The sequence below is a fragment of the Pseudochaenichthys georgianus genome, chromosome 20, assembly GCF_902827115.2.
Source record: "Pseudochaenichthys georgianus chromosome 20, fPseGeo1.2, whole genome shotgun sequence".
NCBI lineage: Eukaryota > Metazoa > Chordata > Actinopteri > Perciformes > Channichthyidae > Pseudochaenichthys > Pseudochaenichthys georgianus.
The window spans coordinates 14,907,425-15,016,141 of record NC_047522.1 but is presented as its reverse complement, the minus strand read 5'-3'; the positions used below and the strand labels follow the sequence as shown (position 1 = coordinate 15,016,141).

The 108,717-nt window shown below is 40.7% G+C and overlaps 4 protein-coding genes and 1 long non-coding RNA gene across 10 annotated transcripts; 4 read left to right on the top strand and 1 right to left on the bottom strand.

The window, feature by feature from the left end:
• Positions 1-1,058: 1,058 nt before the first annotated feature.
• med1l (mediator complex subunit 1-like) lies at positions 1,059-45,497 on the bottom strand. Of its 5 annotated transcripts, none has more exons than XM_034108497.2 (17): positions 8,779-8,830; positions 7,814-7,912; positions 6,687-6,762; positions 6,550-6,604; positions 6,292-6,418; positions 6,190-6,218; positions 6,003-6,074; positions 5,841-5,915; positions 5,609-5,682; positions 5,467-5,529; positions 4,546-4,672; positions 4,330-4,442; positions 4,119-4,240; positions 3,316-3,514; positions 2,338-2,433; positions 2,144-2,246; positions 1,059-2,001 (listed from the first exon to the last, which is right to left on the bottom strand). In XM_034108497.2, the coding sequence occupies exons 1-17, from the start codon at positions 8,782-8,784 to the stop codon at positions 1,647-1,649; spliced, it is 1,791 nt and encodes a 596-aa protein (XP_033964388.1). In that variant the 5' UTR covers positions 8,785-8,830; the 3' UTR covers positions 1,059-1,646. The 5 variants fall into 5 exon arrangements, with proteins under 5 accessions (XP_033964388.1, XP_071062987.1, XP_033964387.1 ...); XM_071206886.1 differs by lacking the exon at positions 8,779-8,830 and adding an exon at positions 45,484-45,497 and having other exon boundaries at positions 1,060-2,001; positions 4,546-4,675; XM_034108496.2 differs by having other exon boundaries at positions 1,060-2,001; positions 4,546-4,675; positions 8,779-8,829.
• On the top strand, positions 8,400-14,175 carry ralaa (v-ral simian leukemia viral oncogene homolog Aa (ras related)). Of its 2 annotated transcripts, none has more exons than XM_034108501.2 (5): positions 8,400-8,525; positions 10,482-10,668; positions 10,784-10,992; positions 11,210-11,384; positions 11,596-14,175. In XM_034108501.2, the coding sequence occupies exons 2-5, from the start codon at positions 10,555-10,557 to the stop codon at positions 11,716-11,718; spliced, it is 621 nt and encodes a 206-aa protein (XP_033964392.1). In that variant the 5' UTR covers positions 8,400-8,525; positions 10,482-10,554; the 3' UTR covers positions 11,719-14,175. The 2 variants fall into 2 exon arrangements, with proteins under 2 accessions (XP_033964392.1, XP_033964391.1); XM_034108500.2 differs by having other exon boundaries at positions 8,400-8,547.
• cdk13 (cyclin dependent kinase 13) lies at positions 20,684-35,007 on the top strand. Its single transcript, XM_034108554.1, has 14 exons — positions 20,684-22,762; positions 23,050-23,613; positions 23,719-23,877; positions 23,968-24,107; positions 25,426-25,596; positions 25,675-25,864; positions 25,987-26,043; positions 26,136-26,237; positions 26,341-26,418; positions 26,968-27,084; positions 27,172-27,303; positions 27,389-27,585; positions 32,892-33,392; positions 33,595-35,007. Exons 1-14 carry the CDS (start codon positions 21,627-21,629, stop codon positions 34,263-34,265), a joined length of 4,215 nt encoding a protein of 1,404 aa, XP_033964445.1. The 5' UTR covers positions 20,684-21,626; the 3' UTR covers positions 34,266-35,007.
• Positions 45,180-46,067, top strand: LOC139435875 (uncharacterized). Its single transcript, XR_011645085.1, has 2 exons — positions 45,180-45,238; positions 45,752-46,067. It is a non-coding gene; the product is annotated as an uncharacterized lncRNA (long non-coding RNA).
• A 3,612-nt stretch (positions 46,068-49,679) lies between these two features.
• On the top strand, positions 49,680-56,521 carry LOC139435926 (uncharacterized). The gene is made up of 6 exons (XM_071206985.1): positions 49,680-49,733; positions 49,861-49,989; positions 50,248-50,441; positions 55,225-55,372; positions 55,927-56,131; positions 56,217-56,521. The coding sequence occupies exons 1-6, from the start codon at positions 49,680-49,682 to the stop codon at positions 56,519-56,521; spliced, it is 1,035 nt and encodes a 344-aa protein (XP_071063086.1).
• Positions 56,522-108,717: the final 52,196 nt, after the last annotated feature.

The following is a 108,717-nucleotide window of genomic DNA, read 5'->3' as shown; positions in this document are numbered from 1 at the left end:
GCCAAATGCTTCATTTCAGAATAAAATATAGATTTATCTTAAACTATAATCAACATAATTGTTTGTCAATTTTGTTCTTCAAGGAAACCTGTGATCAACATGAATAGATAAATATATAAAACATATTGTCTAAGGAAGTGGAGTCGGTGAATAAAAAAGCAGAACAATAAAATATTAAAGTAGTATCGTAATTGTACTTACGTAAGTACAGTACTGGAGTAAATATACTTCCCCCCCCACTGGAATAACACAACCATAGTCTATGGCTGACCTAATGGAATCATTCAACAATCCCATTCAATTATTTTCCCTTATACCTCATTAATATTTAAGTATGTCATCACAGGTGTGACTTGAAGAGATTCACACTCAGCCAATAAGAATTGAGGTCATATAATCTCCTAAATATTCTGAGGATATAGGCCTGCTGACAGAAGAGAATGGTTTAACCACACATGTGGGAATGTGCCTATGAATAGCATTCATCCAGGTCATTGGATATCTAGAAGTAAAGTCGGCGGACAAAGCCAGTTGTCTACTGATGACAGGTGACTTAATATTCTAGATAGAAGTGGAAATTCCATTCTAAATGCACTCAGTATGCAGATCTATAAAGGATAACGTTGTATTTGTGGCTATGGTGACTTCTATTCTAACATTTGCAGCACAATGTAAAAGGCCTTTAGCTGCAGCTAAACAGGTAAAAGTAAAAAAGATTGAATAGAAATATGGGTAAATATCTATAGTGAAGTGCTGTAAGAGTTCAAGTTAAAGAGTTAGTTTGAACTTTAAATGTTATTCTTTACAGTTGAAATTATTTTATCAACTATTTAAAATATGTCCACCACATATCACTATCCATTTACTATTAGGAATATAAACATTGCACATCTTTAATTACTATAAAGGCAGGACATATCATACATACAAGATTTCTAAATGGAATATAGATTAAGTTAAACTCTACACAAACTTAGATAAAAAAGGTGTATATATATATATATATATATATATAAAATAGTTTTAGTCTGAGGCTAAATCATGGAAAAAGGTAAAAGCTACAGTACATAAAACTGCACATTTGCTATTCTTTAAAAGTATTTTTACATTAGGAAAGATGTCATGGCTGCAAGACGAAGAAGATTCCATTCCACAAAAGGTATTGAATTACACTTTTCACTCAAAATTGGGATAACACCAATAAAAAAAGAAAAGAAAAATGGGATAACAGGTCTCGGCGCGTGATTAAAGTCATCGCACATCTGTAATATGTTATGCTGATCACAATCAGACCCTTCCCCTTGCTATTATTTTTGCTTGCAGAAGAGACATTCCTGACTTTAATGTTTACGGTGTTGATCTTTTCACTCTGGTGTTGATCTCTTTACTCTAACGAGCCTTTAAGAATGCACTTTTACAATGTTTGATTGGCTCACATAGTACCAATCAACTGGGCTCGTGGCTGCCTGAGAAAGGTCAAATGCCAAACCTCAAAACCTTTACAGGCAACAATCTCTGCCACACTGGAATGCAAAGTAAGAAACACTTTAGCTTTCTGCAGCGACATTTGCTTAACCAATGTATTTATTTAAGTCTTGAAACGACAAATAAAAAAAAACGTAATGTCACCACTTGAAAACATAGTTTCAGATCAGCTCTGACAGGTGGCCATTATGGGTCATCCAGTGTGAAAACACCTCCCCAGGAGTGAAAGGGTAAGGGCTGACAGCAGGACTGGTGTTTATTTCAAGAAGGAGCTCAGATTTATCAGAGTTGGCATAGCAGGCCGAACCAGAAAGGCTGAAGTCGTCTTCTGGCAGAGCTGCATTCTGGGAGAACGTGGTCAACGCACCATTGGTGTCGGTCGCAGCGGTAGTTGTGGAAGCTGATTGGTCATTTTCAGCCTCTGTGATGGCCTCAGGGCTGGCAGAAAGTGGGGCAGGGGTGATCTCCTCCAGTTTGAGGTATAATGTCCTCAAGGCCAGAGGGATGGACATGGACCTGAGACACAATTCAAAGAAAAGCAAAGTTCATTGGCATTTGTATCTTGCGTTCTATCAAGAAATGTTAAATTAATCTATTAAGTAGGTATCATCATCATCTAACATCAGTAAAGTAAGGGATATAACTTTTGAATACATACTTCTTCATAATAGTTGAGAGGTTTTCATCCATAGACGGGTCCCCTATTTCTGCCCCAAACAAAGTGCAGGTAATCTGATGAGAATTGGATACATTCACCAGCACTGTGTCAAACGAAGAAATACAAAAAAAGTCACACAAGGCATACACTTTTGCAGAAAAATGCAATGTTGATGTAGATAATGAAATGCTCACAAACAACGAGGGAGTCAGTGTGAGGTCCCTGGAAGGTCACAGAAAAGCTGATGTCAGACTCAGGACGCACTTCAAAGTGTTGGTCACACTCCGAACCTAAGGGGAAAATCCATTATTAAACCATCACATATCTCACTCTAACCTCTTCACCTTCTACACGCTTCTCATTTATCACAACGTACCTCACCATAGATGCATTTCCACCATTATGCTGATGACACCCAGTTCTATGTCTTTACCAAATCCATTACTCGTCCCCTTCAAAGCACGCCGCAATTTCGATCTCTTTTACCGCACTGACCTCATACTCTTACTTTTAAACCTCAGACAGAAGTATTCATCCTCCTAATCCGGTCCAAGCACTGGGCTAGTGGGAGGACAGGGCCTTCTCCATTGCTGCCCCCTCCCCCTAGAGCTCACAACTCAGACATTCAACCCCACTCCCCACTTTCAAAAACCTCACAAAATTGTAAATCTGCTTTTAAAGGTCGCCTATTATACTGTTTTTCATTAATACATGATAAGTCTCAGATATACAAAACATGTCTCTGAAGTGTTTGGCTCGAGATACCAAACAGATCATGCATTGTAGCATCCCATAAACCCCTCTGTTTCCCTCTGAGAGATATTTGTTTAAAAAGAACACAATGTTGATCTAGGGGGAGATTCAGGTGATACGGTGGGAGGGGGTTACCTTGGTTGGTTATTGGCTAATGGTTACACAAGCCAAAAAATCGTTATGACATCATAAAGCTCATTTTCAGACAGGTTTTTATATAAATGGAGCAGGACAAACAATGAACAAATCTTTTTTTCCTCTCACAGAGGGGACACATGTTTATGTATAAGAGACATGAAAAAGTTGGTTTTGCATAATAGGTTACCTTTAACTTGTTGATGACTTTAACATTCATTTCTTCCCCTTTTAAATTGTTGTTGGTGTTTTTATTAACTAATACCAACCAAACTTTGTGTTACCTGTTCCGGTACACTGAGAAGTCATACAGCTCCTCAGCAGGGTGTTGATGACACACTGATGTCGAAGCAGCTCCAGTAGGGCTGGTACATGGGCAGGGTGGGTGAAGGGGATACTGTCCACCACAGCCCCTCTTTGGGCGGGCACCTCCCATGCTGCTCCAGGGAGGATGTAACTGTGCATCACACTACCAGGAAGAGGCTGGACAGAAACAGAATTGATTCCCTTCATGTAATCAGAGATGGCAAAAGTACCCACATCCTTTAGAAGTACAGTAACTTGTGTTTAAAAATACTCTGGTAAAAGTACTGACTAAACTTCTTAACTCAAGTAAATAAGTATGGGCTTAGAAATGTACTTAAGTAAAATGTACCCATAACTACCAACAGTTTTAAAGAGTAACTGAGTTTTCATTGGTCCCTCTTCTTTAGAGAAGACCAGGAAATGATGGATACACAGATCGTGTTAAAATCAATAGGCAGGCACTGACTCTAAATAATAATGATCACGCCACCAAACACAGATTAAAACTAAAGTAACAAAGCTGTTTTGAAAATGTAAGAAGTAGAAAGTACAGGTATTTGTGTTAAAAATGTAAGAAGTAAAAAGTCGTCAGAAAAATAAGTTGTGGAGTAAAGTACTGATACCAGAAAATTGTACTTAGGTACAGTAACGAAGTATTTGTACTCCACTACTTCCCACCTCTGCATGTAATAGAGCAAATGTTAAAGCCTGCATAATAATGTAGCTTATATGAACCCAGTTACCTTTCACTTTAAGCAAACACAAATTTGATCATACAAACCGCCTTAAAAATAGCATCCTGCTCATCTAATGTCTCCATGTGGATTTTTGCACTTGGTGAACTACTCATAAGAAGCTTGGGTAAGGCTGCCCACTGCAGGTCAACATCTGGTATGACCACACCTATGAAATATAGAGGGGGAACAAGAGAGCATGGGATGGGCTGATACATCCTAATAGATCATTCTAAAAGTGTAGTATTTCAAACTAACCTGTTATTTGTCTGAGCTTGTCGACAAAAGAACACATCATTGGTATTGCTGGCTGCAGTCTGAGGTGAAAGCAGGCAGGCAGCATCTCACGTAATGGCAGTAACACAGGATAACTGCCACAGAGGAGCATAAAACCAGCATTGGCATTCACATTCATAGTGGGGTGTAAAATGAAACGTATCCTGTTGAGTGAGCGATTAAACGGCAACATGTTACCCCTGGGGATCCAGCTGTGGAGGCTGTTGGATCACAGAGGCTGTCTGAAGCTTGTGAGGCACATCACTGACATCAACTGTCACCATTGCAGCCTGCACCACCATCTCTCTATCAGTCATTTCTTTCTCTTCTTTGAAAATAAAAAGAGAAGAGATTTTAAAAAAGAAAACCTACATTTGGTCTGTTCAGGTCTGTAGATTTCTGTCAAATTCACCAAATTAGCATTACATGATACCTCAATTGCATATGTAAAAAAAAAAAAACATAAAATATAATTGTCTTTATGTTGGTAATCGACTGGGGATGTTTGATGGCAATATCTATTATTACGTTTATTTTTTAACCCAGTTACCCTTTAGTGTTGTGTGTGTGGAATTCCTCATTACATGTATTTAAAGGCATTGTCATCTTATTTTCTTACACTTACGAGAAATGTCCCACCTCAGTATAACCTTCATATAACAGACTTTCTAGTTTCATCCCCACCTTTGTTCTGAAGGTTTGCAATGAGGGATTTGTTCATTTATCATTCATAGTCTGATTTATTTAAAAAAAATGTATAACTACAAATATTTTAAAAAATAGTTTTCTTATAGATCTGTTAAGGGTATTTTCAGATATGTAATGATTGAAATAGATATAACATTTGTTCTCCAAAAATTATACAAATGTCACAACAACAAAAAAGACTTGTGCAAATGTAAGCCAATATTTGATATTTATCTGCCTCATTTGCATTTTTAAAAACACATTTCAGTTAGCTTTGAATTCTTAAAAAAACGATGTGCCTTAGTGAAAGGGAGAGGTGTTGTGGGCCCTATTAAATACTTAATGCTCAAAATAGGAATGAGTATAATGCAAACAAACATTTAATAGGTTTATAAAGTGAACCAATTTCATTGACCGGAGCAAACATCTTACGTAAATCAGAGGTCTTCATTCCATCAGTTGGGGTGGAATAGAACTGGATAGACAGAGGGCAATCTAAAGTGAAAAATGAAATGTCTATTAACAAAAATATCTTTGAATAGCTTGTGTTTTATGTTTTGTTGGCATAATGTACCTGCTTTTCCAGCAATTAGACACCCAACTCTGCCATTGTTAACCATGTCACCTTGGGCAGAGTCAATTGGCACACTAAAAGCACATATCAATTTGTATTAGTGCTTTCCATGAAATATGATTAATATTCCTATAACAACGGAGCCAGGAAGTATTTGGAATTTTTGCGTGAAGCAATTAATGAAAATCACACAACAACAAGCTCTGTGGTAGTGGTATTTTTAGTTACTCACCCTGGTAAAAGTGATATCTGCTCCAAGTCTTTTCCAAGGAATTGCAAAGATGCAAACAATTTTAATTTCTGGTCACTGAGAAAAGAAGACATAAATGCAGAGTTAAATGAGTGCAAGAAGGCCTACAAGTTAACAGCTAAATTAAATGTTAAGATGATGTACTTGTCTCCAGGGATGTTGTACTGGGTGAAGAGGTCTGCCAACTTCATGGCAAACTCAGTGAATTGTTTTAACCTGTGCCCCAAAAAACGGCACAATCAGCATCAAAAACTATTTATGGAATAATTTCAATGGCACATCTTTATGCATCAAGCTAAATGTCATCATTTACCTAATTTTGTCAACTTACCTCAGCAGCCGCAAAAAGGACTCACTGGGCTGGAAGAAAATTGGATTTTATTACAATGCAGAGTAAAGGGGAGTAATGTAATTTGCAGTCTATTCCACTTACAACAGGGGATCCTCCATGTGGGGCCACTTTGACCTCCTCCACCTCGCCACACAGCAGCAACACCACCTCCAGGTAAAACATATCGGCTGTCAGGTAGCATGTGGCCTCAGTGATGTGAAAGCCCATTCTAGGGAGGATTAACACATTTTATTACAAGAGGAATTAAGCTATATAATGAGCTTGTTGATAAAAAAAGTAGACCAATAAAATAGTTATTGTAGGGCTCTTCAGTCACATTATCAAACGCCCTATAAATACCCTTGTTGTTTAGCAATCATTTCCAGACGAGACCTCATGGTATTCAAAGAGGACACTGAAACATAGAAAGGCAGACACACTCACAGGTAGAATATCATACAATCGTACACCGAATTATTGGTTTATTGTTTGTTTACCATTTACCACTTCCTGGAGCCGTTCCAAGGATCTAAGCAGCGGCACACATGGTCGGGAGGCATCTTTTGGTTTGTCCTATTGGGGGACAAAGGGAAGAAAACACAACAATGAACCAGTTGTGTAGTCGTCCTTGTGTAACAGTCTCTGGTGCTCGCAGCCCCTCCCATGACACCACAGCGAAGGAAAATGTAGGCTTTTGGAAGCTTTGCACTTAGGGATGGGTATGTTTTTAAACACCATGGGAGGCTGCCACGCCTGGGTTTGTCAAATGAAAACTGACAGTCTTTTCTGAGAGGCCTGGGTCTATAAAGTCCTCATCAGCATCACTGCCGGCAAAAACTGCATGACTAAGCCTGGCTGCCTTATCCCCTTGGTCAACACATCACTTCAGTGCACCAAGTAATCAAGTTTCTTTACGACACAGACCACTGCCAAGCTCCACTTTGTATTAATGCAAAAGTACTATCTGACCCACTGCTCCACCCATGACAAATCTAAAAGAGAAACACACCCTTTCGTAAACTCGGCTTACGAGTAGGCATAGCAGTGCAAAACACATTTAAAGCATTTTCAACACTTTTTGTTAAGTGTAAAAGACAGCAGAATCTGAAAGGCTTTTTGGGCCCTAAACCTGCAGCAGAATGATTTGCATCTGCAATTGGAAAAAAAGGGATTCTTTTTACAGAATAGTAAAGTATAAATATAGAAACATAGCCATAGCCCAAAGGCAACCTTAAAAAACAACTTTTGTTTTGTTCCAAAAGGCTCCCTACTCACACATGCCATGTGGTTGAAGGGATTCCAAATAACCCTCAATGCACAAACTGATGAAACAACAAAGACTTGTGTGTTTCAGGATAGATGAGCTCAGTGCGTGGCCACACCAGTTCCTGATCTCCAGCAATAAATCACATTAGATAAGCCCTCTAGTAAAAAGTACAATAGCTTGTTTAACCAATCGTCTATTTGTTCTGCTTTTAACTAATAAAAGAGCACACTTTCAAATAACCAAGACAAAGGGAATTGTAAACTCCAGTTTTTCGATGTGAAATTTAAACAAAGGGAGTAGACTAAGCTAAAATGAGAATGAAACAGAGATAGTTTTCTTTTCATTCCAGTTTCTTACCATGCATCTTCGGACAAGCTGAAAGGTTTCTTTCCATGTCTTTTCTGCAAATTTCAAGTGCAGATCAGAGATTATGGACTTCATGACTAAAGCATTTGCCTACAAAAACAGAAAAAAAGTATATCAATACATACAACTACAACATCCACACCATTTAAAACGGACTTTAATCAATTTTAGGGACCTTTAAAGTATATCTTTGGGTTACAAACAAATAAATAGACTACTTTTTGTGTTTGAAATCAATAATAAAGGTCTGTAGGCCTAATTGAAAACAGGAACTTTAAATCAACATTACCTGGCACTTCAACGCCTGCGTTACTCTGACTTGAAAGAGGCTTTTTACTTGAACAAACGTGCCAGCATTTATGTGGATTACCAATTATTCAATTAGCCTACCATGCATATCCACTGTCGGTAATATTGTTGTTATGTTATACCACGAAACCAAATCACTAAAACAACTCAGAAATAATATTATTAATCATTATCGTTAGTGAGAAATTGGCACACAAAGTGAAGCTGAGTGGTATCTGGTTCTCCCATGCGGGCGGGCGTTGTCAGACAGAGCCAAGCCTCACAGTCTGTGTGCACTCAGTCTGCTGCTAAGTCTCTGGAGTTAGCTAGGGAGCTAGCCATGAGCTAACAAGTAGCTAGCTGAGACTTCTCGTTCTGCCACCATAATTCAACCTTTGTCAAACGCCGTGCCAAGGTGAATACTGTCTTATTTAAAGGTAGGTGGTGTTATTCATACGAAGGCAACTGTTGTAAAGCATGCTGCGGTCATGTCTGCTCTTCGTTTATTTTAACGTTGTATCTTTCAGTTGTGATTAGCTGCTTGTTATCGCTTGCTAGCCATTATGACTGTGTGGCCAACGTAGCTGGCTAGCGAGGATCAATTAAACATCTGTTGCTAGGTATCGGATTTTAATGATTTGTCTTTTGTGCGTTATCTGAGCTGCTACCTTCATGTTCGACTTCCTCACATGTTAATTCATGTCCAGCTGACGTACGCTTGTTAGCCACATCACCCACTGTACCTGCTAGCTTGATTACCTGCTGTTGACATGTCCCCAGCTTTAGTTAACATGATAATTAGCACATTATGCGTTTATATTCATTATTTCAGTCATCTTTTGTTGTAATGATGAGGCAGAATTGTCAGTTTTTAAGCTGACCGCATAGAATATTGTTTTGTTTTTTTGAAGTGCCATTGCTATTAACGTTATTTACCCAGTTCCATAATTCTAAATACATTTCTTAAGCGTTTATGATACAGCCAATGGATGACATGTAATAAACGTTACTTTAAATCACTATTTCGAGGTCCTATACCTATATACTTGCTGTTGTCCTCATTGTCAACGTGTCCTAAAGACTTGCCTTACATTAAAAATATTGCATGTTGACCGATACATAACATCATATGGCGTTTTATCAAGTGTAGAAGAGAAACGTTTACATTATGGGGTTTAACATGGTTGAAGTAAAGGATATTGCTTCCAACACTACATCGTAAATATTGACTTTAAGTGCATACACTCCCTTTGGTAATTTGTTTAATTAATTACCTATTGGCTATATTCCTATTTAAATCCCTGATTCTCAGAAGTCTGGGTGTGCCTGTGTTAGGGAAAAAGCATCAAGACGGACTTCTGGACATCATGGTATTCCCATAGACTGTCCAGTATGACATACTGACCACTAAATGGCTTCTGCTTATGTCAGATTTCATCCTGTCTTGTCAAAGTTTGGAAAATACTGCCAGATGTTATGCAGAAGCTTTAAAACAAGTTCTATTTATTGCCTAAATGGCTTTCACAGGTTTCTCTTCGACTAGTGGAATTTGCCTACTGTTTGTCAAGATGTAGTAGATAAGTTTGCTTATCCATATGTCATCGGGTTTCCCCAAAGGATGCCACAAGCTGGTTTTTTTGCATTTATTTTACGGTTGTCTGACATCTAGCATGTTAACGTCGGTTGCAAAATATGCATATAAATAATTCAAAATTCTGGCAGATGTTTTTGTGTCAAACTTTAATGTTGATGCAGGTATTTTTGTTTGGGTCACCCAAATAATTTCTGCACATTGTATCGGTATTCTTTATTTTTAAGTAAATAATGATGTTCCTATGACTTCTTTGTCTTTGTGATTCACAAATATGACCTATAACTATGTTAGGGGTTCTGCAGGCCCAGGGAGAAGTGGTAGTATTTTTAAGTACTGATTTATTTAGCAGTTTCTTAGGGCTGCTCAATTAATCGCAATTACGATTTTGGCTTGCAACGATTACGAAAACAACGTCATCAAAATAAATTGATTTTATTTTTGTATTGGTTTTCAGTTGAATTATACTTAAAGTTCAGGGTAATCAACTGTTGAAAACATACTGTTCAAATTTTATTTTTTCAATAAATGGATGTTTTCAAAGTAAATGGATAATCGATTTTAATAATCGTGATATCAATTATTGACCCAAATAATCGGGATTATGATTTTTGCCATAATCGAGCAGCCCTAATTTCTAGTTCCATCGGTCATTATAACAACAGTGCTTCTTGCTGTAGTCTTAACTGTGGAAGAGAATTATCATCTGCAGACATGTTATCTATAGCCTCGTAAATGATGAGATATCTAAGGATTTCTTCTCTCTTTTTTCCCCTCAAGGAACTTCCCTGCACCGCCAGCTTCACCTTGAACTTCATCCCTTTCACACTTGGATCTCCTCCTAGACAGAGCTATGGCAGCTGCTAAGCCAAAGGGGCAGAACTCTCTAGCCCTTCACAAAGTGATAATGGTGGGCAGTGGAGGGGTGGGGAAATCAGCCCTCACACTCCAGTTCATGTATGATGAGGTGAGCAGCTTGCACAACAACAGTCGAGTACATTTGAAATACGTTAAGGTAGAAAGCGTTTCTTTTTTTAATGGACAGTTGCTAACATGACATGCTATATTTCCCCCCCTTGTAGTTTGTTGAAGACTATGAACCCACCAAAGCAGACAGTTACAGGAAGAAAGTGGTGCTGGACGGAGAGGAGGTACAGATCGACATCCTGGACACAGCTGGACAAGAAGACTATGCAGCCATTCGAGATAACTACTTCCGCAGCGGCGAGGGTTTCCTCTGCGTGTTTTCCATCACAGAACTGGAATCATTTGCAGCAACAGTTGACTTCAGGTCCAGCAGCATTAAATATTACATCAAGGCAGTTTTCCATCCAATATAATTTAACGACATAATGTATCATTCCCCTGCTAAAATGCATAAACAGTCTATGCTCTTTTGGCATTTTGGAACATTAAAGGCTGTATTTTCTACTATTTGACCTCATACTCTTCAGCGAGCCTGTTTATTTTACATAATTCACGGCTGATTGACCTTTCTCTTTTTGCAGAGAGCAGATTCTGCGAGTGAAGGAGGATGAGAATGTGCCCTTCCTCTTGGTTGGTAACAAATCAGATTTGGACGATCGACGGCAGGTTAGCGCAGAGGAGGCGAAAGCACGTGCTGAGCAGTGGGGCGTGTGCTACGTGGAGACTTCTGCCAAAACCCGGGCTAATGTCGACAAGGTACGCTAGACTAGCTTAGCATTCCTCGCTAATTATGCCGTTTATTATGAGCAGAGATGGGGTCGTTGCTAAAAAAAAGTAATATATTACACTACTTCGTTACTCTCTACATAAAGTAATTCGTTACTTTACTCGTTACTTTGTAACGCGTTACACCCAACTCTGATTATGAGCAAACAGAGGAACTATATTTTGTGGGTTTTTTTCACAGGTGTTCTTTGACCTGATGAGGGAGATCCGAGCGAGGAAAATGGAGGACAGCAAAGAGAAAAATGGGAAGAAGAAAAGTAAAAGTTTGGCCAAGAGAATTAGAGAGAGATGTTGTATTTTATAGTGGCAAACAAGGGCAGGATAGCTGCTTATGTACATATACATTTCTCAGACTTTTGCATTTATTTTGTGCCCACACCTGACCATGGCTTTCTGTTCCTGGCTAACTGGACATCTGACCGTGTGTCAGGGAGTAGTAAGGTGGCACTCCATTTATAGCTCTAACTTTGTATGTGCTGACACTCCAAATCATTTATGTACCCTCCCCTACTCTGACCAAGTTACAGAGTGTAATACGTGGATGCTGTTTGATGTAGGCCTACGCTTGACAAGGGGCTTAAGCCGTGAAATGTTACGAAACCTTTCGTTGTAAAGTTTGATGTGTATAATATATTCAGACAACTGTGCGGATATGAAGTGATAGAGCCAAGGTTTGAATGGGGGGACATTGTAAATGAAGATTGGTAAGGAAATAAGTGCACAACTGATCATTACCCTAAAATCTGTGAGGGAACACTTAAACTTCTTTCAACAGAAAGTTTAACTTCATTGCCTTTTTTGTTTGCGATCAAGGAATGCCTGGTGCTCTGATAAAAGGCGATTCCATAACACTACATGATGTTTTTAAACGCAACCTAAAGTTGATCAAATAAATTGCTACCAGTCATGTAAAGATTTATTTTGCCAATTTTACTTTTCCTGGCCTAGACTTTTAATCCCACACATTTTCTCAATAGGGACTTGTGTTGGGATAATTTAGTGGAATTATGCATTTTAAGGCATACACAAAATGAATGCAAGCTTTGTAGCAGAAAGGTGGTCAGCTCTCAGTCACCAAAGAGAAGTGCTAGCTAGTACAAACAAGTGCCCACTTATTAATGGAACTGAAGGGCAACTTGCTATAGTGAGCGCGAAGGGGAAGCACAGCAGTGTTTTTGTCTTTGGCAAAGAGGAACTTATTGAATTGAATTGCGAAGGACCTGGGGGGAAAATTGCAAAGTAACGAGGGATTCAGTAATTCATGTACAGTGCATCACTGTTGCCTCTGTCCATTGTGAATGTGACCCCCCCCCCACCCCCACCCCCCATGCCCTTCCTGTTTGCCTGTAATCTTAGCCTGCCATGATGTGCAGAGTTTGGAGGTCGTTGGCGGTCTACTTTGTTTACCTTTGTTACATTTTGTGCAAGGCTTCCAGTTGTTATAAAGCTGTAGTAGCATCTTCATGAAATTCCTCTTGTAGCTCGTGTACTATTATTTTAGCAGTGTAAACATTGGCAACATAAGAAATTCATCCGTGATTAACACCTAAAATTGCATAGACCAAACCGCACTGTGAAATATGCCCCTCAACTCTCTTACTTTCCCTTTATGACTGAGACACTCTTTTTCTTTTAACTTATTTAAAGTAATTTATTTTTCAAAGGCTGACCATCGTTCAGAAATGGTTGCCTCGTTTCACTCCAGAGTAAGTGTTTGTGTGTGACGCGTTGCTAACAACAACAGCTCACCATTTACATTACAGGATGTCCAACGCTGGAGTCTATGCAAAAGAGCGATTGTTACTGCAAAGGGCAAGAGACTATGAAACTGGGAAACATTTCTAAAGCGTTTCAGTGAGTGCACTAGAATCACTTCAGCTTAGAAAACCTTACATCGTTAAAACATATTTTTACATTTATAAATAAATCATGTTGATTCCTTTGATATTATCAGTTCCTGGTTTTGATTACAGGCTTTGATTGTCTTATATGTCACTGTGTAAATTGTACAAAAATGACAGTAATGCAAAAGAATGTCTGTGGTATTTGTTGTTAACTGAAAAGCACACTGGAGAAAGACTTGGGAGTTTAAAGATATGTGAGGCAAACCCAACATGTTGGGAACTTATGGCAATAGAATGTTAAGAAAGTAGTTTGGGTTAATTTGCTCAAAGGTTAACCTCCACTATATAAATGATTGAAACACATCTGATGGTTGGACTAATGCAGAAACTGACAGTTATAATCACAGTCTGGTAGGCTTCCTTAGCTTATGGACATGTGTCTGCATTGTTAAAGAATACAGAAGCTACTTTTGGTAAAGTGACCACCATAGTGCTTGCTTACTCTAACATTTGCTTAACACGGTCTTAATTCTTGTTTCAGTACTTCTCTTCAAAAGAAAACACTCTAATTATGTTTCTTTGTCTTCATGTTAATAGACTTGATGGCCCAAATATTTTCAAGGGTGATACTAAACTGATATTGTGTGAAAACTATGAGCAAACTGTCCTACTGGGTATTGAAGTAGATTTTACTGTGATTTAACTACCCTTGAAAGAAAGAAAATGTACCTATGTCTATGATTGGATGGTTGTATATATGACATCAACAACATGTTTTCTTCCTATTTTAGAACATAACCACTAATGTAGCCCGTCTGTCTATCTGTTTGTGAATGCAAGAGGTGAAGCTTACATTTCAGTTAATTTTTTTTGTGAGTTATATGAAAAATGGCAAATAAAATGGATATTACTAATAATATTTTCCAAATGTATTCAGATTTTGTGTGTGATGTTTTCTTGACCTATTACAATGAGGAGTGACTGATTGTTGTGCTGCTCACATTTATGGGAACAGGCTGATTACCACCACCCGCTGACTGACCTTCTATGATCACACAAAGGTGAATTTAAATATATGTTCACTCTATTGTGTTATTGTTTATATGTTATTTAGGTAGGCAGTTTTTGATGCAACATTTGACAACACCAAATTATGTAGAAGTATAATGTATGCACAAGCACATACACTGAACAAAAATATAAATGCAACACTTTTGTTTTTGCTCCCATTGATCATGAGATGAACTCAAAGATCTAAAACATTTTCTATATACACAAAATAACCATTTCTCTCAAATATTGTTCACAAATCTGAAAAAATCTGTGATAGTGAGCACTTCTCCTTTGCCGAGATAATCCATCCCACCTCACAGGTGTGGCATATCAAGATGCTGATTAGACAGCATGATTATTGCACAGGTGTGCCTTAGGCTGGCCACAATAAAAGGCCACTCTGAAATGTTCAGTTTTATCACACAGCACAATGCCACAGATGTCGCAAGTTTTGAGGGAGCGTGCAATTGGCATGCTGACAGCAGGAATGTCTACCAGAGCTGTTGCCCGTGAATTGAATGTTCATTTTTCTACCATAAGCCGTCTCCAAAGGCGTTTCAGAGAATTTGGCAGTACAACCAACCGGCCTCACAACCGCAGACCACGTGTAACCACACCAGCTCAGGACCTCCACATCCAGCATGTTCACCTCCAAGATTGTCTGAGACCAGCCACTCGGACAGCTGCTGCAACAATCGGTTTGCATAACCAAAGAATTTCTGCACAAACTGTCAGAAACCGTCTCAGGGAAGCTCATCTGCATGCTCGTCGTCCTCATCGGGGTCTCGACCTGACTCCGGTTCGTCGTCGTAACCGACTTGAGTGGGCAAATGCTCACATTCGATGGCGTCTGGCACGTTGGAGAGGTGTTCTCTTCACGGATGAATCCCGGTTTTCACTGTTCAGGGAAGATGGCAGACAGCGTGTGTGGCGTTGTGTGGGTGAGCGGTTTTCTGATGTCAATGTTGTGAATCGAGTGGCCCATGGTGGTGGTGGGGTTATGGTATGGGCAGGCGTATGTTATGGACGACGAACACAGGTGTATTTTATTGATGGCATTGTGAATGCACAGAGATACTGTGACGAGATCCTGAGGCCCATTGTTGTGCCATTCATCCACGACCATCACCTCATGTTGCAGCATGATAATGCACAGCCCCATGTTGCAAGGATCTGTACACAATTCCTGGAGGCTGAAAACATCCCAGTTCTTGCATGGCTAGCATACTCACCGGACATGTCACCCATTGAGCATGTTTGGGATGCTCTGGATCGGCGTATACGACAGCGTGTTCCAGTTCCTGCCAATATCCAGCAACTTCGCAGCCATTGAAGAGGAGTGGACCAACATTCCACAGGCCACAATCAACAACCTGATCAACTCTATGCGAAGGAGATGTGTTGCACTGCGTGAGGCAAATGGTGGTCACACCAGATACTGACTGGTTTTCGGACCCCCACAGACCCCCCCAATAAAGCAAAACTGCACGTTTCAGAGTGGCCTTTTATTGTGGCCAGCCTAAGGCACACCTGTGCAATAATCATGCTGTCTAATCAGCATCTTGATATGCCACACCTGTGAGGTGGGATGGATTATCTCGGCAAAGGAGAAGTGCTCACTATCACAGATTTTTTCAGATTTGTGAACAATATTTGAGAGAAATGGTTATTTTGTGTATATAGAAAATGTTTTAGATCTTTGAGTTCATCTCATGAAAAATGGGAGCAAAAACAAAAGTGTTGCATTTATATTTTGGTTCAGTGTAGTTTGGCGCTGCCCTTATCTCAGTGTTTGCACAACCACACAGATTATTTGTGCTGCATAGCTATATGTTGCTGTTTTATAACAGTGGAAGTTGAGTGTTAAAGAATAGATAGTGCAAACTGCATACTACTGCTGACATATTTTGGATAAGAGAGAAATTAGTATACAATTGGCAAATTGCACCGGATCAACTACAAAGTCCTCATAATGGTCTTCAACGCCATTAACCACAGGAAAGGGTAACCAGAAAACACTCACTACCTCACGCACACTCAGGTCAGCCAGCTCCAATCTCCTTGCTGTTCAAAATTGGTCAGCATGGGAGACCATGCGTTCTCCTCCCTGGGTCCACGTCTGTGGAATCAGCTTCCAGAGAACATACGGACCTCTGCATCACTCTCAGTTTTTAGGAAATGCCTCAAGACCCACCTGTTCCGCACCGCATTTTACTGGAGAGACAGCAAGCGCATTTCGTGGCATCTGCAGGCAGTGGCAAGTCCTTCCGGCATATGCCACAGAGGCCGCTACTCTGTGGTAGCTGTGGCAAGTCCTTCCGGCATATGCCACAGATGCCACAACTTGCCGAGGCATCTGCCGCTGCTCAACGGGAGTTGCCACAAGATGCCAGAGTAACGGAGCGTCCACACTACAGCTTCAAAAAAAGCTTGGCGCTGGGCGTGTCTGGAGCTTGGGGATTTTATTCAAGCAACACGACCAACAACCAATCACATGAATCTCCCGCCCCCGACATACAAAGCAAAAAACCCCGGGCATTTTATGGGAGCAATATATATATAAAATCCCCAAACAGGCGAAAACCTACCAGTTTCACCCACTGTCTCTGCCACCTCCCTCCATGCCTGGTTCCTCCGGTTTGTATCCCGGTAGGTGAAGAGGGTCTGGTCATACAAAACCGGGTGATTGCTACGGCGATAGTTAGTTTCTCCTCCAACTTTTTTTGAAATATAGAAATGAACGGCGGGATATCTCTCCCAGCTTAGACGCGGTTTGATTGGCTACGGCTTCAGCTGTCAGATTTTCAGAAACGGGATTTGATTGGCTGGCGCTGGCTACTCTGGCGTCTCCGGCGTCAGAAGTTGAACAATGTTCAACTTCTGACGGCGGAGACGGCGGAGACGGACCGCTCTGCTACTCACAATTCAGTTCGGCGAAAAAGCGAGGCAACGTGACGTCACCCCATTGAAAGTGAATGGGCAGATTGGAGTTTTCGACGCTGTCGACGCTGTAGTGTGGACGGGCCGTAAGAGAAGGTTTACTGTAGCTGCCACTCGCCTTTCGTGGCAAATGCAGCTATTTAAACCCATATTTATCGTGTAAAATGTCGCTGTTTAGGCATGACTTTATCGAACTGATCTGTACACAGGACTGATGTGCGATCTCTATTTTTCAAAAAGATTATACATTATCATTTCTATTACTTGAATTTTACTTGAAGCATGGTTTGCTAAAATAAATAAACGTGCTATATTTATGATGAAATATTGGCAAGTGAGGGTTGCAACGCCCTTGGCTATTGTCCCTTCTTGAGGGGAGTTTCCACTGCTTGCTACGATAAACCAGGTGTAGCCTATGACTAGTAAAGACAAATAATTAACAAATAAATATCTGTATTGACACAATGTGTACACTGGTGTTATTAGACTTGGCTACAGACTTAGGGCAGCTGTAACTGATTGCAGTTGCCACTGCTCGTGAGATGCTTAGGTTTACTTTATAAATTAGGCAAAGGACTTATATTTGCCCCATGCCTTCAGCAGCACCAGGCCATTCACTTTGATTTGATCCAGTTATGAAATGTCATCATTTCGACAATAAAGAAATGCTATAAACGTTATCTTGCACGTTTTATCGAACCATCTCCGTTTCTAACTTTCAATATATTTAAAAAGAGATCTCTCTCTCATGTCTCATCTGCGTGCGGGGGCGGGGCCTCACAGACATGCTGCTGCGCTGTGCACACTCTAGGCTTGTTTGAGACACATTGCGGCTCGCCTCGAAAGTAGACGAGAGTAGCCGATCGCAGCCGGGGGAGGTGTCAAAAAGCTCGTCTTAAGTCGGACAGCTCGGACTCGGAGTCGGCTTGACTGGCTGGGTTTGCGATGGCGGAAATTCCATTGTACCCACTGTAGACAAAGGTGATCTCCATTGCTTTATATAGGTTTGTTAATTCAGTCATGATGATGAACCACACCAGTGACTGGGTTCCATCATTAGAAATGCTCCTCCCTCTTAATGTTTGCAAAACTGATAGGTGGACAGGCTACAAATGATCAGTCCCTTCAGATCCGCACACATGAAGCTTCATGAGCATGCATTGAACAGACCTGCTGCTGTGTTCATTCTTTAGCTGCCACTTTAAGCTTTATGATGTGTACAACATGGATGTAATTTGATTTAATCTTGCCATATTAAATGATGTATTCAATAAATAAGGTTAAACCAAATCATTACATTACAATAGATTTTATTTTAATGATTTGGTTTAACTTAAAGAGAAACTTTATTGTTATTGCACATATTACAGGTACTGAGACAACGAAATGCAGTTTAGCTTCTAACCAGGTGCAACAAGCAGTGAAGTGGAAAGTAATGTTCACAATCTACAGAATAACATATATAATGAATTGAATGATGAATAAACAGTGGGGTATGAATACACTAGATATCAGCCTGTGAGCAGTATGAACAGTGTGTATGAATATGCTAAGATATATAAAGTATGAAAACGGTAAGCAGTATAGTATAAAATATATAGATATTAATTTCATAAACATTGTGGAACAATGATGAAAAATGGGAATGGATGTGGCGATGTAAAACTGACACAAAACAACAACACACTTTTGCCAGCCAATTGGAGAGTTTCATCAGCAGCACGTGGTAAAAACCACCAATGAGCGCTCAGCTCGAGATACCAGCGAGCCGTTTCCCATCAAGCATTTCGCTTCCGCAGCTCATGGAGAGCAACTGCGCCAACTCGCCTCGCTCTCAAGGCTGCGGGCGTCTTTGTCCAGCGAGATTTCAAAGTCTCATGTGGGCGAGCCTCCAGAACAAGTCGGACAAAATGACTAACCATCATGCAATGCACTAGCAAGACGTTGATCGCAACTGCGCAGGTCTGCGCAGGTCTTGCTTGTCTCAAACAAGCCTTCTTATTATCCATGTGTGCACACAGTTCTGCCGGTAATGAATATTAGGATACATTTTGTGAGGAAACTTTTCCCCCAATAATTCCAATAAGTATTCCAAAATGTATTCACTTCAGGTTTACGAAAGTAACTGTATTCGGATTAGTTGTTTATCAAATGTAACGCGAGCTGAATACTACTTGGTTTTTGTATTCTGATTACGTAACGCCGTTACATGTATTCCGTTACAACTCAACCCTGTGTACAGATCATCAGTCCTGTGTACAGATCAGTTCGATAAAGTCATGCCAAAACAGCGACATTTTACACGATAAATACGGGTTTAAATAGCATCATTTGCCACGGAAGGCGAGTGGCAGCTACCGTAAACGTTCTCTTACTCTGGCATCTTGTGCCAACTCCCGTTGAGCAGCGGCAGATGCCTCGGCAAGTTGTGGCATCTGTGGCATATGCCGGAAGTACTTGCCACAGCTACCACAGAGTAGCGGCCTCTGTGGCATATGCCGGAAGGACTTGCCACTGCCTGCAGATGCCACGAAATGAGCCAGGCCCTACTGTTTTACTGACTGTCCTTAATTAAACTGTATTCATTTATTTTAAATATGTTATGCTCTTAACCTTTTTATAAACCTTACATTTTTATATTACATTGCATTTAGCAACTTTTATCCAAGGCGACTTACAATAAGTGCGTTCGACCAACAAGATACAAACTTGAAGAAAACAGAATCATCCAAGTACATCAGGTTTCATAGAGCCAAAACATTTCAAGTGCTACTCAACTGGCTTTAGATAAGCCAGTCCTTTATTAGTATATAAGTGCTTTGTTAGTAATCGCTCCAAGTGGAGTCGAAAGAGATGAGTTTTCAGTCTGCGCATATTTTATTCAATATGCTCCTTAGATATCTTTTTTATTTTGTATTTGTTTTATTATTTTCTCCTTATAGCTTTGTGAAGCACCTTGAGATGACGTTGTTTTTAAAGTGTGCTATATAAATCAAATGTATTATTATTACATCTGCAAACATATTTAATTTACATTGTTTATTAATATGTAATTACAATGTGGGGATTAATTACAGATTTTTAAAACAGGGGGGGAAAGGAAATCAGTGATATTTGTATTCAGCATTTTATATGTTTTTTTTAAGTATAATACCAGTAGCCTACTTCTTTCATTAATAATTTGTATTTTATCTAGCATAACCTTTATTGTAATTATATATTTATGAGAGGATCAAATCAAAGTATTACCAAATGTAATGTATGGAAAGCAAGTTTCCTAATTGTCTTAGTATTTGGTTGATAGAATATAAGATACTAACTTTTGTACATTGATTTCTAAATGTTTATTTTTTTAAATAGGGGTTTCCCTTGGCGATGACGTAGACACTGAGATGTGTTACGCATTCGGGTATTATTGGTTAACACCGACGCACAAGGCCTGTAGTTTGAAAGCTGTCTGGGCCCTGGCGAGTTGTACCGTTAGCCACATTGCGAACAAAGTTACAATATATTGAAATCAATTCAAAGAATTGTAGAACCTTTTTGCCCGGAAACACATTAACACATTTTGGACCGTGCGGTAGTAAGAGGGAGCTACAACCCGGAGGGATACGTGAAAGCAGGCGTGCTTTTACTCTTGTATTGCATCTTGACTGAGTTGAATTGAACTCAACGCAAGGAGAAAAGAAAGCGAGCTGGCTAACGTGCTAGCGGCTAGTTAGCTAGCAGCGGCTATCCAGCCAACTCGCGTGCTATTCACTTCCTTGTTGCACTGGAGTGTGATGGAAGGCGAGAAGAAGTTTGTGAGAAGGAGACTGAGTTTTTTTTAACTTAAACTTTAACACTACCTGGTAAATGGATATACATGCTTGCACGATCTGCAACATTACAGAAGAACTGGATTTTAAAGAAAGAGATGATTTGGGCCTGTGCTTTGACCATGAAATGGAATGCCACTGTCTAGTTGGACACAGTTAGCTGTTGGAGGCTAGCTGGCTAAACCGACTGCCATTAGCTAGCAAATCTTGGATATTTACGTTTATGGTTGAGTACTGACTGACTCTATAACTACACACCATATGTGGATTGTATGTGACGGAATCTACAGGTACCAAGTGTAATGGATTAACTATCGTCAGGGGTAACTCACTTTGTATTGAACCTCTAACGAGCTAGCTGTGTAATGCTAATGTTAAGCTTGTGATTTAGCTAACGTTAGCTAGCTGTCGTAATTGTGAATTGGCTGTAACGTTAGCCAACTAGCCTGTGACAGAGCTAGCCCAATGTTTTTTTCCACGACACAACTAGAAACATAGGAAAAGTATATAATATAAAGATAATTCTCAATTTAGGCATAGGGTTTTATTGAGGATAAATGCCTAATTCAGAGGTGCTTCGGGAGGGTCGGGGTCGGAGCCCCTCTGCTCAGAAAAATGCTAACCGACAGGACAGGCGTAGCAAGCCGGGGAGCGGTGCTGCTCAGCGAGACAGACACCGAGAGAAGAGGCGGTCATCGGCTTCTAGGAAAAAGAAACGCAGACAGGCCAAGGGAAAAGACTTGTTGCATGCCGGTACAACAGGAGACCCTTATAATGACCGAAAGGGGACTTTTGATAAAGACGCTGAACTTCGGACATTAGTAGAGTATGACGACGTTAGCTCTCAGTCAGAGCGTTTCTCTGGGAGCCCCTCTCCCAAACTCGACCCCCGTGCTGACAGGCTCTCAGTAGACCGACTCAGCGATGTTGACTCTGGTGATTTTAATGGACCAGGAACCACAGACCGAAGTCACCCTAGAGACCGGGAGGCAGTGGGCATAAGCAAGGACGAACCGACAAGGGGACCATCAGAGAGGGGCAAGCAAGAGAAGGAGCCAGGCAGGAAAAAGGACCGCCAGAGCCGCGAGAAAGACTCCTCAAAACCTAAAAGTGGAGCTAGCCTCAGTGGCTCTAAAAATCACAGAGACACCACAAGGAGCAGTGACAGAAATGGTAAGAGAACATCCACATCTCAGGCCACACAATCTGCAGATAAAAGGGATTCAAAAGGGCACCGAAGTAAAACAAGATCTGATAAAGAGCCCCCATCTGCATACCGAGAGGCTCCACAATCCTACAGAGATGACCGCGAAGACCTCAGGACATACAGGAGAAGTCCTGGTGTAAAAACAGAAAGTCCCTATGGGACATCCCTTCCATATAACTACCAGTCTCCTGGTGGTTATAACCAGCAAATATCTAGAAAAAGTCCAACTTATGGGAGCAAAAAACTCTCTCCAAGTTCCACGTATTATAGCCGGGATGCAGATGGGTATGGTCCAAAGTCACCCACTGCATACTCCAGCAACAAAAGGAAGCGATCCCCAGTGAGCCCGGCAAACTGGCGTAGATCCCCGAGTTATGGCCGACACAGTCCGTATGAACAAGGAGAGTTTGGTTCAAGTCCTTATGGAAACCGCAGGAGATCTCGAAGTCCATACAGGAAGTCCCCGAGTCCAAGTTCAGATGTCAGGTGAGTTGTTATAAAGCATAATGTGTTTCATATATTGGCTGTTGTGTGTTTTTTTGGGGTCAGGGTGGTAAGGAGGGGTCAGACATTGATTTTCCACAAAGGGCTTCTAGATTTTTTTTTATATATAGTTTATCATAATGGTTCAACCCAAACCAAGGTAAACATGTATCTTTACTTTGGTGGTGTCACGATTCCTTTTAATTGAAAGTCCTGTATGTGATCCACTAGATTGCTCAACTAAAAAAATATTCCCATCTAAAAATGTGTCCATATCATGTTTTTTTCAGGCGATCTGCTCGATCACGTAGCAGAAGTCCATATTCGTCCACCAGGCCTTCACGTTCTCGCAGCCGTCACCGCCACTCTCGGTCCCGCAGCCGCCCCTCCAGCCTCTCCCCGAGCACGCTCACCTTTAAAACCAGTCTTGCTGCTGAGCTCAGTAAGCAGAAAAAGGTTAAAGCTGCAGAAGCGGCTGCCAAGGCCAAGAACTCCAGCAACACCTCTACTCCAACCAAGGGTCCCTCATCTGCTCATCAACCCAGTCCTAAGACAAATCACACATCCAGAAAGGGCCGTCCTCCCTCTCCACCACCACCACCACCGCCGGAGAAAGGTCCCAGAACTCCCCCAATGAGCCATCCCCAGTCCCCCTCTGACAGGTCAGCCAAGAGGCCCACTGAGCCCCAGCCCAGCAGAGATGGAAAGGGGAAAGATGAGTCTGTACAGCGGGACAAAAGGAAAGCACCAGCATCAGCACAGAGCAAAGACAAGGAACGAGCCGCTGCTTCACTCATCTCCACTCTGTCGTCCCTGCCCCAAACAGTTCTAGATCACATGGCTAAAGGAGAAAGGTATGCCTGTGTGGTTGTGACACATAATTGTCATGCACCTCTACATTGTGAAGCCTTACTTACACTCTCCCTGTGTTTGTATCTCTTTCTTCCCCCCATTATCAGCTTGAAGGACAGCTTGATCGCAGGGAAGAAAAAGTCAGAGAGGAAGGCCCGTCAGCTGCTAACCGACTTGCCCCTCCCTCCTGAACTTCCCGGGGGCAAGTCTTCCCCGCGCAGCCCAGCCGATGACAAAAAGTCCCAGACACCTCGCCGAAGACCTAAGTATGTTGCGGTGCATTCAGTGATATTGCTAATTTTCTTCTGCTGTATATTAACTTGGCTAACACTGAAATGTTTTCTTGTAATTTCCAGAATCTGTGGCCCAAGACACGGTGAAATTAAGGAAACTGAGATAGATTGGGGCAAACGCTGCGTGGACAAGTTTGAGATCATTGGAATCACAGGGGAAGGCACCTACGGTCAGGTGTACAAGGCTAAAGACAAAGACACTGGTGAGTGTATAGAAGATAGAGGTTCATTTATAATATCAATATTGTAAACATGAATCCGTTAACTATGGGCCTCGTTCCCTGACCTTCTTGAAATTCCTTTCTTGAAAACTGCATAGTGGTGACATGTTTGTGCAATATCATTTGTAAATGCAGTTTTTACCATTTCACAGTTGGATGTCAAATACAACAATCACATTTGTTTATTTATTATTTCTAGTGCTTATAATAATTTCAAGTAGTTCACAAACATGGTCCTAAAATAGAGTAATAGCATCTTGTGCATATTTCTTATGTTAATTTATGGATATTTAGTATCGCTACACAAAATGACTTGGAATGTTTTCTTAAAATTTGGAATCCAGTCCCTCTTTAGACTTGGATGTAGTTTCTGTATGCACGGCCCTGCAGTGTGACACCCTTATTATAGGGATTGTCAGGGCGTTTACCTATACTCATTAGGACAAACTTGCACGCTCTTTTAATATTGATGAAAATGAAATGCATCCTTATAAGAGCATGTCATGAATCAGAGGTGAAAACCTTTCTCAAGAACACATTTAAGAAAAAACATTGGAGGATAGCGGTGAATAAGGGCCTTTGTTTTCTTGTTTTGAATATTCTGTTGGAAATGCAAATAGTCATAGATAAAAACCTGTGTACGGTTTAGTGTTGCACGGTGTACGGATACTTGAAAGGTACCGCGATTCCCTGCCGTTAAAAACGTTACGATTCCTCCGTTTCATTAGTATCGGTACTTTAAGAATGACGGGGAAAAGTACTGCGGTGAGAAAGCGCAGTTTTTAATAAGAGCCGTGTGTATTCAGCGCTCTGCTTCCACTCCCTGCACAGCACTGCAGCCGTGCCTGCAGTCCCGCCCCTCTCAAGCACCTTCTAAGTCCCTCCCCTCTCTCATGCACGTGCTAGCTGCCAGAGCATGTGAGACAACGAGAAGCATGGCTGCAAGTGAGAGTGCAACTGCCGCTGCGCCTTGGCTTGTTAACAAAAAAGACGCCTGAAGCTAAAAACAAAAAAGTTGTTTATAGATGATGCTTAATTGTATTTAATACAAATTCTAGTCATTTATTTAATTTATTGTTCTCATTGTTTAAAACTTTGTGTTATGGTTCTGGTGTGAAATAAAGCACAATAATTCCACTAAGACTGTTTCCCTTTTTTAAAGAAAAGTATCGGAAAATAATCGGAATCGCAATTCTTGACTTGGTATCGAAACCAAAATGTTGGTATCATGACAACACTAGTACGGTTAGACCAGCTCATGGTGTTATCTTCTTACGCTGCACTTTCGTGTGATTCACAGCTGAGATGGTGGCTTTGAAGAAAGTTCGGCTGGACAATGAAAAGGAGGGCTTTCCAATCACGGCCATCAGGGAGATCAAGATTTTGCGGCAACTCAACCACAAGAGCATCATAAACATGAAGGAGATCGTCACGGACAAGGAAGACGCTCTTGATTTCAAGAATGACAAAGGTATCTGATCCTGCCACACAACATTGATTTGTTTTATACCTCTTTTTTGAAATCGTAATCTTTATTCTCTTATCTCAGGTGCTTTCTATCTTGTATTTGAGTACATGGACCATGACCTGATGGGTTTGCTGGAGTCTGGCCTGGTCCATTTCAACGAGAGCCACATCAAGTCTTTCATGCGACAGCTGCTGGAGGGCCTCGATTACTGCCACAAGAAGAACTTTCTGCACCGAGACATCAAATGCTCCAATATCCTGCTCAATAACAAGTCAGTCCTTTGTGTCCTTTTTACACTGAAACAGAATATCTATTTCATCATTTTCTTTTATTACAAACTCACATGTTTTTCTGAACTGCATTTCATTTGTTTTTTGTCCCCGTCCTCTTCAGAGGTCAAATCAAACTTGCTGACTTTGGACTTGCTCGGCTCTATAACTCTGAAGAGAGGTGAGTCCTATGTTTTCGATGTCTTGGCGTCACAATTATTTATCAATCTTGCTTCTTAATGCTAACAACTTGTGTGTTGTTCTTATCTTCAGTCGTCCATACACCAATAAAGTGATTACACTATGGTACCGTCCCCCAGAGCTTCTTCTGGGAGAAGAGAGGTACACGCCAGCTATCGATGTGTGGAGCTGCGGGTAAGAGCGACTGATATTGACTGAAGTGTTGTGTTTTTAACTTCTGTCTGGGTAGTTTATATCTGTCATAATGATTAATTGTATCTCCTTTTTTCTCTCACAGATGCATTCTTGGGGAACTTTTCACAAAGAAACCAATTTTCCAGGCCAATCAGGAGCTTGCCCAGTTAGAGCTCATCAGGTACTTGTAGACTAAATCAAGTTAAATGTCAATGTTTCACATCTGGGTTTGGTTGTAAACTCTTGCCTGGTTTCCACAGTGCTTCACCCAGTTGAGAAGATTAGAACAGGAAGAGAAAGTAAAAGAAAGTTTCCACTGATTGACCTTAAACCTACGCAAACACAGATGTGTTTTCATTAACTGCTGTTGTTTTGTTACGACTACCCTTCTTAGAGGAAAGGTGAGGTAGTGATTAATCTAGTGGCAGGAACCCGCCTCTGCTGGGGAAACCTTAAAAGTTTGTACATATCCTTATTGTTGTGAGCTATGCACAACATAGACTCGAATACTACTGTATGATTCATGTTTAATCTGTTCTTATTTAATTGTATCACTTTACAATGTCACACATTACAGAGAAACTATGTTCTAATACATTTAAAAGTGATTTAAAGCAACACGTCATGCCAGTTATCTTGGTGGTTTTGTGAATTGAATCTGAGTCAAGATTGCAAACGATGTCCACACTTTGCTGTTCTTTTCAACCAACTGCATGTCTGTCTTTTTCAGCCGAATATGTGGCAGTCCTTGCCCTGCTGTGTGGCCAGATGTAATAAAGCTCCCCTTCTTCAACACCATGAAACCAAAGAAGCAGTACAGGAGACGGTTACGAGAGGAGTATGCTTTGTAAGTGAATGCACATGGCGTCTAATTGGAAATATAAGGATTGGGGAGTGCATTATATTGAAATCTTTTCTTTCTATTGTGTTCCAGCATCCCTCCCTCTGCCCTGGACCTGTTTGACCACATGTTAAATTTGGACCCCGGCAAACGCTGTACAGCTGAACAAGCGCTGGGCAGCGAGTTCCTGAAGGACGTGGACCCCGACAAGATGCCCCCGCCTGAGTATGTCAAGCTTCCTGTTGCACTAACATGCTTATTATACAGTTTAATACGAAGATTACAATGTTCACTGTTTCCGTCTCTCCAGTCTTCCGCTGTGGCAGGACTGTCACGAGCTGTGGAGTAAGAAACGCCGGCGTCAGAAGCAGGCGCCGGAGGAAGCGGTCGTCCCGAAGGCCCCCCGTAAGGAGCTGGGCCACGACGACAGCCGCAGCAACACTCCGCAGGGCTTCCCCGCTCCTGGGGGCGCTAAAGCTCCAAATGCAGCTGCTTCGGCACTGCTAGGTGAGTTAACTGCTGTTAGCTACAAATAGCTTTTGAATGCGCCTGTATGAAAGGGGCTGTGTTATTGGACTGTCAGGTTATCATACACAATGCATCCAAAACAAGTACAACTTTACTTAATACATATAAATATAGATATTAGGGGTGTAACGGTACACGTACCCGTACCGAAATTATTCGGTACGGGCCCTTCGGTTCGGTACACGTGTGTACCGAACGCATATAACTTTAAACGTAAAAAATTGAGAACGTGAACAACTTTTTGGAAGTAATCTCAGGTGCTGCGTCGCAGCATTCAGAGTAATTTGCACCCATTGTGATCAACGCGTCATAGAGCGAGCAAGTCATTTCATTGGACGAGCTGGTCAGAGGGATGCGTTCAAATGTAATCAGTAATTTGAGGAAATGGCGAACGCAGATAAAGTTGAGCTCGAAAATCCTCCAGCATCATTGAAGTCTCCGGTTTGGGAACATTTTGGTTTCGCAGTTATGTACAAGGATGACGGACAAAGACAGGTGGACCGAACCAAAGCTGTTTGTCGGCATTGTTCAACTAACATTGGTTACGCGGCTGGCAATACATCAAACTTGCCCACTCATTTGAAAAGGCATCACCTGAACGTGAATATCACCGGTACCAAAAGACTGAAGTGCAAACCCAACTCCCACTAGCATTTAAGCCTCCACCACTCGCAAAAACTTCAGACCGAGCCAAAGCTATTACAAACGGCAAATATCCTTATGTTGCCATGTTAGCAAAGCGCTACCTGGCTGTATCTGCTACCTCTGTCCCTAGCGAGAGGGTGTTCTCCACGGCAGGAGACATTGCTAGTGCCAGCAGATCTGCCCTTTCGGCAAGCAATGTGGACAAGTGCATCTTTCTTTAAAAAAACATGAAATGACAAGCAAGTCCTAATGTCAAACTGGCTGCTTAGGTACTAGTAGGCTACAGTACAGTACAAATACAGATTATTTCAGTTCATCGAAAAGCTGCACCTTAATGTTTATTTTATTATATTTTATATTTATTTGAGTGAATATTCATAGTTTAATAATAATGAAAAACCCTAAACTAATAGTTTATGTTTTGTGAGTACTAGTACAGTAAAGTTCAAATACAGATTATTTCAGTTTATCGAAATGCTGCACCTTAATGTTTATTTTATTATATTTTGTATTTGAGTGAATACATTATTCACAGTTTAATAATAATTAAAAAAAAATATGTTATGTTTTGTGATAATTTTTTCTGCTGTACCGAAAACGTACCGAACCGAACCGTGACTTAAAAACCGAGGTACGTACCGAACCGAAATGTTTGTGAACCGTTACACCCCTAATAGATATGTCTTAAAATTCACAAAGACCCGTCTGTTATTTAACCCCTTCACTTCCATCTGTGTGTCGATATCTTCTCAGTGTTGTTTGTCCTTGGACAGGCATGAAAATCACTCACCTTTCGGCGAAATTCGCGGTTTTGAATCCAAAATAGGTCGTTTGTGTGATTCATGTAGATCTGCAAAAAAAAAATTCTGGGGTATGGGGGTTTCTGGGACCCGGAGTAATCTGCGGCCGCGAGCTGTTGTGCCATCATGACACGCATGGTGTTCTTTTTTTATATATTATAATGCAGCGCGAGCTGTGTGCTCGGGTCTTCCTGCCTGTCGGCTCTGCTGCTCCGCGATGATTGTCTAGCTTCAGCAGCCACATTACCTACAGGTGCGTTCGTTAATATTAACTGTGCGGTCCGGAGTCACAGTGGTACAGACTGGACCGCTGGTGAACAGCTGTTAGAACGGGCCGTTCAGGTGTTCAGAGCGTGATGTGCACTGAAAAGTTTTTCTGTCGCAATATTATCGTTGAGCTAGCTAGCTAGCATACATTAGAGGCTTCTCAATACTCAAATTTCCCCTCGGTCCTCCGGTAGTGACCCGGAAATGAATTTCAGCGCGCCATTTTGAAGGACGTCTCATTTCTCTAAATGCACACCGAGGAGGCTCTCTGGAGGAGCTATAACCTCCAGAGATACACTGATGGTTCCTCCACGGCTCCTCCACGGATGCATTTCCGGGAACGGTGGAGGCGTGACGCACGGCCGGACTTATCTCAGCCAATGACAGCTCTGCATGCATCCCCTGGATATTATTTTAGAAACTGCTCTCATCGCAACGCGATGTTTACAGAGAGAACAGCTGAGATGTCCTGCAGAAAGCAGAGCAGTGTGTAAAATATATATCACTCAGTATAACAGGCCTACTCTCTTTATTTGCTTTAGTTTAGTAGATATCTACAAACAGAGTCGATATTTTTCTAAAACCATTTAGTGCTTCACATAATAAAATACACAACGGCTGTAGCCTGATTATGCTTTAGGTCGGAGCTGTAGGTGTTTGTGGTACAGTGTGTAGGTGTGTGTGTTGTACAGTGCGCAGATGCGGCGGACAGACAGGTCTCAGTTGGTTTGGTGTCCTCTGCTTACTTTTAATACAACTTTTGGCCCGTAATTTCAATTCCCCATTTCAGCGACCAGAGAGAGGGGGGGGGGATATATCCAGTCTCTGATTGTGTTACGTTATTATGAGAGTGCTCTCATACTTTAAATTGCATATATTTATATAAATATTAGGGCTGTCAAACAATTACAATTTTTAATCAGATTAATCACAGCTTAAAAATTAATTAATCATGATTAATCACCATTCGAACTATGTCCAAAATATGACATTTATTTATGTATATTGTTGTGGGAATGGACAGATAAACGAAAGAAGGCGGATATATCCATTTAACATACAGTATCTATGTTTATTATAACATTTTTCTGTGTGTCAAAATGAAAGACAACCCACACACCTATCAATCATCAAACCGTGGGGTCTTAATTCATTACGTGTTGATTTCTATCAGCGGGGATTACTTGAAGAGGGGAGTCTCCTTCCGCAGCCGGTTGGCGTAGTTTTGGCACAATTCCGTTGTACAGACCGACGTTAACAGCAGCCCTGTCTGTGCACACGGAGACCGACTCTGTCGTCCGGTGATCTAACCGCCTTCTGGAAAAGCTTCACAAGTACGTCGGTACGCAAATGCGCTTTGTGACACAAGTGACGGTACGCATTTCAGATTAAGCACATAACCTGCGTACCAGTTATGTGCACCCCTGTACTACAGCAAAAGTATTCACCGTCGGGACTTCCTGCAACAACACCACGCCGTTATCAAAGATGTTCTATTGAGAAGACGATCACTACGTGACAAAAGTTTTCAAAACCGGGGCTACTGAAATCAATCTTACTAACTGCTGTCTGTGCAATTTACTCCGTGAGAGTTGGCAGACTTTATTTTGCTTACTTTAACATCATTTTTCATGGTGGGGCTAAGCCATTTCTTGGTATGGGTGTAGCCTACCCCAGACATACCCTGGTGCTGCCGCTGGTGGCAGGTATGGGGCGGGCCATTCTGTACATGCGTTAAATGCGTTAAATATTTTAACGCAATTAATTCAAAAAATTAATTACCGCCGTTAACGCGATAATTTTGACAGCACTAATAAATATATTTGTGTGTGTGTCCGCATCTGTAGCCTGTTATTGTCTCATTATACCGCACTCTCAATGAATTCAAAGTAAATATGTGGGGGAACAATGTTCAGCTGATCTAACAGAGATTATAAAATAGGACAAAACACTCGACAGCTGATGCAGATGTTGCCACGTAATAATGAACGGACGTCGCTTTAATATGACCGCTCAGAGGAGAGGAGTTCTCATTTCTTTAAACGTCTGCTGCTTCCCCAATTTAAGAATTGAGAAGCCTCTATTGTCACTATCTGCTAACGTTAGCTTTAGCCTTAGTTTTCTAATAGTTTTTTTTTCATAGGCTATAAACGGAGGTGGTATACGTATAGATCTTGTACTTGAGTAAAAGTAGAAGCACTCAGATCTTGTACTTGATTAAAAGTAGAAGTACTCAGATCTTGTACTTGATTAAAAGCAGAAATACTCAGATCTTGTACTTGAGTAAAAGTAGAAGTACTCAGGTCTTGTACTTGAGTAAAAGTAGAAGTACGAGAGTGTAGGAATACTCTGTTAGTAAAAGTACTGCATTCAAAATGTTCCTCAAGTAGAAAAGTATTCTCATCAAAATATAGTGAAAGTAGCAACAGTAAAAGTAGTCGTTGTGTAGATTGGTCCATTTCAGAATAATATATATGATATGTTTTATAATGATTGATCATGAAAGTGTTCTCAAAGCTGGTAAAGGTGCAGCTAGTTTGAATGGCTTTGTATACTGCAGGGTAGCTTGTGAATTTACTCCAGGTGGAACTACAGTCTGATTTAACACTTGGTTATATTTCACATCATTCATCCACATCTGTGAAGTAACTAAAGGTATTAATACATGTAGTGGAGTCAAAGTACACCATTTACCTCTGAACTGTAGAGGAGAAGAAGAACAAAGTAGCAAAGCATTGAAATACTTAAATAAAGTACAAGTATTTCAAAATTGTACCCAAGTATAGTACTTGAGTTTATGAATTGAGTTACTTTACACCAGATGCCATAAAGATAGAAAGACTCAGCCTTGCACAGAGGCATGACAATAGATTTTCAAAATTCTCAACAGTGCTGCCAAAATTATAAACTGACTGCTACACAATTAAAATAAATGCTTTTATATATTTCTATTAGATGTGACTCTTTAACGTTTCTGTTATTATTACCACTGCTGCTTTAGTTGTTTTGACTGCTAAAATCCTCTGTTATTCCTCATTTTAAAGCCGATATTCCGTGGGATCGGGGGGCTCGGGTCCTTGTCACCTTTTCGATACCTGATGAGTTTGCATCCCTGATAAGACTTAGTAAGGAGGTCATAATATTTTTGACTCATGGCTGAAGTTAAGTTTCTCCAGCTCTCCCCAGGTTGGCAAAAAAAACAATCTCAAAATGCATCAGATTGATGCTTTAAAATATGGAATATTCTAAATGTTCTTCCAGGGGAGCATGCCCCCGGGCCCCCCTAGAGGGATAATATCCTTCTCACCTTTTTCACCCCTGACCCGTTTTCATGCCTGCTTGGAGGACCGGTGCAAAGACAAGACACTGAACCAAGCTTTGTTTTTTTTATGAAGGGGCTTGCCCTTCTACGAAACTGTTTAACTGTGTAGCATTCTTCACACCTATGACTCAGATTTACATTGTGCTCGTGATGAATCGGCGTGGTCTGGAGTCCGACTGGTCCAACTTGTTTTTGAACCTTAATTTTTCTAATATTACTAAGGTTAACAGGAATGCTCTGTCCTCTTACAGACCCAAAGGGCCCGACCTCTCAGTTAACCCAGGAGCAGCTGGCGGTCCTCCTGAACTTCCTGGGCCAGTCCAAGAGTTCAGTGAACACGGCGCAGTTTGTGCAGTCCATGGGCACGAAGGTCAACCAGGAAACATTACAGCAGCTCTCCAAAGCCCTCGCTCCCACGGACCCCGCCGAGCCACCTCCACCTCAACCTACGCCTGTGAAGCCCCCCCAGCCCACAGCTCCTGCAGGCATGCCCCGGACGCCCCCTATGCCCAAACCTCCTTCACCCCCCATGTCGGCACTGACAGGGATTCCAGACGGAGAGGCAACAGCGGCCACACAGACGGCCATGACGATGCTGCTGGCTCAGCTCCTTCAGGCTCAGCACACCCAGAGGCAGGAAGTGAGTGATGGAGGAGAAGGAGCGGAGAGCACTAACCCAGCAGGAGCAGCGCCGGGGGGGCAGCCTCCTCCAGAGGTCAAACACCCCCCAGAGCCAAGCCCAGTCTCTCCAGGTAACCCAGTCTATTATTTTCAGAGAGAAATATCTCTTTCAAGTTGTTTTTTAAACCACGTGTCAATGAGAGAATTGATATTGACTTTAATGAACATGGTTTTACCGGAACACTTTTTCTGTGCTAAGAAACAAAGAACATTTTAATGAATAATTATAAGAAATGCATTCCAATACCTAATATACATGTTTCTGTCTCTCAGTGTCTGAAGTAGGCAGTGTGTCCATCCTGCCCCCAGACCAGAGGCCCCCGGAGCCCCCAGAGCCCCCCCCACACGCTGACCTGGACTACCGGCAGCCTCCACCTGAACCCAAGACCGGCCACGCCCCACCCATCGCGTCTGCACGCGGAAGTGATGGAGGGAGACCCCCGGAGCCAGACTACCCACCCCTCCCTACCGCAGAGGGGCCCGGATACGGCGGAGACTACCACCACCCCCCTCCTCGTCCCTTCACCCCTGCAGGCTTCGGGGACGGTTACATGGGCCACATGCAAGGCGGAGGCCTGCCCCCCCACGCTCTGAGGGAGGTGTTCAGCGGACCTGCTGCCGGCCCCTCGTCTGCTGCCCCCGCCCACCCCGACCCCTTCCCTCCACCCACGGGACCTAGCAGCATGGTGTTCAGTGGGGACCAGGACCATCGCTTTAAGTACAATCACAGCCCCTTACCTGTGGAGGGGCAGCCCAACCCCAGCTCTATCCACATGTACAACCACGCCATGGCTAGAAAGGACGGTGTAGCTCCTCCCCTACCCATCCCAGCTCCAGGACAAGCCTGGGGATCCCCTTCCCACGTGGGGGCCCCGCCACTACCCCTCGGCTTCGGCCCACACGTGAACTCGGCAACAATCAGAGGACGAGGCCTGCCCTTCTAAGAGACTGAAAATGGGAAATGGGCAGTTTTGTGACAAAAGGCTGCAGGACTCAGTTTGAGCAGGAAGCCTGTCAGGCAGAGCGGAGGGATCTGGAGACTCACACTCAGTTTTTAATGACTTCAGTCTGTGTAAGGCATTGTGTTCCTCCTCCGTCTGGAACGTTGCAGCCGAATTACACCGCAGGAGCTTTTCTCGCTCATACCATTTTCCTATTTTTTTGTAATCTATTCTGCTGTCTTTTAAATTAAACTTTTAACTTTTTTTGAGTGTACATGTATCAGGCTGGGTACATTTTAAACCATAGCCTTCCTGTAATTGCTCCAGGGGCAGACTAGTATTAATGTTTTGCACTACTGACTAAAGTAGGCGGAAACTATTTTAGCTACGAAATGGATGGTGTGCTTTATCTGCACAATTAGGAGTATGACCAGTAATGTAGTGTCCTCTTTTTATGACGGCCATGATTATGTTGGAACAATGATGGCTCAGCTGATGCGAGGGTTTGTTAGTGCCAGACACACTGTTAGGACTTGGATCTGATCTGACTTCATGGAGAAAGGCTCTTTTCACTTTAAATTCCACATGCCTTTTTGCCAATATATGTTGTAAAACCATGAGCAAAAAAAAAAAACAAGTAACCCAAGTTCCAAAACAATTTTTTCTTTTTTTTTGTACTAAATAATTTTGTCCCCCTCCCTCATCCTTTGGCAAATGTTTATTAAAAAAAAATGCCAACAACGAATCATTGTCTGCTTTTCTACAAGGGTTTTAATTGAACGTTTTAGTTATATCCTAAATAACCATGGTTGATGTGGTGATGTAACCACTGGATGGCAGTGTCATATCAAATAGAACCACCCACATTTACCTGTAGTGTCATTCACTGCAAAAGATACATATAGGCAATTACAATAAGTGCTGTTGCTACAGGTAAATGCTTGAAACCAGTATAGATCTTGTTATCTTGACACTTATACACCATTCACAAAATGACATGCTCCTTGAGAAAATCAGTAAAATGCAAACCTTCATGTATTTGTAGGATGAAAACCTGTATTTAAGAAACTGGCAGGTAAGCACTGCTGCTGAGAGTTTTTATCAAGGAAGACATGTCTAAGGAGATAGCAGCAGGGAAGAAATACAATGTTCCAAAAGCTGACAGCTCCCAGTGGACTCAATCTTCAAGCACTTTAAACTCATTCTTTGAACTCGATGGAAAACAGTTTCTCAGAGAGATCACAAGCCAGTCCTCCTCCATGCTCCCTCTAAACGCCTGCTTTGATATTCATTTTTGTGGATGTCAGTAGAGCGCTAGGCTTTTTCACCTTTATCAAGAGGTGCTGCTTTCAAAAAGAATCTGCTTCATTTTGAACTGTTCTCAAATACAATTACTTTTCCAATGTTTTGCTATAAAGCAATATTAGTTGTACAACTTAAATGAAGCATTACATTTGGGATACATCTTGTATCCTCCTGAGATGTAAATCAAGGTGGAACTATGAATAATGTATATCATTTCACACACAACGCAATAAAAAATATATACTTTACAGATGGAATTTAAATTCCTATCATTTCCTATCGGGTACAATTACATCACGATTTAAAATCTCCACATACACACACTCTTACATTACACTCTGAACATATACACTAGAATGCATTGATATTGCCATTTAAGGCTGCCTAACGGACCTTAAATGCTATAACTGACTACACAGGGCAGTGGATTAAAAATAAAACTCAATTTACAAACCATGCAGAAGCTACTAATAGATAGCTTCTGAGGCGTCACCCACTGGATAATACTCTCCATGCAGCTAAATAAAGAGACATCTATCATTTGCTTTACACATCACCGCCACATCGGAATTTGCCACACGCCACATCGCTGGTGATGAAAAGGTGATTATCTCAGAGGGGTTCTGTTCTGCAAAGCTAATTCGGAATGTAGATGGCGGCTAGTCTGTGATTAATATGGCGTGGATGATGGATTGCTGAAAATTCACGTCAGCTTCAGCAGAGACTGGCAGCATCATATGTTATGTGTGATTGATTGAAACAACAGTTGGTACAGGATAGATGATGATGAGAAGAAGAAACAGGAAATATATGTTAGTCATGGCTTTTCATTGCAGCAACACTCTTCACATTTTGGTAAATGTTCATTTGAATAAGAAAACATTCAGCTGTGACACTGACAAAAAGAAACAAAAAAAGACCACAGGCTTCATTTTGTACTCATAACAAACAATAGTTATATTTGCCATGCTTTCTGTTTGGTCTTGTGTTGCCCTCTAATGTTGGTCACAAGTCTCATACAAATTAAAAATTCTAGAATTTGAAAATAAGACCAGCAAATGTCACCAAACCCCAATCCTCAAGCTTAAACACTCACATGACTTCCTATCACAATAAAGGATATTTCCATGAATCACCAATGACAAATTCAGGGGATTAAACTGACAGTATTTAAAATCTTAACACCTTTGTAAAAAACACTTTTATATATATATTAAACATAAACATTACATGCTGCCCCCTGATATCACTATGGGATTATTTGTCCTTGACTAAGACATTCTGTATTTCCATGCTGTCTCATCAACACTTTGCTTGTATAACCCTGTGTATCATAATGCATTACAATCAAGAAGACATAACCATCTTGTGTTGTCCATTTATAAAACTCAACTATTAATGTTTTAAAAGTACTTAATATCTATTCCCTTATTTAAAAGAGTTGGCTTTTTGAGGTTTGGTGCCTCAGTTGGACTTCAATATCATAGTGACATTTCTATGTTTCTTTTGGCTAGCACTCAACACACTGGCCGTTTCTCAATGTCGAGGAGGCTTGCTAGGTAGCACATGTATGCTGGGCATTTAAACAGTCCTTCGGCGCCACTCGATGACGTAGTATACTTGAAATAGTGGCCGTTTCTCAATCGCGAGGATGCTGGCTTGGTAGTCGCGTACTTCCAAGTCACTTCCTTCAGAAACGAAGCAAGTATGCTTCCTTGAAATATTGGCTTGGAAGCCAGTATCCTCGAGATTGAGAAACGCCCTCTGTCTGTGAAAGGTCAAGGGGCGAGACATTTCCGACACATCTCTAAGTGGTTGACCCATCACAACAGATCCGGCCAGCCAACCAATCAGAGCAGACTGAATATTTTTCAAATATGAAGCTGAAAATGAGTATAATAGGGCCCCTTTAAATCTAGTAGCTTTAGTACACAACCCAGTGATAACTCCTTCTTAGATCGACTAAGATCCTCCTATACATTTATGTTGGTTTCAGGTACCACACACCTTTTCCATTCCATTGGGAGGTTTTAAGCTTTGTTATCTGATGGTTTTGATGAACTGTTTTAAATCCTTGTTCAATGTGTAGTTGTGCTGTTTCAGGGCTGTGTTATTGTGAATGTGTCTTGTTTTTAAATCTCTTTTGGACAACAGATCTAATCTCAGTGCAACTGCCGGATTCAGTAAAGATAAAATAACATCTTATACTTCATCTCTTCAAGTATAAGGGAGGCTGGGGGACTCCCAGCAAGAAAGTTAACATTTTCATGGCATCACTTTTCAAACACTTGGAATACTTCTAAAATATGTTACAGTAGCTTGACATGGCAGGGTTTAAAACAAACTGTGGGAGAGGTAAGTACCCACATTTAAAAGCTCCAAACTCTACCAGGAATAAGAATAAGGGCAGCAGCAATGCTTCTGTATTTGTATCACTCTTCTTCTAAAGGCCTTAAATTGTCTAGATTGTCTAGACTAACTATATGCCTAACCTTTTGCCTCTAACAAATCGTGAGGATCAGCAAAATGCCACAGACACTTAACTTTAACACACATGCACAGAGCAGGTGTTTGCAATGCATGCACACACACATAACACACATTCTTGCTGTACTGCCCAGATGAGGCACCGTGTGGTGCTAAAGGACTGGAAAGAAAAGCAGAAGTGTCTCAATATATCAACTAGAGTATGGATCAAGATACCATTTTCATCCCTGAGCCAAAACCCATGCACATTAATTGTAAGTAATACATTTCCTCAAGTACTGCACTTAAGTAGGAATTTGAGATTTTACTCAATTACTCACCACAATACATTCTGATGGGGATTATTCTCTAGTTTTATTCCACAAGATTTATTTTACAGCTTGACTTAGAAGCTACTTTGCAGATTTAGAATAGTATTAAAAAAGGTCAAAAGAAAAAGCTAATTTATGATATATTATTATAGTTTAAGCTATGCAGAAGTATATAAAATAATTGGAGAAAAAAACCACCTTTAACATGTGCAAGAAAACACGATAATATATCAATAATTATAATAAAATAATGTAATATATGTATGATTTTATAAAAGAGCATATCATGCATAATGAGCAACTTTGCATTCAGTAAAAAAACGATATATCATTATAATTATGTAAGTATTATTTTGAATGCAGGATTTTTACCGTAGCTTAATATATTGATACTAGTTTTTCTACTTTTAGTAATACTTTTTCCCTTTTGAGTAATTGTGATGTCTGTAAAGTAGATTACATTAAGTCTTACTTGGATGCCTTTCGATTAAATAAGGAGCCGCGAGGCATTCTCCAACTTCCTTATCTCCTGGCTCTTGTTGAAAATGGACTACAGCCAACTTCATCATGATCCACCAGCTCATCATATTTGGCTAATAAAAGACTAACCTGGACTTGAGCTTGTTAACTCATTACTGTTCCAAGGTGGCTTGAGGACAGGAATTAGCGCTACCTGTGCTAACTGTTGACAGTGGAGTCGGAAAAGGGAAAAAATAATTAGGATTTAAGGATGATTTATGGAAGAACTAATGGGCTGACTTTGAATTAACCTTTGAGCTTTTCCAGTAAGTGAACCATAATGTGACCCACAATGCATCACTGTGCCTTGGGCCATGCTGCTCCTTGAAGAGGTGAGTCAGCTGAAGTAATGGCTGTTTAATGGCCACTGGTCAAACCTTGTTTTCTTTGTGCGTTTGTATTAAAGAGATGAAACTAAAGATAGTGCACGCAGGCAGACAATTTTAGATTATGTTTTGTTTACATTTTTCCTTTTTCTTTCTGTGTTATTTCCTCCTGGGGCTGTGTTCAAAGCAGTGTTTAATTAAAACATGAAATCTAAAAGTAGTGGCAGTTGCACAGCAGAAACTTTTCACGGTGTCAGAAATAATGCCTGCCGCATATCATGTCGTCTTAGGTGGAACACCAGCCATTAGCGTGACCACATTAGAGGGTGTTAATCACTCTTGATAAGCAGTTTCTTTTCAAAGACTGTGTCATTTCAGAGATAGTGATTGACCTAATATCCCCTGAATGAGGAGTGTAAATCCTTCAGAGCTGATCAATCATGATGGACTGTTAAAGGGCAGCTCTAACATCCTGCTGCTGTGCGTCAGGCTGTGTGTTCAGCAGCAAGGTGACACTCTGTCCAAAGGTTACGCTGCATGTGCTGACCTTTATACTGCTATTGTCATACATGGTGGCAGAAACGGACAATCGCATATCTCAAATGTGTCCGTCAGTAGCCACATGCTTTGAAACTGCTGATATGAATTTCGAGAAGATACCACATGATTGTTCTTCTATCTTCTCTCCTCCACCAAGACGTGGCCTCGCCTTCTCCCTGACATCCCGATTAACTCCAACCATAAAGGGCGCTCCAATCATTTTCAGCAGATATGACCCATAAATGTCAGGCCCAGCTGCTCTTCACACCTTACCTTTGACATGTAAGGTCAGGCTCTAGTGAGTCATTATGAAAGTGAATGAGGTCCTGCCAATCTGCACCAACTCCCTCCACCCCCAGGACTTGTTTAAGAAGGGCACATCAAGCTGTTAGAGAGCATTCATTCAAAAAGTTTGCCGGCGTGAAGTCTCAACAGACAAACACTTCTCAAGCCTGGACACAGTGGTTGTGTTTGCCTGAGAGCTGGAAAAAATATGAATGGCTTTGTTGAGCTATGAAAATATCATTATTAAATTATTTTAGTGAAACACATGTAGCCTGTTCCTTAACTTTGTTGTTGAATAATGATTATTTATGCTTTGGGTTGAGATTTGTTTTGCCTTCCTAGATTTGACAAGATTCTCTTCAGTCCATTCCTTTAAAGACATCATTAGAGTCTGCTAAAACAAAGCATTGCAGCAGCACAACTTTACGGTGGTCAAATAGTCCGAAAACTGACGGTAACATGAGTTATACAAGAGCAACAATATTTTAAAGGAAGCTAAAGTTAGCTAACATTAGCCACAATATGCTTGGCAATACCAAACCAAGGATGTAGCTGCTAAATGCGGTAATTGGGGAAAATCATCATGCGCTAACACGTTTGAAAATCACCTGGTTTTCAGACAGATATACCAATTTTGACAATGGTCAGCAAAGTAAAGATTTTTTGATCGATCTGGAGATTAGCTAGCCAAAAAAAGCAATGTGCTTAGTGTGGGCCATCCCTAATTTAACCAAATAGAGTGGTGCAGGGATGGGCGGAATACCGGGAGTTTTCCCGGTGGGCCGGTACCGAAGTGGCCCGGTCGCACAATTCTCTTGCAGTTTGCAGGTACTTGCTTTCAAGCAGAACAGGGCAAACAAACTTAGCGGGAGTGTCTATGTGTTCCGTGTAATGACGTACAACGTCCTCGACAACTTCTGTAGTCCTATTCAGCCACTTGTTAACAACCATGGTTTTTCAGACACGTAAACTCTTCAAAAATCACCAGTGGGGTCACTGCTGATGTATTTAATGTCGTAGAACAAAACGTGATCCGTCTCTTAACTTTGTGTCAACCACAGACCTTATTTCGAGCTATTTTCCAAAATCCTATGGAGAAATCCCATTGACTCTGAGACGAGGGAACCGGTAGTGGTCAAATGCTAACTCACTTCCGGGTTTTAGGTCACTGCACCTATAGATATATATAGACACTAGATGACTCACCCGTGCTGCTGGCCAATGGAGACCGACGTTGCCACATGGCCGCCATCTTGCTACAGGCAGTGCTCTCATTCATAACATTATGGTTTACTATTTAAATAACCATAGCTTGCTCAATTTTCAACCAATTTTCAAACGGTTTGGTTTTTTATAAACATCAAAGATGTAGTTATCAATCAATCAATCAATCAATCAATCAATCAATCAATCAATCAATCAATCAATCAATCAATCAATCAATCAATGTTTATTTATATAGCCCAATATCACAAATGTTACATTTGTCTCAGTGGTCTTCACAGTTTGTACAGAATATCAGTATGACAATACGTCATAATATAGTGACATAATAGTTATGATACTGCATACTTATAATCATGGACTTTCATATGAAAAAAAGCAATAGCTATACACAGGGGTGCACACACATTTGTCAGTGAGGTACTCAGATGAGTACCTGGAGTCAGTGTTTGGTACTCCAACTTCTGGCTCCCCTCAAAGTTCCCATGAAGCCCTCTGTATCGTGAATGTCAACGGGGGGGGGGTGCAGAACTTCGTGACCACAGAGCGTGTGAACGTTGTGATCAGCTGTTTTAGCGCAGTGCTGCTGTACAGACCGACGTTAACAGCAGCCCTGTCTGTGCACACGGAGACCGACTCTGTCGTCCGGTGATCTAACCGCTAATATTTTATATATAAAAATCGGTCTCATGTTATCACTCTGTAAGACAAGAGTTGTTAATTTAGCAATGCCTTAGCTTGAAGAACAGGGACGCAACTAATGACAATAGCATATGGTGGTATATTATTTAGATATTCACACCTTTATCAGAAGAACCAAACCAAACCAACATAAAATGAGCTCACAGACAGGCCAGTTCTGTCTCATTTATCACAATTATTTTTGACATCAGATCTTCATATCGTCCTAGTTTTGTATTTAGTTTCTAGATTTGTAAACAAATCCAGAACCTTTGAAATACGTTACCACTTCACAGCACGATGCGCTGAGTTCTTGTAGTCAAAAAAAGCCCAAGAATAATATAAACTGGGGGAGAGTGGGGTAAGTAGTGCCAATTTGTACTTAAAGTGTCTTTAAAGCAAGGGGATTACAGTAATGCCTCATCAGAAACTTTGCACTGATCTCGTCACCTTCAACATTCTCCACCAATCCAACATAGTTATAGGATTTGGATTTTTTACCTGCAAACTTCACAATGACAAAGTCACCAGCAAACAGATCCTCATCATCCTCATCCTCATCCTCATCCTCATCATCCTCATCATCATCCTCATCATCATCATCATCATCATCATCATCATCATCATCATCATCATCATCATCATCATCATCATCATCACTCTGGACATCTGAACTCTCATAATGAGTGGCATCGCTAAGTGGAATCGGAAAGTCACTCTCTTCTGAGCTACTGGAGAGCACTTTCTTTTTGGGCTTGGTTGGTTTTGACCCTTTCAGAGCCTCCTTCTTATTTCCACTCCTTTTCTTCTTTTCAGCACGTTCCTTTTCTCTGCTGTGTGTCTTCTCCAGGCCATCTTCTGCCTCATCATTGGTGGTGGAGGTTTCTTCTGAGCTACTGTACACAGCTGTTTTCTTCTTGTTTTGGTTTGATTTGCAGCTTTCAGAGCCCTTTTCTTCTCTCTTTCATTCTTTTTCTTTTCCTGTTCAGCCTTTTTGTCTTCTTTTTCTTTGTGAGCCTTCTCCAACTCCATCTTCTCAGGTGTGTCGGTCACGATTCTTGTTTTCACTTTCTTTCTTACAATTTTGTTTTTCTTTCTGTGGCTTTTGGCAAGGGAAGAATGACTTCTGGAGACACATAACCCAAGTGAGCAGAAGAACAAGATTTGTCACTTGATAAGTGCTCGGGATTTGTCAGAGTGGCAGGTGGCTCTCCTGGGTCTGGATCTGCTTCAAGGAAAGGACTCAAAGAACTCAAAAGCCAGTTCACGGCATTTCATGACACCTATGCCATGAAACATTGCTGCTAGTGTCTTAATATGGTCAGCCAGCTCTTTCTCCATGTTCTCATTGAATACTCGTTTGGCGACTGCTGTTCTTTCATAGCCTGGCTTTGTTACTTCTCCTATATTTTTCTTATCCATATATCTTTTTATGGTCATCCTGCAGATCTTCATCTCCTTTCCAACCTGACGTATGGTCTTCCCCTGTTGCACCTCTTTCACTGCTCTTTCCAACTCCTCAAGAGGAGTTGAAACCCTGTCTGTCTTCCTTTTGTATTTGCGTGGCATGATGGATTTTGGTCTAAAATCACATAGTTTTAGTGATCAAATGTAAAAATACAATGTACAATAACAATAAAATACAATAAAGTAATATATAGTAAATAATCATAAATTAGGGTAAGTTGTGCCACTGGCACAACTTAACCCAGGCCCTTTGGCACAAATCACCCCATGCCCACCATTTTGAAAAAAATGCATCCCCCAGCTGTTTTGAGCTAGCATCATGCTAACTGTATAGACTCATGGTGTAGCTTACTAAAGCACTAAAACATGTGTGAACTGTTTTCAAAGTTGTCTAAATTGTTCAAACACAGCAATCAAAAAACCTTGATCATAGACATTTTACTTAGGAGGGCAAAAAATTGTTTTTTGAACTTAAATGTGCTTACCTCTCAAGCCATGTGTCTCCCTTCTTTGCAGGATGATTGAAATGGATGCCTCTTCAAAAATATGTGGTCACATGACCAACTTCTTCTATGGTTTTCTAGATAACAGGGGTGGCACTACTTGCCCCTTGGCACAAATTACCCCACTCTCCCCTACCCTGTGTCCTTTTGTGTCCTTCTGTAGTCCATTTACTGTTGTTTGTCTTGCCTTACCCCGGCTGATATCTCACTAAATCCACTGTTTTAATTGTTCTCTATATTGCCCCTATGCCCTGTAAGTGTCCTTGGGTGTTATGAAAGGCCGCCCCCCAAAATAAATGTATTATTAGGGCCCGAGCACGGAGCGCTAGGACCCGACGGCGTCCTAGCACGAAGTGCGAGGAACCCATTGTTCTCTGTAGTAGTATTATTATTATTATTTTTCTGCTGGTGTTTCCTGTTTTTGAGGCCTTTAGGACGCTGACAAAGTTGTATAATTTTGCAGACGCCAGGACTGGTGAAAACTACAATATTCTGGAGTCAATGGGTTCAAATTGTCCAACTTGCTCGCTAGCGCCACCTATCAAAATCCCATTTCGGAATACATTTACAAAGTCGCACCTGACATTTTTGCACACATATCCGGGAGGACCTGCTCTAGAAATAATCCTCTTGGAACCCTAAGCTCCGCCTACATTTTTTTTTAATTTAGCATAATTTACATAAACAGTTAAATATTCACTTCAATTTCAATTTTCAGTTTTTCAACACCAAACTTCGTATACAGCATCGGTGGAGGGTCAGACACATTACCCTAGGAGAAGAGCATGTTCAAACGATAAATATTTCCGCCATGAATTAAAACGTACTCGCAAAAAGGCGGGGCTTAGAAAGAAATGCTCATAACTCATCAACAATGTATCCAAACATCACAGATTGTAGTAAATAGGTTCAGTCTGTCTTGGGGAATAGGCACACCAAAGTATTTTCATTTTGGACAATAGGGGGCTCCAAAAACACCACCAATTTATAACTCAAAAGCAGATGGACTAATCTTTTTTTTTTTTGTACACATACTCTCGGGGTGACTACAAACTCAGATTTAAAGTGTCGCAACCATAGACTGTATATATAAATGGACGTAGGGTCCGTGACGTCACCCATAGGATTCTGCAGAGTTGCCGTGAAGCCCTTAGTAGGCGGAGTCGGCCACTAACGGCTCAACAGTGACGTCAGTGTTCAACTCCCGCCTTCTCCAAATAAGGGCAAAGAGGCGGAGCCGAGGCCGAGTTCCAGAGCTAGCTGAAGCTACCAAGTTAAGCTAACATGCTCCCCATCTGCACACTGCCGTCGCATTTTACGTTTCTAAGGTAAGCGGCCATGAAACTATTCAGCAAAACTATAAATAATAATCTAAGTTATTGAGTTTTTAGCATAATACTTCAGAATCTTAAAACCCCTTAACGTTTGTATGCAATTGTGCTGAATTCAACTCTGGAATCAAGCAAATATTAATGTGTTTGCATGACATTAGTTATTTGTATTTTGATATCACTTAATTATACGTTTAAGTCAAGCTAAGGTACATGTGATGGTAGCTAGTTAGTGCTCTTACCTGTGAGGCCTCCTCCAAACAGCATAATAACCAGACTGTATCATTCAAACTAAGTACCAGTTCTAGATCCTTGACTTTAGACAAACAATTCAAAAGACAACATGTATTTAAAGACCAATCTTTATTTGAATGTGCCCCTTAACCTGATATATTAGTTATACAGTAATAGTATTGACAATCTAAAAAAACTGAGCAACTCAACAGTCAACTTTATGTTTCTTATTGTCTAAAGCATTTATTATTTTCATTTCCCCCCTCTCATATTCAGTGTGGACGGATTGAGACAGCATGGTGTCCAGAGAGCTGCAGAGACTTCAGGGAGAAACCTCTGTGATGGACGTCCTGTCTGTTGGTTTGGAGAGGACTGAGGGTCTTTCCTCAGCGAGGAGGACCAGGGCTGATGGAGGAGCCCATGCTGGGCATAGCTGATACCAACTGCACAGGCCTAGTCTGTCACTTTATTTGACTAAATGTGTTTACTTATAAATGTAATAGGTTTACACCTTCTGTCCATATGTGCTTTTTATTTAAAACATTTGATTAACTTTTGGTTCACATTTCAATAAATTGTATTTGTATTTGCATCCTTTCGTCCATTATTCTTACTGAAAATGTTAGATTACACATTCACATCTGACTGAAGATTGGCCCCATTTATTTGTGACGTTGCAAACTCTGCGGTACAAGGCACAAGTGATGTGAAGCTCATAAAGTGAGGCAAATAGAAATAATCAGCTGATGGAGTGTCTCATAACATCAGCTTTTAATGTTCCTCTTGGATGCTCTTCTTGACCCTCAGAGAAGGAGAACATGTCGTGTCTTTCAGGTATGTCCTTTCCTAACAAAAATGACAGGAAACATAAAACATATTATTGCAGAACAAGTGTGTTATTTATGAAAGCGTTGTGTTTGTGTGTTTAGGGGCTGTAGATATAATTATTTTGTAATGGTTTTTTGTTTTTTTTAACAGTGAGCAATCAGATTATGAATGAACAGTATGAAGTTCATCAACATTAAAATATATGTTATTATCAAAATAATATTTAACTGTTACAAAACGTAGTGCAACTGTAGAAGCTTGCTCTGTTGTCTCACTGAAAGAATAACTTTTACCACGTTTTTACAGACAATATTGAGAGATAAATAGTAGCAGTTCTCACTATGTGTTAAATATCTTTGCCTTCAATACATTAAATTAGAAAGCTGACAAAGTCATATTGCTAAATATCTAAAATGTAACTTTTTGCATGGAATACACCCTCAACTTAACTGATGTGTAGGTGATCTAGTATTTAGTATTGTTTATTGGAATGTATATCAGTGTATTCAAGTCAATACTTCATTCATTTTAACCAATATCTTTCTTGATTCTTTGTACAGTATGAAAAAAGAGTCTTTGTACCTGAGCTGAAGTTCACTGCTGTGAGGAGTCCAGTTCTGTCTCTCACTCTCTGGTCCAGCCTGTCTGCATCACCTGGACACTTTAAACAAACAGATATTATGTAAAGTACCATGTGTACAAACAATATAACTGATTCTCTTCTGAATCATGTTGGATTGTGTATTGTCCGAGTCAGGGTCCTTTTTATTTTACTGTAACTTTGGAAGTTGTGTTACCAATGCTTACTGTTTATTTGATAACCATTTGGTAATGCAATTAATAAAAACAATAAGGTTTGGGTTCGTTCTTCAGATGACTGTGACGTTAACGTGTAAGCTCGATAATGAACTCCAGCTCAACCAACCATATTGTAATATCTAAGTAATCATCTTGAAATATGACATTAATAATTGTAATATATATATATATATATCTTATACACCTTGAATTCTTGTTGGCCAATGATACACATACCCTTTGAAGATGAGCTGGGAAATGTAATACTGTTGGCACAACACCATCTTTAAGCCGGACAGTCTGCCCCGTCCTGTCAAAGTCCTCACAACTGAAGTGCTCACTGCAGAGCAGTGTCCTGCCACAGGACACAAAACCGTCCCTTATTTGGGCAACTTCCCACTGCCTCCTCCTCTCTCCGGTTTTGGGAAACCTTAAAAACATGAGAAAGGTAGCCAGATATATAAATTATTGTCCTCCCTTCTTTCCTTTAACATTAAGGGTAAGGACAAAAATACACACTGAAATTATCATATTTTTGGGGTAATTGTATGTATGTATGTATGTATGTATGTATGTATGTATGTATGTATGTATGTATGTATGTATGTATGTATGTATGTATGTAAGTAATCTATACTTTAAGAATAAGACAACCACACTAAGAGTTATGAAAAAGGTGTCCAAAAGAAACATTAAATAATTGTGTAAAGAAATGGTAGCAACATATTCTAAAGAGGCTGGGTCAACATCAATCTTGCAATACTATTATCTCACATATCCCCACTGATCCTGTGTAGCAGGACTTGTAATGTACATACATCCACTAAGTAATTAACGATTATCCTAATTATAGTCATAATATTGTCTTATATATACACTGAACAAAAGTATAAATGCAACACTTTTGTTTTTGCTCCCATTTTTCATGAGATGAACTCAAAGATCTAAAACATTTTTTATATACACAAAATAACCATTTCTCTCAAATATTGTTCACAAATCTGAAAAAATCTGTGATAGTGAGCACTTCTCCTTTGCCGAGATAATCCATCCCACCTCACAGGTGTGGCATATCAAGATTCTGATTAGACAGCATGATTATTGCACAGGTGTGCCTTAGAATGACCACAATAAAAAGGCCACTCTGAAACGTGCAGTTTTGCTTTATTGGGGGGGTCTGGGGGGGTCCGAAAACCAGGCAGTATCTGGTGTGAGGGGTAGGGGTTGGGGTAGGGTTAGGGTAATGTTGTGAATCGAGTGGCCGATGGTGGTGGTGGGGTTATGGTATGGGCAGGCGTATGTAATGGACGACGAGCACAGGCCACTCGATTCACAACAAATATGTCGTGTAGTAATAGATTTATTTATTTTTCTTCTCAAGAGAGTACCAGAATGTGTATTTTATGTTAGTATTTCAAAAAATCTCCTGGAGGAGAATCCCCCCAGACCCCCCTGCAGGGGTTGGGTTTTCAGCATGTCAACTCTTTCACCTGTGGAGAAATTGCAGGATTGGCTCCAGGTCGCCCTTTTTATTTACTACAAGACAAATGTGCCTTTTTATTTCATACAGTTCAATTTGGATTGAGACAGGGAAATAATTGAAATCTCACGCGTGGCGTTTCACTGTCAAGGAGGCGATATATCGTGTATGTAATTACATTGCAAATACTGACTTGAGCCCCACCACTGTATGGGTTAGCCCTACCATAGATTACCCAACAAAAATACTCCGGAGCTGCCACTGCTGACCCGTATTGCGCATGCGCAGATCTAAGATCTAGTAGAAATGATAAAAAGTAAAAGTCTGCTGCTTATTGTTCTACTAGGCCAAAATAGAGTCAAAGAGTATATGAGAGTGAGTGTGTTAATTAATATATTTGGCAGTTTGAAGTAAGTCTGTAGATTTGTTTATGTGTGTGTGTTTCGTGTATAGGCCTCTCACGATAATTAATTTTGTTGGATAGATTTTCCCGGAAATTATAAATAAACGTAATATTGTCGGCACCGTTGTATGACCATTTTAGACCACTGACATAATGATAATATATAATAATAATTCAAGTACATTCATTGGATTTTCTTTTCACAAATGGATATTCAAAAACAAAAAACGACTGGATATTTGATTTTCGTTTTCAAATTGAAAAACCAAAATTGAAATACAAGGCGTTTTTCTTTATCATGGTCAAAAAGGGATTTACAAAACCTAAAAAACGGGATGATTTTCATTTCTACTTCTCAAAACAAAAAATAAAATCACTAGAAAACAGAAACAAAAAACCCCCCGTGTTCATATTCTGCTACCGGAAGTTGTCTTTCAAAATAAGGCCGTGATTCGGGGTTCCGTGGTGAAATCAGCCCGCCAAAACATGATATTTAAGGGAATGCATTGAAATGATTGAAACTGGAAAGAGCGAAAATGTCTCTGCAACCTTACTCTGATATCATTTTAGATATGGCAAAACAGGGTTTGCCATCTGCAGACATTTCTGCACGCATATCCCACGAAAGTGGAGGCGGAACAGGATTTTCTGCAAGAAATGTGAGGAGATTTTGCGCTGCAAAGGGTTCAAGCTTGATGGGACTACCAGACGCTCATTTGGAGTTGGAGGTGGCTCAAGCCATTACCGAGGTATGAAACTGCTAGTTTGATTGTGTGTGTACGTGTTGTTTATTTTCATGATAAACATATTAGCTCGTATGATTTGGAATTAAAAAGTCATGTGTGTTATTTTTTCTTATTGGTATATATTTTTTAGACAGGACCTACATATGGAAGAAGGATGATGAAGGGGTATCTCGCCACAAAAGGAGTGCATGCTGCAGAGACACAAATTGGAGCAGTGCTCAGGACTTCGCATCAGCCTTACCATGAAGCAAGATGTCAGGTAGCCATTGTTACTGTCTGAGTCTTAACATTTTGCATCATGAAACTTTTGAAATGTATGTGTAGTTTATATAAGACAACAAACTATGAGATTGGATATTACCAGGCCAAAGTTTCCTTTATTTTGCTCATTGATTTGACAGACAATATGTATTAACATTTACAAAAACATGTAATTACATTCGCAAAACCTGCAACCATTGCTGAGATGGAGTAATGGTATTTTGTATTTCTGTTAATAATTGTTCCTATCGTTTAGGGTGCTCACAATCTCAACCCCACACCATATCGAGCAGACTACATGGGTCAAAAGGTTCATATGGACCAAAATGAAAAGCTGGCTATGTTTGGGGTCACCCATGTTGTGGCCATTGATGGCTTCAGCAAAAAGATTGTTGCTCATTCTTCAATGCCTATAAAAAACAACCTAGTCATCTACGAAGATGTTTTCAGGTAAAAGCCCATATTGTTGCAGACACTAAAGGGATTTATTAAATCTGGAGACATTGCAAATCTGTTATTTCTGCAAGACGTTGTTGATGGGATGTGAACAATGTGATATGAAGCTCAGCACAAGTTCAGGCAGGAAGACCTATCACTCCGTATTGCTCGTCATGGCAATACTCGCTCCCTCCACTGGATGACAGGGAGCGCCACTCCTTAGCTAAACCTATCACCTCCCTCCATTCACAAGCCTAATTATCGCACCTGTTAATCCCTCTATATATGCTCTCCCCTTTTCTATCAGCTGTCTTCCAGGTGTCAACGCGCATGCAGCAGCAGGGCTTCGTCCCAGCTCCAGGCATTTTTTATCAGCTCCGCAGTCTTGCGGATTAAGCTACAGACGGCGTTCCCCAGTCGGCTAGCGGGTCCAGCCGGCCGCCCCGCAAACCCGGACGCAGGAGGAAAAGACAAGGAAATCGGGCTCCACGGAAGTTCCTCCGGGCTTAAAGGAAATGGGCTTCTTCACGCAAACAATTGACGCACGCCTTCAGTCTCTCGAGAGGGCATCACTGGCTCAAATGCGGCGCTCCCTGCTTCACGCGGAACGGTCCTCATCACAGGCGAAGCTTTACCCATTCTGGCTTCAACTACAACCCCTCCTGCAGGCAGGCAGGCAGGGGTTAAGCTACATCCCATTGAAGTTACTTCCTCCCGCGCCTCACCTCTAAAACAGGCGTCAGGGTAGCGCTGGCAAAAGGCAGTTGCAACAAATTCACGAGATGTTTCGTTATATTGGTATGACATTTGGGTCATGCAGAACGAGATCACTACCCCTTTGAGAGAGGGGCGTGACGCGTGCATGTGTGCGTGGGTATGGTAGAGCGAGCGAACGGGATACATGTGTTCTAGAAGTAAACAAGGCAGCAGAAAAAGGAAGGTCTGTGATCTTGCGAATCTATCTCGCGAAACAGAAGAGCTAAATAAATGCAACGACTTCCCAAGAAGGGCTCGTCTCTCTCCAGTTTTCCGATAAAATGGGTTATTGAACCCGAAGCGTGTTGCTTCTGCCCTGGGAGACGACAGAGAGTCAACCCCCCCCCCCCCATTTCCACGACTACGGTCTGGGAGCCGACAGGAAATTCAACACTATGCATTTCTACCTTTAGTTCAGGGTTAAAGTGAGTTCCAGACAGTGTTGGGTGTAACGTGTTACAGTATGGAGTTTCAGTAACGTATTACTTGCGTACGAAGAACGTAATGCATTACTAATGCAGTTCGGGTAATTACTACCCATTACAATGCTCAGTAAGCAGTCTTAGTGTTGCAACTCGTTTCTAATATACAAAAGACAAACAAATGCGCTATGATGTATTTTCAATCAGACGAGATCTCTCTCCTGTTTTGTACACACACGCAGCTGCTACATGCAGCGGAGCACACTGCGGAGGTGGCGGAGAGAACGCGCTCCGAGGTGTGGGTAAAACGTACCTGTCTCGATGTGGAGATGCTCGTTGCAAGTGCAATAAGTGTTTAGCATGTAAGGGCGGTAACACGAGCAATTTGTCTAAACATTTAGCAAAAGCGCTCCACATTCAGACGGAGGAATGCACCGGGTTCGACTGTCTTTCTAGTAGCTCCGTAGCCCCATCCACGAGTAATGTTTCCACGTCAGGTGTTATGTATGCTAGCAGCAACACACGGAGTAACTATATTATACAACATGGGTTAATGATAGAGGTGACTGAGTTATTTATTTGTTACATTTTCAGCTATTCTGTTTACAGTTCTGTTATCACATTATTTAATACGATTTGTTAAATGCTCAGGGCAATCTCGATGACAAAGGTCAATGTTCCCCCTTTCTACGCACGGAGATAACGTAATCTTAATAGCGTGCAGGGCAAGGCTGGCTCTTCAAAGCAGATATTAACGACGCGCTTTAAAGTTTCCATCATCCGTTTAGCGGAACTCTTTCAGCCTCAAGCGGGAGTCAAGTAAGGAGCAACTACGCGTGCACCGGCCATTCGGGTAAATATATTAATAGCTGTCTCTCCCCAGTTCAAATCACCCACTGCTCAGGGAGATCTCCTCATGCGTTGCCTTTACGCCATCTAGTGTTCAAATACAACATTACTAACGATAACTCCGCTCAACTGGGAAAAGAGAAGAAGAAAGAAAAAGAAGAAGAGGAGAATCCTCCAGGAGCACAGCGTTCCTAATCATGAGGAAATATAGGTCCAGTCACACACCTGAGTTCCTAGGCATCACATCAAGCTCATGGTATTAACGTTCCTCTAACCAACTGCGTGCATCCACATTAACGTCTTCAACGACAGTTGCTCTTCCTCACCGGGCAACCATACTTTGCATGCGGATATCTTCGGCACGCATCATCTCCCGTTTCCTGGACGTGGCATCCGCCGGCCTCACGACGACCGCGTTTTCCCCGACTTAAGGACGTGCACTGCACATCCTCCGCTTTGGGGGGAATATCTGCATGAGATCATCCGCATAGCGGCACACTCAGATTTTCACTATTGCTACACATGTATTATCACACTCGCTGGATCTAACACTAGCGTCCCTCCATCATCCTCACTCAGATGATGGAAGACAGTCTTAATCACTCAATCAGCTTATCAGCATCTATGACTCATCCTGGCGCACTTAACTGCTAATTAAGCTATACTATATCGTGGGTCATGTCTCAGCATTTAACTAAGTGTACGTCTTTTCTGCGTGCATCCTGCACTTCATTCATATTCTCAGGTTCATGCTCACTTGGCTCGCGTCAATCAGGTTATGATATTCATGCATTACTGTACTCCAGCTAACAGCTCGTGCTTACTTTTACTTCTCCCTCTTCGCCCGGACATCGGCTCGTGCTGCAATCCAAGAGCTCTTCAGTTTACCGATGGTAAATAATGCATAACTGGTTGTGGCGTCTTAATAGCATATCAGAGCTTTCGTTCAGATAGGCGCAGCCACCTCTGCTGCAATCAGGCATTTCTCCCTCATCCCTGCAACTCGGGCGGTGGTCCTCCTCCGCCTTCACATCCCACATTCGCCGGACATCAGCGCGTGCTGGCTATCCAAGGTCTCTCAAACACTAAACAAAATGGTAATTATGCCTATACTGGTGGTTTCATAGCACGTCAGCATACGTGTCACTGTGTTCATGTTTAACCCTGCACGTCAGGTTGTGACCTCCGGGTCTGTGTTCATGTTTAACCCTGCACGTCAGGTTGTGACCTCCGGGTCTGTGTTCATGTTTAACCCTGCACGTCAGGTTGTGACCTCCGGGTCTGTGTTCATGTTTAATCCTGCACGTCAGGTCGTGACGTCCGGGTCCGTGTTCATGTTTAACCCTGCACGTCAGGTCGTGACGTCCGGGTCCGTATTCATGTTTAACCCTGCACGTCAGGTTGTGACCTCCGGGTCTGTGTTCATGTTTAATATTATTGCCATATCTAAACCCTGTATGCCAGGTAGTAAACCTTCGGGTCTGTATAAATATGTCCCTGCTAGTTCAAGTTGCCCCGCACGTTCAGGGCGCCCCGCACGTCTGGGACGCCCTAGTGCGTCCGGGATGCCCTGTATGGCCAGGGTGCCCTGTACGGCCAGGATGCCCCGTACGGCCGGGATGCCCCGTACGGCCGGGATGCATCAGTACATCTAAATTCCCACATGTATTAACCTCTCATTTTCATTCATAGATTTCCACTGCATCCCACAAGTTAAGATGTCTTCACGTTCAGTACTTCATACTTCACTTCTTTTGGGGGTTCATCGGAAACGGTTCTTTCCCTTCCCGAATGATGTCCTACAAAACCTGGGCCTAATCGTCAAAACACATTTCATTTCTGTTTCTGTTACAAACTGTCATCATTATTTTTCATTTATATAATGTGACCGATAATAAACATGTATTCCATACATCACGTCTCTCCTGATTGAAATGAAGCTCAGCGCAAGTTCAGGCAGGAAGACCTATCACTCCGTATTGCTCGTCATGGCAATACTCGCTCCCTCCACTGGATGACAGGGAGCGCCACTCCTTAGCTAAACCTATCACCTCCCTCCATTCACAAGCCTAATTATCGCACCTGTTAATCCCTCTATATATGCTCTCCCTTTTTCTATCAGCTGTCTTCCAGGTGTCAACGCGCAACCCTCCTCCACCCCTTCTCCTCCTGCTTCCAACTCAGGGCCAAGCTCAACCTTCTCCCTTCCAACCGGACCTAACCACTTATCACCACCACCAGGTCTAGACCCGGGGGGGTTCATCGGAAACGGTTCTTTCCCTTCCCGAATGATGTCCTACAAAACCTGGGCCTAATCGCCAAAACACATTTCATTTCTGTTTCTGTTACAAACTGTCATCATTATGTTTCATTTATATAATGTGACCAATAATAAACATGTATTCCATACATCACATCTTTCCTGATTGAAATATTATCTTGTTGCCCAGCCCTAGGCCCCCCCACTGTGTTATGGCCATTTGCAGATATTCACTTTTCATTGACCACATGACAATTACAATAATGCCTTTTAGACAATGGAGAAAAAAGAAAAACGGCAAATAAAATATGTAATATATATATTAATCCCCTACTCTTAAGCCCCTAAAATAATAGTACATATTTTACACAAGGCCACCACATTCATATTGCATTGTGGCCATATAATAACTGCTAAACATATACATTCTTGAGAACAACTTATTCAGGGCAGTTGCATTTCAAATGTTTTTTCACAAATTAAAACAATTTTTATTTTCATCCAATAGGCCTGCAGTACTTGCCAATGGAATGTGGGATCAGGTGCGAGTAGATCATGGCAAGGAATTTTATTTGACACTCTTCATGCAGGAGCTGCTGTCATCCTATCGCCATAATCAGGAGAGAAGGCCTTACTTACAGACGTCATCCACAAGAGTACAGTGCAATAATTTGAATGATTCATTTAGCAACACGCTAGTTGTATGCACACTTTTATTATCCCTTTTATCTGTGTTTCTTCAGCAGCCTGTCTTCTTGCGTACATAATTCACATTTTCTTTACAATAACTATGCTTTCTAGCTTTCAGAGTCAACATGCCACTGGACATTAACTTTGGCCAAAACAGGTTTTATTTTAATCTTGTTATAGCTTAACATTAAACTGCAGAGGCAACCACACTGTTTTATCAAACGTTATATTCCAGTTATGTGATGAGATATATTTTACATTCAATTTGGAAATGTTCCTTAAGGTCAATCCCTGGTAAAACGTGAAGAGTAGCTCTGCAGTGATTATGCATAATACCTGGATAGGTAGTCAGTATGCAGAATGTCTGGAACATGTGCATAATGACTGCTGAGTTTGTATAGTTGCATATTTCGTTTCAATTCTGCATGACCATGTCTCCCAAATCGACCAAAACATACAGTATTTATCATTAAACCTTCAGATTAATTAACTGTTGTCAAATCTGTGTTTCTTATTTCAGAATCATGTAGTTGAACGAATCTGGCCTGAGGTCAATAATCGTGTCAACTATCCCCTAAAGACAGCCCTTCTGCAGTTGGTGGATCAAGAGGAACTAGACATGGATGATAACCTTGTCAGATACTGCGTGTCCAACCTGACAGGCCAGTTGTGCCACATTGGTCTTACAATGGTGGTGGAGTCGTGGAATGCTCACCGAATACCAGGTTATATAAACCACTGTAGCGAAGACTCAAATAATGGCAACAAGCAGTTATAAGTGAGATCAACCGTATGTTCTTTATTTCACAGGTAAAGGCATACCAAACGACTTGGCTGGCAGTGGTTGCCCCAAAAAAATTCCCCAGGAGCTGTTGCCTCATTCACTTGAAGCAGCCGACCTTTACAAACAACATCTGGGATCCCAACTGACCATACATTCTACTTTTGGAGTTGATCCATTCTCAACCGAACAGGACAAACTTACAGTTGAGAATCAGTTTGCAGAGAAATATTCTGACATATCAGACTTGTTCTTTAGAGCAGCGAATAATGACTTTGCTCCATACAAAGAGGCATTGCTCCATCTCATAACTACAACTCAGCGCAATGTGTGAAAACACATTTGCTCCATTAGAACTGAAAGGGTAAAATACTTGTTATTGACATCATTATTTGATCGACATTAAAATGTGTCTTTACCAGTCACCCACTGTCACCAAGTTTGTGTTGCCGTTACTAATTTACATTCTTCAAAGGAATTGTTCAACATTTCAATGTTTTAGCTTGTTGCATCACTCTTCAGGTGACAGAAACCAGTCGTTTAACTGTTGTTGCATCTAGAAAAAGAGACAGGCAAAGATAGCTCATCACTTGTTAGCTTTGCACAAATACTGGTAGTCAATAAGAAGTGCTAGCATCAGAATATAACTTTACAAAACACATAAAGGTCCTGAGACCGTGGTAAATAAAAAAAGTCACAACAAGCACACGGGATAATTTAGTGTTGTTGTAAAGTTAATCTTTTGACTATCAGCAAGGCAGAATAACACTTCCTTTTGACTACCAGTATTTGTGCAAAGCTAACAAGTGATGAGCTATCTTTGCCTGTCTCAAAAGTGTCAATGACATGACTTTTTAATTCCAAATCATACGAGCTAATATGTTTATCATGAAAATAAACAACACACACACGTGTACACACACACACACACACACACACACACACACACACACACACACACACACACACACACACACACACACACACACACACACACACACACACACACACACACACACACACACACACACACACACACACACACACACACACACACACACACACACACACACAACTAGCGGTTTCATACCTCGGTAATGGCTTTAGCCACCTCCAACTCCAAATGAGCGTCTGGTAGTCCCATCAAGCTTGAACCCTTTGCAGCGCAACATCTCCTTACATTTCTTGCAGAAAATCCTCTTCCGCCTCCACTTTCGTGGGATATGCGTGCAGAAATGTCTGCAGATGGCAAACCCTGTTTTGCCATATCTAAAATGATATCAGAGTAAAGTTGCAAAGACATTTTCGCTCTTTCCAGTTTCAATCATTTCAATGCGTTCCCTTAAATATCATGTTTTGGCGGGCTGATTTCACCACGGAACCCCGAATCACGGCCTTATTTTGAAAGACAACTTCCGGTAGCAGAATATGAAAACACGGGGGTTTTTTTGTTTCTGTTTTCTAGTGATTTTTTCGTTTTGTTTTGAGAAGTAGAAATGAAAATCATTCCATTTTTTAAGTTTAGTAAATCCCTTTTTGACCATGATAAAGAAAAACGCCTTGTATTTCAATTTTGGTTTTTCAATTTGAAAACGAAAATCAAATATCCAGTCGTTTTTTGTTTTTGAATATCCATTTGTGAAAAGAAAATCCAATGACCAAAACATACACTGACCGTAAGTGTACGTTTTGTTAGTTTGATTTTTCGTTTGAACCAAAAAATGAAAACAATGAAAATACCAGCCTTTTATCGTTTTAAATCAAAAACAAAAAAACCTGAAACCAAAGCCGTTTTCCTGTTTATGTTGTCTGAATTAAAAAACGGATAACAAGAAGACCTAATAAAAAAACGGTCTGATTTTGGTTTTTCATTCAACTTCAATCGATTTTCCGTTTTGTTTTGAAGAAAAGCAGTCCGGTGAACCGGAAGTTAAAGAACATATTTCAAAATAAAAGACACGAGGATACAATGGCAATGCTGTAAAAGACCCAGAAGTCTGACGACCCTTGGTCCCCCTGCTTCCGGCACCCATGCTGACGAGGATACGTTTATTTCTGCATTCACATGCATATATGCGTTTATAGAGATGAATACAAGTATGCAAGCTCTGTGCATAACTTTATTTCGCTGACTTCCGGTTTGTACTGTGTCGTCAAATCCAGTGTCCAGCTTGTCTCTGTGTGACAACCATTGAACAACGTCATGTTTGTTGCATACCTGCAAGATTTACCTGTGACAAATGTCAGCGATGTGAACAGAACTGTCGCCCTACTTTCACCTGCACCCAGCAGCAAGCGGGAGAACAATATATCATACAGTCGACCCCTAAAACAGTTCACACAGTAATGGAACAGTTGTTAAGCATTATTTTGTCCAACTAGTCTCTACATTATGAATTTGATGTGTGTCTAAACTGCTAAGAAGCTGACAGCTGAGTTAGAACAGAAAGACATGCAGGCCATAATCACTAGACGCTCAACAGAGGAATGTGTGTGTAAGGCTTACATGAACTGAATTGAAACACTGTCCATTAGTTGATTAATAAACAAGACATTCAAGTCAAAGTTTTAGGCATTTTCATTTGTAGCACGCTGTAAATATGGACTATGAATGAACACATGCAATGTGGAAACACACAAATAGGTTTATTCTCAATACTCATAACATGTATCAGACACAATGACTTTACTGAGAGTGAAGATGAATTGAACATAGAATGGTACTGAAGACAAAATACAGTATATTGCATTTACCTCTTCCTCTAACTCTCTCTCCAATATTGGCCTCCATTGTTGTGCTCAAGTGTTCAAGCTCAGGTTTCTAAGTGATATAATTTTAACATGTGCATTCTGGGTGTAGGGTTAGTAGGGCTAACCCATATCTGTTCAATAGATGAAAGGCAACTTGAGTTTAATAATTGTGCCAGTTTGTGTCTTGGTAATTGCACAAAGCTGTAATAGGCCACAAATAATCAAATTTGTCTAAAAACACAGCAGCAAAACCTATTTTATCCACCCAAAAATGATGGCCAACCTGAAAAAAAATCGCTATTTTTAGCATTAAATAATGTACACTTACGGAGCGTCCACACTACAGCTTCAAAAAAAGCTTGGAGCTGGGCGTGTCTGGAGCTTGGGGATTGTATTCAAGCAACACGACCAACAACCAATCACATGAATCTCCCGCCCCCGACATACAAAGCAAAAACCCCCGGCAATTTTATGCGAGCAATATATATATAAACTCCCCAAACAGGCGAAAACCTACCAGTTTCACCCACTGTCTCTGCCACCTCCCTCCATGCCTGGTTCCTCCGGTTTGTATCCCGGTAGGTGAAGAGGGTCTGGTCATACAAAACCGGGTGATTTGCTACGGCGATAGTTAGTTTCTCCTCCAACTTTTTTTTAAATATAGAAATGAACGGCGGGATATCTCTCCCAGCTTAGACGCGGTTTGATTGGCTACGGCTTGAGCTGTCAGATTTTCAGAAACGGGATTTGATTGGCTGGCGCTGGCTACTCCGGCGTCTCCGGCGTCAGAAGTTGAACATTGTTTAACTTCTGTCGCCGGAGACGCCTGAGACGGACCGCTCTGCTACCCACAATTCAGTTCGGCGAAAAAGCGCGGCTACGTGACGTCATCCCATTGAAAGTGAATGGGCAGATTGGAGCTTTCGACGCTGTCGACGCTGTCGATGCTGTCGACGCTGTAGTGTAGACGGGCCGTCATGGTGATGTTCATATGACAAGGGACTGCCAGCTTGAACTTTACCGAGAGCAGAGTCCACTAGTGGCACCTCACAGGGATACCTATGGTGCAGAAGCAGCGGTGAAGTCCTTGTAGATCCCTGGCACTTTGAGGGAAGACAGATCCAGCAGCTCTCAGCTCTCAGAGACATCAACACATCAACTATTCTGTGTGCACAGCTTACTTTCACATAACTACTAATCTCTCACTTTACTTTCTCTGACATTGTTCTCTGCTTTGGATTGCGGACATCCCAGCCATGTTCTCTTCCGGGCCTGGTTTCACTGTGGGTTTAAGCAAGATATAGAAATGATGAGATGATGTGTGTGTAGTTTTAGTATTTGAATTACAATGACATTATTCTCAGACTTGCCATAGTTCTTGGTTTGTACCACTGCTGCTCTGCTCTGTAGAGCTGAGTACTGGGGACCCACTGGGAGTCATGTGACTGGAGCAGGAGAGTAACACGCCACACCTGCAGCCATGATGCTCCAGCTCAACGGGAGTCTTTCAGCCCCACCTGTAAGAAGAGAAACAAAAATAAATACGTATTCAGTTTGCTTTGTATTATTTCTTTTATGGTAACATTTTGGTTTAATAACATTGTGCTATTTTAAGGTCATATCTTTGTTCCTATATGACTTTGTTCTTTTCTATACTTACAACTTCTTATACATACTGATATGAATTGATTTACTTTTACACTATGAACGAAGAAAAATAACTCTTTAACAACAGAACAGGAAGAAAAAAACACAACTGTGACCTCTGTGCAGCACACACATACCAGTCAGTCAATTTCTGGGGAGTAGCTACCTTGTGCTAGTTATATTAAAGTTTAGGTTTTACTATTGGCTGTGTCTAACCTGTCTAAAATGAGCCAAATCCCCAGGAACATGTTGAACCAGACGGTAACTAAGACAGTAACACTTCATCCTGAACTCACTGTGGGGCCTGTCCTCATGGACCTGGAGCATAACACCCTGACACATACAAAAATACATAGTATGTTCATTAAGAATGCACATAATGTCCCTCCTCTGTCTTTCAATGTAGTCAAACTTGTTGATGAAAAACAATAAGTTTAACGTTACAGAAATAAAAGCTTAATTACTCACCCTCCTAATTGTAGACGTAACTTCACAAGTACAACTTGAAACATTTCTCCCGCTTGCTGCTGGGTGCAGGTGAAAGTAGGTCGACATTTCTGTTTACATCGCTGACATTTGTCACAGGTAAATCTTGTAGGTATCGCAACAAACATGACGTTGTCACTAGGGCTGTCCCGATCACCTTTTTTTGCTCCCGATCCGATTCCGATCATTTGATTTTGACAATCTGCCGATACCGATTTTTCCCGATCCGATCTTTATGTAATGCATTAAGAGAAAAAAAAGGTAACAGATAACGGCTGGTCTTCCAACGCGATTAATTCAGCTATCTTGGCTGTTATCTTTGTGGCCTTTTCACTGTTCTGGGGCAGTTTCTCTTTCCTCTTAAAAGTCTCTGAAAGTGTCGGTTGTTTCAGTGCCGTTACCTGAGTGGCCGCTGTGTACTCGCCGTGTTGTTGTTGGTGTTTGTTTCTCAGGTGGCGTGTTAGATTGGTCGTGTTGAACGTAGCTCTGTTCTTTCCACCACGCGGAACCTCTGCCTTGCAAACATTGCATCTGGCTGTTACACTGCCTTCGCTTTCAATTTCATAATACTTCCAAACTCCTGACATTTTCTCCGTCCCGAGTCACGAGCTGAACGTAGCCTCTCGTTAGCTTGCTGCTACTATTAGACACTGCGCCCACTCTGTTGCTTTCAGAGAAATAAGCAACCAGGTCTGAAAACAAGCCCAAAGAAAGCAACACATACATGATGTTGTGTAATTTTAAACCAAAACTAAGTCCTCAGGATGACTTTAAGACGTGAACATGGTCATTTTTGTTTTGTAAGTTCATTAAATAATTAAAAAAAAAAATTATATAAAAAAAAAAAAAAATCCCGATCCCCGATTTTTTCCTCCCAATCCCCGATTTTTTTAAAATCACGTGATCGGCTCCGATCCCCGATCACGTGATCGGATCGGGACATCTCTAGTTGTCACACAGCGACAAGCTGGACACTGGATTGACCAAATAACTACACACTCTTATTTACATTAGACACGTTATTCAAAACCGACAGCCTGTGTGTTGTTTGCAAAACACTGCCATTGAAATACCACACTCAATTATCAAGCCCCTGCCCCCAGAATGCACATGTTCAAAGCCATGTAACCAATTAGATCACTTAGAAACCTGAGCTTGAACACTTTGTTGTGCACAACAATGGAGGCCAATTTTGGAGAGAGAGTTAGAGGAAGAGGTAAATGCAATATACTGTATGTTGTCTTCAGTACCATAGGCATACAGTATGTCATCTTCACTCTCAGTAAAGTCATTGTGTCTGATACTGTTATGAGTATTGAGAATAAACCTATGTGTGTGTTTCCACATTGCATGTGTTCATTCATAGTCCATATTTACAGCGTGCTACAAATGAAAATGCCTAAATCTTTGACTTGAATGTCTTTATTAATCAACTAATGGACAGTGTTTCAATTCAGTTCATGTAAGCCTTACACACACATTCCTCTTTTGAGTGTCTAGCAGTGATTATGGCCTGCATGTCTTTCTGTTCTAACTCAGCTGTCAGCTTCTTAGCAGTTTAGAAAAACATCAAATTCATAATGTAGACTAGTTGGACAAATTAACAACTGTTCCATTTACTGTGTGAACTGTTTTAGGGGTCGACTGTATGATATATCATTCTCCCGCTTGCTGCTGGGTGCAGGTGAAAGTAGGGTGACAGTTCTTATCTTATCTTGCAGGTATGCAACAAACATGACGCTGTCACCAGTCTATGGTTGTCACACAGCGGCAAGCTGGACACTGGATGTACCGACACAGTACAAACCGGAAGTCAGCGAAATAAAGTTATGCACAGAGCTTGCATACTTGTAATGATCTCTATAAAGTTAAACGCATATCTGCATGTGAATGCAGAGATAAACTTATCCTCGTATCTTTTATTTTGAAATATGTTCTTTAACTTCCGGTCCACCGGACTGCTTTTCTTCATTCTTCAATACAAAACGGAAAATTGAATGAAGTTGTTATCAAAAACCAAAATCAGACCGTTTTTTTTATTAGGTCTTCTTGTTATCCGTTTTTTGATTCAGACAACAACAACGGAAAAACGGCTTTGGTTTCCCGTTTTTTCGTTTTAAATAAAAAACGAAAAAACGGAAAAAGGCTGGTATTTCCGTTTTTGGCTTTTGGTTTAAACGAAAAATCAAACTGACAAAAAGTACACGGACCCATAATGTATCTAAAATGTAAGATGTTTTTAACAAGCCAAACCACTTGGAAGAAATCATGTGTAACTTAAGTTATGTTGAAAAGAAAGAGCAGGGTCAACTTTGTAATACTAGGTCTCACTCACAGCCTCTTATTATTAGCCAGCTAATAAATACAACCACGGCACATACACAAAGAAAAGCTGCGATTTCAACATGTCCAAGCATCCTGTATCATAGCCATGCTAATAATGTTTATAATAAACCAAACCGTTTGTAAATCAGTCAAGATTTCAGCGATTTAAGAGTATTTTTGTGCAGATCACTCACCTTACAACAGCTACCATAGCGCGTACCAGTCAGAGTAGCTGTTGATTGTAGCAAGATGGCGGCCGGTGAGCTACGCTGGAAAATCTCCCATGAGCCATCTAGTGTTTATATATATATCTATGACTGCACCACTCTATTGAGCAAAGCTGCATTTTATTGCCCATGAAAGATTTTGCTGTTCACTCTTTCAAACGTTACACAATCCTGCTTTTATTATTTCTGTTTGATCCGTGGTTGGAATTTTTACGAAAGTCACAACCCTGCAATTTGTCATTTATAGACAGGTTTTTACCAACTGTCTTCAAAGTTTAATAATTTTGCAGTTCATGAGTTTTTATTTCTCTATACTTATACAACTCCTTCATCAAAAATAATGTATTTAGGGTGTTTTTGTTATAGCTATTCAATGAGTACAGCTCTGACTGCAGCAGTGATAGCTTGTATATTGTATCTGTTACTGTATGATGCTACAAATCAATACTACTCATTTTACAATGGAGAGAAGCAGTGACAATGAAAGAGTCTGTATCCATTAATCTGTGTAATGACATGTTTTTAAAAGGATTGTAGTAAATAATGTTAGCATTGTTGGTAATGCTGTTATGTAAGCAAACCCCTTGCTTAAGGCCATGTAATCTCACATCTCCAAGGTGAAACAAAGCCATATGATCTGTAACAAAGGATACAACTGTTTTTATAATGCAACTTCCCACACATTATGGCTGTTCTAGCCATAGCAAAAACAATCTCCAGAGCCATTAACGCAAATTGCGTAAGCAAACACAACTCTTTTTCCATAAATGTGGAGAGAAGTGTGAAATCAAGCGTGAAATGTGAGAGTTGCAATCCAGAGAATAATAGTGGCTCAAATTGAAATGGCGTGGGGGGGATGGATACAAAACAGGCAACCACTTTGGCGTGCGTAAAGGTCGATAAGTCAATAAGACATCTTGTTTATGATTCATTGCTCGTACTGTAGATTAAGCCTTCCCCAAATAGTACACAGTATGTGCTCAGCAGTTCTGTTTGCAGTACTGTGAAACCTTGACGCTGCACTGTAGAAACAGGAGGTGTACAGTACATCTTGTTCTGCAGTTTTGTTTTTCCAGCAGCTTCTGCAGAAACATACTGTTTCATTACTGTTATTTCACAGTGAATATACTGCACATGAACTGTTGACATCTTCCAGAGCAAACAACCTGTCAGAGGAAAACAGACTCACACCCAGAAGGCATATTTACCTGGAGGGTAAAGAAGAGTGTCGGGGGGGCTCTTAGACCCATCAGGAGGAAGAAATAAATAGCTGGTTGGTTGTTTATGCAATGATGATATACACCAACAAAGGTGATGATGGTTTACTGTTTTGTGGATTTCTTTCATGATGTAGGAAGGAATTTAATCATATTTAGTGGCTGATGATTTTTTCAATTATATTACATTACATTACATTGCATTTAGCTTCAGTGTTACATTGCATTGAGCTTCAGCTTCAGTGTTTCCCCTCAACCCTGTCTCCTAAATATTACGTTCCCACAGAACTAAACTGCATTCTCAATTACGTTAAGTAAGAAACGTATTTTCTCCCGTTTCGTTCGTTATGAACGTATCTCAAATACGTTTATTTTCTACATATCTTCTAGAAACATATTTTCTCCCACGTTACGTTTGTTATGAACGTATCTTAAATACGTTTATTTTCTACATATCTTTGCTATTTATTGTCTTGCTTATAATAATGATAATAGTCATTTATAAATATCATTTTAGAGCACACATTTGAAATCAGTAGGCGAGGCTGTATTTTTGCCAGCTGTTACTCTCATGAGCGAGGCAGAAAATAATAGTTTTTAACATGCCAAAAAGCTGCTGTGTCGTTTATTGCACCTCAAACGTTAAAACAAATCCAGAGTTACGTGTTTCTGTACTTCCTCTAAGAAGAAAGGACAGTAACAGAAGATCTCTGTGACGCCAGATGTGGTGTTGTTAATGCGATATGATATCCGAAAAACATTTCAGTTTAGGATGGCCGAAGACACTACACTACCCATAATCCCCAGCTATCGTTTGGGACTACAGTCCCATTAATCTTCAAGCTCTGTGATTGGATGTTGGGGTGGCAGTGCGCCAAGGTTATGCCGAGCGTCAAGCTCTTTGAAATAGAACGAAAACACGGCAGACTATTCAAAACTGGACTCGAACGCCCCCCCAGAACTACACATGCTGGCTATAGAGAGGCGAAGTCACGCCCATCTACTTCCGGCCCATGGGACCCCGGAAGCGAAACATTTACATTGAATTCAATGGAGAGAGAAAACGTATATTTTGATCCCGTTTGAATTGTGCCACGAACTACGCATATGATGTTTGTCAATCTTAAACAATAAGTTCCATGTCAAAAAAGTCACATTTTGTATTAAAACTGTTGAAATATAAGACTATGAAAAATACGCGACTACAAAGACTACAAATTCCAAATCCCATTCTGGGTCGCGTAAGTGATGTCACAGGCGATAATGCTCCGAGTGGTTGTGACTCGTAATTAAAGCGAAGAAGAAGAAGAAGAAGAAGAAGAAGAAGAAGAAGAAGAAGAAGAAGAAGAAGAAGAAGAAGAAGAAGAAGAAGAAGAAGAAGAAGAAGAAGAAGAAGAAGAAGAAGAAGAAGAAGAAGAAGAAGAAGAAGATCTCATAACTGATTTATTCCCTCCAATAAATAAGAGATTGCTAAAAATAAATTCACTTTTACAAGATGCCTGTGTGCTTTGTACCAGGTTGTAATCACATAAGTGATCATACCACTTGCTCGTTCTATCGATTCCCGTCTGAATCAGACATATCAGGTAATATCATAGGTAATATACATGTTGTGCATGGAACATATATAGTCAAGTTAGCTACCTAGCTAGTAGCGACGAGTAGCGAGCACGTTAGTTAGCATTACATTACTTAGCCTTGTCACTTTTAGTAGCCTTACCATGAAGTTATTATTTTATTACATGAAGTAAACCAACATTTTAAACAGTAAGAGTAGTCATGATGGTAAGTATTTCGTGAAACATTTGAAGAGTAGCCTACTGCGCCATCCACCGGGTGCTAAGGAAGCAGTCAGGGAGAGTCGAAGGCAGGCAGGGAGCTTTGCATGACATTCTTCTGGACGTGTTTCATTGTGATGACAGTAAGGGTGAGTCAATCTGTTTGTTGGAAAGACAGTAGTTGAGTGATTACTGAGAGAAAATTATTAGAAGAGATAATTATTCAAAGTGTTGTTACTTTAAAGTGTTGTTACTGACCTTTTTCTCTTTTATCTCCTTTCCCTCACCTGTAACTGCTGAGACCCTGAGGAACATGCACACTGACCTGCCCTGGCAACCTGATTTCCACTGTACGTAATAGTATTTGGTTATGGTATATTATTTATATACATCAAAGGCACAATGCACCCCCCAGAGACACACATGTATTGAGTGTGATATTTTGCATAGGTCAAGTGAAATCATCTTTACACACTAGAAAACTGTAGGAGCGGCAACTTGTTTTGAAATTGAATTTTTAATATCCGATAATAAAGTTGATCAGTTTTCTTTATTCTTCTCTCTTCCCAGCTCCATCCATCACCATTCTCTGTTCCTGCAGGTCCTGCTTGCTAATCAATGCTTTATTTTTGTACACATTTACAAATAAAGTCAATGTATTGTATGACATGAAGTTGTGCTTCATTCGGAGTCAATCATAAATTCATTCTGCCTTCAACTGCACAATGACTGTGGACTGCACCGACATCCATGTAGCTGCCCCCCAGTAAGATGAACCAGGCAAAGAGGGTCACCATCATGCCCAAGGACATCCAGCTGGCCCGCCGCATCCGCGGAGAGAGGGCTTAGACTGACCCGAGACCAGCACACCCAAACACAACGGCTCTTTTAAGAGCCACCTACAGTTTCAAAGAGTTGCAATCCTACGTTATTATAATGATTAAACTGGTTCATGTATCACTTAGTTTACTGAACCGTGATGAACGAAAGAAATGAGTGAGGTAGTGGTTTAAAGAAGTTACAAAGACATTAATATATGAGTAACAGGTCAGTGTAAACACAAGCTTCTGTCAATTATAGATCATTCAAACTATATACAAATAATATGTAATAAAGTTCTAAAATAAGTATTCGGTATATTCATTGATAGCTTTTGGAGAAGGTTGTTTTTAAGTTTACTAAAATCTATCGTTTCAACTGTTTCACTTTATAAAAAGGAACAGGTGAGTAGAGCATTATTGAGTTTCTTATTCTGTCAGTAAATTATCCAAATGAAATGTTTATCATTATTTTAGTCAACCCTAAACAAATTGATTGTACCTTTTTAATAATGACCTTACATGGTCGCCAAAGTTAAATTAACTTCAGAAAATCAAATCTGTTCTGAGAAACAACTAATAAATGTTTAATGATAGGAACTTGCCATCCCACTGAAAAACAGTGGGATGGCAAAAACAGAAAAACAGACAGATTTATGCTTAAATTATCTGGTAAAGTTACTGAAAGATACACTTTGTGTATAAAAGCTGAAAAGTAGATAATGAAGTACTTTGTGTCAGTAGATTTGGTTAAGAATCTGACTCTTAATGGCAGTTTGTCATTTTGAGGGTATTTCAGTGAAACAAGGCTGTTTTGAACATTTGACAGATTTATACTTAAATTCTCTGAGAAAGTTACCGAAAGATACACTTTTCTTTTTAAAAAAGCTGAAAAGTAGATAATGAAGTGTGCTTTGTGTGTACAGACACACAGAAAACACTGAAAAACACAACAAGAAGGACTGTAATACACATGTATCAGACACGCTCCCCTTGCTATAATGATGACAACAGTTTTTAGATGTAAAAAAACACTTTTTTATTTTTTTCACACACAAAATCAATAGTTATACTGATTGTAACATCCCCAGGACAGTCTCCAGCTTAGAATTCCCCATATTACTGGAGATATCGTGATGGAGTTTTTTCACTTCAGTCAAAATATTCACGTGTATGCTGTTTTCGACGCAAAGATGCATTACATCTACAAACAGAGCATACAATGAGAGCACATTATACACTTTTGATGTTTGTTTCATTTCTGAGATAATGTTACAGAATGTTTCGGAAAATGAAGATTCCAGGACCACTTTAAATGTTTAGTTTACAATCGTTTCCCAATGACCCAGAATAGTACTGCCAGAACGAACGATATCCAAAATGTCTTCCAGTTTACAAACTTCGGCCATTATTTTTACACAGGGGTCACTACTTGTTCTGTTTTCAATCGTCCCCATCACCACACTTATTAAAAGGGTAATGACTACATTCTGATCAATATATACAGAGCGTTTTGCATAGTAGTTTCCCATTTTTATTTTACTTAAAGAAAAAAGTCACTGCATTGAACAAGTCCCTGGCTTCTTCTCCATCCGACTGCTGTTTGTTAGTCTTCTTCTTCTCCATCCAACTCTGTATGGATATTTCAAGTCTCTCCTTGAGGCATCTGCATTTTACAAGCTTGTGCAGAAAAGCTTCCGAAGCGCGTCCTATCCTCAGTTTATCCTCGCAAATGCCTTTTTCAATAAGACTCTGGTCAATCACTGCAACGAAGTCGGCGAGCCAAAGTCTTTTCATTAAGGCTTTGTAATTGTTTCTGAAGAAGAAATCGGGCATGTCATTCCGACAATTGTGTTGCCTCTGGTCGGGGTTACTGCGTCGGCATTCTTTGCAGATTTCTTTTCTGTACCGATACATCACCATCTCCAGAATATAAAACAACTCCGCTTTCACTGTGTCCCTAAACTGAGACTTCTTGACCCGAGGAGTAGCATCAGCAGCAGTAGTACTGCAAGATTCGGGTGTCCCACATGGTGGTGTTGCTGGTGGACTCTGTTCCTGACTGCAACTCGCGGGGGGAGTCTTGGCTTTTCTCTGCTCCATGGCTAGTTTACAACGGTCGTCTTAGTGAGGTCCTTCGTTTTAGATGATTTGCTGAGTGGAGGGTGGGGCTCATTGCGTTGAATGGGGGAGTCAATTATAGAATTGAGAGTTTTTAGAAAAAAAGTTCTTTAAGCGTTGTAGCTTTTTCATCTCATCTCCAGCAATAGGTCATCATTTAAGAACAAGTAATAGTTTTGTCAAGATTCTACAGAAAAAAGTCAGAAAAGTATAGAATGTCAGAAATATGGAAAAGTCATTGTGTACAAATACAGATGTAGCGCTTCGTTTCAGACGCCTACCCGTGCGGGTCCGTGATCGGCACGGGGTGGGCCCCTGCTGATAAGGAAAACCCCCCCGCAGGACTTGAAACGCCCCCTTGATAAAAACATTTAATTATAATGAAACCGGCTGCAATGGATCATGGATCCACCAGGGGGAGCCGTGAAAAGCTGCCACACTGAAACTCATGTGAAATAAACAGCTGATCTACAGGGATCTGATATAGCGGATATTTGTTAAGATCCATATATGTCACGGATAGGATCATATTCTGTGCTTAAGTAAGAGACATGTAATCATTTACTAAACATCACCATGTTTTTATTTAACAAAATAATGTTTAATTCACGTTGGCGTAAGTACAAAACCATCGCTATGTTTTTAGATCAGGAAATGCATCCAGGGTCAAACAAACGATGTTCGATCATCCTCGCATTCATTGAATGTATCATATGTTCGCGAGTTGAAATGAATGCACTAAATTTAATCCACGTGAGTTTACAACAACAACAATAATCGCTTTGTTTTTATATCACATCCGACGGAGGAAAATGCAGCGGCTCTCACTACCGATCATCCTAATCCCACGGGCAAACAATAATATGTACAGTGTTAATAGTGTACTGTATTATTGGTGTCTAATATTACTGCTATAATAATCACACATTGAGTTGTTGAAATCAGACCGTCATTTTTTTTAAATGCTCTGAATGAAACGGCAGCTCTCAGGTGATCAGCTGTGTGTTTACACAATAAAATATGCATAGTAATTTAATACCTTCCAACACACATTGTAAGAACAGTTCTGTTTCATATGAGTGTTGAGAGCCGTATCCACAAATCTACTAATTTTTCCCTCAGTGCACCAGATTGATGCATTTAACTTCAATTTAAATAAAAACATCTTCTGTTGTAACAACAATAACATTATAAATAGTAACATAGCATGGTATTGCACATTTACTGTAGCTTTGAGTGTTACTGGCCTGAGATTTTTTTATTACATGAATGAAGGTGACTGAGGCTTTTTAATATAGACGTTTCAGTGTCCCACATTTTGCACAGAACTGTCCCACATTAGGAAAACAGATTGTCTGAGACAACTTGGCACTAAGAGTACTAATATGTCTACCATTTCTTTTATGAGTTTAATATCTGTATGTTCTCTTTTGGTTTGATTAGGACACATCCTGGGGATTTCAGAATGTTACTGGATTTTGATTTATTGTATCGGCTTCATGTCGCAATATATTCCCGAAGTCTGAAATGCAAAAATGTTCCACATTAGGGCAATTCACCCTACATTTAATCATTTTGTTTATTTTTAACGAAATAAATGTGGTTTAATCCATCATGAAATTAATTTAGGCTATTTACTTAGTACATATCTGACATTAACGATTAACACACTGTTCATACTGCTCACAGGCTGATATCTAGTGTATTCATACCCCTCACTGTTTATTCATCATTCAATTCATTATATATTTTATTCTATAGATTGTGACTTACTTTTGTACTTACTTTTCACTTTACTGCTTGTTGCACCTGGTTAGAAGCTAAACTGCATTTCGTTGTCTCAGTATCTGTAATCTGTGCAATAACAATAAAGTTGAATCTAATCTTGAGCAGGAACTAATGTAGGCTATTTACTTAGTACATATCTGACATTAACGATTAAACACGTTTGTGCATTCTTTATGAATGCAAACCGAGTCATTTCGTTTATTTTTAATGAAATAAATGTGATTTAATCCACATAATTTACTGTGTTAATTGTTTACTGTACAGTAGTATTGTTTAACTTGAAGGTGCCTGATGTGAACATTTCCAGAATGTATTGTCTTCACTTTTTAAATGCCTCTCTGATGTGCTGCAGACCAACCCCAGCCCAACCCCCCATGTGTCCTATATGTATGTTGGGGACCCTTTGTTTAAAACGAATTGGCCATCGGAATGTGTGTAACATTCCACAGCTCTCCCCCCTCCTGTGATCCCCCGCACACAGAGAGACACAGGGAGATCGCTCTTCTGAAGAGAGCGGAAATAATGATATTGCAAGTTAGAAACGTAAAATGCATTTTGACAGACACTTGGGGGAAATATGCTGCATTTTGAATGTCCGATAGTCCACCATTAACACCTTAGTCCGTCTCGTCTCATCAACGAAAACTAAATATACATGACATACTTTGTTTTAGATTTCGCATGAGAGCAAAAGGAGAATATCCGTGTGTAAGAGTGAAAATGTATGTATGTAAAATGAGAATATATGTGTGTAAGAGAGAAAATATGCTGCATTTTGAATGTCCGATAGTCCACCATTTCCACCGGAAATATCAAACATTTAATAAAAGTGAAAAACAATGAACAAGACTTAACGTATTCATCATAATTAATTATATTTATTTCGTTTGGATGTAGGATTTTTGACTTTGTTTAGAGCAGTGATCTTCTACTATATGAACATTTTGGACCCAAAATCACAAAAAAAACGTAAAAAACAGATTTTGAAAATGATTTTATTTTTCATAACACAAACATACACAACGAAACCATTTAAAAGCTGGACATATATACATGGGATGTGACTATGATAATGTGAAAGTTTGATTGAGGTAGCATGGGATTTCATTCTGATAAGGCAAAAGTGGTATTATAAATATAATACAAATATATATATATATATACACATTATGTACAACAATCTGTTTTTTCTGTCTTTATCTGTGCCACGCTTCAAAGCGGTTTCTGTCAACTACGACACAGAGGGCAACATCACAGATTCCTCCTCCTCCATGTCAAAAAACAAGCTTAAAGCTTGACTCACGTTCAGAGTTCTCTTCATCATAGTTGAGTCTTCAAAACTCTAAATCTATCTAACTATATCTAAATTCTCAATGTTTGTCTGTCACTTTACTTCAATCGCAGTCTCCCGCAGCCTCTCTTCGTCTCCCGCTGCCTGTCTTCGTCTCTCTCCATTTCACGCCGTCTCTCTTCGGTTCCCGCCGTCCCTCTTCGTCTCATTTCGTATCACTCCGTTTAACTGATTACCTCACCCCCTCTCTGGTAAATACATCCTGTTGAGCAGAATCTACAGTTTCCAGTATTTTCCGTTTCGTAAAATGATAAAATACGACGAAGATATTCAAATATGTGCTTCCATTATTCATACTTCTGAAATATATCTGTATTAACTTTATATCATCGTATGTCCGTGTTTATTGGGTATTTTTGCATGAAACAAAGACTGGCATATAGTTTCAAGCCAGTACTTTCGACAGAAATACACATATACATCCTGTTGAGCAGGATCTACAGTTTCCAGTATTTTCCGTTTCGTAAAATGATAAAATACAGCGAAGATATTAAAATATGTGCTTCCATTATTCATACTTCTGAAATATATCTGTATTAACTTTATATCATCGTATGTCCGTGTTTATTGGGTATTTTTGCATGAAACAAAGACTGGCATATAGTTTCAAGCCAGTACTTTCGACAGAAATACACATATACATCCTGTTGAGCAGGATCTACAGTTTCCAGTATTTTCCGTTTCGTAAAATGATAAAATACAGCGAAGATATTAAAATATGTGCTTCCATTATTCATACTTCTGAAATATATCTGTATTAACTTTATATCATCGTATGTCCGTGTTTATTGGGTATTTTTGCATGAAACAAAGACTGGCATATAGTTTCAAGCCAGTACTTTCGACAGAAATACACATATACATCCTGTTGAGCAGGATCTACAGTTTCCAGTATTTTCCGTTTCGTAAAATGATAAAATACAGCGAAGATATTAAAATATGTGCTTCCATTATTCATACTTCTGAAATATATCTGTATTAACTTTATATCATCGTATGTCCGTGTTTATTGGGTATTTTTGCATGAAACAAAGACTGGCATATAGTTTCAAGCCAGTACTTTTGACAGAAATACACATATACATCCTGTTGAGCAGGATCTACAGTTTCCAGTATTTTCCGTTTCCTAAAATGATAAAATTCGGCGAAGATATTCAAATATGTGCTTCCATATTTCATACTTTTGAAATGTATTAACTTTATATCATCGTATCTCCGTGTTTACTGGGTCTTTTTGCATGAAACAAAGACTGGGATATAGTTTCAAGCCAGTACTTTCGACAGAAACACACGGCAATGTTGTCCGGACTGTTGTTTTTATGCGGCACCGGCTTGAACAGGTCATGTGATCTGATCACGCCGGCGTGACGGTCGACTCCAAAGGGTTAATATTAAATACATATAAGTATTTTTACAACTTGTATTTAGAAATACTCTGTTGTAATTATTGATGCATAATTCAATATACTTTTTGTTCATCCATTTAATGTGGCATCTGCTATAATGGGGTTAATGTATGATATTACTTAATAATACAATACATTATAATATATGATATGATAATTACATTTTAGTTTTATTCATTTCTTATTTCATAGTTTCTCATTATTATTATTTTTATCGCTCATCTTATTTTTGATTTTATTAATCTGTGTGAATCTGTGCTGTCCTGTTTTTCACTCTCACCCTGTTGCTGTTTGAACTACTGAATTTCCCCACGGGATTAATAAAGGTCCATCTTATCTTATCTTAATGTATAAGTTGATTTACTTCAATCTACTGTACAATATTACAAGAAATATACTGCATAAAGCAAACTATATACTTTATTTGATCTAAAATATTGATGTTTCTACAACGCCCATTGTGTATTTTGTGAATGAAGCGCCATCTCATGGTTAAATCCTGTAATTGAACAAATGGGGAAATTGGGCAACGCCCTCTAGCAATTTGGCAACACCCCCAGCCACTGGCATCCGCTGGGCTTTTGACTGGGACACATCCATTTGAGTCTGATCTGGAGTGCTACATCTGCAGTATGTTGAAAATCAAAAAAGAAAACTCAATTCAATACAATTTAATGAATATTTTACCCTGTTCTAAAGTTTTGCACCCTTAAAGAAAAACCCCTTCCTTACCAAGTACTTCATATTATACCCTTTGTTAAGTGTTGCGTACATCAGGGTGTATCTCAAAGTATCTTGGTAACATAAAATAACTAAAATATGTAAGTTTATCAGAAAAGAAAAAACCTTGTTTATCTGAACAAGTGTTGCATACACCAAAGTGTGTCTAAAAGTATCTTAGTAACACAAGAAAAAGATAAGAAAGTGTTAATGTTAACACAAACTGGATTGTTCCACTGAAATAATTAATAAATAATTTCAAAAACTGCTCTTAAAAAGAACAAATGTATTCAGATAAAAGTATTTTGTTAGACTATTAAGTCCACGATGATTACATTTAACCCCTAACCCATTTGTATTATATGTTTGTTTTCCTAATAAAGCCAGAGTCACCTGAAATAATGTTGCCATGGCTGTAATGAAGGACTGAGCGTTGATTCCGTTTGCTTTTATACATCTTTGATTTCGTCTGCATCAACCCAGCTGTTGAATTTTTCGGGCCAATTATGCCAAGATACAAACATTTGTTTTTTCCCTCTCCCGTAGAATTGTCTCGACTTGAAAAGCCTTGTCATTGGCTATCTTCACTTTTTGTAACTCTTTCTCATAAAAAGTCCCCTTGATCTCTTCTCCATCATAATCTTTGAGCTTGTAAACAGGTGGCTGCCGAGGTAAGCCTTCAGACACCGTAAATAATTCGTCCGTATAACTCTGCTCATATTTTTTTTCGAATACTCCTCTCAATTTGGATATCCTTACAAGCTCCCCCTCCTTAAAGTTCATTTTGACAGCAGCTTTTTTACGAAGGCTGGAGGGGTTATATAGATTCCGAAACACTTGAGCCTCATTTTCCTTGGTTACCTGCAGTGGGTTCATTTTAATACTTCGGTGATAACTATTATTGTAACTTTCAAGTAGTTTGGGTAAGACGTCTATATATCTATGAGTGTTTTTAGCTGTAAAATACCTCCACATTTTAGTTTTCAGCATACGGTTAAATCTCTCTACCACACATGCCTTCATATCACTGGCGGTTGCATAATGTTGTATACCTATTTTCTTCAATACGTTTTGAAAAACTTTATTAAAGAATTATTTCCCCGCATCTGTTTGTAACTTTTAAGGGATCTCGTGTGTTAAAATTGTATCAAAGGCTTTGGCAACCTCAATACCCGTCTTTTTCTTTAATGCTTGAGCATAGGCTTTTTTTGAAAATACATCTACGACTGTTAACAAATAATTAAAACCATCATTATATTCGGACAGCGACTGCATATCGCAGAGATCTGCTTGAAATTGCTGCAGCGGTCTGAGTACGAAAACTCTGTTTCTTACAAAATGCACCCTAGCAGGCTTGTGCAAAGTATATGCGTCCTGCTCAGATAAATATTCTCTGACTTTCTCTACATTTATTTGTTTACCCATTTCATTCTGTACAGCTCTATGGAGTTTATCCACACCTCCTAAACTCCCTGGATTAGATGGAGTGTAATACACCCTATGCATAACACGTTTCTCAGACATGTTTCCTGTTACAGCCCGATGAGGTAATGAGTACAACAGTTTTTCTTACAATGCATTTTATTGATACGTATATACAACATTTCTCCAAGCAGAGAATAATAAAAGGAAGGACACACTATATCAAGTAAAATTAAAATAAAACATACTTTAACGAAAAAGTATCAAAAATAAATAAAAACTCTTCCTAATGCTGCCAGAAGGCCCAAGCTGCTCTTGTAATCTTCAGTTGGGTCTCGTCGTTCTCTACAAGCTGTTCGTATAGCTTCTCGATTTTAGCCTCAAAGAGTCTGGTGTTTCTGAGGTTGTGCAGAATCGCCTCGGTAGCTCCAAAGACTCTCCTCTCCGACACATGCAGGTGGTTCTGGTGCAGGGCGTCCCGAATGGCTGGAATGAAACGAACGGTCCATAGTCTCTTTACCACTTCATCATAGTTTCGATCCAGATAGTATTCACCGGTAGGGAATAAACACTCGTGCTGCATCTGACTGGGGTGATCGACTTGACACCCGTTACATGTTTCCTTTCTGTAAAGGTATACGACTCTATCCAACAGATGAACTACAACTGCTTTTACCGTATTCAGGTATGCCGATGTCCTAGCACGTCCTGTAGCATCACCCTCGGGAGCACAAGGAAAGCATGGCGAATCAATGCCTACTGCTGTTGATTCCTCTGGAGAGTCGTGAGTAGATGGAGGTTGAGGCATATCCAGCCACCCCGTGATATCATTACCAGCCATAGCGCTGTCCAGATCTGGTGTCCAAATTGTAGGTGAGGATGGAGGTCCTCCAGACGTTTGCTCCAGGCTGCAGATCGTGGGGAGAGACTTGGTTTTTCTCAGATCCATGGTTGCTGCTCTCTAAAATGTCCTTGAAGGGTTCTCATTTTTAAATGATCTGGTGAGGAAAGGTGGGGCTTGTTATGTTGAGTGGTAGGCGGAGCCCATTGGAGAAAAGTCAGAGTCTTTTGCAGTCAAACTATGTAGCTTTTAAAACTCAGTGATGCATAATACAGAAAACTCCTTCATTTTACTTGAGGGCTTCAACATGTATTTTGTACATAGAAGGATACTTCATTAAAAGCTTCTAAATAATTACAATATAGGGCTGTTATATAATAGAAAAAACAACAGATGCATAGAGGTTCTTTAACACACATCAAGCAGCATTAACTAACTACATGATATTATAACATAAAAAAATAAAAGTACTTACCAGATATCTGTGCCTGATGGGGGAAAAGCAAAGAGAGGCTGTCTAGATGGTTCGGATCTTACTTATATAGGCAAGGCAATATGTAAATGACTCTAAAAAGCAGCCAATAGGGTTATTCCTGTTTGTTTAACAAATTAGCATTATATTGGTTTTTATGGCAGAGCAAATACTTTTTTAGGTCTATATATCTATGAGTGTTTTTAGCTGTAAAATACCTCCACATTTTAGTTTTCAGCGTACAGTTAAATCTCTCTTCCACACATGCCTTCATATCACTGGCGGTTGCATAATGTTGTATACCTCTTTTCTTCAATAAGTTTTGAAAAACTTTATTAAAGAATTCTTTCCCCGCAACTTTTTAGGGATCTCACTGTGTGTTAACATTGTATCAAAGGCTTTGACAACCTCAATACCCGTCTTTTTCTTTAATGCTTGAGCATAGGCTTTTTTCGAAAATACATCTATGACTGTTAACAAATAATTAAAACCATCATTATATTCGGACAGCGACTGCATATCGCAGAGATCTGCTTGAAATTGCTGCAGCGGTCTGAGTACGAAAACTCTGTTTCTTACAAAATGCACCCTAGCCGGCTTGTGCAAAGTATATGCGTCCTGCTCAGATAAATATTCTCTGACTTTCTCTACATGAGTACGTATATTACCCCCCTCCCTTCGGCCACCATATGGTCATCTCCATAGGGGGTTTATGGTTTCTCCCCTCATGTCCTGACTTGTCTCAGAATGTTCGCAAAAACAGAGAGGCTGACTAGTATTTGTAAGTTACATTCAATACTGTATACAGGATTAGGGGCACAGGAAGTGGTTAGGAGGCGGGACATATATCCTATGCATACTAATTGATTGAAACAACAGCATTTTATTTTTCTCATTTTTTAAATTTAAATTTAATTTTGTAAACCGGAAGCGGGGGCTGGATTTCCGGTTGAAAGGGGCGGGACTTCCGGTCAAAATGGGTGGGGCTTCCGGTCAAAGGGGCGGGGCGACCTGTCACATTCCATGCATACTAATGTGATGAAAGTGGCATTTGTATAACTACTGTTGTGCACCGTTATGGTGTAAATGTAACCTCAATTGGATCAAATATAAAATATAAAAGTCAGCCGAATTAGTATTGATACTGCAAGGTGACGTATTTTGTGAAAAGAAATGCAAGGTGTTGTTTCATTGTTGATATATTTATGATCCACGTCACATATTCAGTTTTGGCGGTAGTTCTCCTGTTTTTCCAGAAGTCTTCTCATCAGGGCTCTATAAATAAAGAACTACAGCAGATGTGTAATATGTAATGCAGCCGAACTGTGTATTACAATGCCGTTATGTGATGACTTCCAAAGAGAAAAGCAAGAACACTCGGAATAAAGTATTTTTTTTTCTTTTCTTTTTTTCGGATATCATATCGCATTAACATCATATCCCAACATGCATTGCGGCTAAACATCCAATCAACGAGCTAAAAGCTGAGGATCTTGGGTAATCTGTTCAGTGGGTTTGTGTGTATCCTCAAAATGTCCCTTATAGGCCTATACGTCTGTTTCCAGTGACTTTATTTACGGCTAAAAAGCCCAAGATTATAGAATTAAACGAATAAATAAAAACAAGGATAATTGTGTGTTATTGTTGAGTAAATAAGGAAAAAAAGATTTTCAAAAATACAGATTTCAGTATTTTGAGGCTCTAAGCCCCATTTATTTTCCTCACAGACGGGAAAAAAAGTCCGACATTATACGATTTAAAATAAAAACATAAAACACTGGCATGTAATTTACGTTAGAATAACTAGAATGGTTTTGAATAATAGATGAGAGTAAAATCGTCACTTTACAGCCCCGCCCACTTTTGGGGAAACCACCACTGTCATTTGAACGGCGATCAAGCCTGAAGCCACAGAGATCTTCTGTTACTGTCCTTTCTTCTTAGAGGAAGTACAGAAACACGTAATTCTGGATTTTTTTTTAATGTTTGAGGTGCAATAAACAACACAGCAGCTTTTTGGCATGTTAAAAACTATTATTTTCTGCCTCACTCATGAGAGTAACAGCTGGCGAAATTACAGCCTCGCCTACTGATTTCAAATGTGTGCTCTAAAATGATATTTATAAATGACTATTATCATTATTATAAGCAAGACAATAAATGGCAAAGATATGTAGAAAATAAACGTATTTAAGATACGTTCATAAGAAACGTAACGTGGGAGAAAATATGCTTCTAGAGCAGTGCTTCTCAAAGTGTGGTCCGCGGACCACTGGTGGTCCGTGAGCGCCCCCTAGTGGTCCGTGAGTATATTGGTAACATTTCACATTTGAAATAAATACATTTAAGTTCTCCGCACTCTCGCGGGAATATCTCCGCAATGGAGCGAGCTTAAGTTTCACTTTCAATTGCATGATATAGCCCAGCACAACACCTTCATCACACATGTGGCCACTTGTTTGTACAACACACTCTCACTCCCTAAGCGTACAATAGCGACGTTTGGTCAGTGTCCGTGGCGTCCAATTGTGACGCTCCTAGGCTCCTTCAGCGTCATAAAGGGACGCAAATAGCTTTCAACTGATTGCAATGTATTCCCATCTGCGTCGGGATTTGACGCTCATGGAAGCATGGCATTCGTTTATGTCGGCTGCCCTTAAAGGCAATGTAAGCGTCCATTCCCATTGGATAACGGAGAATTGTACACCCGGAAGTAAGTATTCCTCTTACTGTCGATTGATTTTACAGTGATATCTGCACTACTCATCGACTAAAAAACACCAGATTATCCTTGTTAATTACACAACATTGATTGGTTTAAATTGTGTGCAATGCTTTTGTATTTTTCCCCTTCGATTCGGAGAAACAAATATTTTTTCGGAGTAAAGGATGGCAGAAGACACTACACTACCCAGAATCCTCAGCTATCGTTTGGACTACACCATGTGCTCTGTTTGACAAACCCCGTTTTTTTCACCATTCATTCCGATGGCTGGCGTCTATGTCACATGATCTTCACATTTCTCCCTGCAGAAAAAGAAAACATGGCCGAACTTCGTTTTATTCTCGGTGGAAAATGCCTATTTTAAAGTTAGTTTGGCCATTAAAATGCGTTTTGATGTCATTTGATGCGAGAAATATGAGTTGTTATTTCAGATTATGTGTGCAGTGGATGTACATGATCTTTAGTTTGCTAGTTATTACGAAGATTACTTCAGGAAATTGCGAAGTTTTCATTGTTACAAAGGTGGTTGCTAGGGACGCTGCTATCGATATTATTTCTGTTATGTTGTGTAACTGTTTAATGGTGTTATCTGTATTGCTACCCCCTTCCCCGTCAATGTATAGTGTTGGTCCACAGCCTAAACATATTAATTTAACAAAATCCGCATCTAAAGATAGCCTACGTTATTTTCCCCTGTGCAATTCCAGTCTCACATCTCACAGCACATCGTCATTAACAAATACCGGAAACAGACCGAAAACATTTAAAAAAAATAATAATAATACTTTATTCCGAGTGTGCTTGCTTTTCTCTTTGAAAGTCATCACATAATAGCATTGTAATACACGGTTCGGCTGCATTACATAGTACATATCTGCCGTAGTTCTGTATTTATAGAGCCCTGATGAGAAGACCTCTAGACAAACATGAGGAACTGAAAACGTGACGTGGATCATAAATATATCAGCCATTAAACAACATCTTACATTTCTTTTCACACAATACGTCTCCTTGCAGTATCAACACTAATTCGGCTCACTTTTATATTTGATCCAATTGGTAGATAGGCTGTATTTACACCATAAAGGTGCACAGCTGATATAAAGGGACACCTGGTGGTTAAAGCTTGTTATTGAATTTAATTATTTTTATTATTAGATATTAATACGATCCCTATAAAGTATATTCATTACTCGTTATTCTCTACTAATAGTTCATTAAAGACTGTATATATTGACTATTTTGCACATCCCTTTCAAGATTTCAAGATTTTCTAAGGTTTATTGACATATCATATAGGCCTACACATCTGTGGTGTAGTTCTGCACTGAATGAAAAACTTGGGTTGCAGGTTCCTCAATAGTGCATTACAAGACATCTATCAATATTTGTGCATACCTCCAGCAATGATAACTATGTTGAAGCACTTATTTTAACTGATATTATACATAATGTATTATACTCTTATAAGATGTATGTAGATATTTCATCTCCGGCCTTGTCAGGTATTGAACAATCAATAAATAAAGAACACAGAATTGTTGAATATAAAACACAGAATTTGTGTGATTATACTAAATGATTTTCAAATAAACACAACTGCTCCGACGCGGTGGACCCGTTCAAATCCAGTTTTGGACAGTCTGCCGTGCTTCCATCCCATTTCAAGTGCTGTTCGAGAATTGGCTTAACCCTCGGAGCACACTCTCCAATCACAGAGCTTGAGGACTATCATGGGGTTTGTCAAACAGAGCACATGGTGTAGTCCAAACGATAGCTGGGGATTCTGGGTAGTGTAGTGTCTTCTGCCATCCTTTACTCAGAACAAATATTTGTTTCTCCGAATCGAAGGGGAAAAATATAAAAGCATTGCACACAATTTAAGCCAATCAATGTTGTGTAATTAACAAGGATAATCTGGTGTTTTTTAGTCGATGAGTAGTGCAGATATCACTGTAAAATCAATCGACAGTAAGAGGAATACTTACATCCGGGTGTACAATTCTCCGTTATCCAATGGGAATGGACGCTCACATTACCTTTAAGGGCAGCCGACACAAACGAATGCCGTGCTTCCATGAGCGTCAAATCCCGACGCAGATGGGAATACATTGCAATCAGTTGAAAGCTATTTGCGTCCCTTTATGACGCTGAAGGAGCCTAGGAGCGTCACAATTGGACGCCACGGACACTGACCAAACGTCGTTATTGGACGCTTAGGGAGTGAGTGTGTTGGTTTGTACCATTTTCAGGCGATTTGTAAAAAACGATGTGTTTTTGGATATTTGTGGAGTTAGGTGGTCCGTGAGTATTTTTTTATTGGTTAAGTGGTCCTTGGTATGAAAAAGTTTGAGAAACACTGTTCTAGAGAAAATAAACGTATTTGAGATACGTTCATAACGAACGTAACGTAGGAGAAAATACGTTTCTTGCTAAACGTAATTGAGAATGCAGTTTAGTTCTGTGGGAACGTAATTTTTAGGAGACAGGGTTGTTCCCCTATACAAATAGTGGCGGCGCAGCGCCGCTGCTGAAATATGCGCGCTGCTACAGGGGGCGCCAGCCAGGTACCCAAAAAAAGTTGTAGTTGTAGTATTTGTGTTACTGTATGTTCAATAAAGGTGTATTTTTGCTAAATCTTGAGACATTGCCACTGTATGTATTAGGCAGGGCCGTTTTTTGGCATAGGCGGTCGCCTAGGGCGCCAGATCTGGGGGGGCGCTGCGCTGGTAGTTCTGGGAGGGGAAAAAACATTTTGGACCGTTGGCGCTAGGGTTGGGTACCGAGAACCGGTTCCGGTTCGGAACCGGTTCCAACATTTCGATTCCAACGGTATCATTTAGAAATGTGAATTTCGGTTCCGCTTTTCGATTCCTGAGGAAATGTTTCTCGCCGCTCTCCGTAGCCTACTGCATGACTGCAGCGGGGCGGGAAATGTAGCGTTGTATCTACATTTCCTACAGTGTAACCTGAGACCAGGGCCGGCCTGTCGCACTGGCATTATAAATGTTCGCCTAGGGCGCCAGATCTGTGTAGGCGCTGCGCTGACAGCTCTGGGAGAAAAAATAAATGTTTTGACCGTTGGTGCTCATCCTAATTTTCGGCCTTGATGTAACAACATTCATAATTAAGTAAATGTAACACCCTTTTCATCCCGGTTACACTTTTCATTTGCCCTGTACGATGGGCGCTGCAAGTGATGAAAATGGGGGATGTTGGCTTATCTGGCAACCGCAGCTCACGAGGGTGCACTGGAACCGGCGCTGTTGTTATTAGCATCTGGTGCTAGCTGCTCTTACGGAAGAAGAAGATGTTTCTACAATGATGTGGAGGGAGAGTCCTCTCCAGTCAGACTGAGGCTGATAACTTCAGCTCAGTGAGGTAAAGGACTCTCAGTGTTTAGATAGTTCACTTTAGTCTAAGTTATCTCAGTGGGTCTCAAACGTTTTGATCACAATTTATGTAAACACATATTTCCAAGGCACTCTTTTATAATTATTGGGATAAAACAGGTTTGAAATCATTCCAATGTATACTATAGGACAGTAAACCAGACATATCGTTTTAAACTGGAGAGATAAAAAAATATGCATAAATAAAATAGTAAAATAAGATATGAATGAACAACAAAAATAAAATGCATTACATGTAGGCTATTTGTTATTTAATTATTCAAATGTAAACCGATCTTTTTCATATGGGTGTTTAGAGTTGTACCCCCTAGATCTAGTCTCTAGTAATTCTGCGTGTGCACCAGATTGAAGCATTTTACTTCAAAATGTTCAAACATTTCTTCCCGGTATGCCTGAGAAGGCAGATATGCTTGTTTTTCTCAACAAGAACTGTTTTTAAAAGTTGAACTGTTGTAGCTTCAGGGGTTCTCAGGTTAAAGTTACATAGCAGTGAATATAAACAGACTGATTAATGTGAATATTACTTTAAACTAACCTGTGTAAAAGTTTCTCGAATAAATGTAATTTTTTTGGTGGAAGAAGCATGTATCATTTTTTTACCCTGCCCCTCAAAGAATCGGAATCGAGAACCGTTAAGAACCGGAATCGAAAAGTAGAATCGGAATCGGAATCGGAATCGTGGAAATTCAACGATACCCAACCCTAGTTGGCGCTCATCCTAATTTTCGGCCTTGATGTTACAACATTCATAATTAAGTAAATGTAACACCCTTTTCACCCCGGTTACACTTTTCATTTGCCCTGTACGATGGGCGCTGTAAGTGATGAAAATGGAGGATGTTGGCTTATCAGGCGCCCGCAGCTCACAGCCAAAGTGCGAGCATGGGAGCGAGAGAGCGAGCGAGGGAGAGAGAGAGAGGGCACACTGGTACCGGCGCTGTTGTTATTAGAATCTAGTGCTAACTGCGCTAACGGATATAAGAGTAGACCAGGGTGGAGGAGAGCTCTCCTGTCAGACTGAGAGGCTCAGTGAGGTAAAGGACTCATGTTTAGATAGTTAATTTTAGTCTAAGTTATCTCAGTGGGTCTCAAACGTTTTGACCACAAATTATGTAAACACATATTTCCAAGGCACTCCTTTATAATTATTAGGATAAATAAAAACAGGTTTGAAATCATTCCAATGTATAGGACAGTAAACCAAAAATATCGTTTAAAGTTGGAGAGATACAAAAAAATGCATGAATAAATAAATGTTAAAGGGATAGTGGAAATCCGCAAATTTTGGGTTTAACTTATGTATTTTAATTAAAAATAAGCATAATAAACCATTTTTTTATATTTCATGCGCCTAGTTTCATTTTATTTTCAATTGTACTGCTCCCGACCACGCCCTCTCAATGAAACGAAATACTTCGGGAATCTTCGGGTGATGACGAAAACAAAGGAAGACGGGCACAAACATTGGACGAGGCACGAGTATTTTATTATGTTTTCTGGCTGATTTAATGCATCGTTAGCCTGTACCATTGTGTACAACGCCATTTATTGCCTGTCGATTAGGCGACCGGAGGCCTCGTCATCCGATAATCCGGTACACAGTGTCGAATGTGTACACTACAGTCATCATATAGACATGATAGACTAACAGTACTGTGAGTACAGCCTACACTTGACAGGCAGCCTGGCTAGCCTAGGATTAGGACCATACTACGTCAAAAGACCGATTGGCTCTAGCTGTATATCATGCTAGTATACAATTCATTTACATTTATTCATGTAATTAATGCCCATAAGGCTGTTACATATACAATAATAAATGTGACAAGATAATTTATGTGAACCTGACCCTGGTATGTTATGAAATGTACCCTACATGCAGTCATCCTCGCACATAGCCATAGGCCTACAGTGCATGCATGCCAACTTTTGCAATATATAATATAGCGCCTAGCGTGAGCTATGCTTAGGGACCTACCAGTCAAGATTATTTGTGCGTAGGGGTGCATCATCTGGCGCCTGGTCCTGGTCATCCTCGCCATTGCCCATGCCGTGAACTAACTCCATCTCCTCGGGCTCGAACAAATAAGGACGTAATGGTCCATCGTCTGGCTCAATATTCTCACCATCGTCGCTTACTGAACCGGATTCAGATTCAGTTCCTAAAACTACATTTTCGCAGGAAAGCCGAGAGGATGTTTCTGACTCGCTATCATCACTGGATACCTCGTACAATCCTTCTTCTTTGTCTGGTATATTTGCCCTTCCACGTTCATTCTGCATAGACGCCGTGGTTTGTTATTGTTTCGTCTTCCTGATTTTTCCTCACATCCGGTTTGGCTGACTCATCATTTCGTTTCTAAAAAAGTTCGGGGAAGCTGCAATAAAGTGCTTCTAACATGCGTAAGGCAATTATTATATTTTTTTAATCAGGTGTGATTGTTTTGGTACCTAATTATGCTTGTATATAAGTTAAAACGAAACTATTTGTGGTTCAATTTCCACTATCCCTATCATACAATACTGAATACATTTGAACCCATTTTGACATAATATATGACCCATGTCAATACGTTTTTGTAGTGTATTTGTCTTTTGTAGAGATTCTTCATTTATTCTTTATATATAAAATCTTGTCTAGGGCAGCCCTGGTATCGGCCCTGGTACTAGGCCTCAAGAGCCTTTCTTGGGCTGGCAGACACATAGAAACAAATTGGCAGGGCGCACTTCGCACGTGCACACACTCAAAAATTCCACACGCTCCGTACTCACATTATGCTGGGCCCACGTGCCTTAGCACCGCTGCTATGACTCCATCCTAGGGGAAACACTGGACTTACAATAAGTACATTCGACCAGGAAGACACAACCTTGAAGAAAACAGAATCATATAAGTACATCAGGTTTCATAGAGCCAAACATTTCAAGTGCTACTCAACTGGCTATATATAAACCAGTCCTTTATTAGTATATACGTGCTCTGTTAGCAGTTCTATTAGCACGCAGTGCGTCATTTAGCCAGGGAGCAGGAGGGGACTGACGAGCCTGCCGAGATGTGAGAGGGCAGAGAGAGTCCAGAGAGGATGAGAGAGTAGAGAGGAGAGTTTCTGCAGCAGAGTTTGGAGGCAGGAGTTGGAACGAGTCAGAGGAAGGGAGGGCTGAGAGCACCGTTGAGGCAAAGGTAGAGGGGGAGAGGGAACGAAGGTTATGGCGGACAGGTGCAGGATGAGAAGAGATTAGTTTGTTATGTTTGGAAAGGGGTAGAGAGAATGAAATGAAGAAGTGATCGGATGTGTGGAGCGGGTTTACAGAGAGGTTAGAAGTAGTGCAGTTCCTTGAGAATATGAGATCAAGGACATTGCCGTCTTTATGAGTTGGTGGGGATGGAGACAGTAAGAAAGCAAAGGCGGTTAACAGAGATGTTAGTTCGTCTATCTTCCCTGTCTGGAGGTTGAAGTCTCCGAGAAGTACAGCGGGAGGGCCAGTTTCAGGGATGTGTGAGAGGAGATTATCTAATTCCTCCAAGAAGTCTCCCAAGGCGCCTGGTGGACGGTAGAGAACAACAATGGTTAATTGTATAGGATGGGTTACTGTGACGGCATGGAATTCAAAGGTGGAAGGAGTGAAGTTAGGTAGCTTGAAGAGGGAAAAGCTCCATTTGGGAGAGAGCAGGAGACCAGTGCCACCTCCTCTGCCAGTGGGTCTGGGTGTATGGGAGAAGGAATATGCTGTGGAGAGCGCTGCTGGGGTGGATGTGTTGGATGGAGTAATCCAGGTCTCAGTGAGAGCAAGGAAATCCAGGGTCCGCAGGGAGGCGTAGCCAGAGATGAAGTCAGCCTTAGGAACAGCTGACTGGCAGTTCCACAGGCCACCTGAAACTAGATGTTGGATCTCAGTGGAGCATGTGGGATAGACGAGAGCAGGCCGGTTATAGCGATTAGGAGATACACGGGGCCAGTGATAATTGCGAGAAGACACATGAACATGTAGCTACAGCTCATGCAGGCGTTTACTGTGAGAACCTCCCTCAGATGCTCGAATTTCGTCCCCACTGACCGCCAGAAGCGGCCGAGGCAGGAGGGGCAGCGGTCGTGGCCGTCCTCGGGCTCAAGAGAAACCCTACAGGCGCTACATGAATGAACCATTCTGTAGGTAGCCAGATGCAGCGTAGCCAGGAGCGGGTGCGGGAACACAGCCTTCACCAGCTACCTGCTTAATGGAAAGAGTAGAGCGTTGCTGCTACCCGCCGAACAGAAAGAGGGATGTAATTACACCCACGTTACGGCAGAGGGAGCGGGAGCGAGATCACTGCCTTCACCTAGCTGGATTAGTAAATAAGGCAGTTTACCAAGAGCGGGGGCGAAAACACTGCCTTCACTGGCTGAGCTAGAGGCGAGTGCCAGATGCAGCGTAACCGGGAGCGGGTGCGGGAACACAGCCTTCACCAGCTACCTGCTTAACGGAACCAGGCAGTTTAGCGTCTACCAGGAGCGGGGGCGAGAACACTGCCTTCACTGGTTAAATTAAGACGAATGCCAGATGCAGCGTAACCGGGAGCGGGTGCGGGAACACAGCCTTCACCAGCTACCTGCTTAACAGAATAAACAAGGCAGTTTAGCGTCTACCAGGAGCGGGGGCGAGAACACTGCCTTCACTGGTTGAGTTAGAGACGAATGCCAGATGCAGCGTAACCGGGAGCGGGTGCGGGAACACAGCCTTCACCAGCTACCTGCTTAACAGAAAAAACAAGGCAGTTTGGCGTCTACCAGGAGCGGGGGCAAGAACTGCCTTCACTGGTTGAGTTAGAGACGAATGCCAGATGCAGTGTAACCGGGAGCGGGTGCGGGAACACAGCCTTCACCAGCTACCTGCTGAACAGAAAAACAAGGCAGTTTGGCGTCTACCAGGAGTGGGGGCGAGAACTGCCTTCACCGGTTGAGTTAGAGACGAATGCCAGATGCAGTGTAACCGGGAGCGGGTGCGGGAACACAGCCTTCACCAGCTACCTGCTTAACAGAAAAACAAGGCAGTTTGGCGTCTACCAGGAGCAGGGGCGAGAACTGCCTTCACTGGTTGAGTTAGAGACGAATGCCAGATGCAGTGTAACCGGGAGCGGGTGCGGGAACACAGCCTTCACCGGCTACCTGCTTAACGGAGAAACAAGGCAGTTCCGCGTCTACCAGGAGCGGGGGCGAGAACACTGCCTTCACTGGTCGAGTTAGAGACGAATGCCAGATGCAGCGTAACCGGGAGCGGGTGCGGGAACACAGCCTTCACCAGCTACCTGCTTAACAGAAAAAACAAGGCGGTTTGGCGTCTACCAGGAGCGGGGGCGAGAACTGCCTTCACTGGTTAAGTTAGAGTCGAACGCCAGATGCAGTGTAACCGGGAGCGGGTGCGGGAACACAGCCTTCACCGGCTACCTGCTGAACGGGAAGAGTAGAGCGGTGCTACTGCTCGCCGAACAGAAAAAGGGATGTAGCTACATCCGCATTACCGGTAGAGGGAGCGGGAGCGAGAGCACTGCCTTCACCTAGCTGGGTAAAATAAAGAAGCTAACAGTATACGCAAGACGTTAGCCGAGCGGCTGCTGCTAACGATCAAGCGAGATCAAGTCAAATAACACACATGTTTAAGACCAGATAACTAGCTTCTAAAGAATAGAATAGCACAGAGCCGTAGTTACAGCAGTAACCATGGCCAGGGCTCACACGGCATCTAACCGTAGTTACAGTAGTAACTATGGCCAGTACTTACACGGCTTAGAACCGTAGTTACAGTCGTAACTCTGGCCAGTACTTGCACGGCTTGGATACTTACACAGCATAGGGCCGTAGTTACAGTAGTAACTCTGGCCAGTACTTGCATGGTTTAGAACCGTAGTTACAGTAGTAACTATGGCCAGTACTTACACGGCATAGAGCCGTAGTTACAGTAGTAACTCTGGCCAGTACTTGCATGGTTTAGAACCGTAGTTACAGTAGTAACTATGGCCAGTACTTACACGGCATAGAGCCGTAGTTACGGTATTGCCTATGGCCAGTACGTGCACGGCTTGGAACCGTAGTTACAGTAGTAACTATGGCCAGTACTTACGGCTTAACCCCGTAGTTACAGTATTAACTATGGCCAGTACTTACACAGCTTGGAACCGTAGTTACAGTAGTAACTATGGCCAGTACTTACGGCTTAACCCCGTAGTTACAGTATTAACTATGGCCAGTACTTACACAGCTTGGAACCGTAGTTACAGTAGTAATTATGGCCAGTACTTCCGGCTTAGAACCTTAGTTACAATAGTAACTGTGGCCGGTGCCTAAAAGTGTCAGCCAACGGCTGCCCACTAGACAATATAATATTGGGAGGATGAAATCCTCCTTAATGGCCATACATGCAGAGCACACGGCACACACAGTGAAGATTGTTCTCTGCATATCGTCCTAGTGCTAGGAGTCTAGTACTAGGAGCAGTAAATACCACGATATAGCGCTACTGCAACCACACCATGCGTTTACCGGGAGCAGCAGCGAGAGCACTGCCCTCACCGGCTGAGTTAAATAATGAAGCTTAACCGTACGTGCAAGGTGTTAGCCAAGCGGCTGCTGCTAACAATCAAGCAACCAAGTCAGAACACAATGTTAAGACCAGATAATTAGCTTCTAAGAAAGAGAACAGCCCGCATAGAACCGTGTCTGGTTACAGTAGTAACCGCACATGCCGAGCACACAGCACCCGCCGTGAAGATGTTCTCTGCAGATCATCCTAGTGCTAGGAGTCTAGTACTAGGAGCAGTAATACAACGAACTAGCGCTACTGCAATCAAACCCTATGCTACAGGGAGCGGGAGCACTGCCCTGAGTTAATAGTTAAGCTCAACAGCAAGGTGTTAGTCAAGCGGCTGCTGCTAACAACCAAGCGACCAAGTCAGAACACAAATGTTAAGACCAGATAATAGCTTCTAGGAAATAGAAAGTACTTACCTTACTTTCTGCATCTAAACGAAAAACGGGTTTAAAGTATGACACTCTTGGCTTTCCATACTAAATCGAATGAGGGACGCAGCCAAAGCTGGGACTCAAATGCTAATGATAGCTCGGGCACAACGCCACAAGCAGAACTTTCAGAAGAGCATAAGGGCAACTTTATGGGAGAGGAAGCGGGAACACTGTCGTCACCAGAAAGTCTAAGCCACAAACAATCAGACGGTAATCAGGACAACTTGGCTGGGAGCGGGTGTGGAAACACAGCCATCACTAGCAACAAGCTGACACAAACCTGTCTGTCGAGGCTCTGCACAGCCGGCGCAGCTCCTGGAGGACGCGTCTAACGACCCGTAGCCCCGACTGTCAGTCGCGAAGCTTCACGCGGCCAGCTGTTTGCAGAGAAATCCCTCCGATCAAACGCTCAAACCTGAACGTTGTAGGCTACGAAAACGTAGCCACGGTACCCTCGCGCAGCGAGAAGATGAAAAGGAACAGATCCTCTGACAATACCGGCGGATATAGCCGGTGTCACGTGGGTCACAGGTGACTTTGTTGTTATTGGTACTCGAGCTGCGCATGCGCGCGATGGACATATCCAGTGCTAAAGCACCGCCTCTGGCGGTCAGTAGGGACGAAATAGAACTACAGAACAATTATACAGAGTAGAATTAATGAAACAGAGAAGTCTAATTAAACAAGAATATAACTGACAGTGGTTGCTGCGTCACCCGGTCTAGATGCACACTGAGTTCTTCAGATTTTAAATGCGGTATTTGAGTGCTTTTTAGCTGAAAGATGACTAAGTCACGTTGTTGTACTTCACGCAATCAGCAGAGTGTCCCTGCCTATATTGTAATGCAGGGTTGAGTGACCCACTGAGACCGGTGTAACAGTATTACAACACATTGCATTTAATACATTTCACTAACAGGCAGAACATAGGAAAATAAAACTGATTGCTCTTCTTTAGAGTTAAGTATTTATTAATTAATATTTGTAGGTCTCTCAAAGATTATATGTTGATTTTTGGATACATTTGTATGTCAGTTTTTATCTAACATGAACATTTATGGTTTAATTTGGTATAGTTTGAGATTTGCTTTTAATTACATGTGGTTTAGTTATTTTTAGGGGTATATTTTAATATTTTCTAAGGGTTTAGATTATGTTGCTATGTGGCTGATATTTTGCTCTACACAAAGTATATGTGGAGCTTATGATCATATGAATGAATTATTCTATACTACACGAGTTACAAGCAAGCTGAGGCACATGCAGAACTTTGATATGTTAAAATAAATGCAGCAACAGTAGAGATATTTGGACTTTCAGGCCAAAACGGCATAGATCCTGCACTTCCCATAAAGCAACAGAGTCTTGGCTTTTGTTAGACCAACCAACAGCCATATATTTGAATCCCCACACTCCCAGTTGATTTATAAACAGGAAATACTGTGCCAAAAATGTATACAACACACTGAATAGTATGCCCAGTGATACATTGAGTTTGACGTATGTAAAATCACTGAAGGGGAGAACATTTCCTTTATGTGGCACAATTCCCTATGGAAATTAGTCTCTTCCTGAGAGACATGCATGGATCTTAAAGAATGACTAAATTAGAGCTCACATTGCGTTAGTTGTAGTAGATATATTTATTTATTCAAAAACTGTTGGGTGTTATTCCATTTGATTGTATTTGTTAAGTGCAGTCATTAGATAATTAAACATGCACAACAGCCTACATTCACACACTGAGAGGTACATTAGACTCAAAGCAATATATTTTTACAAATAGTGTTTGGATTCCATTAGGGAACCTCATTATGTTTGCCTCTGCATCATGCAGCAATAATGGCTTATGAGTTTAAGTTGCAGGTAAATGAGCACCCTTGGTTTCCCAATGTGGAGGCAGAACAATTAGAGAAAGGAAATTATGAAAAGGGGTCCCTGTTACAAAGTCCTTGTTTCTTTTTAATTGTATCTGAAGTCACAGCATATTATATATCACCTTGGAAAGTGTGCTGTTTTGTACAATTTCTGTGCTTTTATTGAAACTGCTGAATGAATGTCAGATTATGTCTTTGTTTGTGTCATTTCTCACCTATAGGTTTGAATAGTTCTTTTTAAAACACTATGGATTGATGAGGGGAGCGGTTTCATTCACGCTCCTCTGAGGATTAACAAAAAGCAATCAAAACACCAAACTGTTAGATTTGTTTATTTGAAGACAACCTCAGACAAACTTGTCAACCTGTACCAAACAAGTGGTTTGTTGTCATTCTAATTGCCTTTCCTTTTCAAACGTTACAATTAAATATCCTACCAGCCAACCGTTTGAAAATACAAACAATGAATTCTCTTTGTCCGTTTCCAAGTATTTGAGCTTAGCAGCTAAACACGGCTATAGAGAACAAATCATCATTTAAATGTCATCCTCATCACTTTATGCGTTTTCATATTTTGTACATTAACTGACTGGGATGCCCTCACATTTGCTTGGGCCATTGTTTGGTTTGTAAAATAACAAGATAACTCCTATTTGCTTGTATACATTATGACTCATGCATTCGAGTCTTGTGATAATCTGAAGGCATGCTTGAATAAATACTGTGAATATATTGTTGTGTACTGATAGTGAGGTTGTTCTAGTGTGTCTTGGGCATCTCACACAATCTCTTGACTCTTATTTATACCACTGTCTGGTATATTTTCTGTTTTTAACTGGCTTCAGGCAGAGCTGGAGTTTGACAGCATCCAGGTTCTTCAAGAAGGAACATATAGCATGTTTCTTCCTACATTTAAAGTTTAGGAGTTTCCATTTTAGGTATACATGTGTTGCTGCTGTCCAATGTCTAGTTTTTAAAAGGATTTTACATAAATACTGGGGATTCTCTCTATGCCTCATGTATTGGTAGGGTTACCATAACAATTGCTGGGCAAACTGTAGACCTGCTTATGAGTCATTTATGACCCTGTGTGGTTTTCTGCTGTAATAGCACTTTGTATGGAGTGCTGAGATGAGGACAAACTGTATATTTAGTGTTGGGCCCAGTCTCTCGCTGTGTGATTAATGAGCGAGGAGACAGACAACCCCGGTGCATTCTAATCACCCTCAAGGACAAAGAGTGATAGAGAGAGACAGAGGGTGTGAAAAAAAACCTCCTTACTAATGGCTCCAACAGTCGGCAATCTACAGGAGACTTAAAGGAATGGTCCACTCATTAGATAATTAATCAAAACTTCAGTATTTAGTGAAACGTTATGTTTAAACCATACCCTGAAGAAATCAGCGATATTCCCCGGTAAATAATGATTTTATAGCTCTTTTTTATCAAGACCTGTATATTCCGTCTGGCCGCCGCCATGTTTGCCATTTTCAGTAGTCACGTGATGGTCGTGACGTCATCCATGCGTTCACTTTGTCAACACACGGAGTATTTCAGTTCGAACTCGTCAGCAGAGGAACAAGTTTTGACCAATGTGAAGAGATTGGATGGGGGAATTCAGCCATACATATCAGTATGACAATACGACACCCTCTGTCCTAAGACCCTCACATCGTACAAGGAAACACTTCCGAAGAAAACCCCCAGTTTAAAGGGAACATGGGAGAAACCTCAGGGAGAGCAACAGAGGAGGGATCCCTCTCCCAGGACGGACAGACGTGCAATAGATGCCGTGTGTAAATTGAAAAGATAATACATTTGCAACATAGGTAGTCCAAATGTTTGGAAATGCATGTGTGTATAATGGGAAGATGATATAAGATACTATATGTATGCATGTAGTACCACCCTTGCTAGCGATTCCCTCTCTAGTTTAGCATACTCAGCTTCGTTGTCCCTGGCCATAGAATCACGATTTTATGGAGCCGGAAAAACTGGGGGGAAATACACACTAGCCGGTACTACGCTATATGGAAAGGCCACCAAAAACTGTCCTGGCCTGGACGTTAAAACGGGGCTAGCCGCTGCAATGGAAATGCGCTATAACATACCTTATTCTTACTCCGAGCACTACTTCTGCTCCTCCGTCGCTTCACACTTGCAGAGGGCGATTTCTCTACTGGCCGAACTGGTGTCCTGGTCGGTGATGACACCAGAAAGACCGATGGTACTGCATCTCCATTGAGTAGTGGTTGTTCTTTAAATCCCATGTTATGTTTGATCATACTCTCAGAGTAGTCGTCCGGAAATGTGAAATGTTCGCTGCATACATGAGCCTGTAAATCTCTCGGTTCGGGCCGGCCACATTTCGCTAGCCACTGCCTCCGAATGTACTTCTTATGCTTACCTTTTGGCAACAGATGGAACCGAGCATTCCGTGGATTGTTCCTATCCGAATTATGGCAATATTTCGCGATACAGTGAGGCATATTTGAATAGAGAAACTACAGTAAATAACATGGAGATCAACGTGTCTTCGAAAACCAAACGCATGGATTACGTCACGTCCGGGAAATGGCGGCGCCCACAGTGTTGATGTTATTTCGGTATATAATCAGTTTAAAATCACTGATAATGTCATCGGATTAAAAAAAAAAAGAGAGAGACTGGTCTGTTTTATCGGATGATAATTTTTAAAAAATGAGTGTCATGAGCATACCATTCCTTTAACTGAATCTGTAAAAGAAAAACCCACCCAATGATCATAAAACACATATTCAAATATTTCCTTATAATGATTCCATACACCACATTATGGGCTTTTCTTGCATATCTGATGGTATTCTGGTATGTTATTTGAATATGACTATATTTCTCAAAATATGTTGCTTTTTTATGTATTCATGGATTTCAGGGATGGCACCGCTTCATACAGTTCCTGCTGAGCTTGGAAATAGAAGTTTGACCCAAAAATAAACGTTTGGTCCACTAAGGGCCCGATCAAAGAGAACACTTTTTGCAGCCTTATGTTTAATAAAAGAGCCAAGCTAAAAAATAAATTAAAATAGAGCAACTTCCCAATCACCTGTCCTTAGGCTACATTGTTCTTAATGAGCATACTCCCAGCATACTCCCAGATATCAACCTTTTATATTTTTTTTACCGTCTAATTTATAGTAAGTAGGCTAGTTAGTAGCAGGTTACATTTAATACAAATCTTCCCTAAAGAAAGGACACATGTGTTTTCATCCCACCTTCACGCTTTTTCAAATCCGTTTTTGCCCTGATGTGTGAAGTGAATTTAACATGGCACAGTAAACAACAACAACAATAACTGCCGTCAATCACATTTGCAAAGCTCCAGCAGAGAGCCAATATAAGGCTAGGCTTTTGAACATTTCGAAAATCTCTGATTCTAATTAATGTGCACATTTGGGAACACAGCGAGAGCTGAGGGCATCTTACTTCCAGTTTCTGCCTCCGTGGTTTTCCACAATTTTGTCTCTGAGATAAATATTCAACTGTCATTCAGCAACCCAGTGAAGCCATCTGACAAAAAAGCAACATCAAAAGCAAAATGCTTCCATTATCTGTCATCTGGAGGATACATTTTGAATAAAGCATTATGGTATACAATTTGTGGCCTTTTTCTTGGAAAACATGTAATTGGGTTGTAAAAGAGAATTCTTCAAATTGTCTAATGGTAAAATTATCTTAAAGTCTCAAGATGACTTTTTATTATGAAATGCATTAGTTGTACATTTAAGATTAATTTAACGACAAAATGATAGTCTTTTTTCAATATTTCTTGTATTATAACTAATGGCTGTGTTTATCTCCTTATTAGAAACCATTAATAATTAGAAATTAAAACCCTCTCTTGCCCAGAGGACACTTTGTTTGTTTCCAATTTTCGAATCTCTCCTATCACGCCCATTTTCTCCCAATGAAAATCGAGTGTGGGATGTATTGCCAAAAGTCACCATAGATTTAGATGATGTATCTACTGTCACTTTGTGCATTAACGCTCTGACCTTTCCTTCCTATTTCAGAAGCAATGTTGCCCAAGCTGGTAAGAAAGATGGATACGTAGAGGATGAAATCTGTCAAGAGGAGAGAAATTGAGCAGGCGGTCTCTCCACTGTGGCTGTAGCACATATAACCCATCGCAAATAACTCAGAAATGTGAAACAGCCACGCTATCACACAAAAGTGTAATATACTGAAGTTGAAAATGGACTGGAAGTTATCCGTAGAAGAACAGAAAGAGGTAGGAAACAATAAGAGGACAGACAAAAAGAGTGAAAGGAAGATGGGTCTCAGTGTAGAAAAAAATCGACTTCTTTCTTCATTTGTGTCTTTTTGTCTGAGCGGCGACATAATAGATCAGGCCAAAATGTGGATTGATTACGCTGTCACCGCAAGTGTTATCCCCCTTTTGAATGGATTTCATATTTGATTCACTTTGTTATTCAGGCTCTTAATTCTTTTGGCGAAGCTTTTTTGGCTCCCCTGTCACTGTCAATTAATCTTGGCCCTCATTGTCATTAGCTGAATGCATTATTAAAGAACAGGCTTTTAAGTTTGGTGAGTGCAATTGTTCAGGTTTATTTTTTTTTCTTGTGTTTTTTGGCATTGAAGTAAAAATACACTCTTCTTGGCCCTTTCTGTTAGGATACATTAGTCAAGTGTTTAGATACTTAATTTAGTAGCATAAGGATTTAACTGCCTGCAGAAACTGTATTTAATCAAGTTGAATCTAGCTCCACCTAAATGAGCCAAACACTTTGAGTCATATATAGATTTTTGTGCATGTAAGGTTCTGCAAAGCATAACATCCCAAAGTTCCCTCCAGAGGGAGCGACATGGTGACATCAGAATGTAACACTCGTGATTCTATTGGCAAAAATCCAACAGATTTTGCGTGATAGGCTAAGGCAGTGGTTCTCAAACTTTTTCTGTACTTTGGAGAAAAAAACAAGTCGAGCCCCCCCAACACAAATAGTCAGGCTCAGTGGCGGCGCCAGATATTTATTTTGGGGTGCTGTGGGGTAGCTTGACGTTTCATAGAGGGTGCTCAAACATTTAGGGTTTCCCATTAATGTACCGGTCGCTACAGTGGAATTCTCTACTGCAACACTCCCCACGCAAATACACAGTGTGACAGTTACAATGAAGGCTCGAGGCATATAGGTGTAAGCAGGGGTAAAGTGCTATTTTTATAGGTGGTGTGTGGACCTCACATGGGGGGTCCGGGGGCAAGCTCCCCCGGGAAGATTTATTTTTAATTGAAGTTAAAAGCATCAATCTGGTACACTTTGAGAGCGAAATTAAGAGATCTGATCTCTAAAAACCATATGAAACAGAACTGTAAACAGATTTACTTTTTCTTTATGGATATTTTACAAATTTCATTTATTCTCTTATTTTTTTATAACTATAATGATCATATAAACGTGTGCCTAATTGTTTACATTAATGGTAACCAAAACGTTTGAGACCCACTGAGATAACTTAGACTAAAGTTAACTATCTAAACACTCAGAGTCCTTTAGTTCACTGAGTCTCTCAGTCTGACAGGACAGGACTCTCCTCCAGTTTGTTGTTGAAAAAACTCTTTATATCCGTTAGCGTAGCTCGCTAGCACCAGAAGCTAACAACTACGAACTCCGGTACCGGTGCGCTCTCTCGCTCATGCACACAAAATGGCTCGTTCCACACACACACACAGAGCCGAGCTTTAATTAAACACAGAGGCCCAGACGTAATAGTACTGTATCATATTATTTTCGAATCAATAATTTTTCAAATTATGATTTTTTTTTTTAATAACCATTTTTCCTCTTAGTCTCTTCCGCCCCCCTGTCATGTTCCACTTTGGGAACCACTGGGCTAAGTGAAGGGACATTTCTGAGTGGTTGACCAATCATAACAGACCTGGCCAGCTACCAATCAGAGCAGACTGGGCTCTGGTTCTAGACAAAGGGTGAAAATAATAAAGCATGTTAACATGTCCCAGTAGTGGCCCAAAATACAAGTATGAAACTTCAAAATGAGCATAATACTATATATAAACACAGTAAGACAAATGTAAATGCCAATATCATCCTTGTTCATAATAATACGTCAAGACTGAATATATATTTTGTATGTGCTTTTATACTGCTAGCTCATCCTACTTTCCTCCCTCACCACAAGAAACCGTGCTGTATTATTATTTGTTCTTCCCATCCGTCTTCTAACTGCAGGGTTTACTGCCCTCAGCACCATACACAGAGTAGCTGAGTCAAGCACCATTGACAACAAAAGAGAAGATTTTGCATACAAGAGCACCATGAGGCCTTCAGTTTAATAAATCATTTATATTCATGTAAATGTGTTTACGAGTTGGTACGGTCTTTCAGGAGAAAGAAGATACACTAAAACATGCAAAATAGAGTATAGTTTCATATCTCTTAGAAACCTTACTAAATCCAAGTGCGGATTAAATCACAACACAAACAGATGAATCCTTAAAATGTTGCCAGTAACTTAGTGGAGTTTGAGGGCATCAGGAAAATAAAGCGCGTCTTAAAGCACCCTGTGGATGTGCACACGTCACAGATATGGAATCTTTACTCTGCGTTGAATAATTAATGTGTTTTGATCATTTCCTGCTGCGGGCTACTTGCCAAGAGAGGATTGCTGAACTCATTTTTTGCAGAAGTATTTAAATTTCTGGTGGATTTTTACTCCGAGCTGAAAGGACGTGGATATTTGAAGCCCTGAGGACTTGGATGTGAGATGCGAGCTCATGCTGCGCGAGTCTCTTGGCACCTGCATTCCTCCGCAGGAGCATATGTACGTTGGAACGGATGCACGGTTCTAGCATGCTGAGAGGTGAACTGCATGCTGGGATGGCTGAGGGCTGAGAGAGTCTGCCCGGCTCATGTAGCCATGGCAGCAGTTGCGGCGACGGTAAGAGGTAAGCATGATGTCTCTTTAGATGACCTCTATTTGCCACGGTGCGAAGCGTGGATGCCAGCCGTCGTCATGGTATCCGGACAGTTTGCCAGTCAGTTAACAGCCGGGGGGGAGGAACTGCTCAACAACATGAGCTGCAATGAGAGGCTGAGGAGTAGCTGCGAACCATCCACCAAAACACACACAGCATCAGGCTGCTTAAATAAGATATGACACATGCCTCATTCCCTTATGCCAGCCCATGACAAGTGATCAGGACATCTCATATCTCATGCAGCGCTGTGCTAGCTGATGCACATATTTAAATATATCTCCATATACATTAGCTTATAACTCTGCTTTGTATTCCAACATTTAAACCTTTGTCAGTCTACATTTACCTTTTCCGGATGTGAAGAAACACATTTGTAAACTACCAGGCTCCAGAAACGTACACCGACGATGTTACCAGGAGTATTTGGGAATGCATGAGCTAGCTGTGACATGGAATTTCAAATGTGATCTTATAAACTGCAATTCATATTTGATTGGGGTAATAGAACATGCATTTTTCACTCTGCAGAGAGAGGGGGGAAACTGAGTTTGCATTCACTCTGCATTACATATTTGGAATTCAAGGCTGTGTTGCATGAAGACACACATGTGCACAGAAAAACCACCCACACACACACACACACACACACACACACACACACACACACACACACACACACACACACACACACACACACACACACACACACACACACACACACACACACACACACACACACACACACACACACACACACACACACACACACACACACACACACACACACACACACACACACACACACACACAAATGTCTTGGTCGTGTTATCTTTTGTTATCATTTGTTTTTGTACCAACAATTTTTTTGTTGATATTATTAAGTGTTGAACTCTAAATGTGTTGGTATACAGGCTGAGCTAAGCTACTTCTCAACATTTCCAGTCTTTATGCTAAGCTAAGCTAATTGTATTCTTGTACTAGCTTCACAATTATTATATTTGCCACATAAGTATAAGAGTGTTATCAAACTCATTGAAGGTATACGTATGTTTCTCAATTCAATATAGTATGAACACTTTTCCAACCATACCTTTCCTTGTGCATTTCTTGACTTTCCTGTTATACCTTTAAGAAGAACAGGTTACTGAGGACAGAGCATTTGTTTTCAGATACAGGCCTATAGGGAGAAAAAAGCCAGAGATTGTCTTCTATGAGGAAGCTGTGCCCGAATGGTTTCATAAAAAAGAAATATTTATACCCAGGCTGCTTATCACCCAGCAAATGTCGAGATGTATTAACATCCTGCAGGGCTCTTCAGGACACTTGCCATTGCTCCAAAGAGGGATAGAGCCTGGTGTTATCAAGGCTTGGCAGTGTGACTTGGTGATGGTATCAGCCATACTGACTGGATTCCATTAGGCAATGCCCACATCTATGTCTACTGAACATATTGGCTCTCACTGTGGGGGAAACGCAGCGAGTGATAGGCCTGCAGTCATGACATATACGCTATCATCCAGCCAGTGGCGGCGCCAGGGTATGGCTGGGGTAGGCTACAGCCATACCAAGAAATGGCTTAGCCCTACCTTAGCCCGACCATGAAAAAGTATGTTAAAGTAAGCATGTTGAACACGGATTGCGAAAATCTACCGGTCGTGTCCACAACACACAAACTGATCCTTCTGTAACAACAAGTGCACGTTACTGACGCAATATGGTTGAGACCATTTGGGCTTATGCTAGAGGGGTGCAAGGAATAGTCGTGGGGGAGTTTTATACACTAAATGTGTGGAAATTCTCTCGCGTTATAATATCAGCGCGACCGCGGTCAGATCAAAATTCCTCCGAATGCAATTTGAATAGACCTAGAGCCAATCAGAGCAACGAAACGTTGGGTCTGCTGCATCCTGCATTACTGATATGTCGATACGTCACGTTTAGTGAAAAGTCCCCAAACTCGCGCCGAGTAAATTGCAGACAGACAGCAGAACTTCTAGGATTAATTGTATATTTCGGATGGATAGATTTGTTCTTAAACGCCCTCGCATTGAGGTACAAGTCGAACAGGTGCCAGAGTCACACGACCCACCTGAAGAGTGAATAGTGAGTTTTGAATATATTTTGTAATAATGGGTCATTTGAAAAAGTGTTTTGTATGACAATAGAGACACAGGCCACCTGTTGTGTACTGTGTCTGTCTCTCTCTGTTTACCTGTGTCTGTGTCTCTCTCTCTGTCTCTCCCCCTCACTCTCCCTCTCTCTCTCTCCCTCTCTCTCTCCGTGTCAATTATATATGCCAACTTTTCGTGTTTCTGCCGCTGCGTAGCATGTTGTAACAACGTGGAATTAGCAGAATAGGCTATTGTATTGTTTAACTCACACCTGTTGCTCTCGATGTAATCTAGCTGATAAAAGGAGACTAATAAAAGCTAATAAAAGCCTCACGCGTGGCGTTTCACTGTCAAGGGGGGCGATATAGCGTGTATGTAATTATATTACAAATACTGACTTGAGCCCCACCACTGTATGGGTTAGCCCTACCATAGATTACCCAACAAATATACTCTGGCACCACCACTGCATCCAGCATCCAGGAAGGCATATCAGCATATACATGTGGGTTTACTGCAGACCTGATTCTGCACTGCAAAGATAATAGCAAATTTCTCTTTTTCATAAACATTCTAGATTAAAATTAAGCAATTAGGAAAGAGGGCAATTTTCTTTTTAAAATGGTACCCTGACTACTACCCCAAGTGCCCAGATTTTTCAAGACTAATAGGATGAGTCATTTTTCAATTTGTGTTTGTGTACACAGAGCTGCTGATTTAAGCAGAATATTTGCATTGCAAAGACAGTATTAGAACAATTCTAAAAACAGAACAAGGCTATAATGAGACAGCAGATAAAGGATAAATAATGAGAGGCAGTTCTCTGTTAAACGCAGTGGCCCTTGGAGGTCATAGATGTGAGTTTGACGGTGCTAAACTGTGCATCTGCATCACACTGTTGTTGTAATGAGCCCAAAATCACAAGGTCATCAAATCCATGGATATAAATAAACCTTGGTCACCTACACAGGAGATGGCCAGCTCGAACACATTTCAGAGGTTGGATGTTAATTAACAACATTTTGAACTTTATCTGAGTGTAAAGTCAATCTTTTGGAATAAATGGTATGATGTCCTTTTGCCCTTAATTTGATTTCAGGCAGACATTTGAATGAAAGGTTGCTACCACTTTCCATTAAATATAATTTAAGCTACCCTTAGCCAGTTAGCATAGCATACATACTGGAAACAGGGAAACAACTAGCCTGGCATTCTCCAAAGTAAACATAATAGCAACCCACAAACTGACAAGTTATATATAACGTAAAAATCAACATGTTCTTAAATGAGTTTTAGAGTTGCTGATAGGGGAATTGTGTTGCTTTGTGGATTTTGTTACCCCTGTTTCCAGTCTCAAAGCTAAGCTAACCAGCTAATCTGGCTTTATACTGGGTGGTTCTCATTTTATCAAGAAAAATAACACTATATTGTATTTAGAAACTAGAATGGAAACCAAAGAATGCAGACCCTAAGCTATGGCAGTATTCATGAGTGAAACATAATGTTTTTATCCGCCCAATGATTCAGAACTGCTCCAAAATATATATGGGTTCTCCTTGAACATTGGGCTAGCAGTTTTCCCGTAACTCTGCTGACAAACATAACATTACAAGGATAAATGCAAGGCTGTTTTAACACTGCTTAAACATGTTGTGCAAAGTCTTTTTTTTGCAGTAATACAGAGCTTTGTGACATCACTTGAACAACCACCTTCACTGCTTCTGTTTTTCTCTTCCTGCCTCTCTCTCTTAAATTCTAGTTTGTTGTGAATGTGGGTGTTCATTCATTTTCTTCTGTGGCAGCTTACAGGCTCAGGCTTGAGTTCACAGTTCTCCCATAGCTCAGACAAACACATTGTGTAGCCTTTTAGGATTATCTACAGAGGAGACAAGCTCCGGAGACACTGCCAAACTCAATCCTAATTATGCCGAATGCACTGTGCTCTCTAGCAACGTGTTGTCTCCAAAATGTTCCTTCATGATAAACTGGGCTCTGAAGTGTCAACCCAGTCTCACGGCATTTCGTGTTATAGTCACGACATTTAATCTATTGATTCGTGTTCACCAACACGATTTTCCCCTTTTTTTTTCGTGTCACCCAGAACGATTTTAAAAGCAATGTATTTCTATTGGTAGTATGTTTCGTGCCTGCAACACGTCTTTTTGTCCTGTCGGGTCTTGGAAGACCGGATGCTGTGTGGATCATAAAAACATGTTCTTACTCAATATCAAGCCACAATTATTGTTTTTATTTTAAATCGTTTAATGTCGGACTTTTTTTGCCATCTGTGAGGAAAAGAAATGGGGCTCAGAGCCTCAAAATACTGAAATCTGTATTTTTCAAATCTTTTTTTCCTTCTAATTTGTTATTCTTTTCTATATAACACACTGTTATTTACTCAACAATAACACACAATTATCCTTGTTTTTATTTATTCGTTTAATTCTATCATCTCAGGTTTTTTAGCCGTTCCTTAGGAACTGAATTTCAAAATAAAGTCACCGGAAACAGACGTAGGCCTATAAGGGACATTTAGAACATCATTGCGATACACACCACTAACCCACAGAGCTGATTACCCAAGATCCTCAGCTAGAAGCTCGGTGATTGGATTGTTTAGCCACAATGCACGTTGGGATATGGTGTTTATGCAATATGAAATCCGAAAAACATTAAATTGTGCTTGCTTTTCTCTTTGAAAGTCATCACATAACGGCATTGTAATATACAGTTCGGCGGCATTAAATATTACACATGTGCCGTAGTCCGGTATTTATAGAGCCCTGATTGGAAAACTTCTAGACAAACTGGAAGAACTGCCACGGAAACTGAATATGTGACGTGGATCATAAATATATCAGCAATTAAACAACATCTTCAATTTCTCTTCACACAATACGTCTCCTTGCAGTATCAACACTAATTCGGCTGACTTTTATATTTGATCCAATTGGTAGATTATAGGTTATATTTACACCACAACGGTGCACAGCTGATATAAAAGGACTTGTAGTTTGTAAAGATATTACTGATTTTCTTTGAATATAAGAATGTAAATACTGATTTAAAAGAATAGTCAGGGGTTTTGGGTGTTGGGAGACACACCTATGGATTCAGAATTTCAATAGCTTACCATTAAATGACGGATATACCTTTCTGTCTGTGATTTTTTACAAATCAGATATCAGAAGTAAAACATGTGAAATGGGGCGAAGCCTGCGAGCTAGTTCAGGCAGTCAACTCGAGCACCAATGATCCATTAACACGTGACGCACCTCGTCTCTCTTACAACCAACCAAACACATTCTCCGAAACATTTAAGCTGCCAGGTCTTCCTGCCTCTGCCTCGCTATGCTGCTGCTGCTGTGTTCACTTGCTATTGCTGCGTTCATGTTCCTGCTGCTGTGTTTCATGTTGCTGCTGCTTGCCTGACCCACCACCACCCCAGCTCCACCCCAGCTTCCACCTGTAGGCTCGGGGATAGTTATGTAATCATCACTCATGTTCTTTGTAAATCTGTGGAGTGATGAGGCCCGAGCCTAGACGCCAAACTCAAACTATATGCTGCTATAATAAACATATTAAGTACACGTGAGTTGTCTGACTGAAATAATATAGCAATATCCTGTAAAATTATGTGAAAACATGAATAAAACTACACATCTTCAGATGTTATACATACACAAGTGTCCTACACTAATAATACAAAGTTATTATGGCTGTGTGTGCCTTGTGTGCACCGCCTAGTGGTTAAAGCACGTTATTGAATTAGTTGTGTATTATGTCAATAAACCTTAGAAAATCTTGAAATCTTGAAAGGGATGTGCAAAATAGCCATTATACAGTCTTTAATGAACTATTAGTAGAGAATAACGAGTAAGGAATATACTTTATAGGGATATGCAGATAAAAGTGTAGTCTTCTCAAGCACCAACTATCAAATATCTCTCCTGATTGTTCGCACTTGACAATCACCTTCCCTGAATTTTACTCAGGTGTAACTAAAGCCTGATTTAAGGGTTGTTTATATTTCACATCATTAATCAGAATCTGCAAAGTAACTAAAATAAATGTAGTGGAGTAAAAATACCAGGTTAACCTCTGAATTGTAGTGGAGAATTACAAAGTAACAATGAGCTGTCATGTGGGTATATATTAATGCTGCGCATTATGTACACAAGCGATTTTCACCCATTTATTAATTATATGTTTTCAATTTGTACACACCAATTTGTTTCCTATCGCCTAAACCTCCAGGGCTGTACACATTTTAATACTCTCAACTTTTAATTTTGGGAAAAACGAAAACGTCTATTAAAACTACAATTCCCCGTAGAGACGTGCCATAGAACATGTTGCGAAACACAATAGCCAGCATCTGTAGTTCTGGGGGGGCGTTCGAGTCCAGTTCTGGGCCGTGGTTTTGTTCGATTTCAAAGAGCTGTTTGACGCTCGGCGTAACCTTGGCGCACTGCCACTCCAACATCCAATCCCAGAGCAGAGCTTGAAGATTAATCATGGGGTCTGTAGTCCCAAATGATAGCTGGGGATTATGGGTAGTATCGTGTCTTCGGCCATCCTAAACTCCGAAATGTTTTTCGGATTTCATATCGCATTGACACCATATCCCAACGTGCATTGCGGCTAAAACAACCAATCACCGAGATTAAACCATAGCTGAGGATCTTGGGTAATCAGTTCAGTGGCTGTGTATCGCAATGATGCTCGAAATGTCCCATATAGGCCTATGTCTGTTTCCGGTCATTTTTATTTTGAAATTCAGTTCCCTCTTTGCTAGGGGTAAGAAAGGGAAATGATACGACCAGTTTGTAATTGGTATTGGTTACCGGTGGGTTTATTTATGACGGCAACTGAACAAAACAATGATGAACACACGAACAGCCTGGACCAACAACGGACCAAACTGTTACGGGTTAACAACCAGTGTTGGGACTAACGCGTTACAAGTAACACGTTACTGTAACGCCGTTATTTTTGGCAGTAACTAGTACTCTAACGCATTACTTTTTAAATTCAGTAACTCAGTTACCGTTACTACATGGTGCGTTACTCCGTTACTGCGTTAGTTTTTTTTATATAGTCAACAGCCAGGTGAACAGAGATGAGAACTGTACTTAAGTACAGTACTTGAGTAAATGTACTTAGATACTTCCTGTGTCACATGCGGAGACGGGCTGTGGGCGTGTTTGTGTTGTTTACTAACAAGACTATCATGGCGGCGGCGGAGCTCAAGTCTAGTTTCTCCACCTGGAGATATTCTCACTAATTCACTTTTGTCGAGCACAAAGAAAAGAACGTTTTAGTTAAATGTAAGTTGTGTCCTGGCGGGTCAAAGAGCCTATCTACTGCCCAAACCAGTCATTCAAATCTCTTAAAACATCTGCAAAAACAACATGCTGGGACAAAGCTAGTAGCTAACACCACAGAGACTCAGCCGACGCCACTCCACCTCCACCTGCACCTAAGCAACAGCGGCTGGATTTTAACCGAGGGACTGCTAGCCAGGGAAAAGTCGATGAAGCCATTGCACGGTATGTTGTAGAACACATGCAGGCTGTTGCTACAGTGGAGTCACCCGCTTTCAGGGAGCTAGTTAGCATGATAGCATGTCCGGGCGGCACACGGCATATGGGACGGAAAACTTTTTCCAACTACCTGGAGAAAGAATATACAAAAATATAAAGCCAGCTAATATCGATGCTATCCAGATTGCATATAATGCATGTCAAGTTGATCAACAGATTGTATTATTCTCCAATGCAATAACAGTACTGAAATGAAGGCTATAAGGGCATTAATATAATGGGAGCCTTTTTTTAAAGTAACTAAAACGTTACTTTTCACAGTAACGCATTACTTTTTGGTGTAAGTAATCAGTAAAGTAACTGAGTTACTTTTGAAATGAAGTAACTAGTAATGGTAACTAGTTACTGGTTTTCAGTAACTAGCACAACACTGTTAACAACACAGGACTCCAAAAGAGAGTTGCACAGTAGGCTACAAAAGAAAGAACGTACCTCACTTCTAAAGTGGAACAAAACACTAAACAAAAGGAGACTGTGTGGAAACACAGCTGTTGCTGATCAACCGGTGCTAATCACCGGGGTCTAAGCAATATACACAAATGCTGATCTACAGGCGCTAAGCTAACCTGGGTCTAAGCTGTTTCACAATGTCACTAATCTAAATGCGGGTCTACAGGAGCGAAGCAACCTGGATCTACGAAACACACACACACCAACCCTACTCTAAACACAGAATACCAAGACACACTGCTAACCAGTGAGATCGCACAGAACCCTACAGACTATACTGCTAAGCAGTCTAACGAGGCACAGAAAATACACTGCTACGCAGTCTAACAGAATCACAGGATGAAGGCTTTGTCACAAGTAGAGGGTTGAGGCATCTGTCACAAAATACAGGGCCTCCTCTGTCTAACTGAGATGCACACTCTTGTAAGAGTCCCCGGAAGGTGTGGGCAGCAGGGATTGGTGAGTCGGGCCGACCTGCTCCAATCCAGATCTTCGGTCACGCCTACCGGAGGAGGGACAGGAAACTGGCATCCAATGGCGTCCGGGCAACGGCACATCTCATATACATATAACATACACAGCTGAAAACAATCCCAGACAGGTTAACGAGCAGACAGCAGCAGCAGCCGTGACACTGACGGACGCCAAAAAAGACAGAGATTATGGAATTACACAAATAAATAAAAACAAGGATAATTGTGTGTTATTGTTAAGTAAATAACAGTGTGTTATTTAGAAAATAATAACAAATTAGAAGGAAAAAAAGATTTAAAAAAAATACAGATTTCAGTATTTTGAGGCTCTGAGCCCCATTTCTTTTCCTCACAGACGAAAAAAAAAGCCAGACATTATACAATTTAAAATAAAAACAATAATCGTGGCTTGATTTTGAGTAAGAAGATGTTTTTAATATGAACCCCACAGCTTCCGGTCTTCCAAGACCCGACCGGACAAAAAGACGTGTTGCAGGCACAAAACAAAAATAG

Bases quoted from the DNA above. Each gene is read 5' to 3' on its own strand.
- cdk13 (XM_034108554.1), top strand. From the start codon at position 21,627: ATGCCTAATTCAGAGGTGCTTCGGGAGGGTCGGGGTCGGAGCCCCTCT. The intron at 23,878-23,967 runs GTATGTTGCGGT...TGTAATTTCCAG, and splicing joins ACACCTCGCCGAAGACCTAA to AATCTGTGGCCCAAGACACG. The intron at 27,586-32,891 runs GTGAGTTAACTG...GTCCTCTTACAG, and splicing joins AGCTGCTTCGGCACTGCTAG to ACCCAAAGGGCCCGACCTCT.
- med1l (XM_034108496.2), bottom strand. The intron at 6,419-6,549 runs GTATTTATAGGG...AATCCTCCCTAG, and splicing joins ATGATTGCTAAACAACAAGG to AATGGGCTTTCACATCACTG. The intron at 6,075-6,189 runs GTAAGTTGACAA...TTTGGGGCACAG, and splicing joins TCCTTTTTGCGGCTGCTGAG to GTTAAAACAATTCACTGAGT.
- ralaa (XM_034108501.2), top strand. From the start codon at position 10,555: ATGGCAGCTGCTAAGCCAAAGGGGCAGAACTCTCTAGCCCTTCACAAA. The intron at 10,669-10,783 runs GTGAGCAGCTTG...CCCCCCTTGTAG, and splicing joins TCCAGTTCATGTATGATGAG to TTTGTTGAAGACTATGAACC. The intron at 10,993-11,209 runs GTCCAGCAGCAT...CTCTTTTTGCAG, and splicing joins GCAGCAACAGTTGACTTCAG to AGAGCAGATTCTGCGAGTGA.
- LOC139435926 (XM_071206985.1), top strand. From the start codon at position 49,680: ATGGGACTACCAGACGCTCATTTGGAGTTGGAGGTGGCTCAAGCCATT. The intron at 49,990-50,247 runs GTAGCCATTGTT...CCTATCGTTTAG, and splicing joins ACCATGAAGCAAGATGTCAG to GGTGCTCACAATCTCAACCC. The intron at 50,442-55,224 runs GTAAAAGCCCAT...TTCATCCAATAG, and splicing joins ATCTACGAAGATGTTTTCAG to GCCTGCAGTACTTGCCAATG.